Source organism: Pinus tabuliformis, chromosome 5_1 (assembly GCF_031772625.1).
Source record: "Pinus tabuliformis cultivar Carrire ecotype Pingquan chromosome 5_1, CPIR1, whole genome shotgun sequence".
In the NCBI taxonomy this organism is placed as follows: Eukaryota; Viridiplantae; Streptophyta; class Pinopsida; order Pinales; family Pinaceae; genus Pinus; species Pinus tabuliformis.
The window spans coordinates 478,247,975-478,392,153 of NC_142305.1; the positions used below are offsets into that span (position 1 = coordinate 478,247,975).

The window sequence follows — 144,179 nt, forward strand, 5'->3', positions numbered from 1 at the left end:
GTTAGAACATAATGAAAGGGACTTCTAAGATTGGTAGAAGGGATATTTAACACTAACATTTGCTCCCATTGTAGCAAGTTGCTTCATCCTACTTATTTCAACATATTTGTTCTTTTTCCTAACCTCGTCTTCAAATTTCTCAAGTTGATTTTACAATTCCACTCTAACCTCTAGTGATGCACTGCTTGGGGTAATTTGACCTCTTATACCAACCAAGTGCCATCAACCTATGAGTCCCTCACCCCTCCCTTATGTGTTGCAATATTTGCAACACATATCCTCGTCAACAAGATCAATAATGATCCATGTAGGGGTTTATAACTCTTAAAGCTATGGTGTTTATATAGAAATAAAATTACACCTTATATTCAAGGTTCATACTTTAAACTGATAGAAGGATGAAAGTACAAAACTTTGAAGATGGATTTTAGAACCGTAATTTATTGCAGGAAAAAATTGGGATAGATTTTCCATTAACTATTAACATATCCAAGAATGATAGGAATGGGAAATGGGCACAATGATTTGCTCCATAGCTCTGTCAAGATTGAAGATGGGCTATAGGTTGTAACCTCCTCACTTTGACGCCAAATCCTCTGCAAACAACACAAAATAATTTTCCAAAAAGTTCCAAGCTCACTCTAAATTACTACTCTTCAATGTTGTACCAAAACTCCAAATGCTTAATGACAAAAAGTGTGAGGCAAATGAAAGGGAGGGTGGGGAGTTCTTTATAGTTTTTTCGCAAGGTTTTGGTTGCTAGGATTTAGGTTGTCCAATATATTATTATTATTATTTTTAAAATTTTAAAATTGACTTTTCCATTAACAATTCACCATGGTGGGGTTGTTGACCAACTCAAGTGAGTAGGTATGAAGTTGTCAAGTTGGCTTAGTTTAGTATTAAATTGGTCGAGTCATGCCTTGATTCCACTACTTTAGTACCAAATTGATCCCCCGAATTGAGTAGAGGGCCAAGTTAACTCAATGAAGGGTCAGTCAACTCAGCCAAGTTTGAGTCCATAAGGGTTGATTTTTAAAAACTGGCTTAAATTGGGGAGGTCAAAGACATAGTGTACATGTTTTTGGAGTGCATTGTCTTTGATGAGACAATGCAACTAAAAGTACATTGATAAATTAATTCTTTTACTAGAGCCATGGGCACCTTTGGCAAAAGCCTAGCAAATATTGCAAGAGAAGTTTAGGTAAGCAATTCCAAACTTTTTAAAAGTTTAGTTGTTTAAATTTTATATACATTTTTTTAGTCAATGTCACAATTTAATTTGTTGAACTAACTTTATATTTCCAACACATTGGTGGGAGTCATTTGGTATCCAATATCCTCAATTACAAAAAATGACAATTCAAGTCGTAAGTCAAACTTGTAGTGCTTCTCGTTATGAGCATAATTGGTTTGTCTTTAAGCAAATTTATGTGAAGAAGAGAAATTGTTTAGAAAAAAAATGGTTAATAATTAATAGGCTTTCAAATTTAATTGAGAACAAGAGGTTTCTTATTCATAATTAACAACATTGACAAAGCATAACAAGATCATACAACAAAGTGGATCAATATCTCACTTCTTCATTAGTCTTCAAGAATAATATTCAATAGAATTGCATATATCATTATCTCCAATACTTAATCACTTCTCAATTTCACAATACTCTCCATCCTCCAATTACAAAATGAATGGAGAAAACACTCCTCTCTTATAAAGAAACTTAGTCTCTCTCTCAACAAAATACATTATTTTCTATCTCACTTCATGGCAATTGAAAGAAATAATAAAATAATGGAGTAGTTAGATCCCATACACATTGTGTTGACCATCAAGTGGATCATATGGTCTCCATCCTCTCAAAGAAAGGCCACTTTATGTAAAAATAGGAATAAAAACACAATACAAATCTCTAGGAGAGGTCACATCACTTAAACTAGGTATATTGAGTGAGTAAGACGCTAGAAGGTCCACAAAAAGTGCATCCTCCATGATACATGCATGTCGAAAATACAATTAAGTATGTCTAATATAGGAGGATGTGCTAAGGGTCCACTTAGAAAACTCCTCCAAGGTGCATCCTCCAAGATGCATGTGTGAAGAAACAATAAAGGTAATCTCCCTAAGGGAGTTCTCCATAACCATCATCCAAAAATGGTAATTGGTCCATAGGATGCATAAGAAAGTGTGCAACCAATCTACATGTATGAATCCCAAAGTAGTATGCTCCAACTAATCCAACGAGGTTTAAAGCAATGGTCTACAATTTTTTTTTGGGTGGTTTCGCCCATGGTTTTATGCATGGTGGTTTTGGAGATTCGATCAAATGAACAACGACTATATTTTAATATAGGATTAATGGATTGGGGGTTTATGAATGCTTCGACATGTATATAATATATTGTAACTTTGAAAGGAATATAATGAAAAGTCATTCTAGTTTTCCCGGTTTTGGGTTCTAGGAGAAAAATCTCTATTTATATTTTATGTGATTGCCATTGTATCTTTTATTTTTTCTTAAGAATTCGTTTGTAGGTATTATTTGTACTGCGTTAAAACCTACACAGTGGTGGTTGACCTCATTAATACATGTGCCAAAACCTATGTTGTTTCCAAAACCATCACCTAACTTTCCCAAAACCATGTGCACAAGGAAGGTGCCCTAGAGAAGAGTGCATATAGTTACACTTGTCAACAAATACAATATTCCTTCACACACCTTAGAAATATATGCCAAAGAGGCAAGTGCTCCATTTAAGCCCTAAACAATCTCCAAATAACCTTATTCATGTGTGACAACAAGCCAATAAGGGGGGGCTCTCAAGTAATTAGCCTTCACCTTGATAAAAATGATAAATTCACCCTTGAATGATTAAATAAAACTCAACATTTGTGCCCAAAGGTTAATGCTCTAATATAACAATATTCTACCTTCAAAAAGTGATTGGATAATTAAGTCAACATGAATATGTGTGGCAATGAGAAGGTGTTCTCCATCAAAGTGTTGTACCATGTAAATAAAGTTTTTCACCCTAGGAAAACCCCACCATGGCACTGACATAACAACAAAGTATAAGCATCACCCTCTCCTTTGTCCATGTAATACATTTAATGAAATTTGGTAAAACTCGACAAAATTTCACAAAATTTTGTTGAACTCAAGGAAATTATGTTCCCCTTTTTGGGAAATTTTATAATATTATGTAGTTTCTCATTAATATTATAATTTCGAGGTAGCCTTTTTGAGCTTTTGTAGCTATGGTTAGTCTTCATAATTTATATTTTAGCCCTTGTAATGAATAAAGAATTTGCAAGACATGTTCTACTTGTCATTTTGATTATTTACTCCTTGAAATAATTTGTATAAGGCATGTTCTTCATGTCGGATTTAGAATGGAATTTTGAAATTTAAAAATTTGAATTTTGGCTCCAAAATAGTCAAATCGACCCAATGAAGAGACACACTATTATGAACAAACAAAAAACTATATAAAGGCATTTGACCTCCTCCACAAAGGAACCATTCAACCTCACACAAGAATGACAATTTTTGGGCATCCAAACGAAGGACAAGAAGAACAAAAAGGATGAAAAGAACATGGATCTCTCTTTCTCTCTCTCTCTAACTCACATTCTCTCTATAGATCTTGCACTTGTGACTTTTTGGGCAAGCCGAAATTCTAGGAAGGTCAAGTTTTTTGGGCATATTTTGGAGGCCGAAATTCAGAATAGGGTAGATCAGATTAGGCCAAGTTACAGGGCAAATTGGAGGCTTGATTTGAGCGCTGTGGACCATGTTTGACAGTAAGCATTGTTGGTCTATTTAACCTCATAGTTGACTATCTTATGAATATAATTAAAATCATAATACAAGTAATGTAAACAATAATAATCATAAGTATTGATTAATTAACTAGTAATTAGTAATGAAAATGCATGTCTCGATGGACATAATTGTTGTGAAGAGGTACTTGCGTAGGGTATATAAGCAGGCCCTCACCCTCATTGTAATCATCTCACATCGATTTTTTATAATATTCCATATACAATTATTTGTCATACAATGGATGTCTTTATCTTCGAAGTATTCTAAAGATTATTGTTGTGTATAAATACTTTGTTTGTTACATTGGTATCAGAGTTGTCCGATCCTTTGGCCACTTAACCGTTGCATAGAGTCAGTCTAACCCAGGGCTTTGGCCATCAATTTTTTGTCAACCTTATTGTCGTCATAGTAAAAGCGTTTCGCTACCCAATTTTTGGAGGTTTTCCAATTTATCAATAAGCCTTTGGCCATTAAAATAAATTAAAAATAAAAATAAAAGAAAAATATTTTAAAAAAGTACATTAGAAAAAAGAAAAAGAAAAAGAAAAGATAAAAAGAAAAAGAAAAAAATTAATTAATTTTTTTTATAGAAAAACAAATCTTAAAAAAATTAAATAAAAAAAAACAGTTTATATTAAGAAAAACAAAAAACAAACGTTATAAAAAAAATTATATAAGAAAAAAAATATTAAAACTATATATATATATATATATATATATAAACAAAAAAACAAACCTACCTTACACCCTTTGCAATTGCCAATGTTACCGAACAAGCGCTTTCCCTGCAGGGTCAGGAAGTAGCTCTACACATCGATTGGGCTTGATGTCCACAACTGTTGGTATCCAAAACTGTGCAACCAAAGTTGTGGCTTCGACCTTGAACACTGCAGAATTCCTATTGACCCTGACAGTCCCCCATTGCCTAGGTCTCAATCCCATTAAATCGTTGTTTAATGCCACAAACAAAACCAATTAGTTTGACTAACCCAATTAATTAAACGCCGATGTTGCATCTATTTTGGGAGGTTAATCAATTCAAAAGATTATATTAGTTGCATCTTTTTTGGGAGGTTAATCAATTCAAAAGATTATATTATTGAAGTATATAAAAAAAAGAGATGTGGAAAATTATTCTTAAGGGTATTTTTATAAAGTAGGAGAAAAAGTGGAATACTTTTTGGTATAAGGGGTAAGCCCTCTGGTTCAAAGGTTTAACAATTTGACTATCAATTTAAGGTTTAATCCTTGAATTTGAAGGGCTATATAAGGTTATGATATTAAAAAAAATGGTGAAAACATAGAATATATTTTTATACTCTCAGAGTCCATTTAAAAAAGAAAATGGAATATTTAGAAGTATCAAAAGTAATTAAAAAAATAATAACCACAAGTTCAACCCAAAGTTTAAAAAAAATGGAGTCTAGTTCAGAAATAAAGGAAAGAAGATTTCTTGAAACTTCATATAACTGTGCTTTACTGCTATTTAAAGTGAAAAAGGCTCTTGCAGGAAAAAATGTTACTATCTCTATCCTGCATAAGACCTAAAATCGCAAACCAGTTAGCGATTACTGAGTCAAATATAATAAAAAAATGGACTTCTTGGACAAAAAACAATACCAAATAACTGATTTGCAGTTAAATATTGGGGTTTAGATATTTATGTCACAATTCTCTGTCCAATCCCTATGGAATGATCAAGGTGATATTATTCTGGGATCACCTTGGATGGAAACACTAGGATCCTTTATCTTAAATACGAAAAAGAAGTTTTTGACATTTTCCCAGAAAAAGAAAAAATAACACTCCAGGACATTACAATGAAGTCATATTTAGTGACGTTAGAAGACATACAAGATATTTCAAAAGTAATTTTTCAAGAAGGTAAAAAAGTACTACAAAATATTCAAAGAGAAGTTGACAAAATCACCACTGAAAAGAATGAAAAAGTTTCTCGACTTAGAGACTATAGTGAAAAATTACTAATGCAAATTAAGATAAGAAGTCATTTGAAAATGAGGTGCAACAACTTGTCGAGAAAGAAGCATCGAAATCTTCAAATGTAGAAATTCAAGTTGAAGAAAAATGAACGAACACTGGTCCAATGAATATTACAACTCAAGAAGAAGACAAGCTAGTTGAAGAAGCAACACACTCAAATGTTGCAATCTAGACGATGCAAATTCAAAGTGAAGATTCTGTAACCAGCTCAACAATATCAGAACCTGAAGTAAATCAAAAGATTGCCAAACACATGATAAGAGAAAATAAAATCACCAATACTCCTTATCAACCTCTGAACCACAAGAGCAAACATTCCAATCAATTTGCATATCTATATCACTCAAAATAGAAACAACAAACTCATTTTCTAAAGAATAATGATGTTGGCACAATCTAGATTGACGATAACAAATTGTCCTAGCTATCAAGTAATTACCAAGTTTCATAGAAGATTAATTTAGGATGGTCAGATCATTTCTTAGTTCGACAATTTTATTTATCGCTCCAAGGATCATATTAAATTTTATCAACGAAGATGACATTTTTGAGACGAGAAAAAATTCGAAACAAAAAAATAGATAAAGCCTTTTCATTAATAAGCTTTGAGGACAAAGCTTTTTGAAGATGAAGGCATGTTATGAATATAATTCATATAAAAAAATAATACAAATAATGTAAACAATAATAATCATAAGTAATGATTAATTAACTAGTAGTTAGTAATGAAAATGCATGTCTCTATGGACATGACCATTTGTGAAAGGGTACTTGCATGGGTATATATTCGGGACCCACAGTTGTAATCTATCATCATTATCATTCATACAATTTAATATATATTCTTGTATCTTCAATGGAGATCTTCATATTCTAAGTCTTCTGGAATATTTAACTTTTGAGTATACAAACTTTGTTCATTACAGACTAGTTGCATTAGATGTATCTCTTGTTGAAATGAATAATTTCTCTAAGAAAAATGTAGTTGGATTTTTCCCCCAAATGGGTTTTCGCAGGATAAATCTTGTGTTCTCTTTGTGCATTATGATCTGTATTGTCTTAATAGTTTTATGGTTGAATTACTGAAGTATAATTGCTTAATGATAAACTGGAATTGTTAAAAGAAGATCTATATCATTTGAAATAATTATTAGTATTTCATAAAGTAGTGCTAATATTTATTGCACTTGAAAAATCAACATGGTATCAGAGCTTTGGTGACGAAAAAGACATTGAGATCATTCTTAAAGAAGCTTTGGTAAGAGACCACTCTCAAGGAATATCTATATCTACATTCTATTTGCTTGTCCATGACTATGGGTTCCCATATGAAGGATAAAAACAAATTAGAAGGAGCTACAAACTTTAGGGCTTGGAAAGCAAGGATTGATCTTGTTTTTGCGAAAGAAGATATCTTAGGTATTGTAAAAGGCAAGGTCACTGAATCGAAAAAATATGAAGAGAACTCAAGATCTGAAAAAGATGATATTACAACTAGAAGTGCCATTGTATATTTTATTAGAGATCATTTGATTCCATATATTACAAATCTGGACGCTTCAAAGAAAATTTATGATGCCCTAACTAGATTGTACACTATCAACAATATTGGTCAAGCCATGAGCCTGAAGAATGAGCTTTGTGATGTTAGAATGATGAGGAATGATACTATAGCCTCATATCTTATGAGGATTTTTCAATTGAGAGAACAACTTCAAGTTATTAATGAAATCCTTCCCGAAAAGGAATCAATTACTACAACACTTAATTATTTCCCTGAATCACGGGACTCATTTGCAGCAGGAATTTGTGCTAGAAAAGAAGCTCCAAAGTTTGATGAACTATGGATTGCATGTACTTAAGAAGAATCAAGGCTCATGTCAAGAGGGAAGATTCAAATATATGAGGAAGGTGATTCTCAAGCATATGCAACAAGTTTCAAGAAGGGTGGAGGAAAAAGAAGTTTGACATTCAAAGAAGAAATTGAGGAAGAAGAAATGAAGGTAGAAGACCTGAAGAAAGAAGATCTGCTTCTCAAGGAAAGAGAGATATTTCAAAGGTTCAATATTAATAATGCCACAAATTTGGACAATATAGATATGTTTGTCTTGAAATATCTAATGATAGAAAGAGAAAGGGAAAGCAACATACTGCAACAGATTTTGAAGAACTTCCAATGAAACCTAAGAATGAAAATCCAAGTAACAAATATTTTTTCTATTTCTTTACTTTAACTGGTTTTGTTGCAGATAGTGAAAACTTATGGCTAGTAGATAGTGGTGCCTCAAGGCACATGACGGGAGAGCAAGACAAACTCACAAGTCTAATGGAAATAAGGATATCACAAAAGGTGGAACTTGGAGACAACAATAGTTATGCAATCAAAGGCATTTAGAAGATTCATTGAGCTAGAATCAGGTGATAATGTTCATTTTAGCAATATATTATATGTACCAAGTTTGAACAAGAATTTGGTTTCTATTTCATGCTTATAAGATAAAGGAGATGGAGTAGCATTTATTGATGGTTGTAACAATGCTTGGTTGATTCCCATGTAAAAAATACAAGACCGAGGTCACATGACACATATTCCAAGTGGAATGGTGGGGAAAACATCACATAATGGGGATCACTTTTGGTTATTTATGGCTAAGCATTAGGGAATTTTGAGGTCCAAAATGGGCATTCTAAGAAAAATGTAGAACCAAAATAAGATCATGGATGAAGAACAAAGTAGTGGACTATGGTTCACACGACTTTCCTTACAAGTTTAACGTGAAATCTACGGAATGGAAAAGTGTTCAACTACAAAATGTATGAGAATTGAAAATCAAGTTTTGGCCAAATGTGGTTAAATTTAGTAGAGATTTGGAGATCAACCATTATAGTAGCTAGCTCCTTCTACCTTAGTGTGGACCATGGACAATAAGGGGGTATGTTTATAGGTTGTCTGAATGTTTGATTAATTGCATGATATGAGTATGTGTCTATAAGATTGCGTGAATGAATGATATTGTTTTAAGACGATTGTACTAACAGAGTATGAGTTGAGACAACTAATGTGTACTTGAGTGCAAGTGGGTGCTAGTTGTAGTATTATGAGTAATGACTGTGAGTTGATTATGACATGGTTGTTAGTTTTGGTAAAGGCCGATTTCAAATTAATAGACATGATGTCTTTATCTTTGGAACATGTGACTAACATGTGCGAACAATTGCGAGGCAACATGCTTGGTATTAGCATGATAAGGTAAATTTTGACTTGTTTATATAACTAACCGTCGGGTGACATTATAACACATAATAAGGCTCAATTGCAATAAGGAAAAAGGTAAAAGAAAGGAATTGCGTGAGAACTATGTTTGGAAACCAAATCTCCAAATGAATGAGTGCCTTGCATGAATACATGAAGTCTTCTTAACATTGATTTTGACTGAAATTATGTGGATCTAGATTCATAAACATGTATTTGACATGTTATCTTAAGGTTGATATTTGAGATAAGAAGCCGGGTTTTAATCTTGTAAAGGCATAAGCTAATGCTGCGTAATGCAGGCATAACAACTGGTTTCCAGTTATAGTTGGATTCTTCAAGAGAATCAAAATCCCTTGAGAGATGGTATGCGCATGTGTTTAGCCGCAGGGCAGCGTGATCGGTACAACAAGGTAAGATAATTGGTAGATTGTCATATTTATTTATGTATTGACAATTGTGTGTTTATGGTAGTATGATGCAGGGAATTGCATGGCAAAGAGATTGCTATATATCTTGAAGGAGGTTCAGGTTGAGCTTTCCCTTGGAAGCATTGGGAAACCATGGGGTTGAGTCATGGTGTATGTTGATAGTTTTGTGCTTTCGGTCTTTTGTGATTTGTTTGCACTTGATTTGCAGTTTTGTTTGTGTCTAGTGCATGACCATGCCACTTTGTTTTTGGTGTTGTATTACTATTGGTTTTTCATGGTTTTCTTCTTGTTTTTTTCTTGTTCTTGCCTTTTATGTTTTGAGGGTCTTTGGAATTGGTTAGGGAAGAAGAAATTAATGGAGCTCACGAAGAGCAGAATGAAACCCAATAAGTAATGTAAGACTCAGATGAATCCTGGTGCATGTATAAGGGTCGCTGAAGGTAAGAATATGACAACCAGTTGGATTGGTTGGGTCCATTAGGGTAAATGGATAGTGGTAGGACAATCATGAGAAAGGTAACATAAAAGACAAATTAAATGGCATTGAGGTATCAGATGCCTTGGTTATGTTGGGAACTGTTGTTCTCAATGTTGTGCATGTTATGCATGGCTAAAGGGAGTCTCTTAACCTTGACCTTATGATATCTGGTAATTATGTTGTGATCATGATTATGTTGATGTTTGTATATGTATATATGCATGTATTGTATTTCGTTGTTTGACAGGATTGTCAGGGATCATTCTTGTGGAGGAATGATTACCTATGTAGGTGAATGGCATGAAGAGGTTCCTGGTATGATGAGGAATCAAGTGGGAAGAGTAGCCTTTACATATCTATGAGGTCAATATCAAGTGGATAATATTGATATTATATGATTATAACTATGCCTATGTTTATGTTATGGAATGCGATGTTGAAGGATACATCAAACGAATGAAAGTAATGTGATCTGCGACATGTTGAGACAAACATGGATAGTGGAAAGAACCACAGATCCTAGATTTGGATTATGGGTGCGCACAATAAGGTGTGGGAAAGACACTAAAGGAAAGGTTGCCTGGTAGAGACAATGTGGTCTCTGGATGTGTAGTACTACTATTGTGTACATGTCGTATGTTGTCACTCACTGCTTTGCAAATGATCAGTTGTATAGGATGCACAAGAGAAGTGAAGTTGAAGTCATTTCCTAAGCCACAAAATTTATCAGAGCTTGATTAGACTCTCTCCATTGCATAGTGCCCGAAATGAGTTTTCCAATGGTATATAGAAGTCCCAAAATGGACCTCTCGATTAGAAGATATGGCCTGTGGAAGATCAAGAGTCCTGTTGCCTTGAAGTGAAGGAAAAGAGCTTATTAGAGGACCTCGGGCATAGTAAGTTGAGCATATTGAACATCCCACATTCTCGCATCTCGCATGAACCCCACAGTTTCTTATGGGCCATCCTTAAGGAATTGTAGGGGGGAAGCACGCTGATAGTGTTAAAGCGTCGGGGAAGGGCAGAGGCTGATTTACACTAAAAATCATTGAAAAACCAAGGGCAGGTGGACCCCCTTTCTCTCTCCTTTGGGGGGCCCACGTGGCACACTACCCGTAGTCCCACACCCCGCAACCCCACAATCCCGCAACTTCACACTACCCACAGTCCCGCATCCCGCATATCGGTGAGGTCTCGGGGCACATACTTAAGGTTATCGATGGTTCAAAGTGTCGAACGTCAATATCGCATCCCGCAGTCTCGTAGGTCCCGCAGGTCCTCAGATTTTCGCTGGTCCTCGCATCTCTTAGGTCACATAGTCCTACAGTCTCGCAGGGCCCCGCATCCCGCATCTCGGCGACCCTGCAGTCCCGTAGTCACATAAAAATCCAAAACCTTGCAGGGGGCTGATCTTGCGATATAGTGTGAAATCGCCGAGGAGGGCCGAAAAAGTATAACAAAGAAAAGCATGGAAAAACCAAGGCCCGATCTCCCCCTTCTCTCTCCTCCACGTGGCGGTATGACGGTACGGTAAATCCCACATCCCGCAATATCGACGGATTAGTGAGGTTTTCATTCCAAGACCGTGCAAGGGCCAATTCTGTGATACAGTGTAAAAGTGTCAGGGAGGGCTGAAATTCATTAACAAAGGAAATGCACGCGAAAACAGGGTCAGGCAGGCCTTTTTCTCTCTCCTCCAGGGGGCCACGTGGTGGCATACGATTGGTCCTTGGAGCTAACATGGCAGCTGACGTCATTAATGGCGTGGCAATACGAATGCTGACGTGGTAATATAGAGGACACATGGCAGTACAAATGCCGACGTGGTAGATGACACGTGTTACTCAGTTTCGGTGTTTTTAGGGGTCCCATGGGGCCATTTCTGGGTGACATGTGTCACCACTCATAGTGTGACAGGTGGCAATGATGACATCACCCCACAGATCAGCGATCACAACTTTTAAGGGGAAAGGCTAAAGGTAAAATGCTATCAAGTGATGGGATGCAGGATTCCGATTGTGATAAAGAAAAGGACCTCGGATGCGATGTTTCATAGGCCATATTTCATAAAGTTTTCGTGTCCGGGATATCGCTCGATGTGGTGTAAGGGGCCATCAACGACGATTCTAGTTCTAAAAGGAAAAAGGCCCCTGCACAACTATTTGAAAGCCTTAACGTCCGAAGGGCTAAGCCTTTGGTTCCAACCCCTGATCCTATGAGGAAAATTACAAAAGGGGCTATAATATAGGGGGCCCAAGGGTAGATTAGAGCTCACCTGTGTCGTACAATTTCAGTGTTAAATGCTTGCACTCGACCGACTGTTCGCTACATCATGAAACACTTCTCTAGGTGTATAAGAGCATCGAAAAGGATTGCGCAAAGCTTTAAAGGTCGTATGGGTCAGCAGTTGGGGTGTTTAATGGAGGGATGGCGCATTCAAACCAAGTGTGGGTGCATTCATGAGAAAAACATTCTGCAATACGCATCCAGAGTGGGCACTGAAAGCAGTTGTAACACTACATATAGAAGATCGAGCATTCAAAACCAGGCAGATCTGGGCGCTGATTGTATTCAGCAAGACTTTAAAGGAAGAAATGACAAGAGTTAGTTGAGCAGCACAAGAGACCATACCATGAACTAGATGCAGCCTGAAGCCGAAGTAATTACAGGGATGGGCGCAGAGATATTGCATTAATGTTTCATCTGTTTTGTGATCTTGTGATGTGCTTTCCTTTATGAGGAAATTACTATTTTTGTGATGTTTTTTGGACACAGAGCCTTCCCTGGCCGAGACAACAAGCTGATCTGATAGTTGAGACTCAGCCCAGGGATATTTTGTATTGTATCATGATTGATAACACACCCCCTCTTCTTATAAATAGGGGGTAGCAACACTGAATAAAGGTTCTGAAATCTGCAAAGAAAGGCTGATATTTTTGTGAGACTGTATCACTTAGTTACATAGATCTTGCAGAATATCACAGGAGTAGTGGTGATTCCCCCTTTTAAGTATTACAATGTGTTATTTACTGTTTTCCTCCATTTTGCCTATTTTCTTCTCTGAATTCATGTAACAATAAATGCCAGAATATTTCATACTTGCCTACAGATTCATTTGCATTGATATTTTAATGCACATGCCTATTTGATGGGTTGAAATTATATCTTTAAACTGCACTACATGAATCATAACATCCAATTTCTTTTCTGTCCATTATATCTACCTGTAACTCAGATAATTGTAGCAAATCTCATGGTTTCAGGCTTTATGTTTTTAATATAGAATTCTTGGTTCTTTGAGCTCTACATTTTGAGTTATCCCTTCTCTTTGTATTCTCTCATTTATTCCACAAAGTTGATTAAACTGTAAGCCTTTGAAGTGCTCGGCCTCCACTATTTTCTGTTATATTTCTAGGAACTGTGTATGTGTAGAAATAATGAAATACCTGACCTATATATTTGGATGAAAGAACCAACTCATGCCTCTTATATATGTGTATAGAACATGGGTGATCTCTCCTCCTGCTTGAGAATCATTTGAGACACACTGATCTAGATGTACCCAGGCACTGGCCTTGTAAGAAATACAAGGCTGTCTCTGGGAGCGACAACATTGTAGATGTTGTGTTGTGTACATGTGGTATTGTCTTATGTGTATTGTATAGTTGTTGTATTGTGACATGTGTATTCATTGTATTGTATTGTGTGCACGTATATATGTTGTCATAGTACATCGGGTGTAGGTGTATGTGTTGTGCTTTACACTGTGTATGTGTATTTGTTGTACAATGTGATGGGACATACATGCGTGGGACTGTCTGGGCCTTTGTTGCTGATATTGAGGGTTGAGGCGGTTTAGTCTTTGGATGCCCTTGTTGCTGATATTGAGGGTTGAGGTGGTTTAGTTTTTGGATGTCCTTGTTGATGATATTGAGGGCTGAGGCAGTTTAGTCTCAGGATACCCTTGTTGCTGATATTAAGGGAGGAGACAGTTTAATCTCCAGATTTTTTTTGTTTCTTTGAAGAGAAGGTACTAGGTACTTGCTGGGTTTAGCAATCGATCCAGTTTGTGTACGTGATTGAAGAGAAGAGAAGGCACTGGGTGCTTGTTGGGTTTAGAAACCAATCTAGTGTTTGTACGCGATTAAAGAGAAGAGAAGGAACTTGGTTCTTTCCATGTTTGACAACCAATTCAATGTGTGTACAAAAATGACAAAGAACAAAGGTAAAAACAATTTATTTCGTTTTTTAATTATGCATGTGATCTATGATTTTGATTTATGAGGGTTGCATGTGATCTATGATTATGATTTATGATGGTTGTGTTTTGAGCTAACCATATGTGATATGTGTATACATGATTATTTAATCGAAGAGTTAGTTTGACTTATTTTGATAAGAAGTGAACAAAAGTGCAAGTGTACCTTATTGACGGGCCACCAATGAGGTATGATTTTGATTTATTTCATTTCCTTTTGAATCTAATGGAAATTATGTGCTTGGTACAAGAAAATATGGAAAATGCATGGTTGGGTGGTTGACAATGCCCGGTTTGGGTGGTTGAAACTGACTGCAAGAATGTTAGCAACAACAGTAAAAGGAATCAGAACATGTAACAGTATGATGGTAAAGCATTTAGGAGCAAGGCCATTGTGGTACACTGATACCCAATAGTGTCCATTGATTTCCATGAGCATGCTATGACTAGTATGATGGTTTTGAGGTAGGGATATGCCTTGGTTTTTGGACCTTCCAATGCGAGGAAACCTTGCCAAGGGATGGATCGCCCGAGGGATTGTGTAGCAAAGAAGGGGATGCCAACGAAATTTGGAAGGTGTGTGAATGCGCAGAAGGGGGTGACTAGATTGCCCAAGGGACTGTCTAACAAGGAAGGGAAGGTTGGAGAATGAATTTGTTTTGGTCATTAACATTGCCAGATGGAATTGTAAGCACATTAGGAGTGTGCCCTAGAATAATGAACTGATAATTGTCACTGAGAGAACAAGTAGTGAAAAGATCGTATCATTGGACATTGGATGCAAGTTTGACTTTAGCATTGGATTCTGGACTTCCTAGGAAGTAGGTGAATCCTAGTACTACTTTTGAGGGTGGAGGTGTGAACCTATGGATTCCCTTGTTGACTGATGTGGGTATTGTTTCCTCTTATTTGCTATTAGATCAAATGTGCATGTGTATATGTGTATATTATTGTAAATGCTGTACCAAGTTGTGGTTATAAAACTCCATATAAAATATAATTATTTGTTGTTTGAAGTAAATGTGCATAGGCATATGTGGTTTTTATTGTAAATATCGTAATGAGTTGTGTTATAAAGTTCCAGTAAACGATATGATTGTCATATTTTCAGCAGTGGTCATTGTAAATACTGCAACGAGCTAGGTTATAAAGCTCCACAGATAGTATGTTTTGTTTTTCAATAGTTTGTTGGTCATAGGTGTCATAGAACACAAAGGATGATGTTATCTCAAGGGGGAGGGGTTTGTAACAAGACCTGGTTGATTTTCCATGTAAAAAATACAAGACCAAGGTCATGGGACACATATTCCAAGCTGAATGGTGGGAAAAGCATCACATACTGGGGATCACTTTCGGTTATTTATGGCTAAGGAAATTGGAAAAGACAAAGAGACATTAATTGGCATTTTTTTTTAATTAAAATAAATGAAAATAGGAGAAAAGGAAGGTGAAGAGACACAAATTTGCATGCTAAGGAATTTAGAGGAAAAATGAACGAAAATGTTGAAAAATGAGTCATCAATGATAAAAAAGCATCTGAGAATCATTTGACAGGTTTTGCTTAGTTTTAGAGTAACTGTAGCAAAGGAAAGAGAACAGGCACGTGCACAAGCAATAAAATGAAAGCAAAGGAAGGAAAAAGACAAACAAAGGAAAGCAAAGGAAAGCAAGGAGAAGGTTGGATCAACATCTTCAATAAGAGGATTTGTAGGTAACAGGTTGCATATGTGATTTCTTAGCTGAGGTGTGAATGCATGGTAGATGCATTTGTTTATTTGGTTCATTTGTTGTTATTGGCATGGGTTTTGCTGGGTTTGACAATGGTTTCAACCTTGCCTTGCCATTTCTTGGATAACCATGGTGTGATCATATTTATTCTTGGTTGAGCTTTGGATTTTTGGAGGGTTTTGGAATTGGGTGAGGTGGTCTCAGGAAAATTCCCAAGGGTTGCAGGTGCATATGATTTTCTCTGGGAAGCCCTCGACAAGGTGGTGGACACAAAAAAATTCCTAAAGGTATGGTGAAGAAAATTCTAAGGCATCCAAGCTTGGATTGGTTTTGTGATCTCAGAACCGGTTTTGGCAAGATCACAGTAGTTTGAGATGGACGTGGTTTAACCTCTACAGTCCCCAGTTGATTATGTCTTGGTTTATCCCATGGGATCCCACATTCATGCTTGGAATATGTCACATGGGTGATTGGATGAAAGAAATATTTGGTTCAACTCAATCTATGGTCGGGTGGTACGCCGAAGTCTCTGACTTGGTTGGCTTTTGTTTATGTTAATAAGAGCTATTTTTCCATTGTAATCTATGAGCACTTGTACTTGTTATTATATCAATTATATGGAAGATTTGACATGGTTCTTATTCTAGTTATATGTTGGTTACAAGCATGGTTTTATAATATGATCTAGCTAGAATTTTGTTCATGAATTGATATGCTAATGAATGGTTGATGAATGCATGGGGTAACAAGTGTTGGTGCAACTATACCTTCTTGTTGATTCTTAGATGAAGTTCAAAATTTTATGATCACATATGCATCCATGGCATGTAGCTTACATGTTTACCATGTATTTGACGAAATGTTTGTAGTGTACTAGGCCTGTCTAGGTCAATATCTTGTTCAAGATTTAATGTTTGGTATTGTTGTCATCTTAATCATGCTTTTGGAAAATTTCAGGTAGTTTTGGGTAAGGGTCTAGAGGCTAGGCTGAAAAGGTGGCACAAATCCCAGAACCACATGCACCAAACTAGAGGATTTGGGTCATAACTGCAGTCAGCTCGGCTTATGAGTGCCATTGGAGTCTCAAAACCACATGCATTCCTTGTTGTGGGTGCGTTTGAGGGTTAGGTCAGAGAAAAATTAGTTCTAGCTTAGGATCTGGTCATAGGTTGTGGAATGACTTCTGGGTGATCTAGTGCTCCTGTGGGATGTTAGTAAGTTGTCAGTTTGTAGGCCCCACTTCCATAACTAGAACTTGGAGGTCGGGTCATGTCATAGTGCCGCTCCGCTTCACATTTACCTGGAGGGCTTGTAAAAGCGGGTAAATGTGGGGTGGTTTGTTACAATGGCAAAGTTCTTATTTTTCTCAAAGGATCTAGTATAGATTTTGGTAGAGTAATTAGAGTTCGTGAAGGAAGGTTGTATAGAATTTTGAAACAACCTACTCAAGCACTTGTACATAATGATATTAATCCATGTGAGCTTTGACATAGAAGATATGCTCACCTTCACTATAAATCTTTGCCAACCTTAAAGAAGATGGTTGTAGGTGTTCCAGATTTGCAGGAAGAACATGAAGGAGTATGTAAAGGATATGCGCTTGGGAAGAATGTCAAGAAACCTTTTCTAAGTAGCGAAAGTATATCCAAGGACATTTTGCATCTAGTCCATTCTGATGTGTGTGGTTTGATGCCAGTGAAATATCTTGGAGGCTCCTTGTATTATGTAACCTTTATTGATGATTTCTCTTGCAAGACATGGATTTAATTTATGAAGACATGATGAAGTCTTTGACAAGTTCTAGGAATTCAAGGATGAAGTAGAAAACTTAATGGGAATGAAAATTAAGATCCTAAGATTTGATAATGGAGGAGAATATACCTTAAAGGAGCTCATTGCCTTTTGTAAAGAAGTTAGAATTAAGAGGGAGTTAATAGTCCCTTACAATCCACAACAAAATGGCATTGCTGAAAGAAAGAACATAAGTATTGAAGAATTTGTGAAGGCAATGATGCACAATTAAGACTTACCTATGTTTATATGGAGTGAAGCATCTATGAAAACTATCTACATTCAAAATATAAGTCCTCATCGAATTTTGGAAGACAAGAATCCTGAAGAAGTGTTCATTAGAAAGAATGTTGGGTGTGGAGCCTGATTATCATTTGTATTCAAAGGTATCGCCGCATTGAACTCTAGTTCGTAATGGGGCGGCAACGCCACCTGTAAAATATTTGTTGTAGGGGGGGTCCAAGTGGGGGCGGTTGCGACCTTTGGGAGCCCTCCCCTGGCGGGGCGATAGGAGGCAGCGCCCTCGAAGCTGAAAATAGATGTAAAAAAAAAATGCCTTGTAAAATGTTGTAATTTTGTAGTCAATCTGGGTCGTTCATTAGGTGAAGATCTAACAGTAGAAGTTATGTTTAATTTATGGTTTTTTCCCTAGAAGGCAACCCCTCGCTATATATGAGGGAATTGTATTGCGTCTATGGAGATCTGTATTCTGAGTGAGGAAGAGAGAGGAGATTGAGAGTGAAGAAGGAATTACAGTGGATCTGCTGTAGGTTGTATCTCTTCAGTTTGCTGGATAATATAAAAGGAAGGACTGGCTGTTTCTCTGTGGATGTAGCCCAAACTGGGTGAACCATGTATATTTGTGGCTCTCTTGTTTTATGTGTTTATATTTCTGCAATATTTTATGTGTTCCATTGCTCTGTTATATATAATTCTCTAACAAAGAAACCTCAAGTTGGTCCTTGAGAATTTTTGGTTGTCCTGATTATATTCATGTACCTAAAGATAAGAGAAGGAAGTTAGAGACTTCAGGAAAGAAATGAATATTCTTTGGATATAGTGAGTCATCAAAGGCCTATAGAATATATGTTCTGGGACAAAAATAAGTTGAAGTTAGTAGGGATGTGACTTTTGATAAGAATATGGCCTATTGGAAATCCAAAGAAATTCCAATGGACTCTGATGAGGACGAAGAACATGAAGTTCCCAAGAAAGAAGAAGATTTTGGTCCATCAAATCCTTCAGAACATCTTGTTGATCATCACGAAGAACCAAAAGGGGCCTAACGATCCAGTGGGCCCAGTTGTTGTTCTTGAAGTCAGGAACAAACTAGAATGGCTTAGATCCACTTTATAGGAAGCATAAGGACATGCAACACCACATGGATCCTTTAGGGAAAGCAAGTGACCAAAGAGGTAATCTGGTTATGCAACTTTGATGACTAAATTGATTGATTCCAAACCTTCCACCTATGAAGAAGCAACTAGCCAACAAGTTTGGAAGGATGCAATTTTGGAAGAATACCAATCAATTCTGAAGAATGATCTATGGGAGATTGTGTTAAGTGTTCATTTTCTAGCGCAATCAAGACTAGAACAAAATTTCAAACCAATAACTACTTTCAATGATACAATATCACTTATTTAGAGCATTTCAATCATCAAGCAGTTACATGAAAAATTTCAACCATTCACTTTTACAATAGAGAAATAGAGATCATAGTAAACAACGAGAGAAGAGCCACCAGAAATTAGGCTATTAGTTAGGGAAAAACTCACAAGGGGAAACCCCATCAATCTTTCCTAATGAGAGAGAGTCCAATTAGTCAATTGCACATCAATCAAAGTAACATATCATACAAACAAAACTTCATCCTCTTCTTCAGTCATAGAGTCACTGAAATTTGCTTTACAACAAAGATAAGGAGCCACAAAGAAGATCACATAGAATAGTTCCATAGAGAAGCTCACATAACATAAAACAATGCCACAAATAAGCTCGTATGAACCACAAAAGATACATCCACAAATAGGCTCACATGAACAAAGAATAGTGCCACATATAAGCTCGCATGAACCACAAAAAATACATTCACAAAGAGGCTCGCATGAACATAGAATAGTGCCACATATAAGATCGCATGATCCACATAAAATACATCCATAGAGAGGCTTACATGAACAAAGAATAGTGCCACGCATAAACTTGCATGAACCACATAAAATACATCCAGAGAGAGGCTCACATGAACAGAGAATAGTGGCAAAGCACTCATATATTTGAGGAGGAACGAACCACAAAACTTAGTCTTCTTGGGTGAGGGAAAATACTCGTCCTTCCAATTCTTATTTGAGAGAGGCAGATCAAAGATGTATAGTTAGTTTATTGTCAAATGAGAAATGTAAGTGGGCTATTTATATAGCCTTCAATCCATGTGAAGGGTTGCTACCAAGTTGAGATGACATGAGGATTAAGAGGGTCGACTTTTCCAATATAGAAATTTATAAATTCTCCTTTTTTTTCCAATGAAAATACCAACCATAGATACCAATATTTCAACACTCCCTCTTAGCTAGGGAGGTACTTTTGATTCTCTTTCTAGATCAATCTCCTTGACCAATCCATTGGTCTCTCAACCTTAGCTCAAGGGAAATATCAAATGTACAAGTCTCTCTCTCTTTCAGGATTAATCTCCTCGACCAATCTATAGTTCTCTCAACATCTACCCAAGGGAGAGATCATAAGTCTCATCATAAGGAAAGATACATATCATCTAACACATCCCATAAGACAAAACGCAATGGAATCCAAGTCAATGCCCAACTGACCAATGGGACCATTAAATGAAGCAAAATTCTTCAATCATATACACAGGGTCCATCTCCCTGACCGTAACAAGGTCTCCCGATCCATGACGCAAGGGAGGAATCCTTATCTCAATCCCTGACTATATACTCTTTTGATCCACGACCCAAGGGAGAGAACTCATCTTTCGTGACCAAACTCATTGGTTTCTATGTCAACGACCCAAGGAAGGGAACTCAAGATCAATCTCCTCAACCAATCCATAGGAATCTCAACAACTACCTAAGGGAGAGATCACAAAATTAGTGTCTCTGACCAAATTGATCTCTTAGTCATCGTGTCCCAAGGGATCACTTCATGCCTCATAACTGAGCTCCCCAACCAGACTCACTAGCCTCTCAATTAACTAACCTAAGGGAGTGGCAATATTCCCAACCAGTCCATCAGTCTCTTAGTCGTAGCCCAAGGAAGATTGTCAATCATATGATGTTGTATAATCAAAACTTCCTCCCCAAGAGGGATTTTCAACCATTCCAGGATTCTCACAAAACATCAACAACCTGCTCATCAATAGAAATGTATTCGAGCCACATAAGTCCACATAGGAAAAAATCCTTGATATATAGTGATACTTAATGTGCTTCGACCTGACCTGAAAAACCAAGTTCTCATAAGTCTTTACACAAAGTTGATTATCACAATATACAATGGTTGATTCCAACACTTGATCAAACAACTCAACAAATAGATTTCAACGCTGCACAACTTGAACACGGAGAAATATATTTAGCCTCTATCATACTAAGAGAAACAAATTTTGCTTCTTACTTGATTATAATAGCAAAAACAAGAAGAACTCTCTCTATCATCAGGGCATCCAACCTAATCAACATTAATAAAACCATGCAACTGCCATTAAAACCACATCTCAAACCATAATCAATGGTGTCATGCAAATATCTCAATATATTTTTCATTGCAACCCAATGCACATGTCAGGGCTTAACCAAGAACGTGTTCACAACATAGCAAGTAACACATTTGATGTTCAACAAATAGTTCAATGAGCCAATCAATTGTGATACATAGAGAGATCAATTAGATCATAATCAAAATTTCGTATCTTCTTCAAATTTGTTACCATGGGAGTCTTCATGGACTTGCAGTCCATCATGGCAAATTTCTAATCCCAAATAGTAATGCATAAGACCAATATCTTTCATCTCAAATTCAAAAATCAACTCCCTCTTACACTAGAAATTGAGAACTTTAGGCCGTGTCAGAGACAAATCATATATAGAAACAAAATTAAGGGCTCACCTTCACCAACTTTGGGTCAACATTATTCTTCAAGACTTCTAGCCATCTTCATCTTGGAAGTCACAACTAACTTCTTTTCATCTTGGATCAAGACATGCCTCAATCATGCCGATATTGCATGCTCCCTCTGAGTCTAGAGCTCATCTAATCACAAGTCGTCTTGTTACTATGTTCTTCCATCAATTGCCACAACTTTGGCAGTCTTCACAATGTACTTGTAATTCTCATAAGGAGGCCTTGGAAGAACAAATACAACCAAACAAGATACACAATGAAAAGAAGAATAATAAAAATAGTAATGAATTAAAATAAGAGAGATACAATATACTTATCTTTTGAGAACACGTCAACTCCCTCTTGATCTTTAGTGCTCTTTGAAAATAAACTTTGCACACATCATCATCATGATGTCATTCCTTCTTTGTAGGATCTATGGTTTCATATTTCAAGCGGAAGCAATCAATTCATAAGCCATAGGCTTACTTTTCCAACCGTTTTGTCTAGATAGGATTAACTCTAATAAGAATTTTTCAAGTTTGGTATAGGGTTTACAAAATCATCCTTATTTTCTTTTCCAACTTCACCATTCTCATTTTCAATATTAGCATTATAAATGATTAGTCCTAGGGTTTTGTCCACAAACCCTAGGGCTTACTTGTTCAAACCCTTGCTAGGGTTTACAAACCCTAGTATCTGGCCAAGACATATAGTCTTCCAAACCTTATATTTATCAATCCCATCAAATCTCAATTCGTACATCAAGTTCAACGTCAACTTGCAGAATAACAACATATTTGATAGTAGCACATTAGCTAATTATCTTTGACATCAATGGGTTCATCCAATATCCTTGGTCACCACAAACTAGGTAGCTCGACTTCTTCAAATAATTGTAGGAATGGATTTCATTAAGGAAGATCTCAAAATTAAAATACTTAAATTATACATGGCATCAATATTCTTAATCAACTTCTGCAAGATATTCCATCTTCTTTCTTAAGGAGGAGCATAGCCTCTTGTACCAAAATCATAGATATTATTTTCAAATAAATGTACAAAACTTCCTGAGGACTTTATTAATAGAGGGATTTCATTCTTGTCTTCTTCAACCTTCAAGGTATATAGAACTTAATAGATTCTATAGAACTATACTTGGTCTTGTTTGGATAGAGTTCCTTAAAAGAATATTTGGAATCCAAAAATACTTTAAATAAAAAGTCAATGCTACATACCTTTTAGGTATTGGCTTCCTTGAAGTTCTTGTAGGTCTATGTTTCCATGACTTATTTCCTTTGATGTGCATAAGAGTTTATGACAAAAAATGTCAGTGCCTCTTAATCTATGTAGCCTTAACATCCAAACTTACATGTATCATATAAATCAATAATGAGCCTTCATACTTAAGATTAATGCCTTTATCCCAAGTGAAAATAGATGTTAGAAAACTTCAACATATTTTGGACTCCACCTTGTTTGACGTACATGTCTTTTCATTAACATAATACAACATCATATAATGACATAGCCATATTAATTTATCTAAGTATGGATGCCTGCCCTTAAGGGGATTCTTCACTGATCTAGTGAGTTTTCACATGATAGACCCTTAGTACGAATGTATTTCTTCAAACTTCTTGAGATTTCTTCTTCAAGGAATCCTAGGTTGGATCTTGTCTAGGTTTCTTTCATTATCTATAGAACATGAATATTTAAGCTAACATCAGATTTGGGGAATGAAAATTCGGCTTCTTTATCCTTGAGGTCATATTCCATGTACTTTTCATCTTCCAAAGAGATAAGGTTGCTCATTCCTGAATCCTTCCATAGAGATGTATAAACTAGGATTCATTCACTGATTTGGATCACACCTCAGACTTGAATATGCACTCGAATCAACATTAAGGAGCTCATATCCTTTTGCACTTGTCATAGTGATATCTTGCATTTGACTTAATCAATACTGCAAAATTCTTTCTTTGAATTTCTTTGCTTCAATCATGCCACATAATGGATCTCATTCTTCTTAGTATCTTTCACAAATACCACTTAAACTTCAAACTTTACCACATAAATAATTTTTGTCTAAACTTTAGGCTTCACCACAAAAGTAATTTGTTCTTTTTCACAAGTATCACTTAGACTTCACCACAAAATATTCTCGAAAATAGCTTGGACTAGTATCACATGGTTAGCTTCAAACCACCACAAAATCTTTACAATTCAGACTTATGTTTTAGAGGTATTTCAATTTCATCATAAAGGAACTTTTGGTCTTGTTTCCACAAAGATAAGTTGCACATTTCCAAGTGATATATAGCCTTAGACTTATAGGTGACTCGTGTGAAAAATCCATAATTGCAATAAACTGGAAACTATTCTTCTAACTGATGCAATTGATTTGTCTTATGTTAATTAATTTAATGTCAAATAATGAATAGTTCACTACTGCAATCTTTACAAATAAAATAAATGCTGTAGAAAATAAATCAGGAACTGAAAAATAGATGCACACACACAAATACCAACACATGTTTTTTGGACTAACGTCCCTTGCAAAACTCCGAAGGAAAAACCGATATAGCAGATGAGGGCTTATTTTATAAATCCTCAGCAAATTAGTGAGTACAATAATTTTTTTTCCAAAACATTGGCAAAGCTCTGGAAAATTTTCTCCGCCACTCTAATTGACAAATTGACTTGGAAACTCATTTCCTTTGAAAAATCAAACTTATACTCCTCCAGTAATGCACACAAAAAAACCAACGCGGTTGGAAATGTACACTGGCTGACTAGATCTCAAGTTGCCGCTGATCTTGTACTCCTTCGGTGATCCTACATTCGTACTAGGTAACTCGCTGTACCTTTCAAAATTGTTTCTCAACAACTAGAAAAATGATTTGCTGCGCACTTGAGAACTTGCACCCCCTGGTACGACTTTCTTGTTGAAGAAATCAGGCTTCCTTCTAAGTATGGAATTCTATGGAAATCTCCCCTGGAAATCTCTCTCCAATTTGCTAAAACCATCTCACTAGTGCTCTCCCTCTCGTTCGAATTGTTCCCTTGTTGAAGAATGCAAATTGGGTAGCTCGATCTACCTTGATCACGCTAATCACTTTGATGCAACTGATTCTCGATGGGTCTCTATCCATCCCTTCGAGATGCTCTTATAATATCTCGTTGAGACACGAATGGCCATGATTAAATCTCCATCAACGAATAAGATCAATTAGACTCCATCAATAGAAGTCCCTAGAGCAATCTAGAACACCCTTAATTAATTATATTTAATGAACCACTTTTCCTAAGTTAAACTTAGGAAATATTTTAATTATGGCAAATTAATTTAATTAAGGTGTTTCACAATCTTATTTCATGAAACCTTTTATGGGTTTTGGAGATCCCATATTCCTTATCCTCTTAGCATCATTAGAGACTAAAAATCATGTTTGATGCTACACAAACTAACAACTCAGCGTTTTCTCAGATACTAGATGACAACCACAAACCTCAAACTATGATAACAATCTTAGACTCAATTTCCTTATTTAGACTTGTCACTTAGATTTCCAAACACTCAGACTATATTCAAAAAAATTGGATTACTTGTAGGAGCAACTTGAACTTGTATCCTCATCATTAGAACCATAGAGGGCTCAGATGTCACAAAAAATATCACAAACTTTCAATGTCTTTTATAGATATTAAGGATCTTGAACTTGTTCAAACTTTTTCTTACTTGCTTTAAAAAGGGCTTCCTTAAAATGGTGATCTCAATGCTCTCTCCTTCACCACAGTTTTGGTACCATGTTGATTTTCTAGTTCAATCAAGACTAGAGCAACTTTTCAACGAAAGAATTACTTCCAATGATACAATATCACGTCTTTATATAATTTCAATAATCAAGTAGTTACACATGAAAAATTTCAACCATTCACTTCTACAACATAGCAATAGAAATCACAATAAACAATTAGACGAGATAAGAGACTCCAGAAATGAGGCTAGCAGTTAGGGAGAAAACCACAAGGGGAAAATCCATCAATCTTTTCTTACGAGAGAGAGTTCAGTTAGTGAATTGTACATCAGTTAAAGTAACATATCATTATTGGTAGAAGTTCATCCTCTTCTTCAGTCATAAAGTCACTGAAATTTGATTTACAACAGAGATAAGGAGCCACAAAAAATCTCACAAAGAATAATGCCATAGAGAAGCTCACATATCATAGGAGAACAATGCAACAAAAATTCTCACATGAACCACAAAAGATACATCAACAAAGAGGCTTGCATGAATAGAGAGTAGTGCCACATATAATCTTGCATGAACCAAAAATACATCCACAGAGAGGCTCGCATGAATAGAGAATATTGCTACATATAAGCTCGCATGAACCACATAAAATACATCCATAAAGATTCTTGCATGAACATAGAATAGTGCCACATATAAGCTTTCATGAACAACAAAAAATACATCCACAGAGAGGCTCACATGAATAGAGACTAGTGCTGCAAAACTCGTATATTTGAGGAGGAACAAACCACAAAACTCAGTCTTCTTGAGTGAGGGCAGATACTCATTCTTCCAAGTCTTCTTTGAGCGAGGTAGATCAAATATGTGTAGTTAGTTTATTGTCAAATGAGAAATGTGAGCGGGCTATTTATATAGCCTTCAAGCTATGTGAAGGGGTGCCACCAAGCTAAGCCAACATGAGGATTAAGAGGGTCGACTTGTCCAATATATAAATTTATAAATTCTCCTTTGATTTGCTAATAAAAATACCTACCATAGCTACCAATATTTCAACATTGAGTCTTGAAGGAAAATACGGGGTGTCCTCCAAATGTGTATACAATATCAAGCATGCAATGGATGGAAGTATTGACGTATTGACAAATACAAGGAAATATTTATGGCTAGAGGGTTCACTCAGAAAGAGGGAGAAGACTGATGAGACTTTTTCTCTGGTTACTAAGTATACTACACTTATATCTATTATTTCTATTGCTTCTTCTATGGGTTGGAATTTACATCAAATGGATGCAAATACTGCTTTTCTTAATGGCGTGATTGAGGAAGAAGTGTACATAGAGAAACCTCAAGGTTTTGAGGTACATGGAAGGGAGTCTCATGTTTGTAGATTGAAGAAAGCCTTGTACGAATTTAAGCAACCACCTAGAGCCTGGTATACACGAATTGATAGTTATTTGGAAAGAATTGTTGTTTCCAAAAGCGATGCTGATCCAAACCTTTATTTCAAGGTTGAGAAGAATGGACCCATGATTCTAATATTGTATGTCGATGAGTTATTTCTGACAGGTGTGGAGCATCTCATTATTCGATGTAAGAGTGAGCTGGCTTTTGAATTTGATATTAAGGATCTTGGGTTAATGCACTACTATTTGGGGCTAGAAGTATGGTATAAGCTCAACGAGGTATTTCTTGGTCAAGGAAAATATATTATCAAGATCCTACAGAAGTTTGGAATGATGGATTGTAAGCCTATGCCGACTCCCATTGTGATAAATCCGAGAAAGCTGAAAGACTCTGAGTCTGATTTGGTAGATCCATCCATGTACCAGAAGCTGACTACCTCGCTGATGCATTTGGCTAATACCAAGCCAAACATTTTCTTTGCAGTAAATACATTGAGCCAGTTCCAGGTGGAACCGAGACATGATCATTGGATTGCAACAAAGCATATATTGAGATATTTGTGTGGTACGATTGACTATGGTTTGAGATATGTATCAAATGGTGATATACAACTGCAGGGATATACCGATGCAGATTCGGTAGGGAGTGTTGTAGACAGTAAGAGTACCTTCGAAGGTTGCTTCAATTTAGGCTCTGTTATGATTTCATGGATGAGCAAGAAGCATACATCTGTTGCACTTAGTATTTCCAAGGCAAAATATATTTCAGCTAGCTTGGCGAGTTGTGAAGCAGTGTGGCTTTGGAAGTTACTCGCGGGACTATTTGATCATGTGCTTGAGATGACCATGATATATTGTGATAATCAAAGATGTGTGAAGTTGACAGAGAATCCATTTTTCCATGACAGGTTGAAGCACATTGAGTTCAAGTACCACTTCATTAGTGACATGGTATAGAAGGGACTCATAGTGAAACTCCAATATGTCTCTGCTAATGAGAAAATTATTGATATCCTTATAAAGCTTCTGTCCTGAGAGAAGTTTGTATACTTCAGAGACAAGCTTATACTTGTTTATAATGCCTCTCTCATTGAGAGAGAGTTGATGAGATAACATCATGGACTGACATTCTCCCTGTGTGAAGTACTTCGACTTGAATTAGGGAAACTATCCCTGTGTCAAGTACATTGACTCGAATGAGGGAAAATGGTCCGTTAGATGACAATTATTCTCCTATGTCTAGCATGTTGACCCAAATAAGGAAGAGCGGTCCGAGAGCATCATGTTCATTTAGCATCAAGCCTTGGATTGTGCATCTAGATTTTAGCCTTTGGCGATTCACCATGTGTCATTGACCTAAATGATGGTGAATCAAGACTAGTCAGGATGCCATGTGTCAGGTATCGACCCAAATTATGGTGACTAGTTATATGCTAAATGATATCCCATGTGTCTAAAGTATTGACCTAAATTATGGTGAGCACACACCATAGGTCTAAAGTACTAAATCAAATGATAGTGATTAGTTGATGCAGTGGATTTACCATGTGTCTGAAGCACTGACCCAAATTATGGTGAGGATATACCATAGGTCTGAAACCTGAATTATGGTAAATGGATGATGTTATTGGATTACCATGTGTCAAAATTATGACCCGATTATGGTGATGACTTGTTATAACCTTTTATTAGAGAAATTTGTTCAACTAAAGAACATATGTCTAGTCATTATGAATACCTCCCTAACTAAGAGAGAGCGTTGAATTTTTGTAGCTATGGATGGTATTCATAATTTATATTTTAGCCCTTGTAATGAATAAAGAATCTGTAAGACATGTTCTTCTTTCTAGATTTAAAAGATAAAATTTTGAAATTTAAAAATTTGGCTCCAAAATAGTCATGTTGGCTCAGTGAGAGACAGACCCATTCTGGACAGGCAAATTAGTATATAAAGGCATTCGACCTCCTCCACAAAGGCACCATTCGACCTCACACAAGAAAGATAGTTTTTGGGAATCTAAGCAAAGGACTAGAAGACCAAGAGGGATGAAGATCCCTCTCTATATCCCACATTTTTTCTCTCTAGACCTCACATGTTTAACTTTCTGTGCAGGCTGAAATTCTAGGCATTTTTTGGACAACAGTTTATGGGCAGCGAAAATTTTGGGAAGGGGGAGTTTTATGGGTTGTGGAGTAGGGAAAATTTTAAGGATGGATATTTATTTTAAAGTTTAGAAACCTTGGAGAATCTGACTAGTACATAATATGTAATTTGTAAAATGTTTGGCAATGTTTCTATAAAAGTATTCAAATTTCTAATAATTTTGTATAGTCTCTATATAAATTTGTGGCGATTTTTAAGGTAAGACAATTTTATACTCTAAAATTTGGGCGAATAATTTTTAGAAAAAAATGGAAAATAATGAATCTTTTTTTGGAAAAAGCATGGAAAATTAGCCCATTTGCGAATATTAGCCCCTAAAATTTTCCCTGCTGTGGAGTAGGTAAATCTCCTTTGCGGACATAGGTGATCTCTCTAGCCCTAGAGTGGGTCTAGTCACAAACAGAACAACCTAATGAAAACTTCCTTAAACTAGAATTGAATAAGAAGGCCTACCTCTTAGATCGCTACTCCGCTTGATGATGACGTCGCTCCTTTGCTCCAGCTTCCTTTGAGTTCTTCTCCTTCAAATACCTGAAACAAATACACAAGAGACAACAACAAACATAATAGCATACAATCACATTCAATTTACTTAAAAATTCAAGGAATCTTAAGCCATTAAATGTAATATGACACTCAATGTATGAAATAAATCATTAGTTTTATTGATATAAAGCTCAGAAAGAGATAGAACCAAAGCCTTGACGTTGCAGGTCTCCTCAACGTATCCAGGTTCTAACACCACTTCTAACATCTCATGGTTAGCCTAAAAAATGGGAATTTAAGGCTTCTTCCCTTTAGTTCCAAAACAAACCAAACACACTATTCTCCCTTTACACACATAAACTAGAAGGCAAAAAGCTATAGATATCTTGTTGGTTATTCAAGCCCCCAAAAAGACTAGTTCAACTTGGAAAAGGAGGGTTTATATAAATTTGATGGAGGGGAGATGGTTCCTCTTATTAATGGAGAAGCCTTATCTCTTGGGTTTGTTCCATCTTAATAGAGGGAAAAGGATCCCAAACTGAATTCCTCAGCTCTATCCAACCCAACCATTTACCAGACTTCTGTTACGAAGATTCTAGATCTGGAAGCTTCGACTCCATATTTAAAAAACTTTCCAAAAGAGGATCAATGCGAGTGATGAAGGGCTCACTTGCGCCGTATGATACTAGGCCTGGTTTTAAACCATGAAAATCGGTGCGAGGAAGGAATTGAGCACTACCGCCAGTCTTGTAAACTGGGATAAAAGGAAGATTCTTGGGAAATGATGCAAAAGGGAAATGTTCTGCCCATGAAGAGGGACATAAGGGCAGTCTCTTCATGATGGGAAAGCATGTAAGGTTCACTGTAGAGGTCCTTCAGGATCGAGGAACGGGGAGTATAGGGACAATGACAAAATGTTGTGTAACAATACCCCCTAAAGCAGGAAGGCCGAACTAGAGTGGGGTGAATTGCTTTGAAAGTAGATGCGTGGAACTAGAGACCATCATCAGAAAACCTGCAAGAAAGCATAGATACATATACATCACTAAAAACTCTGATAAACGATACATGAAACGTGCTATGGACGCAACCATCTAGAAAAAGATCATGTAAATGGATCCAAGGTATGGGTGCATCCATCCAACAAAGAGGATCAAATCAAATTCAAGGTATGGTCGCAGCCATCCAATAATGAGAAGGATCACATATAATAACTCATGGTATGGTCCCAATCATCCATCTTAAAGAGACATGTATATCAGCATGATCATGTCACATCGCCTTGCAACCTGGACTTTAGTAATCTGAGCCCAGGATCTTGCGCTCCAACATGACCCGATCAAAGTACAAATTCTAACATGTGAATACATGTGTTGAAGTCGAACATGCTAGAAAATCACTTGATTACCAGTTAGTGATGTGAACCGTTAACAAGCGCGAGAGAAACCACCAATAATGACGATGGCGCTTAAGGTACCAACATCACAATCCACTGAATGTGAATGAGGAACTAAAGTCGAACACTCGTGAAATCACCCGATCGAAAGCCAATGATATGAACTTGTCACCGAGTGCGAAGAAATTGCCATTAGGGCATGCAAGCTCTAAGGTATTGGAAAGGAGTTTCTCGATTAATTTCCTGGATAATGAGTTGAAGTCAATAGGAAGTGACCTTTTTGAAAGAGGGCCATGATCTATCCCACATCATCAACACGAGACAAAGGGATGTAATGATTTTGGATGATACAAAGAATCAGGAATGAGTGTAACTGCAGAAGGATAACTCTTGAACATATCGGCGACACGACTCCAGAGTTTGGCAGCTTTTGGATCCATAGGATCAGAGGTCATGATGACGTGGCAGAGATCAAATGGAAAGGAAAAAAATGAACGGCCCAACCCAGGAAAGTCAACAATGAAGTGAGGATATCCCAACCCGACACAAAGTAGAAAGTGTCATGTTCAAGAGTGAGCTGCCGACACAACTGATGGAATTTCCAATTTTCCCCCACCATTTCTGGCAAGTACCCCAATTATTTTTAATCGCAAGCTTGAAGGGGATATCATGTGCTTGCACTATAAGTCCATCCTTCGGATGAATCCAACCTAGTAAGATTAATGAACCCTAGGAAGGAGAAGCTCATGTCCGTCATGGTGATGAATCCAATGTCGTTTAAGTTTAACGAGTTCGACAAAGGTGTAACTTGGTATCTTTTTCTTGTTTAGAGAGTTTGAAAAAGAGACGGAAAAGAAAACTCCAAAGTGTCCCTTTTCATATATTTGTGTCTCTCGAACCCGAAAAGGTAGAAAATAATACTTGAGAGAACCGATTGACCATGTTAGTCAAGGAGTACATTTTTCATAAGTAGTTTATCCCATCCCAAAATAGGGGTAAACGTACAATGGGTAAACGACGTTTCGTAGCCTTTAATGAGTTCAAAGCTCAACAATCTTTTCGTGTTTTAAGAGTCGAAAAAGAGATGAAATCAGACCCCCCATTTTTATTCTCTCTAACAAGTCGAAAAGGGAAAAATACTCGGCGATATTTTCATTTGAGCTTTTACAAATCGAGAAAAGAGCTTAAACACGACTCAACACCATCATTAGCAATTTGTCACCTGTCGCTGCACAAGAGGCAAACGTATTATCCAATTTCTAAAGTAAAAATAGATGAAAAATGTTCTTAAAACCCTAGAATATCATGAAAACGAATAAAAAGGGGAAAAGCAAATTATTTTTTACCATTTTACCTTTTTACCTTGTGTGGAGTAATTTTTACCAATTTGTGCCCTAGATTTTCAGGAGCAGATTGTGGTAGATCCAGGAGGCCGATTGATGATTCGTCAGTTGTAGGTAGGAGATGAGACCCTTAGCTTACTTTCATGCTTGTTTTTCCTATTTTTAACCGTTTTTTGTATTTCTAGAGGAGATCTTAGCAAAAAAAAATTTCCCTCGGTCGGCGCGAGATCTAGGCTTGGGATCGCACTAATCGAGGGTCATTAACATGACCACTTGCATTGTCGGTGCTACTGTTTTTAACGCAGTCGCACCAACACCGAGAGTAAGAAAAACATATTTTTTTCTTGATTTCTCTGCTTTCAATCCGAATTTCTTCAGTCAAGGATGAATGTTGACTTGATTCTATGGTTTTTGTAGGCAAAATACAATGAAAAATGGTCGATTGGAAAGAACGTGAGAATGAGGTAATTGATTCACAGGCATTGGTAGACCCAAACTATTTAAATTCCCTGAGGAACTGTGGGCTCCTCAAATTCTTCCTCACACCGGGTCTTCGGGCTCAACCTGAGCTGCTGCAATATTTGATCAGTCTTTGGGACATTAATCAAGAAGTTTTTGTGATCTAGGATCAAGAATTGGAATTAGAAACTTCAGACATCTATTTCATCACCAAACTATCCTGAAGAGGGGAACCAGTCAATTTGTATGGGGCTAGGCCTATTGGGGCAAGTGTGAACATGTTGCTTGCAGAACACTGCCCAGAAGCACTAAAATCAAAGAGTGGTAAGGTAGATATCATGACTATTAATGACCTTGTGTTGAAAGTGATGATTTTGACCATAAACAGAGTTGCTGGGGCTCAGGCATTGCATGAGTCCAATAAGTCCAAGTTTCAGTATGCTATAGACTGTATGACGCCCACTATCTTCAATTGGGCGGAAGCCATGAAGGTAAACATGAAGCGCCAGTTATCCAAAGCTAGGGTAGGAAACCTGAGGCAATTCGGATATGGTTTTGTTATAGTGACCTTATTTTTGGAGCGGATCCCACTATTTCACTATTAGTTTGTGGAGGTGAAGCCCCCATTTCCACGAGACCCACAAATGGTCTGTTGGGAGTGAACTGATGCCCAGAATTGGGTGAGGCCAGCATATGTTATATAAGCTCGCCTTCTTTTCGTGGCTGAGGTGTTAACTGATCATGGTCGAGGATTGGATTTATAGCGGTACAGAATTCTGCGGCGATCCTAATATGCTGCTCCAAGAGGGAGAAGATTACGATGATGGAGGTAAGAAAAACAATTTTAATTTTATGATTTTTTTATTGTTTTTTGAAATATATGCATTCGTGACATTTTGATTTTGTAAATGCATATGTGGGACCAGAGCGACCAATCGGGATGTCCCCAATCACCAGGTGCATTGCTAGAGAGTTTGATATTGCTCCTTATCAGGAAGGAGTCGATAACAAGGAGGAGATTGCACGAAACCTTGAGGGATTGACTAGGGGTATCCCAGAGTATGCTCGGGTGGGTGACATCCCACGCTAGTATCAATGGCACACAATGGGGGTGTCTGACCGGATCTGCCATTTACTGACTCGAGTAGTATGAGCAGTAACGTGCTATCATGATCATCATGCCGAGTAGTCCATAGTTTAGCATTTACAGTTTTGAGGCCTGCGAGCCATAGATGTACTAAACACATATATTATTTTTTTGGGTTTTGATGTATGACACTCAAACATTATCGACATATATATATATATATATATATATATATATATATATATATATATATATATATATATATATATATATATATATATATATATATATATATATATATATATATATATATATATATATATATTTATTGGTTACTATGATACAAATGTTTTGTTTTTTCACATGTTGCGTAAATGTCTGTCTAACACATAATTAGATAATGCATATGTCAATGTATTCATATGCTCAGGAATATGATGATATGTGATGTAATCAAAATTTCTTTCCAATAGACGAATACACAAATACATTCTCAATATGTGAGGGTTTTTGATGGAATATTTCCCATTGAGCTTAAGAACAACACCCTGTGAATCGAGATTAACAACCATTTCCCGAATTTCAAGAGCGATGGCTTCTGACAAGAGTTTGATGACTGCATTATACTCATCAATGTTATTAATTGTTTGACCCAAAAAAATACCTTGAAGATCAATCAACTCACCATTAGGGGCGTAGATAGCCCATGCCACGGAAGATAGATTCTGGGTACTACGGAAAGCACCATCAGTGAAACCAACGTAAGGAGTCACAAACATCTGCAAAGCAGGTGAAGACATAATAAGCAGGAAAGCTGCTTGAAAAAACACACCAAACCAAACCAACTTGCACAAAAATGAATAACACACTTATGTACAAAAGTAGCCATGCGAGATGACTCAGGAATAGTACTTCTTGAGATATAGCCCATTATGGGTCTTTTCTAAGGGGTTTCTCTCATAATCAATCAGCTCATAGGCACTTTTTTGTAACACATGTTTGACAATATAGGGCCCATGCCACATGGATTCAAATTTTCTTGCCCCCAGTTTATCATTTTCTTAGTCATATAGCAGGACCAAATCGCCCTCAGAAAAAGCACGAGGAGAAACCGAGTGATCAAAACGAGACTTAACCCGCCTTTTTTGTGCTTCAATGACTAAAGCAGCAAGACGATGAGTTTCATCCAGTCGTTCTAAATACAAGAGGCACTATTCCTGAGGCGAGGTTTTGGGGAGTAGTTTGACAACCAATTTGAGTGAGGGAATTTCATACTCGATCAGTAAAGTTGATTCCAGACCATAGACGAGTTGGAAAGGTGTGAATCTAGTTGCGTCTTTGGTTGAGGTTCGGTAAGCCCACAGAGATGAAAAAATAACGAGATGCCAATTTGACTTGTGTTAGTTCCAGTCTTCGCAGCCTGTCACTAGGGATCAACATGAGCTCTTACTAGGTTTGGTTTCGTTATATGTTTTGCACATGATATTTAGCAAAAAACATGTCACAAATGGGTCCATCAGAAGAAGTTCGGAAAAATATTTCCAATGGTATATCACACTCCTGTAACCGGTTTCTGGATCATAAGATATGATCGAAATGAATGATTGGTTCTTGGTTATGTATGTTTTGAGGTCAGTTGCTGCACATAGGGACAAGTTTACTACAAAATAAGTTGGGACAATAATTTTCAAAAAGTGAAAGAGGTTTTTGTCCATCACATCCAAAATAACAAAAACCTCCTTCAGTTTATGCATAGGTGCTACAATGTGGGAGATACACAGTGATATTTGGAGCCTGCATTAAAACAAAGCAAAATTTTCATTTATTTTACCGTTTTAGTCATTTTAGTGCGGTGCCCTTTTACAATAGATAGAAAGTAATTTTGAAAAACACAAGGATTTTTTTGTTAAAAACGATCCATATAACAAAAACCTCTTTCAATTTATTCACAGGTGTCGTGAATTTGGATATGTGACTAGATCTTTACAGCTCATTTTCACAGATTTAAATTTTTAATGATTTTCTGTTTTAGAGATGATTTTGTGGCACAGATTGCTATCCAACATGACCTTTGCTACAAAAACCTCTTTCAGTTTTGTAATAGGTGCTATGGTTTAGGGGATACGAGTTCATCTTCAACACCTATTTTCAGAAATTCGGTCCAAGTTTAATGTAACTGATTCTATTTTGAAGAAGATGGTTGAGCTCAATTCCCTTAGTACAGGGATGAAAAAATGTATATATTTTATGAATTTCATAGTGTAGAGGTTCGATTTTGGCAGCAGAGAGGCTGTCTTGGCTTTGTGTAAAATTTTTCCTGAATATCATTTTAATAAAATAGTCTTTTGCCCTTTGGATCTGGGATTCATCACGGTGCTGATGTTTAGTATGTTTTTCCTGTAATTCATTTACACATTATGTTTTTTCTGCCTTGTTACAACATTATCTAAGTGATATGTTAGGAATTCATCCGTAATGATGCTCCTTTCATGATGATTTTGCTGTTAGTTGTAATGGTTGTCTTAGCAGAATTCATCCTTGGCTAGATGCTCTGTTGAGCAACCTCGTGATTCTCTTTCATCTAAAGTTGTTGTTGCAGATTCATCCTTTGTCTGATGCCTGCAGGGCAGCGGGCTTTCTCCCTCATACTTCTCACATTTACAATCTTCACTTGGCTGAACATGGCACTTAATTTTCCCCAGGTTTGCCGACAGAAACTAGCATTGACTCCATAGCCCAATCATCCTTTCTCTTGCTGTTTCGACCCAAAACCTTTCAAACAAACTCTCGCACTCTATACCTAGCCTAAAATCTAGATTAAATTCAGTCATCTCGACAGCGATTGAAAAGGAGAGAGCCCTCTCCCGACCTAGTAGGGCTAGCTACCATGTTAAGCTTGGTTTGTGGTTATCCTAAGATTGCCTCCCTTCAGCCTGAGGTTGACCTAGGCTCTAACATAGTGGCGACTCCACCGGGGAAGAGGTGATAGATCTTCTCTGGGAAATATCATTCAAGTTACAGATCTGATTGCTGATGGTGGACATCAGTCAGGCACATATGAAGGTTGAAATCATCTACCTGATGACTCCAATGTTCAGGATCCTGAGCTTCAACTTCACTGCCAAAGAATCCAGTTTTCAGAATGTTGATGGTAATCACCGATGATAGGGTATGTGGAAAATCCATCATCTAGTGAAATGTTATTGATTTTAAGGGATGAGATAAAAAAATTTCAGATTGATCAGAGTTTTTTAATATCATTGTTTCTTAGCTTGAAATCCAGCTGACTCACACCTGAGAATAAATATTGTTTTCTCGGCTTAGTGGTTGAAAGAGTGGAAAATGAAATTGAACTATTGGATGTTCAAATTAAATCACATGAATTCCAAGACCTTAAACAGTTCTTGGAAACTCTCCCTCCTCCCAAAGACGAAAAGGTAAGGCTGCCCATAGATGGTTGGATGGAAGGATGTTATGATTTACAGCGAGGATGTGACAATCTCCAGCCAAGAGCATATGTTAATGAGTTGGGGCAGCAGATAGAATCTAGTTTCTATGATCCTATAGCAACATATATGGAATATATTTTTAAGTTGAAAGAAAATCCAGGTTGCCTTTTACAGAGCCAGAGGTACGATGGGTATATATTGCTGGTAGGATTTCCAACTATGTTCTAGTTCAAACACTATCAAACTACAACATCATTGTCACAATTGCTTGATTGGTTGGTCTGGAATTATAGCATTAATTGATCTATTGATTTTGCATTCGAGTAGGGTAGCTTTGTAAATAAATAAGCTGCCAAAGGCAGCATTTCAGTTTCCAGTATTTGTTATGTACAGGTTGCGGTATGTGTATGTTTGGATTGGTATGAGTCGTTTTGAGTTTGCAACTGTTTGACCATATTGCCCAATGGATGAGGCACTTGGTCTATGATGTTCTTGACACCTCCAAGGAGCTGCCATCCCCAATGGAGCCAATGTTAGTTCCAGTCTTCGCAGCCTGTCACCAGGGATCAACATGAGCTCTTACTAGGTTTGGTTTGGTTAGATGTTTTGCACATGATATTTAGCACAAAACATGTCACAAACGGGTCCATCAGAAGAAGCTCAGAAAAATATTTCCAATGGTATATCACACTCTTGTAACTGGTTTCTGGATCGTAAGATATGATCGAAATGAATGATTGGTTCTTGGTTATGCATGTTTTGAGGTCAGTTGTTGCACAAAGGGACAAGTTTACTACAAAATAATTTTGGACAAGAATTTTAAAAAAGTGAAAGAGGTTTTTGTCCATCACATACCAAATAAAAAAAACCTCCTTTAGTTTATGCACAGGTGCTACAATGTGGGAGCCTTCAAAGAGTTAAGCATCGAGGAAGAATTGAATCAATGCCAACACGGTATAAAGTATCTCCGATGATGCGGTAAGGTTGGGATTGATGCTGAATGCATCGATGATCATCCTTGGTCAACGCAGACCGGAAGGTAGATGTTTGGAGATACATGATGATATCACTTTACCAAGGGTTGAGAGTGCTACTCAGAATAAGAGTCTCATCCGAGAGCTGCTCATTAGCACCAGCAGGAAGAGAAGCAGAGGGAAGCGAGCAAATCAACTCGGAAAATACAAATGATTTCTTGGATTTGGTAGTAATGAACACTAAATCGAATTCTTGGAGGATGAAAATCCACTTAGAATACTTGCTCCCCAGTAACTGACGAGTCAAAACATACGTCATGGGGTTACACTTAGAAATCACAGTTGTAGTGTGGAGGAGAATATAATGCCGAAAGCGCTGAACAACCTGAATGACAGCCAAAGCTAACTTCTCGACATGAGCATAACACATCTTATGATCAAGGAGATTGCGGCTGAGGTAGTAAATAAGATGTTCATGGCCTTTGTCATTGTCTTACACCAACACCATAGCAATGGTGCTAGAGGTTGCAGCTAGATAGAGAAAATAATCACGATGGTAGTTCGAAGGATGCAATACGGGAGCATTATTGAGGACAAATTTTAGGTCATCGAAATATTTTTGGGCATCCTCATTCTAAATGAATGGAATCCCTTGCTTAAGCATCTGGGTGAACCCTGAAGCTAGCTCAGCATAGTTAGGCACAAAACGACGAAGGCAATTCGCTTTCCCTTGCAGACTTTGTAGTTGATGCAATGAAGAGGGAGTGGGTAGATTGATAATAGCCTCGACTTTAAGAGGATCAAGACAAATCCCATCTTTCAAAACAATAAAACTGATGAGGCACCCAGATTCAATGCAGAAGACACATTTATGCGGATTCAGCTGAATGTTGTAGTGTCTACAACGAAGAAAAAATTGTTGAAGATGGTCGGGATGGTCATGGCGCTTATGTGAATGAGCAGGAAGATCATCCAAATAAGGTTGAATGATGTTTTTAATGTCATGGAAATCATATGACATCGCTCTTTGAAAAGTTGCCCCAACATTCTTAAGGCCAAAAGGGAGATTTTTATACGCAAAAGTCCCCCACGAATAGATAAAGGCAGTCTTATCTTGATCAACCGACGCAATGTTTATCTGGTTGTAACCAGAAAAACCGTCCATAAAGGAAAATATTTCACTCCCAACACATTCATCGATGATCTGGTCTATAAAAGGAGTGGGGTAGTTATCCTTTGGACAGGCACGATTAAGGTCACAGTAATCAACACAGACCCGAATGGTGCCCTGCTTCTTTGTCACTGATATGATATTTGACACCCAATATGTAAGAGGGATTGGATAAATAAATCCATCTTTGAGAAGTTTTTCAACTTCCCCCTTAATGGCAGCCGCTTTTCTAGGGTGCACTGGACGAATTCATTGTTGAACGGGCTTTGCGTTATGATAAGTTGGAATCTCGTGAACAAGTATACTTGGGTCAATGTTGGGCATTTATTCATATGACCATGCAAAAACATCTCAAAACTCTTGAAAAAGATGAGTATAGAGCTTGATCTCATCAGGAGAAAAATTCACCCCAATATGAACGTTTTCAATGATACCCGGCTTAATAGAAATGTCAATGGGCATCGTTTGGGTAATATTACCCATGTTTCCTTTTGTCCAAACTTCATGAGTCATAATAGGCATTTGAAGTGGTTGGGTCGGGAAATGAGAAGAGAACTTCTCAAGATAGGTAGACATGATCGCCGAGCTAGGCAAGAATGAGGAACGATGATGAGTATCATTCCATGGTGCTTCCTCCAGAGACATTATTTCAATGATACTCTCGTCAGAGGGAAATGTCTTAGTAAAGGGATTGGGGGAATCCGAAGAACCAAGCCACGGGGATTGAGAATACATGTCAAGAGAGACACTTGAAACAATATGATCAGTAGGTACCAAAGCTGAAGCCGAAACAATCTCCACATAATTGATCTCGGCAGGGCTTAACAACATGACATCACCCCATGTATCAACAAGATCAGGAGAAGGGATGACCCAAGGATCAAACTTAACCGAGATCATGTTGACTGAGGCAACATGCGGAGGTAGGAGAGGAAAAATACCCATCAAGGCAGGATCTTTAAAAATTCCAGCCCCACACTCTCATAAGGAGCACTGGTATGCTTCACATAGGGAACATTGCCATCCGAGGAAGAAGAAGTGAAGAAAGACAACTGGTTGACTGTGACAATCTTCCCTTGATGGGGAAAATGGAGCATGCAGAATAGAGAAGAGGCCACAACATGCATAGCATGGGTCCAACTCCGTCCGAGTAGAAGATTATAATTAAGATTCACATCCACAATTTCTACCTCGACATTGAATGTCTTTCCTTCCAAGGTAATGGCAAGATTAGGAAGGACACTGAATGGTCGAGAATTGCGTCCATCAAAGGCTTCAAATGTGTTAGGTGATTGGTTCAGGGTAGGAGAACCAATTTCCTTCCAACAAGAGACAGACATGATGCAGGTGGAAGCACCTTCATCAATGACGGTCCTATGAATGGTTTTCTCATTAATGATCACCTAAATGAGAAAGGAAATCTGATGAGGTAAGCATGGAACATGGTTTTCTAGATCAAAACAGATGAGATTGGAATCAGATGGATCAATGCCTCCAATATCCGACAACAATGCTTTCCGCTGAGAAGGACAACTTTGAAGGACCTCGAGAGCAAACATAGCTGATGGTGCTTGAGCCAAATCCTCAACAATGTTATAATGTTGAGCGGCTCGAGCGTTTGGATTATACGAGGACTTTCGCAGCACACCCCGAGAGGGTGGTCGAATAGCGGAATCTGGATTAGGTCACTCTATATGGAGAGGACCAGAGGAAGATGGGATAGAGGAGGAAGGGGCACCTTCTTTCTCTTTCCCTGCTGTTGGGTAGGTGTTTGATAATCTTTTGATCTGGTAGCCACATTTACCAGTGAACTCATCATAAAAACTTGGGAACCTGAGGAAGCGGAAGACTGAGGTTGGTCTACCATTTGAGTCTGCTGGGATGAAAAAGGCTCTTTTAGAACAACAGGGGTTCGTTTGAGCAAATGACTAACTTCAGATCATCGAGGACAATCTTTAGTATAGTGATCCTCCTCACAGATGAGGCATGGATACTTGGGCTTCCTTTGAGAAGCATCACTAACAGACGCCTTAGGAGGGCCCTGTTTTGGGGCATTGGCTTTGGACTTGCCTTTGCCTTTCTTTTTACCTTTAGAGGATTTGTTTGTTGCTGTAGACCACACAACGTGGACATCATAGGTTTTACCAGGACCAGGTGAATTTCGGGAGGAACCATTGGAACCAGTGTTTGAGACCGCCTTCTGTTTGGAAGAAGATTTTGCAGGGGCCTGAGACACAATACCAATTACTCCATCAATAGGTGGGGTAGCCGGAGACTTTGATGTTGTTAGATCGGATGATGGTCTTGGAGAATTAGATAACATATCATATAACGTGCCAGATTGCGAGTAAATGAGGTCTAAATACTGGGCATGAGCGATGGCTTGCTCCTCAAGGACACAACCACCCATAGCTATGTCTTCAGTGATTTTGCTGACTAATGACCTGGTAAGCCATTCAGTCAATAATTGATCAGCAATTTCAAACTTTATTAGGCGACGCCGAAACCTTCATTCGTGGATGTGATCAGAGGTATGGGTCACAATGTCTTGCTTAAGGGACGTAAGCAAATGGGTGACATTTTCATAGTGAATTGGAAGCTAAAACTATGTGAGGAAAGCCATAGTGAGAGTGTTAAAGTCATTGTAGGTACCTCGAGGCAATTCGATGTACCACTTGGTTGCAACACCTGTGAGGGTTCGCTAAAAAAGTTGAAGACAAATGGAATCATCAATGTACGAATTAGAGGAGCACCAGAGGTGATATGTCATCACGTGGGCTTGTGGATCCTCTTTCGATTTTCCATCAAATTTCGGACAATCGCTTGGAATCTTGGATGGAACTGGAGGCCAGTATGGCGAATGAAGAATGGGATCATTCGTGAGTCTAGAAACATCTGGCAGATCCAATGTGGCCAATAAAGGAAATTGTGTATCAAAAGGCATTTGGGGCCTCTGAGCAAGCCTAGATTGAAGAACCCATCCTTGTTGATAGGGATTTTGTCCCCATAGTGGATAATTTTATCCATATGGAATTTGATTTTTCCCCCACTGTAGGTTAGCTTACTCATAGGGAGGATTCTGACCTAGGTAGAGTTGATACTGTTTGGCCATATGCTGCTGATAAGCAATATATGGGTTAAAAGGATGTTGAGCTTGTTGGCCTTGGACAAACGGATTTTGCACCTACTGCCCCTGGACATAAGGGTTTCGAACCTACTACCCTTTGACATAAGGATTTTTCACCTGTTGCCCTTGGACATAAGGATTTTGAACCTGTTGCCCTTGGACATAGGGATTTTGAGCCTACCGCTGCAGGACTTGACCTTGGCCTTGCAAAGGTTGACCCTATTGATATGAGTGCAAGGGTTGCTGCTGCCTGTAGGTTTTAACCCTGTACAGAAATTACTTGCATACGAATTCTTAAACAAAGAAAATAAACAATGCGAGAGCATAACCCATAAAACACATATGCACAGAGATTTTTCCCTGGATCCCAAAACCGGGACTACCAGCTTGATTTTTCATTATGTTCCTTTCAATGTTACAATACATATTTATACATGCCGAAGCATCCAATACCATGGACCGAAAACCATCGTGTCCAAAAAACATGTGCGAAAATCATGCACAAAACCATAGGTGGGTCCGCCCAACCTAACATATGGTCCAAAACCAAAATTTTCCGGGGCGCTGCCCCGAACCCCATAAAGTGGGGTTACGGGTGCCCTTCAAACCCCCTATTAACTACGTGGAAAGAATATAACACAACCCAACAATCTCCCACTTGTTGTTTTCTTTCCACAGGGGGCCACAGGAGAGCTTAGTCATTTTTTTAGCCCTGAGATTCCCATTGCTTCTCTACACCAAGAGAACTTCTCAGAGCTCACAGATTTTGTCAATGCATCTGTAGTATTCTTCAAAGTGTCCACCTTTACCAGCAACACCTTTCTGTCTTCTATCATATCCCTCACAAAGTGATATTGAACATCAATGTGCTTTGTCTTTGAATGATAAGCAAGGTTCTTTGCCAAGAAAATTGCACTTTGGCTGTCACAGTCTATTCTTATAGCTCCCTGTACTAACCCCATACTTGAACACAATCTCTGCAACCAAACTGCTTCCTTGCTTGCATGAGTGGCTGCCATGTATTCTGCCTCTGTAGTTGATAGTGCCACTACATATTGTTTCTTACTCATCCAACTGACTGCACCTCCAAATAGGTTAAACACATACCCACTTGTAGATCTTCTCTGATCCAGATCTCCAGCCCAGTCTGCATCAACAAAGCCATGAATATCCAACACTCTGTCCAATCCTGGTCTTCCTTGGTAGCAGAAACCATAATCACTAGTGCCACGCAAATACCTGAAAACCCGCTTCACTGCTGTCCAGTGCTCCTTCCCAGGTTTTGACATAAACCTGCTCGATGCTCCCACTGCATGTGCAATGTCTGGTCTAGTACAGACCATTGCATACATCAGGCTACCCACTGCACTTGCATATGGAACACGGGACATGTCCTCTTCCTCTTCTTGTGTCTTGGGACACTGTTCAACAGATAACCTCACACCTACAGGAATAGGAACCTTCACCGGTTTACTATCCTGAATATTAAACCTCTGGAGTATTGTCTCGACATACTTCCTCTGGTTTAACCAGAGCTTCCTCTTTGACCAATCTCTTTTAATTTCCATGCCCAAAATATAGTTTGCAGCACCAAGATCTTTCATGTCGAATTTGGAGGACAATTGGGTCTTCAAATCCTGGATAATTTCTTTGTCATTTCCAACCAGCAACATATCATCCACATACAAGACCAGATAAATAACATGGTCACCAATTAATTTAAAATACACACAATGATCTGATTTTCTTCTGGTGAAGCCAAGTCCCCATATAAATGTATCAAATTTCTGATACCACATCCTTGGTGACTGTTTTAACCCATACAGAGACTTCTTTAACTTGCATACCAGTTCTTTCTTACCCTTCACCGCAAAGCCTTCAGGTTACTTCATGTAGATTTCCTCTTCCAAATCCCCGTGAAGAAATGATGTCTTCACATCCATCTGTTCTACCTCAAAATCAAAAGCAGCAACAACAGATAAAAGTAATCTAATAGAAGTTACCTTGGCAACAGGAGAAAAAATATCACCAAAATCAATTCCCGGCACCTAGGAATAACCTTTTGCTACCAACCGAGCTTTGTATTTCTCCACCTTTCCTTCCGCATTTGTCTTCTTCTTGAACACCCATTTGCTGCCAATGGGTTTCCTTCCAGCCAGCAACTCCACCAGATCCCAAGCCTCATTTTTGTGCAAAGATGCCATTTCATCAACCATGGCCTCCTTCCAGACTTTTCCATCCTCTGAATCCACTGCTTCCTTCACAGTTCTGGGATCATAATCAGTAACAGACAAAGCAAAAGAAGATGGACTATACCTTTCTGGTTGCCTTCTTTCTCGAACTGATCTTCTCATAGCCGGAGTTTGTGGCTCTTCATCTTCTGATTCCTCCCCTGCTGTAGAGTCTGATTCTTCCTCCTTTGGCTCAAACTCTATCTTCTCAGGTTCCTTTGGTTGGACTTCATGTTGAATAACATCTTTTACCTCTCTAAACACCACATCTCGGTTGTACACAACCTTCCATGTGACTGGGTTCCAAAGCTTATAACCCTTTAAACCATCCTTATACCCAATAAAGATGCTCTTTTCAGATTTACTATCCAAGTTGGTTCATTTCTCCTTTGGAACATGTACATATGCATCACATCCAAATACCCTCAGATGTGAAAGAGAGGGTTTCTTACCAGTCCATACTTCTTGTGGAGTCTTATCCTCCAACGCTGATGAAGGTGACCTGTTGACCAGGTAACATGCAGTATCCACCGCCTCTGCCCAGAATTCCTGTCCTAACCCAGCACCACTGAGCATGCTTCTTGCCCTTTCCATCAACGTCTTGTTCATTCTTTCTGCAACTCCATTTTGCTGAGGTGTATATGGAGTAGTCTTCTGCCGTGCTATACCACACTTCTTACAGAATTCTTCAAATTCCTTGCTGCAAAATTCTCCACCATTATCTGTCCTCAACACCTTTATCTTCTTCTCTGTCTGATTTTCCACCAGAGCCTTAAATTCTTTAAACCTGTCAAAGACTTCAGATTTCTTCTTAAGAAAATATATCCATGTATTCCTTGAGAAGTCATCTATGAATGATACATAGTACACAGACTTACCTAGTGATGGAACCTTCACAGGTCCAAACACATCACTGTGCACAAGCTCTAATATCTGTTTCGTCCTCTTACCACCAGAGGGGAAACTCACCCGATTCTGCTTCCCATATACACAATTTTCACAGAAATCAAAATTCAGAGAGCTATTATTCATACCTTCTACCATACCTTTACCATGAAGTATTCGAAGGCCCTTCTCTCCAATATGTCCAAGCCTTTGATGCCACAACATGGTCTTCTCTCCATAGACCACTAGATTCTCTACTCCATTTTCAGGAACCATAGAACTATTGCACCCATCAACAACAGTGCTACCTTGCAGCTTGTACAGAGTTCCAATCCGAACTCCCCGCATTAATATCAGTGCTCCTCGAACCATCTTGCAGGTATCTTTCTTGAACACTGTCTTTACACCTGCATCATCCAACTTTCTTACAAAAATCAGATTTCTAGCCAATGCAGGAATATGTAGAACACCCGGAAGTGTTCTAACCCTTCCACCTTGCAACTTCAACTTTACTTTTCCCCGACCAATGATTCTAGCCTTCCTATCATCTCCTAAGAAGACATCACCACCATCGTATTTCTCATACTCGCAGAACCACTCTCTATGGGGAGTGAAGTGAAAGGATGCACCTGAGTCAATCAACCATGCCTCATGATCTACATGTGTACTTGAAGAAGCCAAGTACACATCCCCACCTTAATCTGAGGTGGTTTTCGCCTCTGCAGAAGGAGCATCATCAGATCCCTTTCCTTTATCAGGAGCTTTAGATTTACAATCCCTTCTGAAGTGCCCTTCCTTTCCGCATTTCCAGCACACCACCTTTGTAGGTTTTCCTGGAGATTTAGATCTCCCTCTAGATTTAGATCTCCCACTCGATGACTTATTTTTGTTTCTGTTCTGGGACCGTCCTCGTATAGACAAGGCATCACCATTCTGGTTGTCCATATTTTTCCGTCTCATCTCCTCCGTCAGCAAGGCTGAGACTATTTCATCAAACTGCAAAGCAGTTGCATTGCTACCTATTGCAATAACCAGACTATCCCACGAATCTGGTAGAGAACACAACAGACTGATGCACTTATCTTCATCTGAAATTTTAATATCAACAGATAATAACTGACTTACCACAGTATTAAACGAGTTCAGATGCTCTGTCACCGAGTCTCCATCTTTCATCCTCAGGTTATACAGCTTTTTCCGCAGGAACAATTTATTCACCAAAGACTTAGATTGGTACAAAGTCCCTAACTTGACCCACAAAGCCTTTGCCGTAGCTTCCCCTGATACATTCAGCAATACTGAATCCGAGACACACAATCGTATTGTGCTCTTTGCCTTCCGATCCAACTTCTTCCATTCTTCATCGGTCACTCCTGATGGTTTAGTACCCAGATCTACCACGATCCACTGATCTTTATCCACCAACAGATCCTCCATCTTGAGTTTCCACAACTCAAAATTCTGACCATTGAACTTCTCAATCTCTATCTTTCCACTGCTCGCCATCTTCTTTCACCACCAAAATCAATCTCGCAGATCTCCCACTGAACAGGGTCTACCACAGGCCCGAGCGAAACCCCTCAGCAACAAAGGCGTCCCCTTGAAGCCAAAACAGCTCTGATACCAAATGTAGGTTTTAACCCTGTATAGAAATTACCTGCATACGAATTCTTAAACAAAGAAAATAAACAATGCGAGAGCATAACCCATAAAACACATATGCACAAAGATTTTTCCCTGGATCCCAAAACCAGGACTACCAGCTTGATTTTTCATTATGTTCCTTTCAATGTTACAATACATATTTATACATGCCGAAGCATCCAATACCATGGACCAAAAACCATCGCGTCCAATACCATGGACCGAAAACCATCGCGTCCAAAAAACATGTGCGAAAATCATGCACAAAACCATAGGTGGGTTCGCCCAACCTAACATATGGTCCAAAACCAAAATTTTCCGGGGCGCTGCCCTGGACCCCATAAAGTGGGGTTACGGGTGCCCTTCAAACCCCCTATTAACTACGTGGAAAGAATATAACACAACCCAACACTGCCTGGGTTGACCTTGTTGCTATAAGGGCTGACCTTGCTGCTGTAAAGGTTGTCCCTGTCGCTGCAAAGGTTGACCTAGCGAAGGCATAGGTTGGGAAGCTTGGTGAACAAACTACGCATGCGACTGCAAAGTTTGTTGCAACTATTGCAATGGTTGTCCCTGCGGTTGTTGCAGTTGACCTTGTTGCTGCAAAGGTGGCCCTTGTAGCTACGAAGGTTACCCTTGGGTTGCCCTTGCTGTGGCAAGGGTACTTGAACAGTTTCTGGAGCAATACCTTGAAAATTCCTGAATTGGATTTGGCCATATCCATCGGGCACGATGGATGGACCAGGCTAAACATAGGGTCCAACTTGAGCGATGTAAGGCAGATTTACCATTGCTTGTGAACCATATGGAACATAAGGAGGTTAGAATGGACCTTGAGCCACATATGGCTGCTGGTATTGGATGTGACTTGACTCGGACGGACTAGCAGGATTCTGCTACTGGTATTGGACATTACTTGATCCAGAAGGACCAACAGGGTTCAAAATAGCACCGGAAGAGGGATGGTTCATCTTACCATGTGAGCTTTTTGGCCACTCACATTGGTTGTGCCAGACATCATGGAAATATTTGGGTTTTTCCCCCCAGGCAGTGGGATAGCCTGTCCACTTATTGGAGGTGTTGAAGAACTTATAGAGACTTGACTTGAAACTGTCAGTTGAACTGGAAGAGTAACTTGAAATGAGTGGATTTGGAATGGTGTGTTGCACCAGAATTGATGTGACTGTAGAATACACAATCGACTGAGAGGTCGGGTTCTGAATTAACGAACCTGAGGTAGGCATAGCACTAGACGACCAAATAGGGTTCTGATACAACGACAAAGCACTAGGAGTGCTCGACACCAACTGAGCCAGAGAGGTATAACCATACAACAACAAGGCAGGATCCTTAAAAAATCCAGCCCCCACACTCTCATAAGGAGCACTGGTATGCTTCACATAGGGAACATTGCCATCCGAGGAAGAAGAAGCGAAGAAAGACAACTGGTTGACTGTGACAATCTTCCCTTGATGGGGAAAATGGAGCATGTAGAATAGAGAAGAGGCCACAACATGCATAACATGGGTCCAAATCCGTCCGAGTAGAAGATTATAATTAAGATTCACATCCACAATTTCTACCTCGACATTGCTTGTCTTTCCTTCCAAGGTAATGGCAAGATTAGGAAGGACACTGAATGGTCGAGAATTGCGTTCATCAAAGGCTTCAAATGTGTTAGGTGATTGGTTCAGGGTAGGAGAACCAATTTCCTTCCAACAAGAGACAGACATGATGCAGGTGGAAGCACCTTCATCAATGACGGTCCAATGAATGGTTTTTTCATTAATGATCACCTAAATGAGAAAGGAAATCTGATGAGGTAAGCATGGAACATGGTTTTCTAGATCAAAAGAGATGAGATTGGAATCAGATGGATGATTCAACGCCTCCAATATCCGACAACAATGCTTTCGGCTGAGAAGGACAACTTTGAAGGACCTCGAGAGCAAACATAGCTGATGGTGCTTGAGCCAAATTCTCAACAATGTTATAATGTTGAGCGGCTCGAGCGCTTGGATTATACGAAGACTTTCGCAGCACACCCCGAGAGGGTGGTCGAATAGCGGAATATGGATTAGGTCACTCTATATGGAGAGGACCAGAGGAAGATGGGATAGAGGAGGAAGGGGAACCTTCTTTCTCTTTCCCTGCTGTTTGGTAGGTGTTTGATAATCTTTTGATCTGGTAGCCACGTTTACCAGTGAACTCATCATAAAAACTTGGGAACCTGAGGAAGCGGAAGACTGAGGTTGGTCTACCATTTGAGTCTGCTGGGATGAAAAAGGCTCTTTTAGAACAACAGGGGTTCGTTTGAGCAAATGACTAACTTCAGATCATCGAGGACAATCTTTAGTATAGTGATCCTCCTCACAGATGAGGCATGGATACTTGGGCTTCCTTTGAGAAGCATCACTAACAGACGACTTAGGAGGGCCCTGTTTTGGGGCATTGGCTTTGGACTTGCCTTTGCCTTTCTTTTTACCTTTAGAGGATTTGTTTGTTGCTGTAGACCACACAACGTGGACATCATAGGTTTTACCAGGACCAGGTGAATTTCGAGAGGAACCATTGGAACCAGTGTTTGAGACCGCCTTCTGTTTGGAAGAAGATTTTGCAGGGGCCTGAGACACAATACCAATTACTCCATCAATAGGTGGGGTAGCCGGAGACTTTGATGTTGTTAGATCGGATGATGGTCTTGGAGAATTAGATAACATATCATATAACGTGCCAGATTGCGAGTAAACGAGGTCTAAATACTGGGCATGAGCGATGGCTTGCTCCTCAAGGACACAACCACCCATAGCTATGTCTTCAGTGATTTTGCTGACTAATGACCTGGTAAGCCATTCAGTCAATAATTGATCAGCGATTTCAAACTTTATTAGGCGACGCCGAAACCTTCATTCGTGGATGTGATCGGAGGTATGGGTCACAATGTCTTGCTTAAGGGACGTAAACAAATGGGTGCCATTTTCATAGTGAATTGGAAGCTAAAACTGTGTGAGGAAAGCCATAGTGAGAGTGTTAAAGTCATTGTAGGTACCTCGAGGCAATTCGATGTACCACTTGGTTGCAACACCTGTGAGGGTTCGCTAAAAAAGTTGAAGACAAATGGAATCATCAATGTACGAATTAGAGGAGCACCAGAGGTGATATGTCATCACGTGGGCTTGTGGATCCTCTTTCGATTTTCCCTCAAATTTCGGACAATCGCTTGGAATCTTGGATGGAACTGGAGGCCAGTATGGCGAATGAAGAATGGGATCATTCGTGAGTCTAGAAACATCTGGCAGCTCCAATGTGGCCAATAAAGGAAATTGTGTATTAAAAGGCATTTGGGGCCTCTGAGCAAGCCTAGATTGCAGAACCCATCCTTGTTGATAAGGATTTTGTCCCCATAGTGGAGGATTTTGTCCATATGGAATTTGATTTTTCCCCCACTGTAGGTTAGCTTGCCCGTAGGGAGGATTCTGACCTGGGTATACTTGATATTGTCTGGCCATACGTTGTTGATAAGCAATATATGGGTTAAAAGGCTGTTGAGCTTGTTGGCCTTGGACAAATGGATTTTGCACCTACTGCCCCTGGACATAAGGGTTTTGAACCTACTACCCTTGGACATAAGGATTTTTCACCTGTTGCCCTTGGACATAAGGATTTTGAACCTGTTGCCCTTGGACATAGGGATTTTGAGCCTACTGCTGCAGGACTTGACCTTGGCCTTGCAAAGGTTGACCCTATTGATATGAGTGCAAGGGTTGCTGCTGCCTGTAGGTTTTAACCCTGTACAGAAATTACTTGCATACGAATTCTTAAACAAAGAAAATAAACAATGCGAGAGCATAACCCATAAAACACATATGCACAGAGATTTTTCCCTGGATCCCAAAACCGGGACTACCAGCTTGATTTTTCATTATGTTCCTTTCAATGTTACAATACATATTTATACATGCCGAAGCATCCAATACCATGGACCGAAAACCATCGTGTCCAAAAAACATGTGCGAAAATCATGCACAAAACCATAGGTGGGTCCGCCCAACCTAACATATGGTCCAAAACCAAAATTTTCCGGGGCGCTGCCCCGAACCCCTTAAAGTGGGGTTACGGGTGCCCTTCAAACCCCCTATTAACTACGTGGAAAGAATATAACACAACCCAACAATCTCCCACTTGTTGTTTTCTTTCCACAGGGGGCCACAGGAGAGCTTAGTCATTTTTTTAGCCCTGAGATTCCCATTGCTTCTCTACACCAAGAGAACTTCTCAGAGCTCACAGATTTTGTCAATGCATCTGCAGTATTCTTCAAAGTGTCCACCTTTACCAGCAACACCTTTCTGTCTTCTATCATATCCCTCACAAAGTGATATTGAACATCAATGTGCTTTGTCTTTGAATGATAAGCAAGGTTCTTTGCCAAGAACATTGCACTTTGGCTGTCACAGTCTATTCTTATAGCTCCCTGTACTAACCCCATACTTGAACACAATCTCTGCAACCAAACTGCTTCCTTGCTTGCATGAGTGGCTGCCATGTATTCTGCCTCTGTAGTTGATAGTGCCACTACATATTGTTTCTTACTCATCCAACTGACTGCACCTCCAAATAGGTTAAACACATACCCACTTGTAGATCTTCTCTGATCCAGATCTCCAGCCCAGTCTGCATCAACAAAGCCATGAATATCCAACACTCTGTCCAATCCTGGTCTTCCTTGGTAGCAGAAACCATAATCACTAGTGCCACGCAAATACCTGAAAACCCGCTTCACTGCTGTCCAGTGCTCCTTCCCAGGTTTTGACATAAACCTGCTCGATACTCCCACTGCATGTGCAATGTCTGGTCTACTACAGACCATTGCATACATCAGGCTACCCACTGCACTTGCATATGGAACACGGGACATGTCCTCTTCCTCTTCTTGTGTCTTGGGACACTGTTCAACAGATAACCTCACAACTAGAGGAATAGGAACCTTCACCGGTTTACTATCCTGAATATTAAACCTCTGGAGTATTGTCTCGACATACTTCCTTTGGTTTAACCAGAGCTTCCTCTTTGACCAATCTCTTTTAATTTCCATGCCCAAAATATAGTTTGCAGCACCAAGATCTTTCATGTCGAATTTGGAGGACAATTGGGTCTTCAAATCCTGGATAATTTCTTTGTCATTTCCAACCAGCAACATATCATCCACATACAAGACCAGATAAATAACATGGTCACCAATTAATTTAAAATACACACAATGATCTGATTTTCTTCTGGTGAAGCCAAGTCCCCGTATAAATGTATCAAATTTCTGATACCACATCCTTGGTGACTGTTTTAACCCATACAGAGACTTCTTTAACTTGCATACCAGTTCTTTCTTACCCTTCACCGCAAAGCCTTCAGGTTACTTCATGTAGATTTCCTCTTCCAAATCCCCGTGAAGAAATGATGTCTTCACATCCATCTGTTCTACCTCAAAATCAAAAGCAGCAACAACAGATAAAAGTAATCTAATAGAAGTTACCTTGGCAACAGGAGAAAAAATATCACCAAAATCAATTCCCGGCACCTGGGAATAACCTTTTGCTACCAACCGAGCTTTGTATTTCTCCACCTTTCCTTCCGCATTTGTCTTCTTCTTGAACACCCATTTGCTGCCAATGGGTTTCCTTCCAGCCAGCAACTCCACCAGATCCCAAGCCTCATTTTTGTGCAAAGATGCCATTTCATCAACCATGGCCTCCTTCCAGACTTTTCCATCCTCTGAATCCACTGCTTCCTTCACAGTTCTGGGATCATAATCAGTAACAGACAAAGCAAAAGAAGATGGACTATACCTTTCTGGTTGCCTTCTTTCTCGAACTGATCTTCTCATAGCCGGAGTTTGTGGCTCTTCATCTTCTGATTCCTCCCCTGCTGTAGAGTCTGATTCTTCCTCCTTTGGCTCAAACTCTATCTTCTCAGGTTCCTTTGGTTGGACTTCATGTTGAATAACATCTTTTACCTCTCTAAACACCACATCTCGGCTGTACACAACCTTCCATGTGACTGGGTTCCAAAGCTTATAACCCTTTAAACCATCCTTATACCCAATAAAGATGCTCTTTTCAGATTTACTATCCAAGTTGGTTCATTTCTCCTTTGGAACATGTACATATGCATCACATCCAAATACCCTCAGATGTGAAAGAGAGGGTTTCTTACCAGTCCATACTTCTTGTGGAGTCTTATCCTCCAACGCTGATGAAGGTGACCTGTTGACCAGGTAACATGCAGTATCCACCGCCTCTGCCCAGAATTCCTGTCCTAACCCAGCACCACTGAGCATGCTTCTTGCCCTTTCCATCAACGTCTTGTTCATTCTTTCTGCAACTCCATTTTGCTGAGGTGTATATGGAGTAGTCTTCTGCCGTGCTATACCACACTTCTTACAGAATTCTTCAAATTCCTTGCTGCAAAATTCTCCACCATTATCTGTCCTCAACACCTTTATCTTCTTCTCTGTCTGATTTTCCACCAGAGCCTTAAATTCTTTAAACCTGTCAAAGACTTCAGATTTCTTCTTAAGAAAATATATCCATGTATTCCTTGAGAAGTCATCTATGAATGATACATAGTACACAGACTTACCTAGTGATGGAACCTTCACAGGTCCAAACACATCACTGTGCACAAGCTCTAATATCTGTTTCGTCCTCTTACCACCAGAGGGGAAACTCACCCGATTCTGCTTCCCATATACACAATTTTCACAGAAATCAAAATTCAGAGAGCTATTATTCATACCTTCTACCATACCTTTACCATGAAGTATTCGAAGGCCCTTCTCTCCAATATGTCCAAGCCTTTGATGCCACAACATGGTCTTCTCTCCATAGACCACTAGATTCTCTACTCCATTTTCAGGAACCATAGAACTATTGCACCCATCAACAACAGTGCTACCTTGCAGCTTGTACAGAGTTCCAATCCGAACTCCCCGCATTAATATCAGTGCTCCTCGAACCATCTTGCAGGTATCTTTCTTGAACACTGTCTTTACACCTGCATCATCCAACTTTCTTACAAAAATCAGATTTCTAGCCAATGCAGGAATATGTAGAACACCCGGAAGTGTTCTAACCCTTCCACCTTGCAACTTCAACTTTACTTTTCCCCGACCAATGATTCTAGCCTTCCTATCATCTCCTAAGAAGACATCACCACCATCGTATTTCTCATACTCGCAGAACCACTCTCTATGGGGAGTGAAGTGAAAGGATGCACCTGAGTCAATCAACCATGCCTCATGATCTACATGTGTACTTGAAGAAGCCAAGTACACATCCCCACCTTCATCTGAGGTGGTTTTCGCCTCTGCAGAAGGAGCATCATCAGATCCCTTTCCTTTATCAGGAGCTTTAGATTTACAATCCCTTCTGAAGTGCCCTTCCTTTCCGCATTTCCAGCACACCACCTTTGTAGGTTTTCCTGGAGATTTAGATCTCCCTCTAGATTTAGATCTCCCACTCGATGACTTATTTTTGTTTCTGTTCTGGGACCGTCCTCGTATAGACAAGGCATCACCATTCTGGTTGTCCATATTTTTCCGTCTCATCTCCTCCGTCAGCAAGGCTGAGACTATTTTATCAAACTGCAAAGCAGTTGCATTGCTACCTATTGCAATAACCAGACTATCCCACGAATCTGGTAGAGAACACAACAGACTGATGCACTTATCTTCATCTGAAATTTTAATATCAACAGATAATAACTGACTTACCACAGTATTAAACGAGTTCAGATGCTCTGTCACCGAGTCTCCATCTTTCATCCTCAGGTTATACAGCTTTTTCCGCAGGAACAATTTATTCACCAAAGACTTAGATTGGTACAAAGTCCCTAACTTGACCCACAAAGCCTTTGCCGTAGCTTCCCCTGATACATTCAGCAATACTGAATCCGAGACACACAATCGTATTGTGCTCTTTGCCTTCCGATCCAACTTCTTCCATTCTTCATCGGTCACTCCTGATGGTTTAGTACCCAGATCTACCGCGATCCACTGATCTTTATCCACCAACAGATCCTCCATCTTGAGTTTCCACAACTCAAAATTCTGACCATTGAACTTCTCAATCTCTATCTTTCCACTGCTCGCCATCTTCTTTCACCACCAAAATCAATCTCGCAGATCTCCCACTGAATAGGGTCTACCACAGGCCCGAGCGAAACCCCTCAGCAACAAAGGCGTCCCCTTGAAGCCAAAACAGCTCTGATACCAAATGTAGGTTTTAACCCTGTATAGAAATTACCTGCATACGAATTCTTAAACAAAGAAAATAAACAATGCGAGAGCATAACCCATAAAACACATATGCACAAAGATTTTTCCCTGGATCCCAAAACCAGGACTACCAGCTTGATTTTTCATTATGTTCCTTTCAATGTTACAATACATATTTATACATGCCGAAGCATCCAATACCATGGACCAAAAACCATCGCGTCCAATACCATGGACCGAAAACCATCGCGTCCAAAAAACATGTGCGAAAATCATGCACAAAACCATAGGTGGGTTCGCCCAACCTAACATATGGTCCAAAACCAAAATTTTCCGGGGCGCTGCCCTGGACCCCATAAAGTGGGGTTACGGGTGCCCTTCAAACCCCCTATTAACTACGTGGAAAGAATATAACACAACCCAACACTGCCTGGGTTGACCTTGTTGCTATAAGGGCTGACCTTGCTGCTGTAAAGGTTGTCCCTGTCACTGCAAAGGTTGACCTAGCGAAGGCATAGGTTGGGAAGCTTGGTGAACAAACTACGCATGCGACTGCAAAGTTTGTTGCAACTATTGCAATGGTTGTCCCTGCGGTTGTTGCAGTTGACCTTGTTGCTGCAAAGGTGGCCCTTGTAGCTACGAAGGTTACCCTTGGGTTGCCCTTGCTGTGGCAAGGGTACTTGAACAGTTTCTGGAGCAATACCTTGAAAATTCCTGAATTGTATTTGGCCATATCCATCGGGCACGATGGATGGACCAGGCTAAACATAGGGTCCAACTTGAGCGATGTAAGGCAGATTTACCATTGCTTGTGAACCATATGGAACATAAGGAGGTTAGAATGGACCTTGAGCCACATATGGCTGCTGGTATTGGATGTGACTTGACTCGGACGGACTAGCAGGATTCTGCTACTGGTATTGGACATTACTTGATCCAGAAGGACCAACAGGGTTCAAAATAGCACCGGAAGAGGGATGGTTCATCTTACCATGTGAGCTTTTTGGCCACTCACATTGGTTGTGCCAGACATCATGGAAATATTTGGGTTTTTCCCCCCAGGCAGTGGGATAGCCTGTCCACTTATTGGAGGTGTTGAAGAACTTATAGAGACTTGACTTGAAACTGTCAGTTGAACTGGAAGAGTAACTTGAAATGATGAAATGAGTGGATTTGGAATGGTGTGTTGCACCAGAATTGATGTGACTGTAGAATACACAATCGACTGAGAGGTCGGGTTCTGAATTAACGAACCTGAGGTAGGCATAGCACTAGACGACCAAATAGGGTTCTGATACAACGACAAAGCACTAGGAGTGCTCGACACCAAGTAATTGGGTAATTAACTTGATTTATTTTTGGGTTATATTTGTATTAGTGTTGAAAATTGGATTAATAGGTTCACACCCTTTCTCCTTTCAACTCTCTCTTATTCTACATTTAGATTAATTGGGTAAATAAATTTATTTGTTGTTGGTTTATATTTGTATTAGTGTTGAAAACGGGGTTAATAGGTTCACACCATTTCTCATTTCAATTCTCTCTTCTTTCATATTTAGATTTTGTGCTATTAGTTAATTAAAAGATTTTGCACCATTTTCTAAGTAGAACACCAAGAAGAGAAAATAAATTAGCATTTACTTTTCTACCCTCCCTTTTTATTTTTTATTAATCATTTTATATATGTAATTGTTATAGGTCATTTTGTCACATTCAAACAAATGGCCCTAAACCCAAATTTATCATCATACATTTACACCTTGCAGTCATCCCTACAAAGCATGGGGGAACGAGATGTTCTTTAATGGTTTTGTTTGCCATAGCCTTTAGGACCTCTGTAGTCGACTCTATTGGTCTTATTTAGACTATCATTGGACTTAGGAAAGCTTAATTTCAAGTTTAGTTAGGGTTTTTCTTTCGCTTTTTAAGCATATTTTCCCCATTGCACTTGTCCTTTTGAGACAATGCATATCAACGCAATATATTTGTTCAGTTAGTGCGATGACTCATACTGGTTTCCATATATTACTTGTGATGATCCTAAAAGTGTAAAAAAAATTGCATTTTCCCTATCTTGCTCTAAATTTTGTCTTGTTTATAGTGTCTTCCTGAGTCTCTGGTCTATCCAAGGTCTTTGTAAAGTCAACAACTTGTGTGAAATTGAGTGTGATTTCCTTTTTGATAATAAATTTCTTTTTCTTGCTTCTTCTTGTCAATAATGGTTTTTATCATTTGACTTGGTTATTGATATGTTAAAGGAATTTTCATATTACAATTCCAATCTGTTTGAATTCTTTCTGATTCAATAATCTAGTCATATTTTCATTTTTCTTTACATTGAAAATTGATTTCTTTTTTTTTTTCTTATGCATTAGGGCTTTGAAGTGTTGAATAGGAATAATGTCTTTGAAGATCTTGTTTTAAGGATTATTATTATTATTATTTTATATATATATATATTTTATTTATTTTTTATTTTTTTATTTTTTCTGCATCATTGTTCGAAACTCCTTCCCTTCTTTAGTTAGATCTTCATTGAACTATTCAAAAATCATGAGAAATTAGTCAATTACGACTACCTCTCATGGAAATGGTCATACGTTTGAATGACTTACTTAACGCAGTTGAATCCCAAAAATGATATCTGAAAATAGTTTTTTCTTATGCTTGTTGCATTTTAGGAGTCCAGGTGAATTCATTTCGATCCTTGAAACCAAAACCTTAATCAAGATAAAATTTAAAATTTATCAATGAATCCAAGGAGCATTTGAAACATTAAAAACACATTTAGTTGATATAGGCTAGAAGATGTGTTCTGACATCTTTAAACATAGGAGCTGTCATTAATTGTCTGTGTTACATTCTATAAGTGGTTGGTCTTCCACATACTTATGAGTATATAGGATCATTCTTCCACATACCCTCAGGTATATCAGAATGGCGCTCCACGTATGAGGAGTATATAGGGGTGATTCCCATTGTATAGGATGCATTATACAACAATACTATGGACTGCACTTCCACATATCCTCGAGTATATAGGAAGTCCCCATTAGGTTGTAAGCCAACCATAAGTAACCAACTCAACTGCCTTGTTGTTGTGATACAACAAACACAACATTCATGGAGATTTCCTACAGTTCAGAGTGGCTTGGTAATCCTTTTATTCCTAGTTACCTCTTTCTCCTTTTATTTGAGTTTTTACTTTTCAAAATCAATTCATTAACTCACTTTTTACTCCTTAGAAGACCTTTGGCCGATTCTGATGGAAACAATTCCAGAGTCTCCCAATCAAGGTAACCCCATTGAATGGAATCATGGTCCTTTTCCTTCTTTTGGAAATATTGGTTCTCCTTACATGGCTACATTGTCACTTCCTGGATTCACGATAGGTTTACTAGTATGGTTGTTTTCAACCTCCTTGGTTCTGAATGTCTAAACTTCTTTACAAGCAAGTTCTCCAGCTGAGCAACCCCAACCTCAATTTGACCCTTTGCCTTCTTCACCCATCGTCTCTTATTCCCTTTCTTCTTCTTCTCCTAGCAAAAATCTTGATCCTAGTAACCAAGAATCTAAGAAGAAGAAGAAAAGGAAGAAGACAAAGAAGCAAAATAAGCAAGGGGGAAACCAACCAACCAATACTATGCATGTAGCTAGTGCTTCCAAGCCTTGTAAAATTAAATTCCCTTTCAAACTTTGTAAGGGTGACCACCTTCTTAGAGATTTCCTTGATATTCCTTGAGTATTAGAAGTATGGTCCATAGACTCACATCATCCCTTATCATACGCTTACAGAGATCATGTTTGTGATAAACCATCAACTAGTGATAATAAGGTTCCCAGAAAAGAGGGTAGATTTAGGTTTCCTTGTAGGTTATGTGAAGGGAGTCATCAAACTCTCCTTCGCCCACATATGCATGAAGCCTCAAAATTGTTGGAAAACCCTACTGTTTCTCAGCAACAACTTCCAACGGGTTGTCGTAAGCTTTCCCCCAATCCTCCATTAGTTGATGAAGTGATTGACCTGATTCTATCGTTAGTCGATCACACTCTCCCTTTAGAAAGTGAAATTCCTAATGCTCAGGTTCTTCTTGTTACTTCATATCCCAACAAAAAAGGGGGAATTTCTCTTGTTCTCATGGAACCCCCTCCAAGTAATGAGGTCTTTTCCTTTGATTGGAATCAACTGAAAAAACCCTCATCTCACTTATCACATGCCTTTTCAAATCATGGTGAAGTCTTGTGATAAGAAAAAATATCACACTGTTATAGACGAAGGAGATTCAGTTAGCATTCTGTTATGAAACCAGCTCAAGAAAAGATAGAAAAGATAGATCAACGCCTTAGAATTTACCCTCTTCGAGGGGGCAACCTCCTTTACATTACATAAATGAACAATTCTCGGATGATTCAAATGACAAAACCTCCTTTCTATATATAGGAGTCTAAGGAGTCACAATATAACCCAGCCGACCTAACAATAATAATATAAAGCCACAAAAATAAAAATAGAGGGATTCTATGGGACACAGTAATAACAATATGGGGATAATGGGGGCACAACAATATTAATAAGGGATGCAACTACAATAGTAATGGGGTAATTAATAGTATTATAGGGACCCAACATGCCTCTCTCCTTCAAAAAAAGTGTTGTCCTCAACACTTGAGTAGTTTTGGATGCTTCTGTATAAAATTCTCATCCTCCCATGTGGAATCTTCAGCAGATAAGTTCTTCCACTTGATAAGATACTTTGAAATTGATCGATTTCGTAGCTGTCGAGTTCTTGTTTCTGTGACTGCTTCTGGTCCCAATATAATTTTTCCTTCTTCATCAAGTTCTGGCAATATTGTTTGAACGGGGATCTTGTCGCCTATAACCTTCTTTAAACATGAAACATGGAAAACTGGGTGCAATTGAGAAGCTGCAGGAAGCTCCAATTTGTATGCCATAGTACCAATCTTTTGCAACACCTTGTACGGACCATAATACTTTGGTGATAATTTATTATCCTTCTTAGCTTGCTTGAGGGACATTTGCCTATATGGATGTAGCCGTAGGAATACCCAATCAACTACATCAAAACTTCTTTCGCTGCGATGTTGATCTGCCTGTTGTTTCATTCTATTCTGTGCCAACACGAGGTTATCCTTTAAGAGTTGGAGGACTTGTTGTTGATGTTCGATGTGATGTTCCACTGCTTGAACCTTAGAATTTTCTCTTAAATATGATGTGATGGATGGTGGGTGATATCCATAAAGTGCCATAAATGTGGTCATTTTTGTTGCTGTATGGAAGGAAGTGTTATACCACCATTCAGCCAGAGGCAACCATTTGACCCATTGTGTCTGTTTATCAGATACAAAACAACGAAGATATCCTTCCAAACATTTGTTTACTATCTCAGTTTTCCCATCAGATTGAGGATGATAAGATGAGCTATGAGCTAACTGAGTACCAAGATAAGAAAAGAATTTTGTCCAAAAATTTCCAGTGAAAATGGGATCTCTGTCACTTACAATAATCTTTGGGTTTCCATGTAGCTTTTGAATTGTTTTCATAAATGCAGTAGAAACTGTACTGGCTTTAAATGGATGTGATAATGCACAAAAGTGTGCATACTTGGTAAGTTTGTCAACTACCACCATGATGACACTCTTTCCCTTAGACTTGGGTAAACCTGTGATAAAATCCATTGAAACCTCCTCCCAACGTTGGCTTGGAATAGATAAAGGTTGTAATAGACCCGTTGTCTTAATTGTTTCAAATTTATTTTGTTGGAAAACCAAACATTCCGCCACAAATTTTTGAATATCTGATTTAAGGCCATCCCAAAAAAATTCCTTCTTAACCCTGTGGTAAGTTTTTAAAAATCCTGAGTGCCCTCCTAAGGGAGAAGTGTGCAATTCCATAAGAATCTTTTGTTTTAGTTGGGAATTCTTACAGAGGTATAAGTGATCTTTGTACCATAAAGAATCATTTTGATAGCTAAATGTATCAGATGTACTGGAATCTTGTTGTAACTTTCGAATAAGTGCCCATACTTCTTCGTCATTCTTCTATTCCTCCCTTGCTTCGTTTATCCAATCTGGTTGGATAATAGAAATGGCACACAACAATGCTTCCACATCCTCATCCTTTCTTGAGAGTGCATCTGCCACCACATTTTGCTTCCCTTTTTTGTAGATGATTTCAAAGTCATAACCCAACATCTTTGTGACCCACTTTTGTTGCTCTTCAGAGGATAATCTTTGTTCTAGAAAGTATTTAAGGCTATCATGATTCGTTTTTACCTTGAAGTGTCTTCCCATTAGGTAGGGTCGCCATTTCTTAAGTGCATGGAGTATTGCCAACATTTCCTTCTCATAAATAGCTTTGTGTAAAAACTTTCCCTTGATTGGACGACTTTCAAAAGCAATGGGTCTTTCATCTTGCATTAAAACAACACCAATTCCATTTCTTGAAGCATCACATTCCACAATAAAGGTTTTTGTGAAGTCCGGTGTAGCTAAGACCGGTGCTTGGCACATTGCCTCTTTAAGATGTTCGAAGGCCTTTGTTGCTTCTGGAGTCCATGAAAATACATCTTTCTTCAATAATGTTGTTAGAGGTGCTGCTATTCTCCCATAATTATTAACAAACTTGTGATAATACCCTGTCAACCCGAGAAATCCTCACAGATACTTTATGGATGTGGGGATTTTCCATTCCTTAATGGCTTTAATTTTGCTAGGGTCTACCTTAACTCCTTCATGAGATACAATTCTACCTCTTGTACTCCAAAGAAACATTTGGATCTTTTTGCATATAATTGTTTCTCCTCCAATAGTTGTAGCACCCTGTCAACATGTTCAACATGATCCTTCCAAGACTTGCTGTAGATTAGTATATCATCAAAAAATACTAACACAAATTTTCTAAGGAATGGTTTGAAAATGGAATTCATCAAACATTGAAATGTTAAAGGTGCATTGGTAAGGCCAAAAGGCATGACCAAAAATTCATAATGACCCTCATGAGTTCTAAACGCTGTTTTTGGAATGTCTTCAATCTTCATTCTGATTTGATGATATCCTAAACGAAGATCCAACTTGGTGAAGTAAATTGATCAATGCAATTCATTGAGTAATTCATCAATGACGGGAATGGGAAACTTATCTTTATAGTGAGCTTGTTGAGCTCCCTATAATCTGGACACATGCGCCATGATCCATCCTTCTTGTGCACTAATACTACTGGAGCAGAGAAAGAACTTTGATTCGGTTGAATTATACCAGCCTCTAGCATTTCTGCAACCATGTTCAATTTCACTCTTTTGGGCATAGGGATATCTGTACGGCCTGATGTTTGGAGGAACACTTCCTGGAATCAAATGCATGAGCATGATCACATGGTGGGAGACCTTTGGGAGAGACCTTTGGGAATACCTTGGAATGATTGTCCAAGACTTTTTGGAGATATGGAGAAATAGATGATTGCAATGTGGAAACATCTAGTGAACATAATTATGCAATTACACCCCTTTGTTCCCTTTTTAGAAGCTTTGTCATACCATTAGAGCTAATTATCTTTCTTGGTTTCCCTGAAATACCCCTTAATTCAACTTCCTTTCCTTCCACGGAAAATTTCATGAAGAGTTCTTGAAAATTGAAAGCTATTGTACCCAAGGATTGTAGCCATTGTACTCCTAGTACAACATCAACACCTCCCATTGGAATGGAAAGCATTGGGCTAGTCAATACATATTCTCCCATCGATAGCTTGATATTATGGCACTTTCCAGAGCAATTTATTGTTCCTCCATTTGCAACCATCACTTGACACTCTGGTGCTGGGTATAAGAAGCAATTCAATTCTTTTGCTACCTTACAATGAATAAAATTATGGGTACTTCCTGAATCAATCAACACTAGTACCTTTTTCTTCTTGATTTGTCCTTCTATCTTGATGGTTTGGGGAGTGGTAATTCCCGCCAATGCATTACAAGATATGGTCGGATTCATTTCTTCTTTATCTAGGCTTTGTTCCTGGAGTATATCCTCTTCTTTTGACCTTTCTTGCTCCTTTTCTTCTTCCTCTTCACAATCTATGTAGAATAATTTCTTCTCAGCACACTTATGACCTTTAGTGTATTTTCTATCACAACTGTAACAAAGCCCTTTTGCTCTTTTTTCTTCCAATTGTTGTGGTGTCAACCTTATAGGTTGTGGAAGACTAGGAGCAACCACACTTCCATCTTTATAGTTGTGAGTGGTATTCTTCCTGGTTGCCATAATTTTGCTTTCCATTTTTCTTGCTAACCTGAATGCCTTCTCTAATGAATCAGGTTCCCAAAGGCGAACATCATGTTGGATATTATCCTTTAAAGTCCCTATGAACACATCAATCCTATGCTCCTCTGGAATATCTTTTACCCTTATGTTCAATTTTTGGAACTACTCAATGTGCTCCATTAATGAACCCTTTTATTTGAGACTTATCAATTGGCTAAAAAAAGTGTTGCTTTTTGTATCCTTATAATGTGCTATCAATTCTTCCGTAAAAATTGCCCAAGTGATAAATTGTTTACGAGAGCAAAGCCATTGATACCATACAAACTGATTTGGTTCCAAATATAAAGTTGCAATACGTACCTTTTGTGTGTTTTGCACATTATTGAGATCGAAAAATTGCTCCATTTGTAATATCCATGTTGCGGGATTCTTGCCATCAAACTTCCTCATATCGATTTTTGGAATATGGTTGGTTTTAGATCCCACATTAGAGTCTAAGAAATCATGATTAACATTTCTTTTGTTTGCATCATGAGTTTCCTTTATTACCTTTTCACCATTGGTAAGTATTTCTTGTAGAAAATTTGTCAAATCTGTCTTCAAATCTGCCATGCCTGTTTTCAAATTTGTGTTCAAATATATCTTCAAGTTGTCCATCTTAGCTTCCATGCCATTCATCTTAGCTTCCACGCCATTTATCTTAGCTTCTGTTAGCTTTTGTGACAGTGACATTTGTTGCACTTGTTCTTGTAATTTTGATATATCATGTAGCATTTCTTCCTCTTCTTCATGAGTCATGCTAGAGCTTTCAGGTTCCTTACTAGGTGTTTGCATTTTCTTTCCTCGGGGCATCAGTTACCGATAATAATGCTCTACTATGCCCTTTGAATTCCTTCAAAATAAATTTTCAAACCAAGCATAAGCAAAAATTTAAGAAAATCTACACACCTTTTTTCAGTTTGTAGGAGCTCGATATTTCCTCTGATGTATCTCTGTACTTTCTGATCATCTAGTTCTGAATTTGTGACCTGTATTAGCCCTCTGTGTCCTCTTTCCAATGCCACAAGTCTGACCCAAATTGTATTCTCCAAGGAAGAGTTATGCAAAATCTTCCACAGTGACTTGATTATAGACTAGTTCAGTAGAGCGAACTTGTACGACATGCCATGAGTCCCTGTTTCAACCTTTGGATCTAAGAAATGCATACAAGAAACTACAGTCTGTCCTCTTTTTGTACCTTCTTACGAAATTTCAATCTGATCCCCAGAGAGAAAGTTATGACGATTTTCCCCAGGTCACATGTTTGGAATGTAATTCAAGAGTCTGCAAAAATACCAACTTGCTCAGATCATATCTCCTCAAATATAGCGCGAAAATATATAATTAGGACCCGACGTTCAGCGTGATTTCTTCTCAAATGGGTTTTTTTTGCAACTTCTGAAACGTCGCAGAAAAAAAGTTATAGCGAAAATTCCACGATGACCTGTTTGGAGCAGCGAAACCCTAGAATCCAAAGCTCTGATACCAAGTGTTATGAAACCAGCTCAAGAAAAGATAGAAAAGATAGATCAACGCCTTAGAATTTAGCCCCTTCGAGGGGGAAACGTCCTTTACATTACATAAATGAACAATTCTTGTATGATTCAAATGACAAAACCTCCTTTCTATATATAGGAGTCTAAGGAGTCACAATATAACCCAGCCGACCTAACAATAATAATATAAAGCCACAAAAATAAAAATAGAGGGATTCTATGGGGCACAGTAATAACAATATGGGGATAATGGGGGCACAACAATATTAATAAGGGATGCAAATACAATAGTAATGGGGTAATTACTAGTATTATAGGGACCCAACACATTCTATTCTCAACTACTTGGCAAGATTTAGGTTCTCCTCAACTTGTGTCCATTACTTAGAATTTGTTGGCTTTTAACAGAAGAACCAATGAACCTTTAGGGATCCTTCCTCAACTACTTATTACCTTATAAGGAAAACCATCTGTATTGATGTTATGGTACTCCAAGGCCCCTTGGATTTCAATTTTCTCCTTGGGCAGGATTATGTTTGTGCTATAAACGCTATCGTGTCGACACTCTTTCGAGTAATGTCTTTCTCGCATGATGGAAAAATTGTGACTATTGACCAACTTTCATTTGTTGGTCCTGATTTGACTGCCAACCATCCAACTTCCTTAAATGTTCCTAATATGCAAGTGGTAACCCACTCGCCGCAGGTTAATTATGTGGCAACCCATTCCATGCCTGCACCTACCGCTGAAGAAGAGTCTCTCACTATTTGCTCGACTTCTTTATGGTAAATTATTTACTAGGATCATTAGAGCCTACTCTTCCTTCCCATATTGAGTCCCTTGATATGCATTTCTTTCAGAGAATTATTCTTCCATCTGATGAAAACCTCTTGGAAGCCATGATCAAGCCCTTGATATGTATTCCTTCCAGAGCCTTGGCCTCTTGGGAGCCATGATCAAGGTAAATAATGCCATGAGCATAGTTCTTTTACTGTGTCAAGCTCGTTAAAAAATGAAACAAGTCACTACGAGCATAATTTATTTTATGTTTCAAGCTTACATAAAAATGAAACAAACATATGAGCATAATTCTTTTACCGTGTCAAGCTCGTTAAAAAGTGAAACAGTTTACCACGAGCATAGTTTCTTCTGTGTTTCAAGTTCGCATAAAAATGAAACACACCTATGAGTTTAGTCACCTTCATTTCATCTACCCATATCACATGATCCTCTTCCTTCCTTCCTAGTGAACATATTTCTATCAGTAACCAAAATTCTATCTGAATCCATTTGAAGAGTTGGCAGACGAAACAAAGCTCTAGGTGCATGCCTCTACTGTTATGTTGAAGGAAATGTACTTATCTCAAGCATAATTTTTCTCTGTTTCAATATTGTGTAAAAATGAAACCACTCTCAAGTATAGTTTTTCTCTGTTTCAAGCTTGTGTAAAAATGAAACCATTCTCAAACATAGTTTTTCTTTGTTTCAAGCTTGTGTAAAAATGAAACCACTCTCAAGCATAGTTTTTCTCTGTTTCAATCTTGTGTAAAAATTGAAACCTATTATGAGCTTAGTCTTGGTTTGCCATCATTGTGCCTTAGGTCCGACGCCCTCAAGTTGCGCATTTTCCCTCTCTCTTATGCATGTCATAGATTGATGGTAGAGGCTACTTGATCATAGATGTGCTAGTATAGAACCTTTTTTCCATCTTGGTATACATGTATTCATTTTTATTATCTTTTCAAAATCCCTGCTTCTGACTCGCCAAGACCTAGATACTGAGCCCCTTGTCCTCTTTTTCGTCATATTTTTAGTTTTACCTTGGAAGGATTCCACACTTTATCCCTCACGATTGCCACTTTTTATTAGTCTGTTTTTGCAAGATGAGCCTTGGTTTTCTCATTCAATCATCACCATCTGCTTCACTGATCACTCGCTTTCACTTGGTGTTTTATCCTTTCTCGTGGAACTACTGTGATGGGTGGTTTTATTAGTCTGCCTCTTGATCTCTACATGTTTTGTGCAATTCCTTCATGATTAGAACTAATTGCTACCCTTTATACCACTGATTCCTCTAGGAGGAGTTTCCTTTAAACTCTTTTAAGACTCCCAAAATATGAAAAGATTTCTGAGTACTTGTCTCTTTCACACTCATTAAAATAAATGAAAAGATGTCTGCCCAATATAAGTTTAACCCTTTCTGGATTGGATGGACTATTTATGAAAAATGATTACTTTATTCAAGCATGACTAAAAGGTTCTCTTGCCTTTTCAGGCCTAAGGGACTAAATTTATGAAAATGAACCTCTCAAACTTTTCTTTTTGGCCTCTTTTTCAAACTCTCTAAATATGAAAAAGAAGTCGAATTTCCCCTTCGTTGGACTTGTAAAACATAAACAACGCAGAACTCGTCAAACATGACAAGACTGAACCACTCATTCTCAGGGTTCATTAAAAATACTCAGAAGGATTCATCCAAAGGATGAACTTATAGGTCAAGCACATGTTATCCTCCTCAATCTTGTAAAAAAATAAAGAGGTACTTTCTAGAAATGGTGGGGAAATTGGGGAAACAATACATGAAACTTGTTTATGGCAGTAAGTCGCTCTTGAATGTGACACTCTTTCACCTCAGTGAATATCTTGGGTTGGGGAATCCACTTGCCTCTCTTTTGATCACACCTTATCGAAAGTCTTCGTAATAGGTCTTTGAGTCAATGCTTCCAATTCCATAATAGTGTCACTGATATGTTCAAGAGAAGTCTTCCCTTAGTTGACATCTACTACAATACCTACAATCTTTTTCATGTCAGCCATCCTTGAACCAACTTCGTATCATAACGTCTGGTCTCAAAATCTTGATACCTGTTTTGTGTTGTTGATGGGGGATACATTAAGGCCCTCCTGCGACGAGTCGCTTCCTATCGATTTCAAAATATTATCTAGGAAGTTGACTTAAAAACTCCTTTTAGTGCCTTGGAACTTGCATGACTCAATGGAAAGTTTCCTCGCTTTCAGTGTCAGGTTCTCATCATTGGCCTTCGACTGAAATATTTTGTTTGGTGTTCGACTTCAACTCATTTATTCACACCTCATAGATTGAGCTTTAATGCCTTGAGGTCCATTATTATTACTGGTGGTTCCTGTCGCATCTGTTAACAAATTTAATCATTGGATGGTAATCAAATGGTGTCTACCATGTTTGAATCCAACACATCTATTCACATGGTTAGACTCGTACTATCGAATGATGAGGTAGAAGATCCTAGATCTAGTTTCATCTATCCGCGCTGCGATTTCAGGATTCATGCAAGATCTACAAAGTATGATGACTATGATTTTAATTAAATCCATCCAAGTATGGGTATACAATGTGTATCAATGAACGTTACTTTGATCATTGTACAACAATGTAAACTTTGAAACAAGAACTATAAACTCAAAATGGGAACTCTCGCCAAAAAACCCCGAAAAAACATCAAAAGCAGTGCTAAAAACGAAAAGTGTGTATACTGGAACAATCGTTTTTTTTTAGGGTCAATTTTGAACATGTTTTAAAAATGGCAGTGAAAATGAAATTTTTGTGCAAAAAAAACCTTGAAAACAAAAAAGTGTTGATACTAGAATGATGATTTTTTTTAGGGTCAATTTTCAACATTTAAAAAAAATGCTAGTAAAACCGAATTTTTATGTGCAAAAAAACAGTGGTTTATGAGGAAAAAAACACACTAATGTTTTGGGTAGAAGAACATTTTTCTTTCCTAAGTATAAATTCAACATGTTTTCAACCATAACATGCTAGATACAAAATAAATTGGAATTTTTTCAACGATAAAATTAAAAAAACCATGACATTATGAACAAATTACATGACTAAATGAATCAAAATGTCATTATTTGTATATTGAATGAAATATACATTATATTTGTAATTTAATGTTGCATTCTAGATATTATAAACAATAAAAATTATCATAATTAAGACATATAACCAAACAACATAAAAATGACTCATAACTTTTGATTTAACACCGTATGGAAATCAAAAATGTTATTTCAAGATATGATACAAACATCACTTATTAACTGTCGTAGACAACTATTCAAAATCACTCATATTTTCTTGCACACCATGAGAATTCACATCTTTAGATGAATGACTGGATGCAGACGAAGATGTTCCATATTCTTCTCTTTCATCAACTAGTGCCCCATCTGAGTCCACATGCATGCCCACCATTTTAGGTTTCAAAATTCTTCTAGATCTACGACTGGTTTCAGCAGACTCCCATCTCAACACTGTTCCTTCTGGTAACAACCTTTTCAGAATCTCTATCGTCATAGCCAAGCCAGACACCAAATTGGTGTATGAGACCCCCTTGTTTGTGGGACAAGAGACCCACCTCCATGCAACGATTTGATTATTATGTCTACGAAGGCATACCTACTCTAACCCCTTCTGGTTTTTGAACTTGTTACCTCTTAGGAGGAAACACATGCTCTAAGAAAGTGGATTTGATTAGCTAAAGATAGTAATCTAGAAACTCACAATTATAACTCACGATCACAATATATAACACACATGTAACACACCTGTAAGATTACAAATTATGATAATATGTTTGAGAATACAAGAATAACTATTTCCTTTTATGCATCTCTAATGGGAATGTAATTATGCACTAGAACATTCATGCATGTTTTTTTCCCTTAAGACGTTCATGCAAGTTAGTAAATTGGCAGCAACAAAAAAGTTGGATAAAGGACTTTGGTTAACTATTATGTAGTCAAAGAAATCATTTTTGGTTAAATCATGATCATTCATTATTTAAAATATAATCTTTAACTATATATAGATTCAACACTTAAAAAAATCCTTAAAACTTTTTAACTAAAAATTTAAAGCCTTTTAACTAAAAATTCACAATTGAAATTTGTGATTTTAACAAATTCCTACCAACTTATAAATAAATTCAACCAACAAAATATACTTAAAAAACTCTAAACCATATAACACTAACACAACAAATGAGATAACATGGATACAAGTTGCCGCAGTGATAGATTTCCATAAATGAATTACCAAATCCTATATACTGACCTGCCAAGAGTACAACCCCCACCAACATCAGCACCCGGCCAGCCTGTGGTTCCAAATCCAAAGCGGTTGTCAGCACCTATATGGAGATGCATGATAATTTTTTTTTAAATTTTAAATTTTAAATTTTAAATTTTAAATTTTCAAATGTTGGTTTCAGAAATATCGCTTCTTTCTGCATAACCTTTTCATACATATTTCTATGCAGAACAAGGACCTCATTAGTTTATTAAAATTGTGTATTTTTTAAGATGGATGTAATGAAGTAAAGTAAAGAATAACCATGAGATTTATTCATTCTTTGTGAGGTTTAATTTTATTAGGGTATTAAAGATAATTGTTTGTTTAAGAACTAATTAAACAAAATATATAACATAATTGCTAGAATAGTATCACACATTCTATCATTCTCGAATCCGATCAGTTTGAGATGTGCGTCCCACTTAATAAGGTGCAGTCGCAGTATGCAGAGAAAATTAATTCTATATTATATGTGGGAGGAGTCGTGAGCAGCCATAGCTACCGTCAACCACCATCACGAGCGTGCCATCAGAGAGAGCCGTAGCTCTTGCCGTCACTATAGCTGCATGTTTTTAATCTTTCGATTGAATTTCTACGTTGTCGTGATCTAGCGTACAACAAACACGAAGAAAGAAGTGAAAGCAAATTCAACATTACAAACACAAGAAAGAAGTGAAAGAAAATTTGGCATTAGAGAAAGCATGAAAATAGTTATTTTGGAAAGACAAGTCAACCTTCTTGGAACGCACTTCGAAGGAGTCAAAAATATTGTCCATCACATGGGCAAAGTATAAATAAAGATTTTTAGTTGGGTAATTCCATCTGTCGAATTTGAAGTAAGAGGGCGATTCTAAGAATCTCCCTATTACTTCAAATTCGAGAGATGGAAACACAACGAATAAAATACTAAAATGTACCTCCTTTTCTGTCATGTGGCACCAGCTATGGCTGATCTACCGGAATTTCGGAAAGCCAATCGATTTTGAAGGACATTACCTCGTTTTTCTTGCTGATATGATGACAAAATCCAAGAGGTGGCGGGGTGAGGGCGATTCTCAGAATCGCCCTATTACTTCAAATTCGACAGATGGAAAATTTGAAGTAATAGGGCGATTCTGAGAATCACCCTCGCCCCGCCACCTCGCGAAAAAGAACGATGGTTGTGTTATAGACATATTTTGGCACTGCAACTCCAATCACATATGTCCATAAACCAAGGGCTTCTAAACCCCTGAAAGTGTTGTTTCATACCCTAAATGAACAAGGTGAGCTGATTACATCGTTTCCCAGAAGTTCTCCCTGAAAAACTGCTCAGAACTGGCCAAAACTGGACCATACAGACTGCTCCATGCTAAGGGTGCGATGCATCTCACCTATTACACATGGGGGGTGTGATGCATAATGGAAAGCCCTTTTGTAGGGTGCGGTGAGTGAGAGTAGACAAATGGCAGAAGCAGTTTTCTAGGTGGAAACTCAAAGAATCTTCTAGAAACTGCTCATATGACACTTGCCTCTCTGAATTCGCCCAGGGATGAGTGAGAGATCATGAAATCTCCAAGTGTAACCCAGAACTATCAGTGAAATGACACTAATAAAAATCCCAGAAGTTGACTTACTCTCCTGCAAACATCTATATATGGATCCCTCATCCTATAGATCCAGAGGCTGGAATTTTGTAATTTGCAAGGAAGTGCTCTTGGTTTCTCTTTGAAGACATTGTTGGGTGATCTTGCTTTGTATGAGGTGAAGAGGGCTTTCATGCTGGGAGGATGATGCTGGATCAGACAGCTTGGTTGTAATCCTCTCTTCTACTACTTCTATCAATAAAGCTATTTGAGTTTTCCTCCATATGTTTGTATATCTCTGAATCAGCTCTGAATGGACTAGCAGCTCTGAATGGACACTAGTTTTCTCGATAACAGGTTGCATTATCTATACTTTTTGTGAAAAAAGTGAAGTTGTTGTGTGCGCATGCAAAGGGATAAATGAGATAAAATAGGGACTTGGCGTTATGCTTTCATGCACATGCAATTTTGCAGAAATATTATATTCCAGGAAAGCAACAGAAAAAAAGAAAAAGAAAAAAGGAAAGTTGCATAGTGGGTGGGTTGTTGAATAAATACAGTTCTCTGGTGCGGTCGCCCCAGTTGTACCAACCCTTGGGAGCAATGATTTTGTCCATATATGTATATGCAAACACCACCCTTGAAAAACTCCCCCATGCCCTTCCAAGGTAAAACGCCCCCGATCCTGTTACTTTGCATTTCACGAAAGAGAACCTCGTTGCCTCCAGTAAGCTATCCCGCTTCTGCGCTGTCAGAGCTCCATATGTACTTGATATGGCATGCAAGTGACATTCCTGAGAGTGTTGTCAATCAAATGAAATATTGCTGGGTTAGAATGCGATATTGACTCAAGCTGACTGAGCTGACTAGTAGATTCTGAATCAAAATCTAGCAGTAAATAGTAATGATACCATTGCTTTTCTCTGAAATATTTGTACATGTATGCAAAAAACCAATCCGGTTGTATACACATGAGTAATTTGCCGCAACTTGAATTGTTATGGATCAATGTATATAAATGTAAGACAGTGTAGATTTTCATAGTTTGGAGAATTTTAGAAAAAACAATGTGTAAAGATTTTTTTATTCCCCTGTAATGTTTTGGGTGGATATTCATTAATCCATCCAATGTTTTGGGTGAACACATCCAATGTTTTGGGTGAATACTCTTTTTTAGATGGATATTCCATTACTCCAATATTTTGGGTAGACACTCCTTTCTGGCCTGGATGATGAGTAGAGTATCCTCTCCAAACATTGTACGAATTATAAATATTTTACTCAATTGGTTCTATTAAAAATCCTTTACACAGTTTTCTTAGAAAATTCTCCACAATATATAAATATATTCTCGTTTCTTCAACAATATAAGCTTGTGTCTGCAGGGAAAAAGTGGACATCCCACCAACTAAGGCGTTCATAACATTTCAGGGCGCAGGGGCAGACAAAACGGTGATCCAGTGGGGGGACAATGCTGGGACTCCAGGATCCAATGGCCACCCCATGGGCACTTACTTCTCTGCAACGGTTGCAGTCAATTCTAATTATTTCATTGCCAAAAACTTAACTTTCAAGGTTCTAATCTCTCACATCTCTTATACATTTTAATCTTCTAGTTCTGCCTTTTCTTTTTACTCTGTTCTGGGCCAGCTACTGTGTTTTGTGTGGGTGCAACAATGGTGGAATATGCTTACCTTGTTGCCTTGTGGTTATGGAATGGTTTTTACTATATAAAATATTCTCCTATATGCTTTTAGATATATAATGTTTAGAGTATTGCAGAACACAACCCCTTCTCCTCCTTCTGGAGCATCTGGAAAGCAAGCTGTGGCATTCAGAATATCAGGAGATACAACCTCGTTTCTGGGCTGCAAGTTTCTGGGTGCATAGGATACACTGTATGACCACATTGGACGACATTACTTCAAAGATTGTTACATCGAAGGCTCAATCGATTTCATTTTCGGCAATGGACTTTCACTTTATGAGGTTAGCTGGCTGTGAATTTCATTAATTCCTTCATTATAACTAAATCATTGGATTGCACAGATATGAGCTAATCACTGAATCTCGAGAGACGATAACTAGGCAAAGTCACCGTATCAGATTTTACTGGGAACTTGAAATAATGAAAAAGCAACCTCTTTACAAACTGGTCATTTTTCTATGATGGTTTTCAGGTGCAGAAATGCTCTGGCATTCTTCTTGCAGTATCATTCCCCTTTTGTATATTAATTACTTCTTTGGTGTTTGCCTTGCCATATCAAGTACATATGGAGCTCTAACATCACAGAAGCGGGATAGCTTACTGGAGGCAACGAGCTTCTCTTTCGTGAAATGCAAAGTAACAGGATTGAAGGCGTTTTACCTTGGAAGGGCACGGAGGAGTTTTTCAAGGGTGGTGTTTGCATATACATATATGGAAAAAATCATTGCTCCCAAGGGCTGGTACAACTGGGGCGACTGCACCAGAGAACCGTGTTTATTCAACAACCCACTCACTATGCAACTTTCCCTTCTTTTTTTTTATTATCTTTTTTCTGCTGCTTTCCTAGAATATAATATTTCTACAAAATTGCATGCGCATGAAAGCATAACGCCAAATCCCTGTTTTATCTCATTTATCCATTTGCACGTGCACACAACAACTTCACTTTTTTCACAAAAATTATAAATAATGCTGGTATTTTCTTTACGGAAGAAGTTGATGCAGAGATACGAAGTGTTGAGTGCAAGCACGAGACTAAAATTGTAACGCCCTGCGGTTGTCACAATGGACGGGCAGCATGGGCAACCTGCCAGGTGAGCTGAACAATGGAGGGACGAGCTGTGGTTGGCGAAGACATGGCGAGTGAGTGAGCTGCAGATGAAACGGGCGAGTGGATGAGCGTGGAGAATGCCAATGCCGCGGACTTATGGTGGGCAAGTGAGCGCTCTAGCACACGAGCCGACTTGAGCGATGGGTGAAAGTCATGACGGTTGTACGGTCCCATGGATGGGATGACGAGTTGGTGAGGGCAGCCACACATCATAACGTGTGGGCTGACGAGCTAACACAATGGAAGAGCCGACAGACATATGTTGGAACGATAGGTCGGTCGAATGATCATACAACAAGCAGGCAACCATATATATGGGCGGAGTTGAGTTGGGATGGAGGCATCAACTTGGAACTCGCAAGTCATTCGAACAGCAAAGAACAAGTGCGAAGAGTTCTGCGGTTGTATAGAGCAGATGTGCCTGCATGACGGGCAGAACATCGAAGGATAACCGGGTGAACGGAACGTGAATGGAGGGCGACCCAGGTTGGGCGCCGAGTGAACGTTGGGTGGTCGGGTGAAACGTGCCAGGCGGTTGAATGAGTTCGGGCAGGGTTGCACAACGAGCGCTCGCCGAACAAAGGTGCGACCGGGTGAATGGGCGACCCGCGGAGGGTGCGCCCAGTTCAGGTGAATGTTTCATGCGAGGCGACACGGAGGTGTGCTCGTCGAAACAATTGAATGGTGAAGTGTGGGTTTGGTGAACGACGGTGCGGCAAGGCGTGCGGAGGGCACCCAAGTTGGGCGACACGGACACGAGGAGTGTGCCCAAGTTGGGCAAATGACACAGTTCATTCGATGAGCTAAACGAAGGCGTTCGGGAGTAAACAGACAGTTGGGCAGAACATGTGACGACTGTTCGACGGTACCGACGTTGGGAAACCGAGTTTGCTGATGAATGAAAATTTGGCTAAGTGTAAATTTGGGGTTTCCTCCAAGATTTAACTTGTACTTTGAAAGTTGAAGATTTATATATATCAATATATGGACAGACTCACATCGGGGAGTTGCCCCTCCCTTTATACTATTGTGCATTTATACATGTTAATGCTGTTATGATGAATATTCATGGTTTTCACCGTGTATAAAGGATAACTAATACTTGGTAATGAAGAAATAAACTAAGTACGAATGTTAGGTGTAGTCCGTGACCGTGAGTATTGGTGAAAAGAAAAGGGCCGGTGGTGCCGTACCTCGCTATAGTGCGGTTGGAATATTACTGCTAGTGAAGGGGCGTGATAGGTGGTATCAAAGGTGATTGACGATAAGGAGTTGATCCCACTACACTAATGTGACAGGTGGTATGAGAGATGATTGACGATAAGGAGCTAATCCCACTGCACTAACGTGACAGGTGGTATCAGAGCTGATTCAGGTGAAGTGCAAGTGAAAGAAGCTGATCTCACTGTTACTTCGTGGCAATGGTATCAAGAGTTGATTCAGGTTTTGCAGGAGACCTAGTGAATGGTGAAAGTGAATGGCAGAGATGGTAGAAGGACCTATGGCAGGTGAATCTAGCCATGATGCAGGTGAAGCTTTCCGGTACAAAGTGTTGGAGCAAATGAGTAGATGGAGTTCTGAATGGGCTTCGATGAAGGCCGAGAATATGAAGATTCGGGAAGGTTGTTCGAAGGTCAAGGAAGAACTTGAAGAACTCAAGAACCAATACGGGAGTACGATGGAAGTTGATGAACTCAAGGAACTTAATGAAGAGATCCAACAGAATGGTCTTAGTCTTCAAGAACTCTTGGATGAGAGAGTTCGACTAAGGGAGAAAAGTGCCATGGTGGAGATCAAAGTCAAGTAGCTTGAGGATGCGATGAAGAAGGATATTCTTGGTAAGAAGGTTGTTGTAATTGAGCAGGATGAGCTCGACTACATTGACAGACTAGGGGACTACTACCGAAACAATCAGGCAGATGTTCGGAAGCTTAGTTCGATGGAAGCAGTCAATGGGCACTTGGTTGGTGCACTTGAGCAGAATGTGATGGAGGAAAAGCTTGAGGGAAGTCAAGCTGAGCTAGGATCGAGTTGCTTAGGAGAGCCAAGCAAGGAAGTGAAGTACCTTAAGAGAGATGTCGGGTTGGAACATAAGCCAATGGACACTTCTGAGGCTGAATTTCTGAGGAAGGTTGCTGATGTAAGACACAAGATAAAGCCAACAGAAGGAGGTAATGCCTTGAAGCTGAGTTTTGTGTAGGTGACTGTGAAGGGCAAGAGATTTGCAGCTTTGGTGGATACGGGAGCTACTCATAGCTTCTTAAGTAGGAAGGCAACAAAGTCTTTTGGAAAGAAAGCTAAGATGGGGAAGAGTGGAGTGCTTTCAAAGCAGTCAACTCTACCATGAAAGCTGTTACTGGTGTGATGGAGAACACTCAGGTGAGAGTGGGCTCTTGGTTTGGAAAGTTGGACTTGAGGATTGTGGACATGGATGATCATTCTATGGTGTTGGGGAAAGATTTCATGAAGCTTGTACAAGCCATACCAATGGTGGATCGAGACATTCTCTTGATCATGGTTGAAGGGAGAACCATGTTGATTTCGATGAATAGGAGGAGTTGCTTGGGGTAGAGACCAAGGATGGCTTCTATGACTTTGTATCCCAAAGATCCAAATGTGAAGCTTGAGGATGTGGAGCAAAGAGGACCTAGGATTATGACTCAAACAACGAAGGATGAGAAGTTGATTGACTTCGTTGCAAGAGTGAGAAAGAAGGAAGGAAGTGGGAAATCGATCTCACGAATCTTGAAGCACTTGGTAGAGACATCTTCTACTGAAGATCTTCACAATGGAGTTGCAGATGAAGGGAGTCCGAGTACTTCTTCAGAGGCAGTGGTTGGAGAGGATTATGCAGGTAGAGATCTGGCTGGCATAGTGGAGTTTTGCAGGTATGCTATGGGCATATATGACTTTTAGTTGACGAAAGACAAGCTTGAGAAGCTTGGGTGTACATGTGAGGAGGTTGAGGCTATGCACAGATACTTGAGGACACAACACCAATCTGATACATGGGTGGATGAGAGTTAGGGAGGAAACTTCCTGGCCCTCCTCTCTCGATAGACAACCTTGGAGATGGGTTGGTGCAGGGACCTTGATTGGAAGGGGCTGCACCACCTTGACAAGGGGCCTTGGAGGAGGCTTCTTCAGGATGATATATGGTTGGGTGACTGAGTTCACTAGACCAGATTTGCAGACTTGGATGCGGATGACTGATTGTTGTGATGGGTCTACTTGGCTAGACAACATGGGCAACTTGAGTCATGGACATCAGGTTGGAGACATGGAGCATGGCAGCATTATGCAGGGACATTATGTAGGAGCACTTGTAGAGGTGTCACTCATGGACATCCAACGAGGAGTGCCAAGGCAAGGATGTTGTGCAGGTGGATGTGTTAGTGTGACATGGGGATGTTGTGTATGAGCCGATGGAGGTGTTGTACACTCTTGTTCAACGAGATCATGGACTGGATGGACATGTTGCAGATGGGATGGAGATTCCATGGACCTGAGCATGGGTTTGGCGCAGATTCTTGATGAGTTTGGGATTGTGACAAAGATCTGAGAAAAGACTGGTGATGGCATAAGGATGTGCATTCTTATGATTTGGGCGTGACAGTTGGACTGATCACCCCACTAGCTCGAGTCATGAGGGACGTCACTGTACAAGAGATGTGTTAGAATTATGTTGGAGTATCATGGCAGCAGTTCACATGATGGAATGACACATGGTGGAGACGGTCGTTTTTCATATGTTGTAGGGATGTTTGCAATATATGGACTAGTTGATATCATGGATCAGGGATATGACTGTTCTGATGGATTATGAGACGTTGAATGGCAGCTACATTGGATGTTCAGATTGCCAAGGACGGCAATGACTTCTGGTGGGGGAGGATGTAACGCCCTGCGGTTGTCACGAAGGACGGGCGACCCGCCGGGCGAGCTGAATGACGGAGGGACGAGCTGTGGTTGGCGAAGACACGGTGAGCGAGCGAGATGAAGATGAAATGGGCGAGTGGGCGAGTGTGGAGAATTCCAACATCGCGGACTTATAGTGGGCGAGCGAGCACTCTAGCCCACGAGCCGACTTGAGAAATGGGCGAAAGTCATGACGGTTGGGCGGTCCCATGGAAGAGTCGACGAGTTGGTGAGGGCGGCCACACATCATAACGTGTGGGCCGATGAGCTAACACAAGGGAAGAGCTGACGGGCATATGTTGGAACAATAGGTCGGTTGAACGACCATACAATGAGCATGAAACCATATATATGGGCGGAGGCGAGTTGGGATGGAGGAATCAACTTGGAATTCACAAGTCATTTGAATAGTGAAGGATAGGTGCGAAGAGTTCTGCAGTTGGACAGTGCGGATGTGCCCAACACGACGGGTAGAACATGGAAGGATAACCGGGCGGACGGAACATAAATGGAGGGCGACCCAGGTTGGGCGCCGGGTGAACGTTGGGTGGCCAGGTGAAACGTGCCGGACGGTTGAACAAGTTCGGGCAAGGCTGCATGACGAGTGCCCGCCAAACGAAGGTGCGATTGGGTGAACGGGCGACCCGCAGAGGGCGCTTCCAATTCGGGTGAACGTTTAGTGCAAGGCGACACGGAGGTGTGCCCGTCGAAATGATTGAACAGTGAAGTGTGGGTTTGGTGAACGACAGTGTGGCAAGGCGTGCAGAGGGCACCCAAGTTGGGAAACTGTTAGGCCTCTATAATACTAGTGTAACCCCTTATTGTTATTAGTACACCCCCCTTATTATATTGATGTACCCATGTAGTGCCCATATTGTTACTATTGTGCTCATAGAAGTCCACTATTGTTATTATTGTGCCCTTACATTATTATTGTTATGTCGGCTCTGATTATATTATGACCCCTTAGACTCCTATATACAGAAATGAGGTCTTTTCATTTTTATCATCGAAGAATTATTCGTTTATGTAATGTAAAGGAGGTTTCCCCCTTCGAATAGGCTAAATTATAAGGCGTTGATATATCTTTTCTATCTTTTTGTGAGTTGGTTTCATAACATTTGGTATCAGAGCTTTGGATTCTAGGGTTTCGCTGCTCCAAATAGGTCATCGTGGCATTTTCGCTATAATTTTTTTTTTTTTTTTTGCGACGTTTCAGAAGCGAAAAAAACAACCCATTTGAGACGAAATCGTACTGAACCTTGGGTCTGAATTTCAGAGCTTTTCGCGCTATATTTGCGGAGATATGATATGAGGAAGTTGGTCTTTTTGCAGACTCCTGAATTACATTCCAAATAGTTGACCTGGGGAAAATCATCATAACTTTCTCTCTAAGCATCGGATTGAACTTTCGTAAGAAGGTATAGAAAGAGGACAAAATGTAGTTTCTTGTATATATTTTTAAGAGCCAAAGGTCAAAACAGTGACACGTGGCACGTCGTACAAGTTCGCTCTATTGAACTAGTCTATAATCAGGTCACTGTGGGAGATTTGGCATAACTCTTTCTTGGAGAATCTAAATTTGATCAGATTGGTGGCATTGGAAAGATGACACAGAGGGCTACTGCAGGTCGCAATTTTAGAATCGGAAGAACCGAAATTACAGAGTTATAGTCTTTTCAAGATCGAGCTCCTAAAATCAAGAAAAGACGATATGAGGAAGTTTGATGGCAAGAATCCGGTAAATTGGATACTTCAGATGGAGCAATATTTTGATCTACATGATGTACCACTGTTACAAAAAGTATGTATTGCATCTTCATATTTAGAACCAGATCAATTTTTATGGTATAAAGGGCTTTGTTCTCGTAAACAACGTGTTACATGGTCAATTTTCATGGAGGAAATGATAGCACGTTATGAGGATACAAAGAACAACACCTTTTTTAGAGCAACACCACAACAATTGGAAGGAGTAAAAGGGATTTGTTACATAGTGGAAAGTAAAATTATGGCAACAAGGAAGTCCACCCCTCACAACTATAAAGATGGAAGTTTTGTTTCTCCTAGCCTTCCACAACCTACAAGGGTTACACCACAACAATTGGAAGAAAAAAGAGAAAAAGGGCTTTGTTACAATTGTGATAGAAAATGCACTAAAGGTCATAACTATGCTGATAAGAAATTGTTTTACATAGAGTATGAAGATGAGGAAGAAAAGGATGAAGAAACATCAAAAGAATAGGATATACGCTAGGACCCAACCCCAAAGAAAGAAGAAATGAATCATACCATATCTTGTAAAGCATTGGCAAGAATTACCACTCCTCAAACTCTCAAGATAGAAGGACATATCAAGAAGAAAAAGGTGCATGAAGTGCAAGATCACATCGAGAAAGAAGAAATGAATCCAACCATATCTTGTAATTCATTGGTCAGGATTACCACTCCTCAAACTACCAAGATAGAAGGACATATGAAGAAGAAAAATGTTCAAGAAGTGAAAGATCACATCGAGCATCAAGAAATGAATCCGACCATATCTTGTAAAGTATTGGAAGAAATTACCACTCCTCAAACTCTACAGATAGAAGGACATATCAAGAAGAAAAAGGTTCAAGTAGTGAAAGATCACATCGAGCATCAACAACAAGTTCTCCAAATTTTAAAGGATAATGCCACATTGGTGCAAAATCAAATGAAACAACATGTAGATCAATATCATAGTGAAAAATGTTTTGATGTAGGTGATTGGGTATTTTTACTGCTACATCTCAAGCAAGCTATTTATGAGAAGGAAATGTTGGAAATACTACATGCACTTAAGAAATGGTGACCTTATCGAATGGGAAGACAATTCAAGGTAAAAATGGATCATTATAGTCTTAAATACTTTTTAGAACAACTATTATCTTTAGAAGAACAGAAAAAATGTGTCACAAATATGTTGGATTATGACTTTGACATCATCTATAGAAAATGGAAGCAAAATTTTGTTGTAGATGCACTCTCAAGAAAGGATGAGGATGTGGAAGCATTGTTTTGTGGTATTTCTATTATCCAACCAGATTGGATAAATGAAGCAAGGGATGAATGGAAGAAGGGCAAAGAAGTATGACCACTTATTCAAAAGTTGCAAAAGATCCCAATTCAAACAATATTGCCAGAAATTGAAGAGGAAGGAAAAATCATTTTGGAACCTGGAGCAGTCACAGAAACAAGAACCCGACAGCTATGAAATCGATCAATTTCAGAGTATCTCATCAAGTGGAAGAACTTAACCGCTGAAGATTCCACATGGGAGGACAAGAATTTTATAGAAGCATCAAGAACTACTCAAGCGTTGAGGACAACACTTTTTGAAGGAGAGGGGCATGTTAGGCCCCTATACTACTAGTGTAACTCCTTATTGTTATTAGTACAACCCCCTTATTATATTGATGTACCCATGTAGTGCCCATATTGTTACTATTGTGCCCCACAGAAGGCCACTATTGTTATTATTGTGCCCTTACATTATTATTGTTATGTCGGCTCTGATTATATTATGACCCCTTAGACTCCTATATATAGAAAGGAGGTCTTTTCATTTGTATCATCGAATAATTGTTCATTTATGTAATGTAAAGGAGGTTGCCCCCTCGAAGAGGCTAAATTATAAGGTGTTGATCTATCTTTTCTATCTTTTTGTGAGCTAGTTTCATAACAGCAACACGGACATGAGGAGTGCACCCAAGTTGGGCAAACGACACGGTTCGTTCGACGAGATGAACAAAGGCATTGAGGAGTAAACGGAGAGTCGGGAAGAATATGCGGCGACTGTTCGGAGGTACTGACGAGCTGGGCAACTGAGTTTGCTGATGAATGAAAATTTGGCTAAGTGTAAATTTGGGGTTTCCTCCAAGATTTAACTTGTACTTTCAAAGTTGAAGATTTATATATATTGATATACGGGTAGACTCACATCGGGGAGTTTCCCCTCCCTTTACGCTATTGTGCAGTTATATATGTTAATGCTGTTATGATGAATGTTCATGGTTTTCATCATGTATAAAGGATAACTTAATACTTGGTAACGAAAAAATAAACTAAGTACGAACGCTAGGCATAGTCCATGACCATGAGTATTGGTGAAAAGAAAAGGGTCGGTGGTGCCGCACCTCGCTCTAGTGTGGTTGGAAGATTACCACCAGTGTGGGGGCGTGACAGAAACTCTGCAACCGTCGTTCTTTTTCGCGAGGTGGTGGGGCGAGGGCAATTGTTAGAATCGCCCTATTACTTCAAATTTTCCATCTGTCGAATTTGAAGTAATGGGGCCTCGCCCCGCCACCTCTTGGATTTTGTCATCATATTAGCAAGAAACACGAGGTAATGTCCTTTGAAATCAATTGGTTTCCAAAATTCTAGTAGATCAGCCATAGCTAGTGCCACATGACAGAAAAGGAGGTACATTTTAGTATTTTATTCGTTGTGTTTCCATCTGTCGAATTTGAAGTAATAGGGCGATTCTGAGAATCGCCCTCGCCCCGCCACCTCTGGTGATCATGGTGGTGGGGCAAGGGCGATTCTTAGAATCACCCTCTTACTTCAAATTCGACAGATGGAATTACCCAACTAAAAATCTTTATTTATACTTTGCCCACGTGATGGACAATATTTTTGACTCCTTCAAAGTGCGTTCCAAGAAGGTTGACTTGTCTTTCCAAAATAACTATTTTCGTGCTTTCTCTAATGCCAAATTTTCTTTCACTTCTTTCTTGTGTCTGTAATGTTGAATTTGCTTTCACTTCTTTCTTCGTGTTTGTTGTATGCTAGATCACGACAACGTAGAAATTCGACCGAAAGATTAAAAACATGCGGCTGTAGTGACGGCAAGAGCTGCGGCTCTCTCTGATGGCACGCTTGTGATGGTGGTTGACGGCAGCTATGGTTGCTCATGACTCCTCCCACATATAATATATAATTAATTTTCTCTGCATACTGTGATTGCACCTTATTAAGTGGGACGCACATCTCAAATTGATCGGATTCGAGAATGATAGAATGTGTGATACTGTTCTAGCAATTATGTTATATATTTTGTTTAATTAGTTCTTAAACAAACAATTATCTTTAATACCCTAATAAAATTAAACCTCACAAAGAATGAATAACTCTCCTGGTTATTCTTTACTTTACTTCATTACATCCATCTTAAAAATATACAATTTTAATAAACTAATGAGGTCCTTGTTCTGCATAGAAATATGTATGAAAAGGTTATGCAGAAGGAAGCGATATTTCTGAAACCAACATTTGAACATTAAAAATTTAAAATTAAAAAAGAATTTATCATGCATCTCCATATAGGTGCTGACAACCGCTTTGGATTTGGAACCACAGGCTGGCCGGGTGCTGATGTTGGTGGGGGCTATACTCTTGGCAGGTTAGTATATAGGATTTGGTAAATCATTTATGGAAATCTATCATTGCGGCAACTTGTATCCATGTTATCTCATGTGTTGTGTTAGTGTTATATGGTTTAGAGTTTTTTAAGTATATTTTGTTGGTTGAATTTATTTATAAGTTGGTAGGAATTTGTTAAAATCACAAATTTCAATTGTGAATTTTTAGTTAAAAGGTTTTAAATTTTTAGTTAAAAAGTTTTAAGGATTTTTTCAAGTGTTGAATCTATATATAGTTAAATATTATATTTTAAATAACGAACGATCATGATTTAACCAAAAATGATTTCTTTGACTACATAATAGTTAACCAAAGTCCTTTATCCAACTTTTTTGTTGCCACCAATTTACTAACTTGCATGAACGTCTTAATGGAAAAAAAACATGCATGAATGTTCTAGTTCATAATTACATTCCCATTGGAGATGCATAAAAGGAAATAGTTATGCTTGTATTCTCAAACATATTATCATAATTTGTAATCTTACAGGTGTGTTACATGTGTGTTATATATTATGATCGTGAGTTATAATTGTGAGTTTCTAGATTACTATCTTTAGCTAATCAAATCCACTTTCTTAGAGCATGAATAGGCCTAATGGTTAAGAGCATGTGTTTCCTCCTAAGAGGTCACAGGTTCAAAAACCAGAAGGGGTTAGAGTAGGTATGCCTTTGTAGACATAATAATCAAATCGTTGCGTGGAGGTGGGTCTCTTGTCCCACAAACAAGGGGGTCTCATACACCAATTTGGTGTCTGGCTTGGCTATGACCTTAAAATTGGATAATAATAATAATTAGGATATAGATTGTTAGAAATTAATAATCTATAAGGGTGAAAGCATAGAGCTGGGTTACACTTTTTGGCAATAGATGGCACGTTTGGGTGGAAAAAATGATTGCTCGATTGAGCCATTTTTAAGCGCTTGATCGAGCCGTTGAGCACTTAAACAATGTAACCCAATGTTATTTAGGAGCTCGATTTAGCCATGTCTTTGCGGCAATCAAATGAAGGAGATTGGGTTTTGGATTTATGTTCTGGTTCAGGTAAGTTTTATTATATGGAATTGAATTTCAATATGTTATTTATTAATTTATATGTCATTGTACTAATTTACTTCATTATTTTTTTTGTTTGATAATTAGGTACAATACTAGCATGTTGCCTTCAAAAAGGAAGAAATTGCATTGTCATTGAAAAAGATCCAATAGTGCAATTTTATTTAGCAAAGAATTAAGCTCTTCAATTTCTTCCAGATGCAATGAAAGAAATTGGGTTGAATAAAGGGGACTTTAGTGAATCACGTGTGGTGAAAAAGGCAAAGGAACCCCAACCACCATTACACAGAATGATTGGAAAGGCATACATTGAGAGATTTGCGAACATCAAAGATCCATTAGAGGAGGAAAATGAGCAAAATGAAGCAGAAAATATTGTGGAAGAAGACAATGATGAAACTCCAGAGGACAAAGAGTTTGGATTACGTGACATTGTTGATTAAATTTAAGTTATGCTTGGAAATCAAGCTCATTTTTGGAAACTATTAATTAGTTATACTTGTAATGTTTTGACTTTGACATTTTATGAGAAGAATAAGCACTCAATTAAGGTTTTTATGTGTTCAATATTTGTATTATGTGATTTTCGCATTCATTTTTATGTTAATCATTATTTTTTGAAAAAAAACAGTGATTATTATTATTTTTTGACATGAAATTCATAAAAAAAACTATTATTTAACCATTTTTAGTTAAAATTTTCTTATAAAAATTGTGATTTTGACATGTCATCTCTAGCAAAAAATTACAAAAAATTATCAAAACGTGTAGTTTTTTAGTTATATTTATGTTAAAAATGGTTTTTTTTTGTCAATTGTTAAAAATTATTGTTTTTTAGAGACAATTATTTCATTTGGATTGAAATATTAATTAACTATGTATAAATATGTAGAATATCGAAAATTCAAAATATCGACATTCTTCTTTAAATATGCAAAACAATAAAAACTTCATTACAAAAAAAAAATTAAAATAAAAACAAGAAAATATGAAGAACAAGACCACTTCAAAAATTATTAAATTTAGAAAATAATTATTTACATTTCATACCTTAGAAAATTTAAAGTCAAAAATTAGGTCTTTTAAAAAAATGTCTTGATGCATAATTACCACTTTTTTAAATCAACATGAAAATCACTACCATTCTAAAATGTAATGTACATAAAAAAATTTAAAGTGCCAAAAATTAAGCTCTAAAAAGACGTGTGTTCTGCATCACCCCTTTTCAAAATTGGGTCACTTTTTTGCTATCTCTACAAAACGGGTAGCAATATCAGTTCCCGTTTCAAAGTTTACATTGTTGTACATGTAAAATGGCTTATATGCTGAGTATGGGTATGCCTACCTCAGAAGTGATATCATGATGATAATGTATTGTAACAATAAATTGGTGATCTCAACTAATCAATTATTGATCCAAACTTTTCACACGGTAATGAACTTCAGTCCTCAACCACGACTTCTGAATTTGTACTTTAGGGGGCAATTTGTTATAGGTCATTTTTTCACATTCAAACAAATGACCCTGAACCCGGATCTATCATCATCCATTTATACCTTGTAGTCATCCCTACAAAGACAAAAGCATTATCTCTCTAGAAGTTATAAGAATCATATATTATATTGGTTTAAAACCTGAATTTAAGACCTTATCACACTTACTCTCTTGACAAACTGTGATGGTGCATGATGCACACATGGAACTTGTGATGGTCAAAGCAAGTTTCTTTTCCAGAAAGTTTGATGAAACTTGGAAATGAGTAAAAATAAAAAATAATTTTGAAGTTTCTCTCTTTAGAAACTTCAAGAGTGGATTTAACCATTTACTGTTGGATCTGATTTCGAACTCCTACTAATGAGGTATCATCTCTTATCTCATAAAACTTACCTCCTTATAAAGTGAATCTAAGCTCTAGTATGGTAAATCCAAAACTACCTCATTTACCCTATAAAATCACTACCTACTATAGAGTCCGGGTTGGATTTTGGAGACTCTGATTATGCCTTTCTGTTGTCTATTTGTGTCTAGAGGTCCATAATCCATCCATGTCCTTTAGGTGTGATTGAAGGCTTAACATTGTGGCAAAGGAAGGATGAGATAGTTGGGAGAGATTCATAATGTCAAGGCCTATAAGGGTTGTAATATTTTCTGTCATTATTAATACAAAAGTGCATTGTTTCACCTATACATTATGTATTGATTATGCATATGTAGAACATGAATCATTGACTTCTTGTTTAGAGTTGTTTGTATATGTTATCCTGTATATTTTGGTGTTTTGTTTGTTTTGGATGATTTACAGATTCCAATTTTAGAAATTGGATTTGGAGTTGGAGCCAACAAGTAAGGAGAAGAAAGAAGCTTGCATTGGATTCCAAGTAGGTTTTTGTTTCACATTCCAATCATCTTTAAGGAAAAACATTGTAGTTTTGTCTTGGTTGTTTCTAGGCTAGGCGACTAGGTCTAGGAAGATTACTTTTGTCCGCAAAAGGAATTTATCCACAAAACAATAAACCTTCATCAAATTTTTTCCAAAGGGAAAAAACCCGTAATTTTATTCAAATTTAAAAAAGGAACAAAATTACATTTTGTAGATGCTAATCACATTCAGTAAGAGAAACCTCTTGGCTTATGTGCATAAGAAAACACTAAAAATATAACAAAAACTTGTGAAGTTAAGTTTGATAGTAATCACTTAACTTCTCTTTCTTGCCTTTCTTTTTTTGGACCTTCTGCCATCACCCTGAGTTGGGGTCGACTGGAATAATTGTCATATCGCTTCCGATTATCTTCGATAGCAGTTCTTTGTTCGAAACTGAACTTTAAGAAACACAAACTCTCTTTGTGTCCACCATTCCATTCTCTTTCTGTGCTAATTTTTCTGTTGTTTTGGTTCATGGATCTCTTCTGATTTTGTACCATTCTTGTTACGGGTTGCTTTGTTATTTGGGACTGGAGCATCCCCTTCTTCTTGGTTTGGAGGGTTCTCCATGCTTTCTTCTTATTCTTCCTCTGTGAGGTAGGGATCAAAAGGCTATCGTCATTTTGTTTTACAGGCTTGACCCTTTTTCTTTTGGGTTCTTTTTTTTCCCATAGACATGTGTTATGTAAGTGTCTTGTTTGGTAACGTGATCGAGATCTGAATCCCATGTTTTCATTACCCAGAAGTTAGTTACAATGGAAGTTTTTTTGTTTTATCCCAATGCGATAATATAGACCTTTACTTAGGTCTATTTCTAGTGACAGATTTTGGTGAAGGTAAATAGCATTTTCTCCGTTCTTTCAAGGTCCATCTTTTTCAATGACCCCACAATGTTTCCGATTTCCTCTAGAACCTTTTGATGCTAGAAAGGAAGGGAAAGATTTGGTAGCCTCGCCCATATGGCATTGTTGAGACCACTATTGCTGTGGCATCAAGATATGGGAACCAAGGGGTAATGAAGAGCCCAACTCTTCCCCAAAACTAGGGCCCATATTTCAATACTCTCTCCAGATCTCCATGAGTATCAAGCTGAACAATAAATAAACCTTTTGAGCATAGGTACATATTGTAGTTGTTGGTCTAGGTTGTAAAGACCCACTGGTTCAAAGCATCAAAATTGGGCCAAAAACCATTGAATCTACAAATCATTGCCTTGGATTGGAGAATAGAAAAAAGTGGTTTACCTCTATTACATTTACCTACATGGAAAACACTTGTTTCATTTGTTCAAAAATGTAAGGTCCAGGGTTGTATTGTGGCAGATTCGATGGATTGAAGCCCTTCCCTTGCGTTGCATTCTTGTAGGAGACATAACCTCCAAGGTTCCTAGATATTGAAGCACCTCCACGCAACCTTAGCTTCAAGATTATGGTGGATTTTCTTTAAATGCGGTAATACTTCATGTGAGATAGATCCCGATGTTGCTTTCCTTCATAAAGAAGACACTATGCATTTGCAATGGAAACCAACTGATTCTCTATTTGTTGCTCTAGCTTTGTCACTAAGTTCGAATTCATGACCTAGAAAAGGAAAGACTTCCCATTTAAAGACTTGATGAAAATCTGAAAGTCCCCTTGTTCCAACCCATCCTTTCTTCCACCCAACCTAGATTGATGTGAACGAGAGAATTTCCTTGTAGATCCGTGTCATGAAGAGAGTTGCAAGGGTTGTAAGTACATAGATCTAATATTTCAATAGAAAAGTATTAGATAAATGGGACTACACCTACCTAATCCAATTCAATAATAAATATGGATTTAGAAAAAACATTTTCCAGATCTTGTAGTATACCCTTCCAAACCAAATCATCAAAAGGTTTTCACCCTACTAGGCTTACAGAAACCCTTTGCACTACTAGATGGGAGAAGATGGGAGAAGAAGGAATAGACCAGGTGATCTATGTTCGACCACCATCTCAAAACCCACAATTATTCCATCTGAGGCCTTTGGAACATTGAAGACACTTCAACAAAAATATGGCCAAAGTTCCCTCTAAAAAACCACGATCAACCATAAACCATCGCCATGGAAGATGTTGAGCTCTTCATCGCCATTTATTAGCAATCCTCCACTACGTATCATGAATGCGTAACCACTGACGGTGCATGGTAAAAACCCACCGATGGTTGAATGCCTTGTACGCTAAGCAAACTCCATTCTCTGATTTCTAATTTAATATAATTCACCTTTATTAACTTATAATAATGAATAAATAATTACAAAATATTAAAATATTAATTTATTTAATAACCTTTTTCATTTTTCCTTATTTTCCAATATATTTTTTGAAAATTACATTTTGAATTTCCTAACTATTATGTTTCCACATAATATTGTAAAATATATGTAAATATTATTCTAAATACTAAATATGGTAAAGATTAATGAAGAATCTTGTTTCCACATAATATTGTAGAATGTATGTAAATCCTATTCTAAATAGCATATTTTAATATTATAAATGATTAATTCATTAAACTTTGTTTATATATATAAAATAATTATTATCTCTCTATTTTTATAAATAATAAAATATTATAAAAATTAATTTGATAGGAATCTAAATTTTATTGTGTTTAGAGATCTGTTCCACATAGAAGAGATGGATGTTATAATGTGATGTTGTAATGTCCAGCCTTGTCATATAAACATAAATAATAAAAATAAAAATAACTATATGTTCAAATAAAAGTAGTGTATTGACTCATGGTATTCATGTGAAGTATAACCTCTTTAAAAGAGAAAGAAATCAAATTACATAAAAATAAAAACAAAAATAAATAAAATAAAATTTAAAAAATAAATAAAATAACTAATAATTAAAATAAAATTGAGGTAAAATAGTCAATTTATCATTTCCGGTTTTTTGGCTCCAAGTTTACCCATGGTTTTGACAATGGCATTCTTATATATATATATATATATATAACCAACTTACATCCTTCTTAACTCCCATCAACCAAGCAGAGGGATCAAATCTATTGAGGTCCACAACTTTTTTAGAGTGAAAAGAGATTTGATTCTTTTCAAGCAGAGTGAAAAGAGATTTGATTCTTTTCACTGCTTGGTAGAATGAGAATTAAATGGATGTATACATTAATTTTATATTTTTAGTTTATTTAAAGCAAAATTTTTAAAAATTAAATTATTTTATTAAAGCTAATTTAAAAAAAAAATTAAAATTAAAAAAATTGAATTTTGAAATTATTATTATTATTATTTTGTAAGTTAAAATTTATATTGCCTAAGAAAATTAAAACATCAACATACATTTGTCATTTGTCCATTTTTTTCAAGGATCATCAAAGGTGGTTTTAATTTGCCTCTATGGAAACCAAATACCTTGATTGCCTTCCTAAAATAAGTCAGCGTTGCAGCTAAAATATTTGAAAAAGAGCATATTTATGAAAACTAATAGAACTCAGGAATCCAAAGAGGTCACTTGGACAATATTTTTTGTGTCAAAATTGAAAGGAGCTAGGGTCTTAAGCTCGCATTCGAGGTGGCTCTCAAGGTGAGCTAGCCGGGCATCCAGACTTTTTAGACATGCTCATTTGAACCTCTGAGCATGCTTTATACCATTCAAGGAAACACATATATCATACAGTTTCTCTTGTTTTTCCTTTAATACTCTGCCAAGAAGAGTTTTGAGTTGCGAGTGGAATGTAATTGAGTAATATACTACTTCCATCTTCCAAGAAGAGTTTTGAGTTGCGAGTGGAGTGTAATTGAGTAATATACTACTTCCATCTTCCCTTTGTGTGTCCATGGTTGGGAACCTAGTGAGAAACATCCTCTTTAATGTCTGAATCAAAGGAAACCATGTGATCATTGACAAGCTGAGTCTCTAGTCGCCTAATCTTTGCTTAGATCTAAGGAAGGATTGCAGCGAAGTAAAATGCCATAGCTTCATGCGCTTGTGTTTGGGTTTGGTTTCTACTATGAGGACCACATCTACCCTCACTCCCATGTCCACCCCACCCACCTCTGCGGCTATGCATGCACTATCGGCATTGTGTTCTCATGCTGAACAAACACCAGGGGAACAATACAAAAGTAGAAGGACCAGGGTAGGAAAAATAGACTACAAGGTAAAGTTGAGGCTTATACAAGAGGCAAATGGGAGCAGGTTTGAGAATAGAAGCATGACTATCAATGGAAGCAAAAAGATGAAGAAAGATAAATAGCCAAGGATTTAATACGCGTAATTCAAGCCTCCCTTCTTGCCCTCTGAGAATAACAAATACATACCAACCACTCAAGAAAGAACCAACAATTAATTTATCAGGAATCAAGGGAATTGAGGCAGAGAGCACAAATAATACCGCCAGAAATGTTGTGTTGCTTGGCCCAAGGAAAGAGTTGAGGTGGACTGCCAATGTTGTCGTTGCCAAAGTGAAGGGAACAATGATCATCCTAGTTGACCTGCGAGAAAGCCTAGTTTCCTCCTCATGCTTGAGGTTTAGTCTCCAGTTGCTTCATGAGGATTCTGCTTCCAGAAGTCCACACCCACAAATTTTCCCAAGTGCAGACAACCGTAGCCACAATGCCCCAACTGTCTTTTCACTAGAGCCGAAACTAGGTAAGAGCTGAGAAAAAGCAGTGTCACTGCAGAGGTAAGGCTTCTGCGCAATAATTCTACAATGAAAGTCTCTGTTCGCCACCTCGCCTGCTCTAGAGAGGGGACTTAAACACTTCTATTAAACCCCCATTTCCACCATGTAATGTGAAAGACGGATCCAAGTAAAAAAATAACACTCTTCATCTTAATCAATTACAATCACATGCAAATGCATGTGAGGGGCAAGCCATACCACCCCCTCTTAATGCACCTTTAGCCACTGGGGTGGTGGGCTCGCATCCACATTTCCCACTTCCATAAAAAAATTATTATTATTATTTTTAATTTAATAATTTTTTTCTTCTAATTGTATATTAAACAATTTACTATAACATAAATAAATGTCTTTTAATTAAAAAATTAAATTATTTAAAAGTAAATAAATAAATAAATTAAACAATTTACTCGATACTTCTTAGTTAAAAAGCTCAAATTTACTTTATCAAATAGTTAAGATAATTTCGTTTAGTTTTGAATATTGAACACGGTTTAGTTAAGATCTATAATTAATTTTACCAAATCATATATTTTTTTAAATTTATTTTTTATTATTATTATAAATATTATTATTATTTTTTCAAAAGTTAAAATCAAAATTTATTATTTAAAAATAAACAAAACAGTTAAAAACATTTTATTAAATAATATTTATTTAAAATTTAAAATATGTTATTTTTTATAAAATATAAAAGTAATACAACATAGCACGCTTTTCCCATAGATATTTTCTTGTGTTCGCACTAGAGAATGGAAAGGTTTCTGTTAACAGAAGGTTGCCTAACACCAAGCACGAGTGTTGCGAGGGGATGCTGCTCTGACAGGAACCGGATGGGAGTGAGAATGCTTAATATTATATTGAAATAGTTATAAAACTAAAGCATCACAATACGTTTAATATTTACTTTATATCTAATGTTTAATACTAAAATATTTAATAAAAATAAAATAATGAATAAAATAATTGAATGTTAAAAAAATTAATAATATTATTATAAGTTAATTAATTATATATATATTTGCAAAATTGATTTAAATTTTAGTTTATTGGATTTTTTTTATAATTTTGAATTTACAAATTAATTTGATAATATATATATATATATATATATATATATATATATATATATATATATTTTTCATGAAATTTATTTAAGATTTTATTATATAATTATTAAAACATATAAGATGTTATTAATTAACAATTAAAAAATAAAAATATCAATAAATTTAAAAACAAACTAAAATTATAATGATAAAATATAAATGTAACATATTTAATTTAAAAATTTAATTATTAATTTATTACGTTATATAATATACATAACCATTGGTATAATCTAAAAAAATTCCAAACGAATTTTTAAAGAACAATGCATTTATGTTTACCGGTTAATTTTTAAAGAATAATTAATTTATGTTTATGGGGTTTTGGATATATGGTGATACAATGTTTTGTTCAGGCACTTGTTGATGTGAAGTTATTGGTCTAATTGCCACCCCAATTAAGGTGATATATTGGATATGATGAAAATATAATCCCACCAAAAAAGAAGAACAATCAAATTAATCAAATTATAGTTAGAAAAATTCTGAAATAAATTTAGAAAATTTGTAAATTTAAAAAAAATAAATTATTTTTTAGATAAACTAAATTATTATAGATAAAAAAAATACTAAAAACTTAAATTATTATTATAAAAAAATTAAATTATTATAATTAAAAAGTCACCGTTTACTATTAAAAATCACTGTTTACTCCAAATGAAAATAAATTATTACAATACAATATCATTTAATTTTTAAAATCCGATAAAAATCACTGTTTACTCCAAATGAAAATAAATTATTACAATACAATATCATTTAATTTTTAAAATCCGATTATTTTACCACTAGAAAAAATAAAAGTGACAAGGGAAAACTAAAGTATCTAACTTAAATTAGAGATTATAAATAGAGACACTAAAACATAACTTTTATCTATATATATTCCATAAGAGGAATATCCATAATTTTTTTTTTTAAAGTTCTTTAACCACAAGTGTTGAAGTTTGAGTTCTTATAAAAAAATATTTATTATGAATTTAATAGGTAGAAATCTAATTTAATTAAGAAAAATAACAATAATTTTCTTAACTAAACTATATTCAATTAATATACATATAAAATATTTATTTTTAATTAGATTAATTATCGCTTGATATGGATGGGTTATGTCTTAACATACATATAAAATATTTCTTTTTAACTAGATTAGCTATCACTTGATATTGAGGAGTTATGTCCCAAGAGATAATGCCTATGGGTCAGCCAACAAACAAATTTATTTTTAAATATATTAGATAATATATTGATTCATTTTTTTTAATCAATAATTATAAAAATTACTTTTTAATATACCATATAAATATTATAGTATATTTTTAATAATTACTTTTTAATATATAATATAAATACTACAATATATTTTTATTAAAATCGGAAAAAAATATAGTTATGCAAAAATATAATTACACAGAGAAGGTATAATAACGAACTTTTTCAAAGAAATGAATAAATTTAATAGGAAAAATATGGAATTTTAAACTAACAACCAAGACATTATAAGTTTGTTTTATTAAATCCAAGCTTCAAATGATACCACGAAACAATGATTTTTCAATCCAATTCGGGTGTGACGCTTGTGTTGGAGGGTTGCAGACGCTTGGGTGATTCTTTAGTGGAGTTGTGGTGTTCGGGAGATGTATCCCATTCCTTTGGTTGAACTGTTGCAAATTGTGGGTCTGATTTTGACTGGGATTTATATCCTATATCTAATGCTAGTCTCGACTTTCCGCACCACTTGACATAAATCCTAATGTGGGTTTTGCTGAAGTTTCGAGACTTGGTGGCTCTTTGCGAGTGCAAGGAAGCTTAGGTAGTTTCGAGGAGGTCTTTTTTCACTCATTTGTGGCAGGGGTTAGCCATTTCATATTGTCTTCACCAAAGTTTTCAAGGACTTCAGTTTAAGGTGTTGTCATAGATGATGGGGGTGCATGGGGTGCTGGTGTTATTGGTGTTGTTAACAACTCTATATCTATTCTTGGTACTGGTCATCTGAATAAGGTGTGTCTCTGATTTCGATTGATACGCCTCTATTTTCAGGGTCCTGGAAGGTCATTCTTCTGGATTGCATTGAGGGGTAAGGTGACGAAATTTATCCGACGTTAATTTTAAATTTTCTGGTGGTCTGTTGTTCCCGATCCTCATACTTCTCGAGAGTTTGTTTTTATTGCTTCTCTATCTGGGCTCGTCCTACTATGTCAGAGGTTTCCGTTCAGGGTGGCTTGCTTTTTTCTCAGGATTTTCCCATTTCGGAGTGACATCGTATGTCTCCAGTTTCTTTCTATCGGGAGGCATTGCTTGGTTGATTTTTCTCATATTGGTACCTTGTTTCTAGACATGGGTGGCAAGTGATCTCACCTACCTTCCTTTATTACACTTTACAAGATGGATTTTTCTGATCCCAAGTGATGTTTTAGGAAAATTGATATCTCACTTATCGGGAGGGCATATTGATTATTCCCTTTGCCGACACAGTGTTCTACAAACATTCCTATTGTGGCATTTATTTCTCTTAAACGGTGTTTTGGATGGTGGATTTTTCCATTACGGGTGTTTGTATTTTTGTCAGAACGACCTGATTTCTGTTGATCTTATTCTATCTTCTTCCATTGGTCTCGGTTCTGTTGGTCCGAACGTCAGTGATGTGGAATTTGAAATAGGAGATTGACGCATTGGTCACTGATGTTTATGTTCATGAAGCTTTCATCCAGGCCACGTTGGCGGCTGAGCTGGCCTACTCTAAGCGAAACCCATCTCATGACGTGCCGACCTAGGCAAATTGTTTACAACCTATAGCGTTCCTCGATCTGCTGCCACTAGACCTCCCCTCGATGGAAAATGATTTGTGTCCTCCCCATCAGTTTCCAAGATGCCATGGCCGGAGATGAGATCAAAGTAAGGTTATCAAAACATCCTTTGAGATAAAATTTTTGAGCTTTGGTCACGATGTTTTATGGGATTGAGTGGTTAGCCTTCAAAATAGGGCTTTGGTCGGGCGTTGGGTTTTTGCAGGCTTTCAAGAATACAACATGCAGGGCTAAGTGAAAGCGCAGTGGACTCCCATTTGGGGTATACCCTGAAAGTTAGCAAGCTAATGAATTCCTGGTATAGTTTTCATTTCTTATATTAGGACGAAGCCACCCATATACTTCAGACTCCATGGCTGTGAGGATGTAGCTTCCTCCAACTAAATAGGTGGTATGCCAATTTAATCCTCTTCTGGGCACTCTGAAGAATAACCTTGCCTAGGTGAAACTCCCCGGCTTACCTCTTGAATTTTGGACGCACCAAGCAATGATGGAGATTTGTAACTCTATTGGCTACTTCATTTACTTGAATCCTGGATGTTTGGGGGACTGAGACAAAAGAGTCACTTGGATCCTTGTTAGGCCCCTATAATGCTAGTGTAGCCCCCTTATTGTTATTGTTGTGCCCTTAAATTATTAATGTTATGTAGGCTCTGATTATATTATGACCCCTTAGACTCCTATATATACAAAGGAGGTATTGTCATTTGTATCATTTAAGAATTGTTCATTTATGTAATGTAAAGGAGGTTTCCCCCTCGAAGAAGATAATTTTTAAGTTGATGATCTATCTATTTGTGAGTTGGTTGCATAACATTTGGTATCAGAGCTTTGGATTCTAGGGTTTCGCTGCTTCAAACCGGTCATTGTGGAATTTTCGCTATAATTTTTTTTCTACGAAGCTAAAATTGCAATCACATGAAGTTGAAATCCCGGTGAACTCTGTGTACGAATTTTAGATCTTGTCTCGCTATATTTTCGGAGATATGATATGAGGAATTTAGGATTTTTGCAGGCTCCAAAATTCCTTCTCAGACAGGTGACCTAGGGAAAATTGTCATAAATTTCTCTTTGAGCATCAAATTCTAATTTCGTAAATTTTCACTGAAAGGGGATGGACTGTAGTTTTTTGGGTATCATTTTTAGGGCCGAAGGTCAAAACAATGACATGTAGAACTTCATACAAGTTCACTCTACTGAACCAGTCTATAATCCGACCATCGTGGGAGATTGGGCATAACTCTTTCTTGAAGAATTAAATCTTGGTTTGACTTGTTGGGTTGGAAAGAAAACTCAGAGGGCTACTACAGGACATAATTTCAGATATTGGATATTCACAATTACAGAATACAACAACTGTAATATATATCTCCTAAAAAGCAAGAAAAATGTGTGTATTTTTTTAAATTTTGCATAACTTTTGTTTGAAAAATCAGTGCGAAGTGATTCAAAGGGCATAGTGAAGCACATATATCATTGGTTGATTTAAAAATGCCTTGAAACAAAAAAATGGACACGGTTAGTAAGAATCCATAAATATGTTCTATGACAAATGAAGAAGAGGAAGAAATGCAACATGATATATCAAAATTACGAGACCTAGTGCAACAAATTTTGCTCGCATAAAGAGTAACAAAAAATGAAATGGAAGCTAAGATGGATGGTTTGAAGAATGGTTTAACAGAAAACATGGAAGGTTTGAAAGATGGCATAGAAGAAAAAAAGAAAAGCAACATGGAAGACTTGAAGAATGGTTTAAAAGCATACATGGAAGTTTTGACAAAGTTGCTACAAGAAATGCTTCCTAATGGCAAAAAGGTATTAGATGAAACTCATGAGGAGAACAAGAGGAATGTTAATAACGATTTCATAAAATCTAGCTTTGGATTGAAGACCCACCATATTCCAAAGATCAATATGAAGTTTGATGACAAGGATCCGGTAACATGGATACTACAGATAGAGCAATATTTTGATCTCCATAATGTGAAACACTCACAAAAGGTACGCATTGCATATTTATATTTAGAATCCAATCAGTTTTTATGGGATCAATGACTTTGTTCTCATAAATCTCTTGTCACTTGGTCAATTTTTACGGAGGAAATGATAACACATTATGAGGATACAAAGAGTAACACCTTCTTTAGCCAATTGATAAATCTCAAACAAAAGGGTTTAATGGCATATCACATTGACGAATTCCAAAAAGTGAATATCAAGGTAAATTATATTCCAAAGGAGCATAGGATTGATGTCTTCATAGGGACTTTAAAGTATAACATCCAACATGAGGTCTACCTTTGGGAACCTGATTCATTGGAGAAGGAATTTAGGGTGGCAAGAAAATTGGAAAGCAAAATTATGGCAACAAGGAAGTCTACTACTCACAACTATAAAGATGAAAGTGTTGCTACTCCTAGCCTTCCACAACCTACAAGGTTGACACCAAAAAAATTGGAGGAAAAAAGAGAAAAAGGGCTTTGTTATAGTTGTGATAGTAAATACACTAAAGGTCATAAGTGTGCTAAGAAGAAATTATTTTACCTAGATTATGAAGAGGAGGAAGAAAAGGATCAAGAAACGTCAAAAGAAGAGGATATACACTAGGAACCAACCCTAGAGAAAGAATAAATGAATCCGACCATATATTGTAATGCACTGGCAGGAATTACCACTCCTCAAAATTTCAAGATAGAAGGACATATCAAGAAGAAATATGTAATAGTATTGATTGATTTTGATAGTACCCATAATTTTATTCATTGTAAGATAGCTAAGGAATTGAATTTCTTCCCATATCGAGCACCATAGTGTCAAGTAATGGTTGCAAATGGAGGAACTATAAATTACTCTGTAAAGTGTCAAAATATCAAGCTATCCATGGGGTAAGATGTATTGAATAGTCCAATTCTTTCCATTCCAATGGGTGGTGTTGATGTTGTACTAGGAGTCCAATCGTTACAATCTTTGGGGACGATAACTTTTAATTTTCAAGAACTTTTCATGAAATTTTTTTGGGAAGGAAAGGAAGTTGAATTAAGGGGTATTGCAGGAAAACCAGGAAAGATAATCAACTCTAATGGCATGAGAAAGCTTCTAAAGAAATTACAATGAAGCATAATTTCACAATTATGCTCACTATATGTTCAAACATCGAAATCATATATTTCTTGAGATCTCCAAAAAGCCTTGGACAATCATTCCAAGGTATTTGAGACTCCCAAAGGTATCCCACCTATTCATGATCATGATCATGCTATTCATTTGATTCTAGGAAGTGTTCCTCCAAACATTAGGCCTTATAGATATCCCTATGCCCAAAAGAGTGAAATTGAATGTATGGTCACATAAATGCTAGAGGTTCGTATAATTCAACCTAGTCAAAGTTCTTTCTTTGCTCTCGTAGTATTGGTGCACAAGAAGGATGGATCATGGCGCATGTGTCCAGATTATAGGGATCTCAACAAGATCACTATTAAAGATAAATTTCCCATTCCTTTTATTAATGAATTGTTGGATGAATTACATGGAGAGATTTAATTCACCAAGATGGATCTTCGTTCAGGATATCATCAAATTAGAATGAAGAATGACGACATTCCGAAAACAACATTCAGAACTCATGAGGGTCATTATGAATTTTCATTCATGCCTTTTGGCCTTACTAACACACCTTCAACATTTCAAGGTTTGATGAATTCCATTTTCAAAACCTTCCTTAAAAATTTTGTGTTAGTATTTTTCGATGATATACTAATCTACATCAAGTCTTGGAAGGATCATGTTCAACATGTTGACTGGGTGCTCAAGCTGTTGGAGGAGAAACAATTATATGCAAAAACTTCCAAATTTTTCTTTGGAGTACAAGAGGTGGAATATTTGGGTCATATTTACTCTCATAAGGGTGTTAAGGTAGACCCTAAAAATATCAAAGCCAAACTTCCAAAACTTCCAAATATGCAAAAACTTCTAAATATGCAAAAACTTCCAAATTTTTCTTTGGAGTACAAGAGGTGGAATATTTGGGTCATATTTACTCTCATAAGGGTGTTAAGGTAGAACCTAAAAATATCAAAGCCATTAAGGAATGAAAAATCTCCACAACCATAAAGCATCTTCAAGGATTTCTCTGTTTGATAGGTATTATTGCAAGTTTATTAAGAATTACGAGAGAATAAAAACACCTCTAACATCATTATTGAAGAAAGATACATTTTCTTTGGTTCCAGATGCAACTAAGGCCTTTGAAAATCTTAAAGAGGCAATGTGCCAAACACCGGTCTTAGCTATGTTAGATATCACAAAAACCTTTATTATGGATTGTGATGCCTTAGGAAATGGAATTGGTGTTGTTTTAATGAAAGAAGGAAGACCCATTGCTTTTGAAATTCGTTTAATCAAAGGAAAGTATTTACAAAAACCTATTCATGAGAAGGAAATGTTGGCAATACTACATGCACTAAAGAAATGGCGACCTTACCTAATGGGAATACACTTCAAGGTAAAATCAAAGCATGATAGTCTTAAATACTTTTCAGAACAAAAATTATCTTTAGAAGAGCAAAAAAAATGGGTCACAAAGATGTTGGGTTATGACTAACAATGTAAACTTTGAAACGGGAACTATAAACTCAAAATGGGAACTTTGGCCAAAAAACCTCCGAAAAATATCAAAAACAGTGCTAAAAACGAAAAGTGTGTATACTGGAACAATGTTTTTATTTTTTAGGCGTCAATTTTGAACATATTTTAAAAATGGTAGTGACTACGAAATTTACTATGAAATTTTCGTGCAAAATATAGCTTCAAAATGAAAGTGATGATACTGGAACAATGATTTTTTTTTTTTTGAGGGTCAATTTTCAAATTTTTTAAAAAATGCTAATAAAACCAAATTTTTATGTGTCAAACAAAGTTGTTTATGAGGGAAAAACACATTAATGTTTTTGGTAGAATATCATTTTTCTTTCCTAAGTATAAATTTAACATGTTTTCAACCATAATATGCTAGATACAAACAAAATTGAAATTTTTTCAACTATAAAATTAAAAAACCATGACATTATGAACAAATTACATCACTAAATGAATTCAAAAGTCATTATTTGTATATTGAATAAAACATACATTATATCTCTAATTTAATATTGCATTGTAGATATTTTAAACAATAAAATTTATCATAATTAAGACATATAATCCAACAACATAAAAATGCATCATAACTTCTCATTTAACACCATATGGAAAACATTAATTTTATTTGAAGATACGATGCATACATCAGTTATATAAACTGTCTTAAACAATTATTCAAAATCACTCATATTTTCTTTCACACCATCATAATTCACATCTTCAGATGAGTGACTAGATGCTGACGAAGATGTTCCATATTCTTCTCTTTCATCAACTAGTGCCCCATCTGAGTCCACATGCATGCCCAACATTTCAGGTTTCAAAATTCTTCTAGATCTACGACTGGTTTCAGCTGACTCCCATGTCAACACTGTTCCTTCTGGTAACAACCTTTTCAGAATCTCTATCGTCTTGAAGCGAAGAGTTCCTTTCTTTGTTAAGTTGAAGTCATAAACAAGTATGTCAACATCCTCCAATTTTAATATGTCTGTGCGGCGGCAATTTTTATTTGTACCCTTTCTTTTTCTTTTTCCACCATTTTTTTTGTCAACTACCATCTCTGGCTTATACACACCATTGAATGGGTGTGTATTTGTGGCATACCAATGTACTTCAACACTTGTAACATCCTCATTTTCTGTAAAGACCTTTATAACTTTAGCAACCCAAAATGGATAGCCATTGGGATCTCCATTTGCTAGCACTGCAATCATGCAACCCTCCTTAATATCCTGTACTGAACCCCTATAAAGGTCTTCCATGGCTTCACGTTGTGCACGAGATCTTCTGGAACCAATATACATCTCTCTTTCCGCTGCCTGTGAAGAATTAATAATACCTTGAGATTGTTGCTGTTCAACAATGTTTACTTCCTCATGTTCATTCGACACATTTTGTGGCCAAATAAATGGATTTTCCAAAGGTATATCTTCATTTGTTGTTGTTGAAATGATATCACTTTGATTATTGAAAAATGACTCCCATGAAACTGAATCAGCAATGTCAAAGTACTCATATGTATATCTAATACATTTTTTAATTTCTTCTAGGCAATCATAATAATTTATATCTCTGTTCTGTCTGCATGCATTCTGAACTTCACCAATTGATTGTAATAACAATATTTTTGATGCAAATATTGGATGATCTGGAATGAACTTAAAAAATTGCAAACCTGATGACGGTGCCCATTTTGTAGTAGTTGAATACTTCTTGCCCCATATTAGTGTTTTCCCATCAATTTTTTGGATACAAAATTGATGTTGGAAGCTAATGTCATTAAGTTTTTCAATGCATTTCCCCTCACCATATGATCCCAGAATAAACCTTCGCATGTCAACAGTTTCTTCCAACACATCAAAAGTAGGCTCTGGCATGTATGATTTCTTAATACATTCAATTAGTGATGGCAAGCTCCCAACTTCCTTCCTCCTCAATGTGACTGAAAAACGATTGAACATCTGATCAATATGGTCATGAGTGTGCCCAACAAGAAGGAAACCAACCTTTACCTTTTGAAAAATTCTCAATTCAACAAGCATGTTTAGATATCCAAAAACAACTTGATTTTTGTTTTCACGGCAAGTGTTGTCCAATTGTAGATACAAAACTTCAGGAAGATTACCAGACCAATGGGAAATCACATCATGAATTATAGTTATGGTCAGATTTGCATCGTTATGAATATTTGGAGTTGTGAAGTACACCCTTGGCAACATTTTCCCATTGAAGACCATACAACCGACCAAGTGAAATTGAATAAAATTTTCCTCCTGTAAATTTTTGGGTGTGCGAACAAAATTTGGTAAAAGTGTTTTCTTTTGGTCCATACCATCAATTATCAAACCCAAATATTTATTCGGATTATCATAACACTTCTTTCGATGCTTGTACAACTTCTTCCTTTCGTTTGTTTGTTGTTCGCGATGCTCCTGAAGTTCTTTGACAATTAAATCTACACAACATAAAAGAAATTCATTAAGAAATATGTTTTCATAGTTGACGACTATCTAATTTTAAAAGTTAAAGTTATGAACGCTTACCTCTTTCTGAGCCTTCACATTTGTCCCTTTTTTATTTAAGAGAAGTAGATGTACTGCAAATCCCCATCCTTGTCTTCTTAGGAATACGGACATTGTTGAATTCTTTCTTCCATACCTTCACAAAATATTGATATGTAATAAACTGGCCATGTCCCTCAGCACCTTCTGCATATTCTTTGTATAAGTTGTAGATTTCTCGTCTTGAAAAATTATCTAGAATATGTATTGTCTCTCTATTTGGCATACACTCTCCATGCTTTGAAAAGAAATCTTTCATCCATGACATTGCAGTATTTGATAATGGCCCAAACTGTCTTTTATGACGTACTTCTGAATAAAATGTGGGATCCTTTTCCAAATTTTCTTGAATTCTCGAGAGACGAAAATTCCCAATCGAATGAAACATTTTGAAACATTTTCTACAGATAAATAAAGTCCCAATATGATAATCATAACCTGACAATGTAGATTGCATGCACCCAACTAAATATGAATTTTGCATGCTTTTATTCATTGACAAATATCTCTTCCTGCTTTCTAATGCAAATTTGAAATCCATATGTTTCAAACAATCCTTTTGGCAACATTCACTTGAAATGAGAGCACTGATAGAACTTCTTCTCGTCAGATATTCTGCTCTACCCCTTCTATAACTATAACAACTTGCATTGATACGGAAAAGTCTGCTCCTACTCCTCGATACAATATTTCTTGGAAACATCTCCATCATTGGATCATCATTTGTATAAGGCTTTTCATCATCATTAAGAGGAATGTTATCCACACTATGATCAGCTCTGCATTTCAAATATTAACTTGGAGGATATTCTTCATCTTCCGCTTCTTCAGTGCTACTGTCGTAGTCCTTAGAATTAGGACTGAATGGAAAATCTGACTCGATGTTTAATGGATATTCTTCCTCATATGCATTGTCAGTGCTACTCTCCCAGTCCATAGAATTAGGACTACGTCGAAAATGTGACTGTTTACTTATTGAAGATGCTACATTCCATCCTTTGTCATGGCTACCTTTATACTCATTAGAATTAGGACTAAGTGCATCATCCTATCCTTCATCACTACTGCTCTCATAGTCCTTAGAATTAGGACTAAGAGGACACAGTGACACTCCATTCTTTTGAAATTCATCATCACGCTCTTCATAACTATTGCTCTCATAGTCCGCAGAATTAGGACTAAGTGGACACCATGGCACTCCAATATTTTGGAATTCATCATCCCACTCTTCATTACTGCTACTCTCATAGTCCTTAGAATTAGGACTAACTGGACACTGTGACACTCCATACTTTTGAAATTCAACATCATGCTTTTCATCACTATTGCTGTCATAGTCCTTAGAATTAGGACTAAGTGGACACTTTGACACTCCATTTTTTTGAAATTCGTTATCACGCTCTTCGTCACTGCTGCTCTCATAGTCCTCAGAATTAGGACTAAGCGGACACTATGACACTCCATTATTTTGAAATTTACCATCATGCTCTTCAAAACTGCTGCTCTCATAGTCCTCAGAATTAGGACTAAGTGGACACCGTGACACTCCATTCTTTTGAACTTCACCATCATGCTCCTCAAAACTGCTGCTTTCATAGTCCTTAGAATTAGGACTAAGTGGACACCGTGACACTCCATTCTTTTGAACTGCACCATCATGCTCTTCAAAACTGCTGCTCTCATAGTCCTCAGAATTAGGACTAAGTGGACATCGTGGCACTCCGTTCTTTTGAACTTCACCATCATGCTCTTCATCATTGCGGCTTTCATAGTCCTTAGAAGTAGGACTAAGTGGAATTTGTGACTCTTTATTTATTTGAAATTCTCCATGCCCTCTCTCATCAGTGCTGCTCTCATAGTCCTTAGAATCAGGACTAAGTGGAAGAATTGACTTTCTATTCATAGTGGAAGAATTCCCGCTATATTCATCAATATGAATATAGTTGTTACACGATGAAGAAGTTGATGGTGTATAAATCGAAACTTCACTATCAGAACAATTCATCCCTTTCAAATAGAAGATGTTGAATGATACAAATGGAGAGTCTCCTAAAGATATTATATAGCTTAAAGAATGAAATTTTCCCTCCAAAAATTTTCCCTCCAAAAAGTTTCGTGAAAATATTTCCCTCCAAAAACTATGTTAAATTTATTTACCTTCATTATTTTGTTCTACAATTTATTGAAAAATGTAAACTAATTTTTTTTATGAAATAAATCAATAAAATTAAAATTGTACACTACAACTTCTACATTAATTATTTTAATAGTTAAACTATATAATTTTCGCTTTACAATTCTACAATATTCGCTTTATAATATTTTAAAACAAATTATCCCATATTAACCATACAGTAAAACATCTCGGTAATTTCACTTATATATCAAAATTTCATTATCACTATTATTCACATCACATCTAGGCTTTCTGAAAATCGTTAAAAGACTCGTGAATTTGTGGAGTAGCTAAATCACTATCAACAATGTATTCAACGAAGAATTCTCGCAATTGAAAGGTAAGTTAAATTTTTTTCCTTGAAAACTTTTATATTAAATTAGTTTAATGAAAAAGATTTATTTATTTATTTTTTAAATTAATAATTTTCCCGAGCCAAAATAACAATTACATTCATCGTGAGCATGGTGGGCCCGATCAAACTCAATCGCTTAATACCCGTGGGTGGACCGCCGTGGTGTCATGGGGTGGGCGGGGAGGTCGGGCGGGGTGTGAGGGCATGGGGGAGCGGTAGGGGGTGTGGGGGCGGCCCAGCGGCTCGCCCGCTTGTCGTGGGGTTGGGCCCCTGCCCCCTTAACCCCCTTAATGCCACCCTCATCCCTTACCATCAACCCCCTAGAGCCCTCACCCCCCCCTGGCCCGCTCACCCCCCCTGGTCCGCTCTCTCGTCCATCCCTCCCTCACGCCCCTCTCTCACCTCCCCGCGCCCCACTAGGCGCCCTCACCCCTCCCTCAGCCCCACCAGCGCTCTACCCATCCCGCCCCCACGACCGCCTCACCACAACCCCCAGCCCCCACCTCAACCCCCCCGGGCGCCCCGCAGCACCCCACGTACCCCACCCCCGGGCGCGCCCGACACTCCCCTCCCCCTCTCGCCCGGGCGCCCCCCCGCCCCTGCACACCACACCTCCCCTGCCCGGGCGTGTTGTGCCAGCTCCACCCGACCTCCTCTCCCCCCCGCCCGGGTGCACCCCTCTCCACCCCACCTCCTGCCTGGGCGCGGCGCCCCGCCCCCACCCTACCCTACCCTACCGCCCGCCCCAAACCCCCCGGGCCGCCCCCTCCTCCCCCTACCCAACGCCCGCCCCCCCTCCCACCCAGGCACCCCCAGACCCAACCCCCCTCTGCCCGGGCGCCCCCAGCCCAACCCCCCTCTCCTCGGGCATGCCCCACCCACCCTCCCTCAACCCCGCCACCCGGGCCGCCCGTGGCCCCGCTCGACAGGTGGAAGGGAGATTCCAGGCCTGCGTTGGGCGGGGGCGCGGGCGGCCCGGGTGGCGCCAGCCGAGGCAGCGCCACCCGGGCTGCCTGCGCCCCCCCTGGCAGGTGGCAGGGTGATTCCGGGCCCGCGCCCTCGCCCGGCAGGTGGTAGGGTGATTTCGGGCCCGTGCCCCCGCCCGACAGGCGGCAAGGCGATTCCGGGAATCGCCATGTCGCTTGTCGGGCGGGGGCGCGGGTGGCGCCTGCCGAGGCGAGGGGAGGTGGGGAGGGGAACTTGGGGGGGTGGGGGGCGGGTGTCGGGGAGGGGGGGGGGCGGCCCAGGGGAGTTGGGAGGATGCCCGGACGAGGGTTGGGGCGGCGGGTGGGTGAGGGCGCCCGGGCAGCGATTGGGGCGGCGGGTGGGGCGCGAGTGGTGGGAGGGCGCACCCAGACAGGGTGAGAGGGGGCGCCCGCCGGGGTGAGGGGGTGGGTTTGTGGGAGGGTTGGGGCACGGGGGTGGAAGGGCGCCCGGGTGGGGGGTGCGAGGGATGGGCACCCGTGGGGGTGGGGGGGTTGGGTTGGGGCGCCCGGGGGGGTGGTTGGTGCGGTTGGGTGCCTGGGGGAGGGGTTGAGAGGGCACGCCCGCGGGGGGGGGGGGGGGGGGTGCAGCGGGGGGATTGGGGCACAAGGGAGGGCGGCCGCCGGTGGGTGGCTTGGGTGGCCGGGGGAGGGCACCCCGGAGGGGGGACACCGATGGGTGGGTGGAGTGGAGTGTGGCAAGCGCCTAGGGGGGTTGGGTGGAGAGGAGGAGGGCACTCGTGGGTGGAGTGGAGTGTAGCAAGCGCCTGGGGGTTGGGCGAAGAGAGGGAGGGCGCTCGTGGGTGAGGGGGAACGACGGTGGGGGCACCTAGGGCGGGCGGATGGTGTAGAGTGCCAGTGGGTGTGGTGGGGCGCCATTACATATATATATTTTTGTACTTATTAAAAAAAAGACATTTCATATATCATATATATATAGTTAATTTTGGAATGTTTTATTCGTGATTTACCTTTTTACACTAGAATGTTAATGCATGCCTTTTTAGAATGTGAGGGGCGGTGGCTGGGGCGATTGTTGATCATACAAATAAAAAATTTATGATATATTTTCGTTGTTAATTAAGTTAATATGTTTTTATTATTTTACTGATTTATGTGTTTCTATTTTTCAGGAAAATGGCATCAAAGAAAATCTCAGTGAATCTTTCTGGACCAAAGACTTTTAAAGGTGCATCTTCAAGAAACATTGGTGAACGAACTCCACCTGAGCTCATGAATACAAATCTTTTAAGTGCCTCAAGTGATAAGAAGATGATTTTAGACTGGAAGAATTTGAAAGAGGTGAAATTTCCATCAAGAATTTGGTATGTGAAAGAAAGAGAAAGCACAAATGTGAATATATATCGATATATCGATATACCAAATGATAATGGAATTTTTGAGGTGATGGGAAGAGTCATAGATATGTGTTTGGTACCGGACACTGAAGTTGTTTACGTACTTACAAAAGCTCCCAAGTCACATGAAAGGGTTAAATACCAACTATCATATTCATTGTGTGACACAAGAGAGGTATCTACAAAGTCGTGTAATCAAATCGTAAATGAGATGACACAAAGCATCGTAAGTATTGTTATTTATATTTGTATTTTGCGTTTTTGAAAGTGTCTAGCTATATTTTTTAACTTTGTTTTTTATTGACATATGATATTTTGTTTGGCAGAATTTCGTTGAAAGTTGTTCAATTAGGTTGGGAGGCATTCATTTCATAGAGCATGATATCATGAAAGTTATCAGCAGTTTTTACTTCGTGTCAGAAGAAGATATGGAAAATAAGTAAAATGTAGTAATTGATAACACTACAAAACTACATCCAAAGAATCAGAAAAAAAGGCCTCTGGTGGATAAATCTAGCAAGGGTAAGCAAGTTACTTTTGAGAACGATGAAGTTGAAATTGACAATGAAGCATATGTTGCCATTACTGAAGATGACATTGGCACTGAGAAGAGCCATAAAAAACCAAAAGTAACAATACCCAAGAATAAATCTGTTGGGAATGTTGTGACCAAGAAAAGTAAAGTTGAAGATTTTGAAGCAGTGATTACCAGTAGTTAAGAACCTAGTGAAACTTCAAAAGAAAGCAGAGAAATCATTACACCAGGAGCTGATTTAGAGGATGGCATTATAAAAACAAAACAAAATGTCATTCGAGAGAATTTGACAAAAAGAAACTTAATTGATGGTGGTCGCACATTTCAACTTAATGTCAGGCAAACCTATAAAGCAAGTGAAGGACAATGTCAATATCAAGTTAGAAAGCCACATCATCTGCAAGTTCACAACTTGAAGACATTGATGAGGTACAATCCATATGCTCATGTGGTTAGTTATGTGCTTCTTGTTGATCTACTTCAAGTTCCCAAAAAAGAAGCATTTGATAAGTCAAAATGTTTTGAATACAATTATTATGTGCTTGGGGGGAACCATTCTGTAGAAGCTCAAAGACAATTGATGGAGGAATATCCTAATAACCCACGTTTTGAAACAATGAAATGTATCATTTACGCTAGTTTATCAAATATAGAAGAAAAGTTAGTGGCATGGGATCATAATTCAGAAAATGAATATAAGATGTCTATGACTTTCATCCAAAGCTTTTTATTCATAGTGAATTTGAAGAAAAATGTGGTGGGGATAGGATAAATGTTACTGCAGATTTCCGAAAGGAATGTTGTATGGAAATAGGATATCAAATTGAAGAGAAAACCAATTCAAAAGGTGGAAAAGACAACACAAATAGTGATTTATTCAGAGGTGTTGATAACATTTTCCAATTGGCATTTACAATTGGAGATGTTTGGAGGTTGATTGATGAGATTTTTAGCATGTGGAAAGACATTGCCATTAAAAACCAGAAGGTCAAAAAGTCTAAGCCATTGATATGTGGCAATAGTAAATTAGCTCCTGAAATGAAGCATCTTCTAGAAGATATGACTATCACACCTTGGAGGGCGATGCAAGGAGTGAAAGATGAAAAAATTGTCAAAACAATATTATCTCGTGTGAGGTCAGGGGAATTATCATTGGAAGAAATGTCTGAAGAATTTCAAAAGTAAGTTTGTTGAAATATTTTAATTTATTTCTAGATTATAATTATATTTTAAATAAAACATGTTATTCTTGGTAGTATTTGTTATACATATAATTATATTAACTTTTTGTTACTTTATCTATGCAATCACAAAGTTTATATGAAAATTCAAGAACAAATGGTTAGATTATTAAATGAAGATAGTTGGGATGATGTTGTACGCAACTATCCAGATTCAAGTTCTACATCAACATTAAAAGCGTTTTATCTTCAATTTAAAAAGGTATCTTGATTTATACATTCATTTTTATTCACCTGTGTACTATTTTTAATTTATAACTTACACATATATTTGTTTATTTTATAAAAGATGAGGAAGGATGATAATGGAGCGCGAGATAGTTTCAAAACCTTTATTGAAAAAATAAAGATCGAAAGACTGAGGAAGCAATGTATTAAGAATGTTCAACTTGATCCAACTCTTAATCATTTCATTTGGAATGGGTTAGACACTATTCAATATCAAGTAATACAAGGCGACTGTGAAGACATTGCTAAACTCATACCTAAAAGGGATTATGCCCTAGTCATTGCAGATATTCCCCATGGTTTCAATATTTCAAACATTGACTATGATAGTGACCCTTATATTTATCAAGCTCCTAGTAAAGTGGTTGCGGGATTTGTAGAAGTCACGTCATCACCATTATGGAGATTTGTGACATTTCATTCAGACACACAATTGGCAATGATATTGTCAAGCTTCAAGGGGAAAACAAATTCAAGGATGCAACTTACATGGTAAGAAGTCTAAAATGTATATTTGATTAATGTTGAAAAATTGATTTATGTACAAGTTAATTGAACTTTTACTATTTCATGTTATAGGAAAAAGTCAAATCTTCTTAACAATGAAGATCAACAATTTATAAATGATTGTGAGTTTATTCATATTGATAGTTGGGCAAAAGATGATAGCCATATGTCTATGATTTTTAATCGGGTAGACAGAAAGAGTCATAGCCAAATACTCACTTATGATGCTATTGTGAGAAAACTAACATATGAAGACAAAGAAGCAAAAAGAGAGATAGTTAACATTTATCAAAAACTGCAATTATTGATTAACTATCTTATAGACATTTGTTCAAATGAAGGAGATTGGGTTCTGGATTTATTTTCTGGCTCAGGTAAGTTTTATTATATGGAATTGAATTTCAATATGTTATTTTTTTTAATTAATATGTCATTGTACTAATTTAGTTCATTATTTCTTTTGTGCTTGATAATTAGGTACAACACTAGCATGTTGCCTTCAAAAAGGAAGAAATTGCATTTCAATTGAAAAAGATCCAGTACAGTGCAATTTCATTCAACAAAGAATTAATGCTCTTCAATTTATTCCAAATGCAATGCAAGAAATTGGGTTGAAGAAAGGGGACTTTAGTGAATCACGTGTGGCAAAAAAGGCAAAGGGACCCCAACCACCATTACATGGAATATTTGGAAAGACATACATTGGGAGATTCGCAGACATCAAAGACCCATTAGAAGAGGAAAATGAGCAAAAGGAAACAGAAAATATTGTGGAAGAAGACAATGATGAAACTCTAGAGGACGAAGAGTTTGGATTATGTGACATTGCTGATTAAATGTAAGTTATGCTTGTAAATCAAGCTTTGCAATGTTTTGACTTTGACATTTTATGAGAAGAATAAACGCTCAATTAGGGTTGTTATACGTTCAATATTTGTAATATGTGATTTTCGCATTGATTTTTAAGTTAATCATTATTTTTTGAAAAAAAAAAAGTGATTATTATTATTATTTTTGACATGAAATTCATAAAAAAAGCTATTATTTAACTATTTTTAGTTAAAATTATCGTATAAAAATTGTGATTTTGACATGTCAATTCTAGCAAAAAATTATCAAAACGTGTAGTTTTTTAGTTATATTTATGTTAAAAATGGTTATTTTTATGTCTATTGTTAAAAAATATTGTTTTTTAGAAACAATTATTTCATGTGGATTGAAAAATTAATTAAGGATGTATAAATATGTAGAATATCGAAAATTCTAAATATCGACCTTCTAATTTAAAAATGCAAAACAATAAAACCTCATGAAAAAAAAAAAAAAATTAAAATTAAAATAAAAAACAAGAAAATGTGAAGAAAACGACCACTTAAAAAATTGTCAAATTTGCAAAATAATTATTTACATTTTATACATTAAAAATTTAAAGCCAAAATACAGGGCTTTTAAAAAAAGGGTGTGATGCAGAATACTCACTTTTTTAAATCAGCGTGAAAATCACTACCATTCTAGAACGTAATGTACATAAAAAAAATTAAAGTGCCAAAAACTATGCTCTAAAAAAAACATGTGCGTTCTGCATCACCCCTTTTCAAAATCAGGTCACTTTTGCTATCTCTACGAAACTGGTAACAGTATCAGTTCCAGTTTCAAAGTTTACATTGTTGACTTTGAAATTATCTACAAAAAAGGAAAGAAAATTGTTGTTGCAGATGCACTCTCAAGAAAGGATGAGGATGTGGAAGCATTGCTTTGTGCCATTTCTATTATCCAACCTGAGTGGATAATAAAAGCAAGGGATGAATGGAAGAATGATGAAGAGGTGTGGAGAACAATTCAAAAGTTGCAGCAAGATCTAAGTACATCTGATACATTTAGCTAAAAAAATGATTCATTATGGTACAAATATTGATTATATCTTTGTAATAATTCCAACTCAAACAAAAGATTCTTTTGGAATTGCACTCCTCTCCCTTAGGAAGGCACTCATGATTTTTAAAAACTTACCACAAGGTCAAAAATGATTTTTTTTTAGATGGCCTTAAATTTGATATTTAGAAATTTATGGCAGAATGTTTGGTTTTCCAACAAAATAAAGTTGAGATAATTAAGACCCTATGTCTATTACAACCTTTAGCCATTCCAAGTCAACATTGGAAGGAGGTCTCAATGGATTTTATCACAAGTTTACCAAAGTCTGAAGGAAAGAGTGTCATCATGGTGGTAGTTGATAGACTTACCAAGTATGCACACTTTTGTGCATTATATCATCCTTTTAAAGCCAATACAATTGTTATTGAATTTATGGAAACAATTCAAAGCTTCATGGAAACCAAAAGATCATTGTAAGTGACAGAGATCCCATTTTCACTGGAAATTTTTGGACGGATTTATTTTCTTGTTTTGGTACTCAATTAGTTCATAGCTCATCTTATCATCCTCAATCTGATGGGAAAACTGAGATAGTGAACAAATGTTTGGAAGGATATATTTGTTGCTTTGTATCTAATAAACAAACACAATGGGTCAAGTGGTTACCTCTAGCTGAATGGTGGTATAACACTTCCTTCCATACTGCAGCAAAAATGACCCCATTTATGGCACTTTATGGATATCATCCACCATCGATCACATCATCTTTAAGAGAAAAACCATCGATCACATCATATTTAAGAGAAAAGTCTAAGGGTCAAGCAGTGGAAGATCACATCGAGCATCAAAAACAAGATCTCCAACTCTTAAAGGACAACCTCACTCTGGTGCATAATCGAATGAAACAACAAGCATAACAACATCACAATGAAAATGTTTTGAGGTAGACGACTGGGTATTGTTATGGTTACAACCATACAAGAAAATGTCCCTCAAGAAAGCTAAGAAGGATAGTAAATTATCACCCAAGTACTATGGTCCTTACAAGGTGTTGCAAAATATTGGTACTATGGCATACAAATTAGAGCTTCCTACATCTTCCTGAGTACACCCAGTTTTCCATGTTTCATGCTTAAAGAAGGTTATCGGTGACAAGCTTCCAGTTCAAACAGTGTTGCCAGAACTTTATGAAGAAGGAAAAATCATATTTGAGCTTGAAGCAGTCACGGAAACAAGAACTCGACAGCTACAAAATTGATCAATTCTAGAGTATCTCATTGAGTGGAAGAACTTACCCGCTAAAGATTTGACATGGGAGGATGAAAATTTTATACAAAAGCATCCAAAAATACTCAAGCGCTGATGACAACACTTTTTTGAAGGAAAGGGGCATGTTAGGTCCCTATAATACTAGTGTATCCCCTTTATTGTTATTGTTGTGCCCATGTAGCCCCCATGTTTTTATTATTGTTCCCCATAGAAGCCCATTTTTTTTATTGTTGTGCCTATAAATTATTATTGTTATGTAGGCTCTGATTATATTGTGACCCCTTAGACTCCTATATATACAAATGAGGTAGTGTCATTTGTATCATCAAATAATTTTTCATTTATGTAATGTAAAGGAGGTTTTCCCCTTGAAGAGGATAATTTTAAAGTTGTTGATCTATCTATTTGTGAGTTGGTTGAATAAAATCTTAGTTGAAATAAAATTCGCTGGTGGTCTCCTAGAAAACATTGATTTAGCTTGGGGTTTGATACGGTTTTATCAGTGCCTGGATTTTTGGGGCATTCTTTTCACATGCCTCGTTTGTCACCATACTGTACATATTTTGGATCAATTCCCTTAGAGAAATTGTTGTCAGAATGGTGAGTACAGACGATGGGGTGGGAATGGATGAGGCAGACTAATGCCATCTATAAATCAACGGCTCAACTCTGGAAAAGGTACTATTATTCTGACCGATGATGCCTATTTGCAACATAATGTATTGCATTCACCCTTTTCCTCTTCTTCCCCATCCTCGCCCACATTTTCATTATAATATTTGTTGGAGTCGGAGGATTATCCTATTAACAAGGGAGGACATATTCCTTTGACTTCTTTGGATGGGAAGCATGGCCCTTTTTTGCTGATTACACCACCTCCCCCCTCTATGTCTCCTCAACCCTCTATCCCGCCTGACATCCCTGATACTCTTTATCACTTTGTGGACCTTTCTCATGAAGTGTCAGACCACCTCCCTCCTCCCGTGTGGGACTTATGTATCTATGATTTCTATTCCTTCGCCTCCATTCTCAGTTGTTCTGTTTCATCATTCCTCCCCCCAAAACTCAATCGGAAGCGACCCAGACTTTCTGATGTTAAACCCTATGATGGATTTGTCTTCTTTAACCATTGATAAGGGCAAGGGTCAGCCTAGCTCTCCGATCATCAGTCTCGACTCTGCTCGAAATATCATTGTCTGTAGGCGTGGTGGTAAGGGGAGCCGACATTTTAGAGGCAATTCATTGACCAAAACTATGGCTTTTCATGATACTTTGGATTCAGGAGATGTCCCCATCATCTCCTCCTTCAACTCCCTAGCCCTTATAGCAGATGAGACCAAAGATAAGACTCCATAATGAAATTATATATCTCAACCTTCATGGCCTAGGGGATGTCACTAAATAAATATCTCTGCGTCACCTTTTCTTTTCTATTCGACCGTTCATTATCCTTATTCAAGAGACAATGGAAGATTCTGTCATAGCTTTGGCATATTTTAATCTATCTGTCCGGATTGGCATATGGTGGTTGTGAGCTCTTGTGGGATTTCGAGAGCCCTTACTGCTATATGGGATCCAAAATGGGCTAATCCAAAAGCCCACAAATTCTTTACCAGAATTTTACTGTTGGGACACATACAGGGGGTTGAAGAGCGGACACATATCTTAAATTTGTATGCTCCTTATAATGGAAGATTTTCTTTCTGGGATTGGGTGGAAACTTGTGATATTTTGAGGATAAGCTCTCTTATTATTGTTGGGGACTACAATGCCACTATGTGTCTAGAGGAGTGTTGGGAGTTTCGTTGCAGAAGAGACCCCTTGGAAAATAGATTAGATGCCCTATTTGAGGATGATCATATCATGGGCATATGCCCCATCCCTCTTTCTCTTACATGACCTAATGGATGAGTGGGAGAAGACCATATTGAGAAACAATTGGACTGATTTATGATTCATGAGAATTTGGTGGAATTAGTAGGCAATATGAAATTCTAGGTGTAAAGGACTTTCATCTCTAAGGACTTTCTGATAGTGCTTCAATGGCGAATGGAGTCTATTCATAAGGGGATCCCATTCAAATTTGATACAGGGGATAAAAAATATGCTCAAAAATAAAAATGCTCAAAATTGTTTGAAACTAGTGCCCAATTGTAGTGTTTGTCATCTTGATTCCAACACTGCTTGAATTGCCTCAATTTGACATCGTATGAGGAATTTATGATGTTTTGAAGTTTTTTCCCAACAACTAAAAGTCAACTTGCAGGTTTGAATGGGCTGCTAATTGGGCAAGTCATACAACTGACGTTAGCATCTGACTACGCAGGCATATGGGGCAGTACAGACCAATATAGGAGTGACATGTGGCAGGGTCATATAGTTGGGTTGGCAGATTGTGATTGGTTGTTGGTTGTTGAAGTGGCCCAATTACGAGGCATGACGTGGCCCTCTGTTATTGGTCAAAATTTCCATAACAAGGCTATAGGGCCTCGGTGGGGTTCAACCCCTTGACCTACCGCCCAACAAAAAAACGACTTACTGCCACGCCACAACTTTATTTCTTGGTATAAATGGGTTTCCAGTTATATTTAACCATGTGTCCGGGCACGTTTGGGGGGAGGGGTCAAGCGGTTAGCCCTGTCCCCTAGTTACGTTTATCACCATATGATTAATGCATAGTTAGAGGGAGTGGAAGGTTAGCCTGACCCCCGATCCCATTGATCACGATGCGACCAACACCAAAGGCGGAGGAGCGGAGTTGACGGGGTCAGGTTGTTAGCTCAACCCCATACTGTTGTGGGGAAAAATGCCTATGCAGGACGATCCTATCCACCTAAGGTGTGACAGTGCCTTAGCAACAAACAGAGACAGCTATTCTGGTTTCTTCCTTTATGAAATGGGAAAGAAGAGAGATCAATGGACTTACCGGTGTCTTCTGTTTGTCCCTCGATCTAGATCCTCTTCTCTTTGGGTGTTCACAGCTACTTGCCTCCTCGCAAAACCACAAGAGAACAGCTGCTTGCCTTCCTGCAAGATCACAAGAGAACAGCTACTTGCGATAAGAGAACAGCTACTTGCGATAAGAGAACAGCTACTTGAGACAAGAGAAGAACACAACACAAAGGCAGATATTCATATTCATAAATGATTCAGGATTAGAGATAAATCAAATACACTAATGCAATCATACATCAAAGATACATCAGTATATAGGAGAAAACCAAGATAGCTTTATTGATAAATAACAAGGTTCAGGAAGAGATACAACCCAGAGGGCTCCAATCCAGCATCTCCTTCCCAGCAGAATGGAATTCCTATCTTCACCTCCCTTCAAAGCATTAAGCACCCAATGATTCCAGTCTCAAACCAACAGCAATTCTTTGCAATAACAAAATTCCAGCCTCTAGATCTCATGGAGGAGAGATCTATATATAGTTATTTTGGAGAGAGGATGAGTCAGCTTGAGATATGACTAGTGTCCTCTCCCTCTATCAGTTCTTGAGTCCACTTGGAGGTTCTTGCTTCCACTTGGAGATTTGGAACCTCTTACTCATCACCAGTCGAATTCCCTGAGGCAAGTGTCATTTTGGAAGCTTCCTGGGCATTGACACCTCGAGGAATGAGCCTGCCACTTGTCCAAACTCGCTCAGTGCAGGTAGCCTTTGTTGGAGTTGACATTCAACGCAGGTAGACAGTGGAGCAATTGACATTCAGCCCAGATGCTCAGTGGAGCAGTTGACATGATCCTGAATTGACTTGTTTTTGAGCTGTTTTAGATGGAGAACTTATGTGAATTGCTGTGGTTAGTTAGCCTTGTTCCTCTAGGGGTAGGAACAACATGTTTAGGGACTTTGGATCCCTTAGATTATGGACATTTCATGCTCAATGCTGTAAGGCACAAAAATGTCCATAACAATTGCCCCCTAAAGTATGAGGCCGTTTATCGGGTGAAATGCTTTATCCAGGAGGGTCCGAAGTTCATCCATTTGCTGGGAGGAGACCTGTAATAAGATACAATACAATACATTATGATTCATACTGCTTTCATGATCTGGCTGAGGCAGGCATTCCCATGCTCAGCTTTATAAATTCATTTTTGTACATAGCACAGACAATCGTCTGATGGTAGACTGATAATTTCGGTGAAATTATCATCCTTTGAGTAGGATGATCATCTGCTGCAATGATGTACATGTCAAATGTCTTTATTTTTCCTGAATATATATCGCAGCCCGGATGGATGAAACTAGATCCGGGGTCTTCAAACTCGTTCGATCTTCACTCTAAGTACAAGTCGATCCATGTGAGAATTGCGCTGAAGTCGAACATGGAAAGACATCGCTTGATTACCGGTCAATGATGTAAACCGTTAACAAGCGCGAGAGGAATCACCGATAATGATAATGACCCTCAAGGTACTGCAGTACAATTCACGTGGTGTGAATACAGGACTTGGCGTCGAACACCACACAAAATATTCTAGTCGAAGGTCATTGATGTATACCTGTCGCCGGAAGTGAGAAACTTGCCATTGAGGCATGCAAGCTTCAAAGTACTGAAGGGGTTGTTCCTAGATCAACTTCTTGGATAATGAGCTGATGTCGACAAGAAGCGATCCGTCAAGGAGGGCCTTAATGAATCCCACATCAGTGACACGGAACGGAGCTAATGATTTTAATGGAGGTGAAAACGATCTGTGACATATGATTCAGGGTGGCGGTCATGAATGGATGAAGGATAATGTATGGCAGTGGGACCCGGTTGACTCTTTCTGAACGACTTCTCTTGAACATGTGGCGACATTGATGCGATGGATCGGTAGCATTACCCCAATTATGGATGGTATGGCGAGACCATGGTGATGTGACCGGTGAATGAAACAACCCAACCCGATTGTGGTACGGAGGAAAAGTGTCATGTTCAAGAGCGACCTGCTACCATCAAAGTTTTCTTTAGTTTTCTCCCAATTTTTCCCCAGTCATTGCTGACCAGTACCTCTTTATTTTTGTCAAGCTTGAGGAGGATAACATATGCTTGTTCTATAACCTGCCCTTCGGGCAAGCCCATCGCTATGTTTTAACGAGCCTAGCGATAGTGAAACTCGTTCTCGTCTAAAGACAAGTTTGTCGCTATTTAGTGATTTTAACGAGTCTAACGACAAGGATAACTCGGTCCTTTTCATTTTTAGAGAGTCTGAAAAGGTACATAAAGTTAACTCCAAAATTCCTTTTTCGTCATCTAATCCCTTAAGTCCGAAAAAGTATAAAACAATACAGAAGGGATGAGTTTTCGATAGTTTTAACGAGCCGAACAAAACAAGCGCTCGATCTTTTTGTGCAATAATCCCTCAGGTCCAAAAAGATTAAAATCTAGAGGAGGGATAGCACTTCCGGTCGCTTTAACGAGCTGGAAGGCCAAAACTCGGCAATCTTTTCATATTTTACGAGTCAGTTGAAAAGAGCTTAAAGAAGACTCGTCTTTTGAGGAACGAGTGATAAACAGGGTTAGCAGCTGATTCCAGGTACAGGTTGGAATTCTTCCAATCACGGCAGTGTCACAAGGATGGCTAGGTGAAATCACTCTTCGCAGCTGTTCCTCAAAATGGGTAAACAATCATATGGAGGTGAACGATCGGCCAAATGAAAAGTGGAGGTGACGGTGCAAACACGACCAAGGCTTTTATGGCAGATAAGGTTACATACACAATGGTTATTTACCGGGATGGGTTCATTTTTTAAAGAGCTTGAATGCGCCAAAACACTGCTCAAACTTATGTTTATTTTTTAACGAGCATGAACTATGCGCTAAAACTGCTCGGACCTTGCGTTTATTTTTTAACGAGCATGAACTTTATGCTAAAACTGCTCGTTTATACCAGTCATATGATAAGAGTGTCTCATTGGAGATGCTATTTTTTATGGAGCTTCATCTCACGTAAGCTTTGCCACGGATCCTTTCGTCATGCAAGTTCGGAAATGACTAATCCTACGAGTTTAAAGGGTTAGACCTACAGGTTTAAAGGGAGGACCTAAAAATTTAAAAAATAAATAGCCACCCCTTGCTTGCATTCCAAAAGGTTTGCATGCCCCCAGGCATAAAACAGAGTTTCAAGGTTACCTCTACTTCTTTTCCGTCAAAACATTTGTTTTAACGAGAGAGGCTTACCTCTTTCAGGTTACCCAAAGATTGTCTCGTTAGTAGTTTAAACAAAACACTTCCTCGGCAATATCTACCGAAATAGACAAAGGTGAGTGAAAAATAGTTTATTTCACTCACATAACTTTGACAAAAGAATCTTATTCCAGAACAACCCTCTTCCTAGACGGACGGGGTACGGACTAGTCATATTCTCCCGCGGAAACCTACCCTATACCCAAAGTTCTCTGCCGAAGCAGACCAGGACGCATGCCCCCTGGGTTCCAGTCATATCCTCCCGGATTACTCGCGCTCATCAGGAGGACGGACCGTGGGTTGAGACACTTCTTGCGTGAATAGACCATTTAGGGATGGTTCATGACTATTTGCGATGCGTGATCCGGGGAATGAAAGTTGGTCCACGAGCTTGACCATTCTTCCTTCATGCGGAAAACACATTACTCTAAAGAGTGATGAGACGATGGCTCCCATGCAATATATATAGTCTCGTCCAAGGAGTAGGTTATAATCCAAGGGTCCTTGAACGACCATCACGTTCATTTGAACGGTCTTCCCTTTCAATGTTATGGGCACATTGGGGAGGATCCCTAAAGGTCGACTGGTTCCTTTATCAAAGCCTGATAGATTTCTCATTTCAGGCAAAAGCGCTGGCGAACCAAGCGCTTTCCAAGCAATAGAGGAAAGGATACTCACAGATGCCCCTTCATCAATAACTGTGCCAACCATTACCATTCTGTATATTTGGACAATAATTCTGAATGGTATGCTAGCTGGCAAGCGGGGTCTACCTAGTTGGTTCCAGTCAAAGGACACAACCAGGTTGCTTGGCGGTGGGACCGAGTATACGGCCGGATATCGCTCTGATGAACTTCCTTCCTGCGATAAAGGAATGGTGGCATTGCCCCCTTGATCATCAGAGTCAGTGCTGATGAAGAGAATTTGGACGGTGTCGTCTTTATTCTCCTCTGTGATGGTGTCATTCGAAGATAGAGTCTCTGAAGGCAAAACCGGGTTAACTGTCGTTTCAACCTTTAGACTTTCGTCAGGTATGGATTCAGACGGTTCATCTTCAATGACTGGCGCTTCGGCCGACCACTTGAGCGGGCCAGCCGGGTTCTCAACTAGCGAAGGACTTGGCAGGAGTTTTTGATATCCAGGAGGAAGTTGTGCTCGTAAAATCGGGCGATCTTCCAGAACTCTTTTTGCCTCGTCTAAGAAGGGAAAACGGTGGATGGCGTGATCGCCTTCACACAGTTTGCAGGGAAATCTAGCGTTCCCTCTTTGTCCTGTGGCTTCACTTCCACTAGTTGACAGTGAGCAGTCAACATGGGTATCAGAGGTCGACGCTACCGAATTGTGCAAACGGGGAGACCAGTCCCTTAGTATCCGAGGGATACAGGGACAATCTCTGTGGAAGTGGTCTCCCTTGCATATGACGCATGGCGATTTAGGCCTTGCCAGTGCTGTGTGTGGATTTTTGTCAGACGACACTTGTTTGCCCCCAGTCGCCTTTGGCTCCTTCTTCTTCTTTTCTTTCTTCTTCTTCTCCTTCTTCTCCTTAGGAACTCGGTTTTTTGCTTTACCAGTTCCGTCAAGCGAAGAGGAAGGAGGAGAGGAAGATGAAGTAGAAGGCTGGTGGGAAACTCTGGTCTGGTCTAACTGTTGACTCGACTGTTCAGGAATGGTGGTACTCTGAACGACATTGGTTGAAAAGAGCCAGACTGGTAGGCCAATTGTCAGTCCTGGAAGCGACAATGTGGCCATGTGGGGCGCGCCAACTTCTCCCCAAGAGGAGAAAGGACTAGGATTTCCACTTAAGGGAATCCCTTGGTTGGTGGGCTCCATCTTTTCAACCTAAAGATCAACGCGGGAATAAAGGGTGATTGTTCCGTTTAAAATAAATTGTTAACGACACTTTAGACACAACTTGCTTTTTCACTTTTAAAGAGTCGAGAAAAAGCTAAAGATGACTCTAGTCTCCTTCGATGTTTTAACGAGCCCGAAGTGACAAATGCTCGGATGGACTTTTTCTGTTATAGAGTCTGAAAAAGGCCAAAAGAAACTGCTCTGGAGTTCTAGGCAGAGGGTGTGCCAAACTTTTCGCAAAACCGCAGAATACTTTTTAAGGTACGGGCGGTCGATCTTCGTGAATGCTGTGTTCACTGCATTGCAATCAGTAGGGCGGCCGACACGACTTCCTAAGGATAAAGGATATATGCCTATAGGGGTCTCCCAATATATACGCGACGGTACGTGGGAGCACAATCCGTACTAGCGCTATCGTCCCTCAGGAGGAATCACCCACCTTCCACGAGATCGACAGTCACTAGGCTTAACGACGCCGGAACACGTCTCTAGCCTAGACCTCTATGTTGTGCGTTATGTTGCAAAGCGTTGTTAGGTTCATTCAGTTTATTTTAAGTTGATCTTTTTAGAAGTTTGCCTTTCAAGGTTCACCACGAGATGTATGATACAAATTCCTAAATGCAGTCTAAGATGATAAGCAAGCTTTATTATCTTTTCAACTTTGAAAATCCTAGCTACTAAGGGAAAAGAAAGACACCATCTTTTCTCAAAGAGCAATCAGCACACTCTAATGCACTCTTTCCTAAATCAATCATGCAAACTTATCAAAATGCAAATGCACAATGCAGGTGTTTGTTTTCCGCTTTCTTAGTATAGATGCCTACAAAGAAAGCTTTTTGTACAACTTTGAATTTGCTTTTAAACGACAGATACAAACAAGTTTACTTTTTCCGAAATCGACAAGGGTAGAAGAGATTACAATCACTTTGCGACTTTCGAGATGAATACTTGTTTCGACACTTAAAAGAGACAAACTCAAACCAATAAGCAAAAGCAAATGTATAATCAACTGCAAACAGCCAATGAACTCTCTCCTAAGATCACAGTCAATCAGATCTGAATCAAGGGCTACAGGATGATTATTTCACTCGTGCAAAGGAAAACTGTAAATGACGTAAAAACACATAAAAACACTCACAGTCTTTTGTACAAAAGGAGGCGGAATCTAAGAAAAGAAAAGGAGTTATCAGACTGGTACCTATGCTGGTTAAAGGCTGCAAAAAACAGAGATCAAAACAGGGCAATAGACAGCAGAGAACCCCAGCTGCACAAGGCTAAACTGGTTCAGCGCAAGTCCAACACTGTGGATTTGACATTCAGCGCAGGTAGCCTTCACGGGACCTGCGTTGAAATGCAGACTGCCTTCACAGTGTCTGCGCTGAAGGAGAAACTCTCGTTTCCCTTGGGTTCTGGGTCACAAAATGCTCAAAAATCAACTGTTTCAGGCCAAATCAGAAACACAAGCAAGGTATAATCAGAGGGATGCTTTGAGAGGGTACTAAAGACTATCACAAAGGATCATCAAGTCATTTTTGAGTCCATTGTTCAGATCATAGACAAAATCCAGTGAAGGATCAAGGCAGCAACTGTCTACTTTGCAACTAAGAATAGCAGAAGCAGTTCGATTGTTGCTGTTGAGTCTATGAGGTAAACAATGATGTAAACACAAATAAAATGACTAAAACAGATGTCCCCAGCGGAGTCGCCAATTTGTTGTGGGAAAAAATGCCTATGCAGGACGATCCTATCCACCTAAGGTGTGACAGTGCCTTAGCAACAAACAGAGACAGCTATTCTGGTTTCTTCCTTTATGAAATGGGAAAGAAGAGAGATCAATGGACTTACCGGTGTCTTCCGTTTGTCCCTCGATATAGATCCTCTTCTCTTTGGGTGTTCACAGCTACTTGCCTCCTCGCAAAACCACAAGAGAACAGCTACTTGCCTTCCTGCAAGATCACAAGAGAACAGCTACTTGCGACAAGAGAACAGCTACTTGAGACAAGAGAAGAACACAACACAAAGGCAGATATTCATATTCATAAATGATTCAGGATTAGAGATAAATCAAATACACTAATGCAATCATACATCAAAGATACATCAGTATATAGGAGAAAACCAAGATAGCTTTATTGATAAATAACAAGGTTCAGGAAGAGATACAACCCAGAGGGCTCCAATCCAGCATGTCCTTCCCAGAAGAATGGAATTCCTATCTTCACCTCCCTTCAAAGCATTAAGCACCCAATGATTCCAGTCTCAAACCAACAACAATTCTTTGCAATAACAAAATTCCAGCCTCTAGATCTCATGGAGGAGAGATCTATATATAGTTATTTTGGAGAGAGGATGAGTCAGCTTGAGATCTGACTAGTGTCCTCTCCCTCTATCAGTTCTTGAGTCCACTTGGAGGTTCTTGCTTCCACTTGGAGATTTGGAACCTCTTACTCATCACCAGTCGAATTCCCTGAGGCAAGTGTCATTTTGGAAGCTTCCTGGGCATTGACACCTCGAGGAATGAGCCTGCCACTTGTCCAAACTCGCTCAGCGTAGGTAGCCTTTGTTGGAGTTGACATTCAACGCAGGTAGACAGTGGAGCAGTTGACATTCAGCGCAGATGCTCAGTGGAGCAGTTGACATGATCCTGAATTGACTTGTTTTTGAGCTATTTCAAGTGGAGAACTTCTGTGAATTGCTGTGGTTAGTTAGCCTTGTTCCTCTAGGGGTAGGAACAACATGTTTAGGGACTTTGGATCCCTTAGGTTATGGACATTTCATGCTCAATGCTGTAAGGCACAAAAATGTCTATAACACATACCATATTAAAGCCACATGACCATGACCAAGCAGAGTGGGGGCTTAGCTGGAGGGGGTAGGCAGTTAGCCCAGCCCCCAGTCGTATGCCGCATGTGACAACCCTTAAGGGATAGAAAATCAACACTAAGGCCTATTTGGCGCACTTAAACATGTGACACATTGAACCAATTTGTGGTTGGAATCCTATCGGTCCCAAGCAAAATTGTCTCTCGAAGGTCAACAAAAATATGGATTTCATAGAACAATTAGCTAGTTTTGTGAATTTGCAGAACATATAACAGTGAATTGGAAAAAGAGGCCTAACTTGGTCATTCTTCAGCCTTTTTGAGCCCAAGAAGAGCCTAGACAGGGGTTTTTGGGTGTTCTGGACACAATGGCAGTGTCATTTTTTCAATTTGAGCTATGTAAACTGATGTAATTTCAGATTTGAGCATATAATTTAAAGGCCCAACATTCGAAGCTAGACCCAGAGACGTAGCTCAGGAGGGGTGAACTTCATCATCAAATTGATGTTTGTGTGATGTTGTTCATGGTCTATTTTTCTCTGTTTTATTTATGCAAAAATTAACTAAAAATACCAAGTTTATGTGCTTTTGCAAATTGTTCCATTGTCCACAAGACATAAACTTGCTCGTAGTTTTTTATTTTTATTATTTTTTTTAAATTTTATTTATTTTTAAATTTAAATTTTATTTATTTATTATTATTATTATTATTATTATTTGAAACCTTCATGTTTTTAATTTCAGATTAGTTTGGTATCAGAGCTTGTTTTTTTTGAAGGTTTGACTATGTTTGCAAGTGTTTTCTTGATGCTTACAAGGTTAAAGTTAAAAAGGGGAGGAGTGCTTGAAGAGCCAAATCCTCAAATTGGTTCAAGGAGGTCGCAAAATCCTCAAACTCCACTAGTCACGACACATGAAGAAGGACATGAGATGATGTATAAGGATGAGAGAGATTTCAGAAAGACTTTTTATGATATGTTTGAAATGGTGAAATTTTTGTATGAGGAGAGAACAAAAAAACTGCAAGGAGAGATTTCAAATCATCCAAAAGGTAATGGTGGCGATGGGAGAAACTCTCTATCACCACCTCCTCCTTCACCTCCATCTTCACCTCCTTCTTCATCTCCTTCAACACCTATACATACTCCTCCTAGATATCCAAAAGGACATGCTAAGTCTCCTTTCTTAAAGCTTGATGTCAAGTTTGAATTGCTTATGTACAATGGGGAAGTAAATGCTGAAAAGTTGGATAATTGGGTTCGTCAAATTGAAGTCTATTGCAGGATTCAAAGGATTAAGGATGATATGACCAAGATTCAACTTGTTTCTCTTTGTTTGGAAAGTGTAGAACTCATATGGTGGGAAGCCAAAACTCAATAAGATTTGAATAAAAGTGGTAAAATTATCTCATCTTGGAATGATTTTATAGTTGCATTAAGAATGGAATTTTATCCATTAGCTTACATCCAAAAAGCAATTTTGGATTGGAAAAAAATTAGACAAGCTAATGGTCAGAGTGTTCAAAGTTACACACAAGAATTTAGAAGAAGAGATTTAATCTTGGGTGTAGATTTGTCTTCACAAGACACTCTCCTTAAATACATAGGTGGATTACATAGTTATTTGAGACATACAATTCTTATGTTTAATCCCACCAATCTAGATGAATTATGTGTTCAGGCAACTCATTTAGAAGCAAGAGGGAAGAATGTTCCTCAAGGGACTAGAAAGAATACATCCAAATATGGGGACGAAGGAAATGGGAAGTTTAAAGGCAAAGGGGAAAATGACACTGCAGTCAAGAAAGAGAGAGAGAAAATTACCAGTAAACATTGCTTTAAAGAAGGCCATGATGAATACTATTGTTGGAAACTACATGTAGAAATGAGACCAAAGAAGTTCAATAACAAGCGGAAACAAAAGACTGTTGAAACAACTCAATAAAATCTAGGATCTGATTCAGAAGATGAGACCAAAATCACAACCATGGGAATGGAAGGCAAAGCTTCTATTGCAAGTACTAGTTCTTCTAGTAAGCCTATTGAGTCTCAAAATGATAAATAAATAATTCAGATTTTCCATATCAGGGTCATTACAAAACATACCAAAGTTGATACCTTCTTTGATAGTGGATCCCAAGTTAACCTTATTTCTAAAGCTATTGTCAAGAAATTAAACTTAGAAAATACATCTCATCCTAAACCTTACTCTTTGGGCTGGGTATGTGAAAATTCCAGATTGCGAGTGATAAGAAAGTGTAAACTAAAATTCGCCATCACTGCAAACTTTATAGATGAGGTAGAGCTTGATGTTGTACCAATTGACATATGTAGGATTTTTTGAGGGAGTCAATACTTGTATGAACAAAAATCCATATTCTATTGTCATGAGACAATATCATTTTTTTAAAGATGGCATTGAGTATATTGATAGAGCATATTAGAAGAAGATGAACTTATCTACCATGAGTGTTGATAAGATGAAAAGGCTTGTTAATGCTAGTAAGAATTTTGTATTGTTGATGATCAAACCAAAGATACTACTGACTCTAAAGCATTCCAAGGATGTGATTAAGAAATAAAGCATGATTTGATTGAAGCTGTTAACACATATGATAAGCTATTTCAAGAACTTGAAGGGTTGCCTCCTAAAAGAGGAATCCAACATGAGATTCAATTACAGCAGGATGCACCTCTTCCAAACATTGGCATGTACAAAATGTCAATTTTGGAGAATGCAGAAATCAAGAAGAAAATTCAAGAGCTGCTTGACAAAGGGGTCATCAGGCCTAGCACATCTCCTTGTGGGTGTCCTATTGTCTTGGTTCCAAAGAAGGATGGTACATGGCGCATGTGTGTGGATTTTAGATCTTTGAACAAAATCACGGTGAATAATCGTTATCCTCTTCCTCGTCTTGATGATTTGCTAGACCAATTGAAGGGTGTTTTCTATTTCACTAAGTTAGATTTGAGAAGTGATTATCACCAGATAAGGATCACTGAAGGTGATATTTGGAAGACTGCTTTCAAGGCAAAATAAGGTTTTTTTGAATGGTTAGTTATGCCGTTTGGGCTTTGTAATGCACCTACAACATTCATAAGAGTTATGAATGATGTGTTGAGACCAATCCTGGATGATTTTGTCATAGTCTACTCAGATTATATTTCGATTGTCAGTAAGACTCGAGAAGAGCATGTCAAGCATGTGAAACAAGTTTTAGATGTCTTAAAGAAAGAGAAATTTTATTTGAAGATGTCTAAGTGTGAATTTGGAAAAACCTCTTTGGTTTATTTGGGTCATATTCTAGGAGGGGGTGAATTGAAAATGATCCCTCAAAAATTGAATTCATTGTGAATTGGCCTAAACCAATAATGTAACATAAGTTAGGAGCTTTTTGGGAGTATCCCAATATTGGAGAAAATTCATAGCTAACTTCTCACTCATTGCAACACCATACATGCATTAACAAGTGTAAAATAGGTCTATCAATTGGGATGCAAGGAACATTAATCCTTTGAAACATTGAATGAGAAAACCAGTACAATTCCAGTTCTAACACTTCCAGATCTTAAGCAACCATTTGAGATTCAAACCAATGCAAGTGATTATGCTATGGGAGCAGTTTTTATTCAACATGGTAAGCCTATTTTTTATCATTATGAAACCTTTACCAATGCAGTAATTAACTATCCAACTTATGATAAAGAGTTGTATGATTTGGTACAAAGCGTGAAGAAATGGAAGCATTGTTTGATGAGTAAGGAAACAATTATTCATACTGGCCTTCAACCTTTGCAATATTTACAATCGTAAACCAAGCTACAACAAGCTAGAAATTTTAGGTGGATGGGATTTCTACAACAATTCCATTTGTTAATCAGGTACGAGAAAGGTATATGAAAAAAATTTGCTGATATGTTATCAAGGCCTATTGTTAATGCATCTGTCATTCTTAAGCATAACTCAATCATGCATGAAATTTATATTGAACAATATGCTCAAGATGATGATTTTAAGGATGTTTATGCAAATTTGATTCAAGGCAATCATGTTGAAGAGTTGAATTATCATGTTCATAACAAGTTGTTGTATCATCTTGGCAAGTTATGTGTTCCACAGGGTGAAAGAGTCAATGTCATAAGGGAAGCCCACACTTCTCTTATTGTTGGTCACTTTAGTGTAGGAAAAACAATTGCACAAATTTAGAGGTATTGTTATTGGCCTCGTATGAATGAAAATGTTTCAAGATATGTAAGAGGATGTTCCATGTGTGTTACTAGCAAGCCTAGCAATAGGAAATTGGGTTTGTATACTCCACTTCCTATTCCTTCTTGTCCTTGGGAAAATATTTCTATGGATTTTATAGGAGGACTACCAATGTTAAAGAAAGGTCATGATTATCTTTATGTTGTTGTGGATTGTTTTAGCAAAATGTGTGTGTTGATGCCATGTAAGAAACATGTTACTATTGAACAAATGACAAATATGTTCTTCCAAAATGTATGGGTACACTTTGGGTCCCACTTCTATTATTTCTGATCGAGGTTCTCAATTTGTCGAGAAGTTTTGGTCAAGCTTATGGGAACTCATGGACACCAAGTTGAAGAAGGGCACAACATTTCATCCACAAGCCGATGACCAGACATAAGTGGTAAATAGAATGATAGTGCATCTCCTTCGTGGATATTGTGGTAAGTATCCTAAACTTTGGGAAGAGCATTTGCATTACATGCAACACCCCTGCAATTGTGTCAAGAATTCATCTACACAAGTATCTCCATTCAAGCTTGTTTGGGTTCTTTGCCAAAGTCTTCTTTGGATTTCATATTTGGCAAAGATATTGCTGTAGATGGACATAGTGACATGGAAAATACCAAACATTTTATTGAACAAATCTAGCTAGTGCATCAAAGTGTATAAGAGCAGCTTGAGAAAAGTAGAGCCAAGTACAAGGAAAGACATGACAAACATTGGGTTGATCATGATTTCCTAGTGGGAGATCAAGTATGGTTTTACATAAACAAGGAAAGAATTCAAGGTGAAGGTAAAAATCTCAAGCAAATCAGATATGATCCTTTCAAAATTTTGGAGAAGATTTATAACAATGCTTTCCGATTAGATTTGCCACCTTATTTACAAATTGATTCTGTTGTGAATGTGGAAAACTTGAAATTGTATGAGCCTCCTATGATTGATGATCAAGGAGAGAATGTTCATATTCCATCCATAGAATATTTTTCTCCTAAATATTTAGAAGAATTATAGCAAGATACTATTCTTGATAGGAGGATAAGGACTTCATGCAGAGGCATTGTGGAGTATCTTCGTGTAACACTTAAAGGTACTAATCCAAGTAAAGAAAGGTGGTTTGAGATCGAAAAATTGAGGGAGTTGTACCCTCACTTGTTGAATAAAAATAGAATTTTGGTGGTCCAAAAACTTCGAGAGGGGAGGAATGATCTAGGGGATGAAAAAGATGCTCAAAAATAAAAATGCTCAAATTTGTTCAAAACTAGTTCCAAATCGTAGTGTTCGTCGTCCTGATTCCAACGCCGCTTGAATAACCTAAATCCAATATTGAATGAGGAAGTTATGATGTTTTGAATTTTTTGTCCAACAACTAAAAGTCAACTTGCAGGGTTGACTGGGCAGGCCTTAAAGCTGATGTCAGCAGCTGACTAGGTAGGCACAGGGGGCCGTACGAACTAATCCAGGAGTGACATGTGGCAGGGTCATATAACTGGGTTGGAAAATGGTGATTTGTTGTTGATTGTTGAAGTGACCCAATTACGAGGCGCCACATGGCCCTCTCCTATTGGCCAAAATTTTTATAATAGGGCTAAAGGGCCTCGATGGGTTTCGACCCCTCGAACTACCACCCAATGGAAAAACGACTTACCTCCACACGACAACTTTGTTTCTTGGTATAAAAGGGGTGGAAAGTTAGCCATTTATCACCATACCACTGACGCGTAGTTTGAGGGGGTGAGTGGTTAACTCGCCTTCGGTCCCTTCGATCACCATGCGACTAGCACCAAAGGTAGGGGAGTGGAGTTGGTGGGGGCTGGTGGTTAGCCCGACCCCCAACCATATTAAGGCCACATGACCACGACCGAGCAGAGCACGAGCTTAGTTGGTGGGGGCGGGCAATTAGCTCTACCCTCGACCCTATGTGGCATGTGACCACACTTAAGGGCTAGAAAATCGACTCTAAGTCATATTTGGCGTGCTTAAACATGCGATAAATTACACCAATTGTGGCGGGAATCCCGTGGTCCTGGAGGAAATTATCGCTTGACGGTCAATGAAAAGATGGATTTCATAGAACAGTTAGGCAGTTTTATGAATTTGCAAAACAAATAGCAGTGAATTGGAAAATGAGGCCTAAATTGGTCATTATTCATCCTTTTTGAGCCCAAGAAGAGCCTAAGCAGGGGTTTTTGGGTGTTCTGGACACAATGGTTGTGTCATTTTTGTAATTAAGCCATGTAAAATGATGTAATTTCAGATTTGAGCATATAATTTAAAGGCCCAACATTGGAAGTTGGACCCAGAGACGTAGCCCAGGAGGGGTGCATTAGGGGATTTTTGAGGTGTAAAATGAGCCTCCTAAGGAAATTATAAAATAATGGTGGAAATAATAAAATAAGATTAGATTACATCATCAAATTTTATAGGGAAAAAAGAAAAAAACTATATTTTCAACTTATCTCCTTATGGTTTTAGTCAATTTTCAAGCGGAAACACTCATTGGATGCAGAGTTTGATTCCTTGTCTAAAGAGTATCCATGTTGCATACTTTCAATGGAACCTGCTACACGAAAATGATAAATACATGAAAAACGTGATTGCAATCACATTTTTTCATGTATTTCTTATTTTTCATGTAGCAGGGTTCATCGAAAGTATGCATAATGGGTACTCCTTGTATGAGTAATTACATTTTGCACCCAACGAGTAATCCCGCTCAAAATTGAAGTAGAACCTTAGGGAGATAAGTTGAAAATATGAGTTGAAAAAGTAGTTTTATTATTTTTTAATCTTTATACCTTTTTACTCCAAAAATGGTGAATCATCCCCCATGGTTGACATCATCATCTTGAATCCTATTGGCTCTTATAAAGTTTATTTTGTTTGTACATTTTTCTTAGGAGGCCCATTTTAGACCTCAAAATTCCCCTAATGAACTCCGTCATCAAATTGTTGTTTGTGTGATGTTATTCATGGTCTATTTTTATTTGTTTTATTTCCACAAAACTTAACTAAAAACACTAAGTTTATGTGCTTTTAAAATTTGATCCATTGCCCAGAAGACATAAACTTGCTTGCAATCTTTTTATGAAACCTTCAAGTTTTTAATTTCAGATCAAAGTTCAACAGAGTATGGCTCAAAGATGAAGACTTTAATAAGTTGGTAAATTCCATATGGAGAACGGCTGATACAGTTCCTAGGACATCAACCATGAATGTGATTGTGTAAAAATTGAGTCTATTGAAGAGTCGGGTCAGGGTTTGGGAGTGTAAAATAGAAATCTGATGTTCCTGGAACTGAGGCAGATTGTCGGGGAAATTGAAAGGCTAGGTAGCTCTATGGAACATGCAGCACCTTCCCAGATGATTTTGGAGCATCTAAAGGAACTGGAGGGTAAGAAAAGGCATATCTTAGAGATTCAAGAAACAACATGGCGCCTTAAGAGCAAGGCTTTATGGCTTCGTGAAGGTGACAAGAATACTCGTTTCTTTCACCAATTTGCTAACCATCGAAGAAATATAAACGCGATTTGGCACATCAAAGGAGAAAATGGGAAGATGGTATATTCGATAGGTGAGATTCAGAAAGAGGTTGTCTCTTTCTTTGAAGATTTTTTGAAGGCTCGGGAAGGGGTTAACATAGAAGACCAATTATGGGGATCAAAAGACTATAAATTTATGTTTAACACCGATTCAAACAAGGCTCTCTTCCGCCCAGTGACTCTAGAGGAAGTTTAATTGGTTTTGAAGTCTTTCGTGAAGGATAAATGTCCAGGTCCAAATGGTTGGATGGTGGAAGTTTTTTTACACTTCTTTGATATGATGGGACAAGAACTCTTGGATTTGGTAGAGGAGTCCCGGACTACTGGACATATCTCGAGAGTCATAAACTCTACCTTCCTTACTCTTATTCTGAAGGTATCTTCCCCCTCTTCCTTCCTAGATTTCAGGCCTATATCGCTATGTAACATAACATATAAGCTTATTTCCAAGATTATAGTGGAGTGCATCTAGAAAACTCTCTCAGTTTTCATCTCCTAGGAGCAATTTGGCTTCCTGCACAATTGATCAATTCATGATGTTATAGCCACAACACAAGAATGTATACATTCATTTCACACTAAGCGTTTAGAGGCGGTGGTTATGAAGGTGGATTTACAAAAGGCTTATGATTGTGTAGACTGGTCCTTCTTGAGAATTATTCTGACAAAAATTGGACTGGTCGTGCACAATGTGGATTGGATTATGGCTTGTGTTTCCTCTCTGTGTTTTGTCGTTTTGATAAATGGATATCCAACAAGTTTCTTTCGGGAGGGTAGAGGTTTGAGACAAGGTTGTTCTCTTTCACCCCTGCTCTTCATATTGGTAATGGATGGAATGTCTGAATATTAATGCGGAAAAATCCTCCGGTATTTTCAGTGGCCTCAAATTGGAAAACAAAGTTAACATCTCACATTTGTTTTTCGTGGATGACATTCTTACCTTTGGGATGGTCTCCAGAACTCAATGGATGGTTCTTCATTATATTTTTTTGCGATATGGGGAGGCTTTTGGACTGGTAGCAAATGGAAGTAAATCATTGCTTCTTTTCTCAAATGGCGACAGGTTGGAGATTGATTTCATTGCAGGTATTTTTGGGGTTGGATCTAGACCCCTGGTGGAGGGATTCACTTACCTGGGATTCAGACTTAAGCCAAATAATTACCAATTGAAGGATTGGACATGGATACTAGACAAATTTCAACATAAATTAAAGGGTTGGACACACATATGGCTTTCCTTGGGAGGGAGATATACCCTTGTTTAGGTTGTACTTCAACAAATGTCTATATCATGGGCCCATATTTTTGCACTTCCCTCGTATATCATTTTGAGAATCTGTTCTATCCTCTCTCGCTTTTTATGGTCGAGCACAGGCAAGGTACATAAATACCATTTGATAAGCTGGGAAGCGATCACTAGACCGAAATATTTTGGAGGTTAGGGCATTTTAGATACAAGAATCTTTGGGTGGTCTCTGCTCATTAAGTCACTTTGGAGGGAACTTTTTGGAGATGGTATATGGAAGGATATTTTGATGGAAAAGTATTTGAAAAGGAAGAGCATCATTGACTAGTTCAGAGAAGACAATATAGGCATAAAATCTAGTTCATACATATGGTTGAGTTTTCATAAGATTAAGTGTTGGTTCTTGCAAAGGATCATATGGTCTTTCGGGAAGGGAAACAACATATTAATTAGTTTGGACCAAATTTTGGGTGTCTCTAGGTTTCTGACACCATTGAGGCTCTCCATGCAAGGGGTTTCTTTTTCTTGGAACAAGTCATTCGACTATGGAGAGGACATTATCCAATTTGGAAAGAAGCGACAAAAATAGGATTGGAAGGCCAAGCAACACTGACATGGAATAGTTTTATTCAGGACCTTTGATAGGCGGGTCTTTGCAGAGTTGAGAAGGGGGTCACTCTCACTTGGGCGAGGAAACTACATCAAGGAGTTGTCATGGTCGCGAACATTTACAGGTATATTATGTGCACAAAATTTTCTTTAACTAACCCTTGTTGGTTTTAGAAAGTATGGAAGTGGAAGGTTCCCCTGAAGATAATCCTCTTCAACTGGCTGGTTTGGAAAAATAAAATTTTGACTTGGGAAAACCTCTGTAAGAGGGGTACCAAGGTCCAAGATGGTGCCCTCTATGCTGTGAGTCAAATGAAACAGGACTACATCTCTTTCTTCAATGCACGACAAATCTACATGTATGGGTTCATATTCTACAATATTACCACATTCCATCCAAACAGTTACCCTCGATAGAACATTGTCTCCGTTGGTGGGTTACCAGGAGGGGACAACATAATTCAATTCCTTTATTCTTTATCTGGGAGATATGACGGGAAAGGAACACCTGCATCTTTGATGGCATTCCCATAAATATTCATAGAATTTGCTACAACATTAAGACTTGGATGGACACATAGGAAATGCGCACTCCAGCGAACAAGGATCTTATGGTTTGAAATATGCCTCCTCACATTCAGTTTCTGGCTGGTTACTTTGATGGCATTGCCTAGGGTGGTCTCTGTGGCTGTGGGGCATGGCTCAAAGCTTGCAACATATCACATTTCAAATTATATTGCCATGGGGGGAATGGCTCTAATACTAGAGCCGAGATATTGGCACTGTGGGGTTTTCTCTGGTTTGCCAAGGACACGCCAAGGAGAGGTCGCTGGAGTGTATACATATTTATGGGGATTCTAAGTCCCTCATTGATGGTATTATGGGAAACACAAACTTTGTCCCACCTGAACTTCGTTGTTGGATGGATCGTATCAGAAACCTTAAAAAATCTTTCCAGAATATCACCTTCAAGCATATCTTTCGGGAATCAAACATGGTTGCTGATGCTCTATCCAAAGATGGTCTAATTGCTACTGCTGGTTTTTTGAGGTCTAGTTTCTTTGAGGATAACATAATTAGAGATGAGGGTTTGATTACTCTCCCATAGGCTATGTGCTATGTGTTTTTCAGATTTATGATGAATATTGGGAAAAATACTTTTTATCGTCTATACCTGCAGGTGGATATGTATTTTTGTACTACAATATACCGGCTGTCTGAATATGTTTTTAATGAGATATTTGCCCAGACAGTGATGGTTTCCTCTCTTGTAGCAGAGTTCTATTTTTGAACATACTATGATATATGTACTAGTTTCTATTCTTCTTTAATAAAAACCAGTGTTTTTTTCATCTGATTTTTTTTTTTTATAACATATAACAAACTAACAATTTGGCAAACCTCTCTGTTGTAAAATTCATTCCATGCTTCAGAGTTTAATATTAAAAAATTATATCCATAATCCACAAAAACAATTCTGTGTCATAAAATATTATTCCATTTATTACAGGCTTTATAGTTGAATGGCAACCCTAAAAAGGAAATGAAATCCAACAACATTAAAGTAGAAATGCTTAGAAAAACAATTAATATCTAAACTGCTGTGTCGTCACACATCACCAGAATCCTCTTAGATATAGCATCGTCGGCAGGATGGCCTGACATAAGATGGCCCTCTGTAAGTCTTTTAGTCCACCACTCAAACGCTCTATTGGAGTTCATGCTATTAATTCTGTAAGCCTCTTCCCATATGTAGTAAAACTGTTTTTGCTCAGGGAGATGGAGCGTTTCAGCAATACACATCATTCCTTTCTCCATAGTTTCTTGAAAGTCATCTATGACAAAAGTGTCATCCTTTGTTATGGACCTCAAGTAATGAATGTTGGTGACCAGAGCAGGAATCCAATTTGTGAGAAAATAACTCCTAAATGAACGAGGAGTTATTATCTCCCCTTTGGCCAAGCATTTCAAGAACCGATTGATTAAAATATCCAGAAGATGTTTCAAAGTATCTCTATTGATATTTTCTCTGTGCTGCAGAGCCTGTACTGCATGAAGAAGCTCTGCATCTTCGCAAAAAAGTCTCAGCACTTTTTCATACAATCCCTCATCCCCACATCGCTGAATCAGGTCGAGCAGCCACAATATGGAACGAAAAACATCATGGAGGTCATTATCCTCTGCAGATTTAATAATCTCGACATTGTCACTGAACTCTTTCACAATTACAGACCTGCACACATCTGCAATCTCCGAGGAAGCATTTGCCCTATAACTTTCTACAACAAATTCTTCAATTCCGCTCCGGATATGTTTCTTATTCCAAAATTGGTGATACCAATTTGAAGTCTGAGAAATGAGAGAGAACCTTCTCTGTAGACTCTGCTCCAGCATCTCTAAATGCGCACAGTTAAACTCGCACTCACCAGTACCGAGCCTCGCTGCTAAATCTGGCAAAGGGGTTATTTGTAAAGTGGAGAGCAGCACTCGAAGTTTGGCTTCCTGCTCACCATTCCAGCGAACAGCATCCAAATACCGCAAACATTTGTCCACAGCCTCCTGAAACAACCATTCTGAAGCAACTGGAAGAATGGTTAGGGTTTCATCCACACTGGAGAAAACAAAGCGGCTGTGGTTTTGAGAAGAGTACACCAGACGAAGACATTTCTTATATATCTCTGCACTATCAGGACTTGTTATCTTCATTTTAATTTCAATAGGAGGCTCTTCAGAACAGTGTTCAGACAACTTATCTTTATAGAAATCAGATTTTCTGAGAACTTCAGAATGAAGGTACAGAGTATTTGCTTCATCAGCTGTTCCATCTGTATGAATCAGCTGTAATTTAACGTCTGCTGTGGCCTGGTCTCCGAATTGTAATTGCTTCGCCATTGCAACACACAAAATACACAATTGTGAAATAATCTGAATACAGTCGATCCTGTTTATTGTACGCTGTCATTTGTAAATTTGAACTCCATTGCCCTTTTATACGCTGAAAGTTTTCTTGAGGAGGGGGGCAAAATGAGAATGAAACCATTCATCAAGAAATGGGCAAACTGTTTTAGCCCACCATAGATTTTCGAATTTGTGGAGTTGAGAATGAGTAAGACTGAATAAAGCTCGCAGAATAAATTCATGCCTCTAAACTTTTGCTGTGCTGGGCCAGCATTGCAGAGAAAGCTTATTACTAAATTCTGTACATATGCCTATACGTATTGTAAATTGATTTTTTTTTTTAAAGCAGAAGACCAGTTTTGCTTCCACAGGACACCAGGAATATCTGTTATACTCCTTGGCCATGGCTACATATTGAAGGTGAGAAATTATCAGGAAAAGGAACACAATACCAATTCAAAGGTAAAGAATGGGAAAAATGAACATGGTTTGAAACTTGGGTAAATGAAAGATGTAGAGAAGGGAAAGTAATATACCTTGAAACTTAATGTAAGTAAAGGAAAATAATTTGAAGCTCAAGTAAATGAAGATGTAGAGAAGGGAAAAGTAATATACTTTGAAACTTGATTTAAGAGGTATCATGTTAAACGGTATTCACAGAGCATGAACAGCTGAAGTTATGTCTCATAAAGGTGGGTAATGGTAAAGAAGAAAGCATGACAGTTTTTAAAAGGGAAGCATTTAAAAGCCTTTGGTATAGCATTGCAGATTTGCACGTATTCTATTATTTAAATTATTTTTAATTGTAATTGTAATTTGATATTTTAAAATATTTAAAATATTTTTGGTTATGTGTATAGGGAAAGAGCTAACCAGCCATATATTGGGTATTTAATGCCGAAATATATGCGCGCAAGTTAACGCGATAACACGGGAACGGGCAATTTCGGCATTAAATAATATTTGACCGCTCCCGTATTATTGGGCTAACTTGCGCGCATATATTTCGGCATTAAATACCCAATATATGGCTGGTTAGCGCTTTCCATGTGTATAGCGTTGAAGGTTATAAAGTCAATTCTCTTTGACACCTACGACACCCATGGGGCTTATGCTTTGCTAGTTTGGCCAATGAGATTTGATTCTATTTGGGGTTGATTTGCCTAGATATTTTTATGAATGTACCGTATTTGCAAGTATTCTATTATTTATGATATTTTTTTAATTAAACTATTATATTATTTTTATATGAAATTCATTTTCTATATGCTTTGACTTTAATACAATTATGACCATTTCAATAATCATTCAAATTTCGCATTAAACAATGTAATCTTATATATTTGTAAGAAAATAACTACTCATTTTTAACTAAAAATTTAAAATTCATAGCATCCCAAAATACTTCATTCTTACATTCTATGAAATAGATCCATTCGATCCTAGAATAATCATTTATAAATTTAAAAAACAAAAGACTAATCCTTATTTTTTTAGTAAAAAAATTGTGTTAAATATCCACAAAATTACATTCATAAGAGCCTTGAGGCTCTGCAAAATCTAGCCATGGTCATAAGCTCGAGGTTGTGACGCAGGAGGAGGCATATGCCCATAGAAAAAAAAACCGAAGGTCCTATTGACAACCACAAAAGAACATTATAGATGGAGCCAAGAGCGATATAACAAAAGGAACCAGGATTAAAAAAACAAATAGAGGCGGGAGTATTGGAGCAACGTGGTCGTGAGGAGAGCTACCTTGAAAGTCGAGCGTTGCCCCATTAGCATACGCGAGGGACTTCCTTGATCACGAGATAGGGCTTGTAGTATTTAACAGCATCAAGAATGGGAGGCACTATTGAAATCGTCTAGCTAGAAGATGTTGGTTGTGCTAATTGTTGCTAGAGAGACGACACCCCTTGACTGCTGAAGTGGCTGCTTTAGCTGTAGGAGGACCCATTCCAATGTGAGCTGCCTTAAAATCACTGTCAGTCTAGCAGTGCTTTAATGAAGGGTTGTGATGCTTGACAAACAATGTATCTTCCTATGCTAGAGAGAGTGAGGGGGGGTTTGCAATTGTGTCCATCGAGGGTGACACAAAGGTTTGGAGTTGTATACCTAGAAGACCTCCAATGTGTTGGTAGGTCACCTTAGCATGGTGTAGGTGGAATTCCATGTCCAAGGTGTTGTCTTCCAACAGACTGTTCACGTCCTCCTGGTTTCTGACGTGATGACTGAGGAGGTTTCTTAGAGTCCAAAGGTGGTCACTTATCACCCTAAATTCTTGAGCCTTTGCCTCTACAACCATGTGACGAAAACAATGTGGGATGCTACAATCAAAGTTCTCATCTCCCTGCTTGTGCCAAGGTGGGAGGGGAGGTCTTACTCTGCCACAACCTCCTTTGCGTGAGTGACCCCTCTTGTACACCATGAATGCACTTGAACTTGTCTTCAAATTTCTCACATAAATTCCTGCTATGGAGCTTAACACCCAACATCTTGCTCGAACTTCAAAATCCCACCTGCTCTAAAACGTAACAGCTAACTATTGCAAGGGTGAATTGCATGTGTTCCAAGGGTTTCTCAATATAAGATGTAGTTATTCTCGCCAAACAACAAGACTAGTGTACCAACTTGTCATTCTCCATAAATGTTAGGAGAGGGTGGGCTTCCCACCACCTCTATTTTTCAATCCCGAAGTGCACTGGTGTAACAACCTTGGTAAAAATTCCATGTAAAAATATATAAGACTACGGTCAATGGGACACATATTCCAAGCTGAATGTTGGGCAAGACATCTTACTGTGGGTGTTTATTGATTTAATGACTAAGGAAATTGGAAAAGGCTTTGGAAAGGAAAAATGGAATTTTTGGCACATTTATTTATGAAAATAATGGAAATTAGGAGAAAAGGAAGGTGAAAGGTCATAGGATGCATGTGAGGAGGAAATTGAAGGAAAATAATGGAAAATGAAGAAAATAGAGGTCTCATCAATAAAAAGGCTTATGAGGATCAGTTGGCAAACTCTTAGTCAATTTAAGCTCTTGGCTCAAGTTTTTGCTATGGTTATGCATGGGATAAAGAAAGGAAAAGTAGGGAAGAGGAAGGAAGGAGCAAGCGAGGAAGAGTAGGATCAAGTAGCTACAACATGGTTCTTGCCAGGTATCGATTTGCATGTGTATTTTCCTTACTAGATTTCGCATGCATGGTATTGCATGTGGTTCTTTTGTTGTTATGGCATGGGTTTTTCTAGGTGTAACTATGTTTTCAACCTAGCCTTGCCATTTCTGGATAGCCATGGTGTGATGAGGTTCTCATTTTTTGGTTGAGTTGGATTTCCAAATGGATTCGAAGCTAAGTGAGATGGATCTTCGAAATGATAGATCACATGGCCTAGTGGTCCCTGAACTGGACTGTGCATCACGATAAAGCCATTGGCCTAGTGACCCCTGAGCTAGACTATGGGTTGCGGTAAAGCTAGGATTGTGTTGTCTCAGTGGGCCTAGGAATCGTTGCAGGTGAATGGCAGGATATACGGTAAACCCAAGAGGTGGTTTGCTCTCCGTTGGGCCTAGTAATCTCGGGTTGGGATATGTGGTAAAGCCTAGAGAGTGGGTCTCAATTTAGGGCCTTGTGATCTAGTGTGGATTGCAGTAAAGCTTGAAAGACTGGGGTCTCAATTTTGGGCCTAGTGATTCGGGTTTGGATTGTGGTAAAGCCTGAGAGACTAGGATACAAGAAAATTCCTCATGGTGTCGGTGGAGAAATCTAGTGTCATCCATACTTGTTTGGCCTAGTGATCGAGTGGAGATCATGGTAAAACCTATTATGATGTGTTCATTGTGTTGGCCTAGTGATCCAGGATGGATTACAGTAAAGCCTGGTTTCTATTGATGAGGGTGAGGTGGTTTAGCTTTGGTATGCCTTGGTTGGTTCTTTTGGTTTGAGTCCCACATTCATGCTTGGAATATGGCATGGGGGTGAATGGCTGAAGAGAGATTTGGCTCAACCATTCTATGGTCGGGTGGAACATGGAAGCCTCATCTCGGGTTTGGTTTTTGGCATCATTAATGAAAGGTTATTTCTCCTTGTATTTTTATGAGAATTTTGATGGATTATATTTGGTTTATATGGGTGTACTTTCATGAGCATTTATGCTATTATTATGTTGGTTATATGTGTGTTTCATGACAACAACTATGTATGGCTCTCACCATGTTTTTACTTGTGAATGAATGAACAATGTATCTATGACCTAATGGATGGAATGACAGTTAAAGTGATAAAGAAACAAATCTTCATGGCGAATCTCAGATAAGTATGAGACCCCTATGATCATATATGTTATTTACACCTATAGGTTGCATATTGACTAAGTGTTTAACAAAATGTCTTTTATGGCTAGTAGGGGTCTAGTTGAGGTTTTAAATAAGTATTTGCTTTAGCAATGTCATTTTCATGCTATTTTACTGATTTGAAGAGATGGTTCAATTTTGGGCAGTGACTTGGGTTTTGGGGCCCTAAAAAAGTGGCTCAAATCTTGAAGTCGATGGCATAGCACTGACAATTTGGGTCTTTGGTTGCTGGAAGGCAAGCCTGTGAGAGCAACTATAGGGTTACAGTTGCATGCATGCCTTGTCATGAGAGGGACTTTGGGTTTAATTCATCTAAATTCTAGGTTAACTAAAGGGTTGGGCACCTCGAGTGGTAAATTAGCTCATGGGGGTCCTGAAGCACCCGAGGGAGGTCTGTGTGTTGTGTTTCCGTCGATTCCATTTCCTTAAGGTCACCTAAGAGGTTGAATCATATCATAGTAGCCTCTCATTGCATGTTTACCTTGGTTGGTCGGTTGCTTGGGTAGATGTGGGAGGAGGGTGTTACAGAGTGGTATCAGGGCATGGTTCACACCTCAGACTGGATGGACAGTGTGTGTTGGTCATGCATGCATGTCAGTTGCATGTGTGTCTCTTACACTTGCATTCCATGTGCTTGTTGCATTACATAATGTTAATCATGGTTGTAGTAAGGTTGTCATGAGGAAATTGATGTTGATTTTGTGGAATGTATCGTCATGAGTATATGACTAGTTACATAATATTGTTATATGTCGCGTACACATTGTTATATGTCACTTGATTACATCCTTGTATGTTAGTTTGCAGTCTAGTATGTTTGATTAAATGTGTTAGTCTTGTAGGTTTGGTTACAAGTATTGATCACTTATGCTTAACTACATGCATTCATGCATGTGTGTAGTTGATTATGCATTGCTTATGCATGTTGATGGTTGCATGTGGCAATGTGTATAATGGCGTAATGGTTATTGTTGTCATGCATGAGGACATGGTTTGTGAAGTTGATATGGTCATGCATTGATGACTGGACTCTAGCTAGAATGAGGTGTATATGGTTTGGTACACACATGTTATATGTCTATATGCAATTGTTATGCATGTTATATGGTCTTGGTTATGGTTATGCATGAATACAGGTCAAACATGCCTTGTGAAGTCATGGTATGCAATTTCGGTCATTAGGGAGATATTGGTATGTTATGATGCTAATGTGTTGGCTGAGATAGAGTAGGAGATGCAGATCATCATAACGAGGTTGCAGCATTAGACTTTGGGGTAGGAGTAGAGCGTCATACAAGTATTGTATGTTTGGCATGCAGGTATGTAAGTTAAGGATTGTCATATGCATTAAGTTTACATATATTAGGTTTATGTAGATGTCTTTTGATGTTATGGTTACATTCATGATAAATGTTAGTTGATTAGTGTAGTTATATGCACATGTGTCAGATAGTCAAGAATGATAGTAACCTGTAGTTGTATGCATTGCTATTGTTGTTTTATATTAGATAACCTGATGATTATGTTATATGTTGTTGATGAGTATGTTATAGGTTAACTTGTTGTTGCTATATTATAGTTAGCTTGACGATTAGGTTATATATTTATGGTTGTTATATGCTAGTAACTTGATGGTTAGGGTTATTTCATTAAGATCTTGATGTCGTATGTATCATGCTAAATTGGATTGGCCTATGCAGATGGTTAGGGTTACGACATTCAGGTATGAGTCAATTTATTTTGTTGCATTGTGTGTTACTAATCTAGACTGATCATACATATGTGATTTCTATGCATAAATGATAAATGATCATGAGTTTATGATGTGAACATGTTAGTTAGTTAGTGTTATGGATATCATGATCTTATTTATGTTTGAGTTGACATGTTGTAAAGTTATATATTTCTAACTAGATTGATTATGCAAACAAGATAGCCTCCCCTGTGATACATTAAGGTACAAGACTCATTATGTCATCTATTTAGTGTTCAAATATTTGATTATTTCGTCTATTTGGTGCTTGACTGTTTGGTTATGTCGTCTAGTTAATTTATTTAACATGGTATGTTTGCAAGTTGGTTGAATGTTTGATGAATTGCATAATATGAGTATGTGTTCAAATGATCTTGTTTTGAGATGATTGTACTAATACATGTGTTGAGACAGTTGATATGTACTTGAGTATAGTAGGTGACAGTTGTAGCATTATGTCTAATGACTATGAGT

General features: G+C 38.2%; 1 protein-coding gene and 1 pseudogene across 1 annotated transcript; one reads left to right on the plus strand and one right to left on the minus strand.

The window, feature by feature from the left end:
- Nucleotides 1-33,638: 33,638 nt before the first annotated feature.
- On the plus strand, nucleotides 33,639-76,507 carry LOC149165586 (putative pectinesterase 53; annotated as a pseudogene).
- A 59,787-nt stretch (nucleotides 76,508-136,294) lies between these two features.
- Nucleotides 136,295-137,593, minus strand: LOC149165587 (BTB/POZ domain-containing protein At1g63850-like). The gene has a single exon (XM_089429872.1). It carries the CDS (start codon nucleotides 137,591-137,593, stop codon nucleotides 136,295-136,297), a length of 1,299 nt encoding a protein of 432 aa, XP_089285998.1.
- Between the last annotated feature and the right edge of the window lie 6,586 nt (nucleotides 137,594-144,179).

Bases quoted from the DNA above. Each gene is read 5' to 3' on its own strand.
- LOC149165587 (XM_089429872.1), bottom strand. From the start codon at position 137,593: ATGGCGAAGCAATTACAATTCGGAGACCAGGCCACAGCAGACGTTAAA.